The following is a 133,687-nucleotide window of genomic DNA, read 5'->3' as shown; positions in this document are numbered from 1 at the left end:
GAACCCTGGGCACTGAACCTTCAGTAAATGTCTTGGTAATACTCCACAGTGGAGCAACTGTAGTGGGAAGTGGTGATAACAACATGGGCACTGCCAGAAAGGAGGCCCTTTAAGATCTCAACACCAATGGAACCTTTGCTAACACCAGTAAGGAGAGTGTTCTTGTCCTTGAAAGTCATTCCAGGCATGGCAATTTAATGAAGAATGGCATCTTGTCAGCAGGTATGGATGTGATTAGAGACCTGAGGTTGAAGAAACTGAGAGGAAGAATGATGGTCATGATGATGTTGATGGGGCTGGTCAGGGCCCCTTCTCAGTGAATGGACAACACCTTCATACAGAGCCTTGATATGGCTCTTCTGGTCCTGGCTGATTCTGGGTTATGAGTTGATGACTGTCCAGAGTTTGAAGACATCTTATTGAACCTTTTGAATATTCATGGTAGAGATCATGTCACCGCTGGTCATTTCTTCCACATATGCTTTCATTCTGTGAACATTCACATGAACAACCTCAGAGTAGTGCATACTTGCAAATCTCTGTGGTTCAAAGATGAAAAGATATTATTAGCAGTAAGGTAATAAATGAACCAAAGCAAGGAGGTGACTATGGTCAAGGGAAAATAACCTTGTATGCCATATGGATCTATGAAGTAATGAAAATGTTGTTATTTTGTGGGCTAGACAACTTGTTGATCCTCAATACACTGATGATCAGAAGGGGGACTTGTCAGTTTCAAATGAAAGGGTTTCAGAAGGATGATGTATGAATAGACCATTTCAGAGGTGCCCTGTAGCTTTGTGCATCATTTGCACATGAAGGAACATGTCAGTGTCAATTGTGTCAACAATGGGATACTCGCCTGATCTTGTATGATCTGGATATAGAAGGGCACCACAAATGATTGAGTGGACTGAAATAATTTCAGATGGTCTGTGTGGTTGTGCACATACCCTCCAGAAGTTGAGGTGGTTGTCCTTCCAGAGCCATTGCCCAATCATCCAGGTGTCATATGGCTGTAGCAAGGCCAAAGGGAAGGTTTCTTCACCAATGACACACTTGAACAAAAGTATGAGTCACCCAAATATGTCTTTCTCCTGAGTCTTGACAAGCACACAGTCATAACAAGGATGTCTGTGGAAGTTAGGATGGCAATGTAGATAATCCATGTACCAACACCAATCATTAGCAGACTTGAAGTTCACTTTGATGAAGTGAAGTGATATTCCACAATCTTTGGTGAATATTAGAGATACCAGAAACTGAACAAAAATGACATTTCATCTTACCTTGTCATTCCTTTGGAATGGAATGGGCTTCCCTATAATGTTGAACTATTTATTGAGGAATTCACTGAGCTTTCCATGGAATTGATTGAATACATTGTCAGTAACACTCTTCTTCTCAATGTCCTCAATTGTTAATGGTTCTTTCATTTCACTACCAAACTTGACATGGAAAAACTCCTCCTCAGGTTCATCAGTAATGGCTTCAAGGTTATCCAGATTTGTCAGTTTTCCAGTCAACCTGTAAGCATTGTATTCTGTAATTCTGCAATGAATATGTTCAAGAACCAGTCTGAGATGATTGATGTTGAGAATCTACAGAAGTTTAAGCACACCAAATACTAACAAACAATTCAGGACTTACTTGCTGAGCAATGTCCCTGAAGTTTGTTTGTTTTTGATAAGCTTCCTTCAAGGGGTCATGCATTTTCTCATTTGGCTTTGTGTTGAAATTGCAGGTGACACCCTTGGCTTTGATGTCCTTGAACACATGCATATGGGTATGGTTCTTTGGAAAGTTCCAGTTTTCCCTGTATGTTGCATCTTCTCCACATATTTCTGGTCTGGAAACAGTGAGGGAGAGCTACAACATTGAAAGTGGAGCTGACCTGAATCAATGAATTGAAAGTATCAAGCACCTCCTGCCCAGTGGCAAGTGTGTGTGTTGTATGTAATTTGAGTGTGGTATATATATCAAACTTGATGTAAGCATGCAGACAGCATAACAGGAGGTAACTCTCTTTTTCCATCTCATGGGGGAAGATGTCATGACAGGCAAATACAAATATCTGTTCAGGAAATGTCAGTGAAATCAGAGCTTGGTAAGAGACTTACAATACCTTGGATAGGTCCTCAAACTTTTGACCATCTGTGTATGAAACTGAAAGCACTTCCTCAAAATGATTGAGACTGCACCAACAAGGCATCACATTGAGACTAGTAAATTATCAGCACAACTGCTTCATGCAACAAGATAGATGTACTTCTGTTCAACTTTTCCCATTGTCTCAAGAATCCTCAAAAGTTCTCCCCACAAATGATCACCACATTTTCCTGCACAGTTGGCACAGAGGCTATCCCAACACAATGCTTGATAAACATCCATGTTCCTGACCTCCTGGAAGGCACTCTAGAGGTGATCAGAGCTAGAGGGAAGGTAACAGCATGAGCCACTTACATCTACATCATGTAGTCCCTGTTTCACCAGAATTTGTTCCTTGTTGTCTGCTTGGGTCTGTGAGCAGTGCTTCCTGTAATGTCTTGAAAATGTTCTTGCTGGTATGACATTCACAGTCCTCAGGGAATTTTGATATCTCATCATGATGGATAAGGCAAATGGGGCAAGGGTAATTTGACATCACACCATGTATGAGTGCCATGACCACTCTGAGTGACAAGGATTGTCAGCCTGCATTTTTGATATTTTGGGCAGCATCCACTTACTGCTCTTCATAATCAGCTGAAAGAATTAGTACAGTAGGAAAAAGTCGGCATGCAATGCCATCCCAACACCTTACCCAATGACCAATTTTCAAGTACTCCAATATTGTATCTAGTATCTTCTTGAATGTTTCATGCCAAATGTGATTCTTGAAGTTGGCAAACAATTTCTTTCCAGAGTACTTCTTGTCTTCCTTCACCTATTAGAAGTGCAATACAGAAAATCAGCCAGTGTACTCAATGCTGTCAACAAAGGAACTTACAATCAGGAACCACCCAACTACATGACCACCACCTAAACCTTCACCATTATGGATCCAAGTAGGTAGATTTGCAATCTGTGCAACAACTGGATACCCTTTTTGTTGACCAAACAATGACAACTTGGCTTTATCAGAATATAAAACAAATGCCAGAACTTTGTCATCTGAAGGTAGAGCACTCTGAAAAAAAATTGTCAAAGTTGCATGCAAAGACTACTAATGACATACTTCTGCATCCCAAGATTCATTAGCTGTCCATGGCTCATTGATGAAATGAACAAATGAAGCACCATCAAACTTGGATAGGCGCTGAGCATTGAATACAAAATATGGGCCCACACCTGAATCCTTCAAGAGATCACAGGCCCAATCCCACAACAAACAATAATACATCTAAAACTCCATCATCTCACCTCCAAATGGTGCACTTATTATTGTTGTCTGAAACTGGGCTAGGATGTAAGTAGTGTTATGCTGATGACTCATATCACATCACAAATTGAATGTGATTGCACAAGCATGTGACTGTGTGAGAGGTGATGTGTATTTTAACTTCACTAGGCAACAGGACACTAGTCTTGAACAACCAAAGTCATACTGTTGAGTCCTTTGGGTACAGGAGCAGAGCTAAGGGTGGTTGCAAAGTAGATTTTGAATGAGGGAGTGGTACAATACATGTGGGTTTATATACATATGTAGGGTACCTGCAAACCAAACATTTGAAAATGTTTATACATACACCCAATCTCCCTATTAGGGCTTTGTTGAGTCACAGTGAAACATGCTCAGCATGTTTGCATGTACACCTGAGTCTGCAGAGTGGAGGGAAACAGAGGTGAACATATGACAAAGGAGGGGTAACTGCATATATGATGTATAGGGGTACACATGTCATGTGACTGTGTGGATCTGAGCCACCAGCAGATCATGGAAGGAAGGAGAAACAGATGCAGTCCAGTTATAGTACAACATGGGGTAGACAGGGGTAAGACATAAAAGGAAACATATTGAACACGAGTCTAACTGCATAGACAGCAGCTTGTGGGCTAGAGAACATTGTTGCTCAAAAGCACGAAGATATCATAAGCATCTATAAAAGGAAAGAAATGTGAGCACAGCATAACAATTAGCATTGACAATGACAATGAATAAACACCACTTACTGCTGTCATGCAGTGTGAAGTAGCCCACTGAGTGCTCTTAAGATCATTGTAATTATTCAGAGTCCAGTCCTCAGTGCAAGAATGTTTCAAAAGCTTGAGGATACAATTCACTTGCTCCTTGTTGAGAGCAGCATTGTGGATGAATTCTGAGAGGTTGAAGTCAAGACAGGTTCAGAATGGGTACCACAGAGCAGTGCATGGATCCAGTTTGTATGTCTTGGGTGCATGACCTCAGGTGAACTTGGTGAATGGCACTTTCACAGTTGGCTTTCCAGCATTTGGGTGGTATTTGACTTGGATATTTTCAACAATGTTGATATCAACCTTGGGTTCAGCAACTGCATAACATATTGGCATGGACAATATGTGATCACATATCAACATGCACCATTCAGTTCACCATTCACAACCACATCAGCACTGGCAGGCAGCTCAAGATCCATGACCATGGGCCAGAATGTTGCAGGCTCTGCTAACAATTGTGAGAGTCCAATTCAGAGAGTAGCAGGAAACTTACCTGGTGCTGGCTCTGCATGCATCTCAACAGTGGGCCCCTGTCACTGATCCACCAGTAAGAACACCTGCTCAAATCAATCCAGTGGTAAATCAGAAATAAAATCAACTGGTAAAATTCCTATGTATCTTCTCAATGAAGCAAGTCAAAGTGAGTGTGATCTTCATTCATTTTGTGAGCCTGCCTGATGCACAACTTGTGATGAGGTCCTATTCCAGTCAGCTTGAATGTTTTCCCACATGATTCACAGGTAGTAGTGTGCTTTTCCAGAGGCATACTACTGGTCAACAAAGGGAATGCATCCCATGAGAGTAAAGACAGTAAATACAATAAAGAAAGACAAGTGGACAGTGAAGCAAGATGCAGACAGTAGCAGGTCACTGTTGCAAAGGCACATTGCAATGGCATTGCCAGCATATTGCAACTCCACACTCTCACATGCAATCTTATTGTGAACTGATTATCACCATGTAAAAATCTGACATCATTGCAATGGACCAAATAATTTTCCAACAAAGGCCAAGTGATGAAAGGTGGAGGAGGTGTGGCTGGAAGTGGAGTGGAGGCAATGAGAGGAGGAAGAGGCTTGAAGGAGGAAAGTAGCAGAGGAAGAAGAAGCACAGAAGAAGCAGGTGGCAGAGGAGGTGGAACAGCAGAGGCAGAGGGCCTTGGAGGAGAGGGCTCAGACCAGGTGGGATGAGGCTGTGCAAAGGTGAGTGGTGGAGTTCTGCAAGTCAGGCAGAGTTGACTCATAGCTTCTTATTTTTATTTTTATTTAGGTTATGCAGCATAGTCTATGATGTGAACACCATGGTTACTGTGACAAGGAGGGCCCCATGCACCTGCTGTATAGTGGGTCAAATGGTGGGGCAGTGCAAGCCAGGGCCTGCATGCCCTGTCAAAATAAGAAAAAGGTATGTAGCTGGACAAAGGAGGATGTAGTGGCAGGGCCATTGCAGAAGAGAGCAGGGACAGGAAGCTCCCAAGGGGAGAAGAAGAAGGTACCATGAGGAAAAGGGAAGGCAAAGGTGATGGAGCCAGAGGAGGCAGATGATGAGCAGGAGGCAGGTGAAGAGGAGGAACCAGCAATGCCACACAAGGGTCCTCCAGGGGCAGAGGTCCACATGTGGTGGGCAGAGTGGGAGCAGGAGCTAACAAAGGTGCAAGTTCTCAGTGGATGGAGTAGTCACTGTATTGGTACCTAATGAAGTTATGAGTATCTATGCTATGTCAGTACCAAGTAGATGAATGTAAGTATAGGTATGCTCACCTCAGTGCACAAAGTAGTCACTGAGGTGGAAAAGAATGGTGTGGAAAATTTATAGTACCATAATTAGTAAGCTTAGTGACATTGGAATTTAATTCGGAGGGTCAGGGAGAAATTCCAAGCCCTCTGGGCAAAACTCTGAGAGGCTACTGTAACTCTGGAATGCATTCTCAATGTCAAGTCAGGGCCTACTCCAACCACTCCAATGCTAGATAAGGTCTGGGGAGAGGTTTGGAAGCAAGTCCAACACAAGAGAGCAGAACTCTGACTGGTGGAGTGTTGGCAGGAACAAAGTCTGCTGAGGTAAAGGTGGAGCAGAGTGAGGGCATTGGGTTCAGCTCATGTGCTACCCCCTTGCATGATCTCAGCCCTCATATTTCAGAGGGAGAGGACAGATGGATAGTCAGAGGTAACTCTGACAGACAGAAGACAGAGACAGAGGGAGTAGGACTAAGCTAAGTCAATATTCATACTGAAGAACAGCAGAGTACAATACATGCTTTTATACTACTACAGAGGTACAGTAATTGGAATCAGAACTGACATATGGAGACTCATAAAATTTCAAGTAAAACTTCCTAGATGACAAATGAAGGGTAGATGGAGGACATACAAATGGGTGACATAGAACATCCAAAGGAAGTCCAGGTGCTGGACCATGCAGTGCATGTGCTGCAGAGTACCTGACTGTGCACTGTCAGGGAGAAGTCTGAAGGGCAGTCACATGACTCCTCAGAGAGCAGTCCACTTGGTCTGGTAGGAGAGCAGTACAAGTCCAACAGCAGTCAGAGTGGAGATGGTTCATAAATGACAGAAGGTGGGCAGAGTTGGTGTGGAGTGAGTGAGGACCTAGAATGAATGCACAGTCACAACAGTGCCCCCCCCCTGTAGGGCCTGAACCCCTGAAGGCCACTTGTTTGGAACAAGATCAACATGAGTTGATCATTTTGAAACTGTTTTGATGCCTTGAGGACAACAGTTTGGCCATGGTGGAGCTCTGTCAGAGTCTGAAGAGCCACTTAAAAACACACATTAGGGTACTGAACCTTCATCCCTTCCCCCATCATCATGTCTTCCCAGCACCAGAGAAAAATCCCCCAACCAACCCCTGGCCATCTCTGTGACTATTCCCAAGTTGCAGATGAGGAACTGGTCATCCTCACCAATGACTCCACTGACACTGAGTGGGAGAAGTCCATGGAGAAGGCATGCTGATGAGAGGAGACTGAGCAGAGAGAGAGAGTGTGCAAGGCAGAGCACAAGGCTAAGCACAAGGAGGCCAAGAGGAGAAGGTGGAGGAGGAGCAGTTGGAGGCAGAGTGGAGGAAGAGAGCAGAGGAGGAGGAGGAGGCTCGAAGGAAGAAGGTGGCAGAGGCAGAGGGCCTCTGAGGAGAGGGCTCAGGCCAGGTAGGACAAGGCTGCACAGAGGTGAGTGGTGGAGTACTGCAAGTCAGGCAGAACTGACTCATAGTTCTCTTTTCATAGGTTATGTGGCACTGTCTACAATGTGAACACCATGCAGAGGGTCCCTGGGACCTCTGTGGTGGCTGTTGTGCCCAGGAGGCCCTCATGCACCTGCTGTATAGCAGGTCAAATGGCAGGGCAGTGCAAGCCAGGTCAGGGCAAGCCCAGGGCCTGCATGCCCTGCTGTAACAAACAGAAGGTTTGTAGTTGGACAAGGGAGGACATGGTGGCAGGGCCATCATGGAAAAGAGTGGGAACAGGGAGCTCCCAAGGGGAGAAGAAGAAGAAGCCACAAGGGAAAGGGAAGGCAAGGGTGACAGAGATGGAAGAGGCAGATGATGAGCAGGAGGCAGGCAGAGAAGAAGATGACCTGTGACCCTGCTCAAGGGTCCTTCAGGTGCAAGATTCCACACATGGTGGATGGAGTGGGAGCAGGAGCAGCAGCTGCAAGCCATGGAGAGGCAGGCCAAAGTGCACAAGACTGCTGTGCTAGCCTTTGAGAGGATGGCAGAGGCAGCAGATGGTGGCAGCCACAGAGTGGACAGCTGATGAGTGGGGGCTGTACCACACCTGGGCAGAGTGGGCAGAGATGAGGAGGAGGGAGGATGCTCACAAGGCCAGGGTGGCTGAGCTTGAGTGCACAGGAGGCAGTTGGAAGAGGCCTCAGTTGGAGGCAGCACAGGACCAGCACAAGGAAGCAGATGAAGGTGCAGAAGGGGATAATGAAGAAGAGGACAAAGTTGGAGGAGAGCAGGAAGGTGGAGAAGAACAGGAGGGTGGTGGAGAAACAAGCAATGGAAGAGTAGTGTGGTTTTTTTTTTTTTTGTCTGTTTTTAGTTTTGTATTTCTGTACTACTATGATTTATTAGACTTGTGACCTTTACTTTGTGACTCTGAGAAGTGAGGCAGACAAGTGGAGAAAATTCTAAGGTACTTAAGGTAACTCAGTAAGGGCAGAGTTGGCCCATGGAGGAAGGTTATGTGGGCAGAGTATTATGGTGGAGGTTGATATGGGCCAGGTTTGTGTGGATAGCATCTGTGGAAAGCAGAGACTATGTTGGAAGCATGATCTAGCTCAGTTGCAAGCAACCAAGAGGTTTCTTCATTGGTGTTCTCATAACCAGCCCAGCAGACTAAATACAAGAGCTGGCAGTGGCAGTGACAGTGGTCCACCTTAGAGTTGAGTATCTCTGATACTTTGTACTCAAGGTCACCATCAACATCCACTGGCAGAGGCAGGGGTTGTTGTCAGTTTGGGAAAGGGTTAGCTGCTGCAGCTTTCAGTTGTGAGACATGGAAGACTGGATGTACTGCATGCATAGAGTCAGGGAGCTTAAGGGTGACAGAGTGCATACCTGGCCTGGCCAAGATGGTGAATGGACCTAAGTACTTTTTGGAGAGTTCCAAAGGATGAGTGGAACAGAAGTACTTGGCTTTGACATAGGCCTGTTCTCCAACCTTGAACTCAGGCAGAGGTATGTGTTTGGCATCTGCTGGACCCTGATAGCACTGCTGAGCAGCAGACATTTCAGAGTGGAGGAAGTCATGAAGGGTGGAGAGCTCAATGACATACTTGTGAGCCCCTGGAGAGGTGAAGTCTTGGTCAGGGACCACAGACAGGTTTGGATGATATCCCTTGTTAATGAAGAAGGGAGAAACTCCAGTTATTGCACTTGGTGCATTGTTGAAAGTGAACTCTGCTAGAGGTAACAGCTCAGCCCAATTGTCTTGTTGGTAGTTACAGTAGACATGAAGGTACTGCTTGAGGGTCTGGTTCATTCACTCAGTCTGGCCATCACCTTCTGGGTGGTAACCTGAAGTGAAGTGAAGACACATATCAAGGGCCTTTCCTAGAGAGTGGAAGAAGTGTGAGATGAACTCAGGACCTCTGTCAGAGGTGACATTAGCTGGTACCCCATGCTTGGAGAAGACATGGGTAAGGAAGAGCTTAGCAAGTTCAGTGGAGGTGACAGAGTCATGAGTGGGGATGAACACCACTTGCTTTGAGAGGTGGTCCACTACTATGAGGATGGCAGAGTAACCATCAGAGTTGGGGAGGTGTTCAATGAAGTCCATGGAGATGGAGTTCCAAGGTCTCTCTGGGATGGGGAGTTGCTTCAGTAGACCATAGGGGCAGTGACACAGAGTTCTGCTCCATCCACAGGCAGTGCAGGACCTGACATATTCTTTCACATCAGAGTGGAGGTTAGGCCACACATAGTCTCTGCAGACAAGTTCTAAGGTGTGGTTTTTCCTGAAATGGCCTGATAGAGGATGGTCATGCCTAAGCTGAAGCACTCAAAGGCAGGGATCATCAATGTTGGGGACAAAGATGCAACTGTCAGTGTCATGAATTTGTTCAGTACCATTATGATGCTGGCAACCTTGAATGACATGTCATCACATTATAATGTACATTACAATACCATTCTGATGGAATCTAATAGAATAACTGTACCTTACCTATCATTTCAATAAGCCATGTGACATTGCGATAATCTTTGATAATCAGAAGGTATTGTAAGGATAGTCCTAATGACTCTGCATCTATAATATATGTAAGTGAAGTGGCATTCCAAGCTGATTGTTATCCCTTCACCATCATGCACTGCCATCCTTGCCCTTCAAGGTGTGTATCACTTCAATCCATTGCAGAACCCACTAACTTCCCACTATCACTTGCTATTAACCTGACATAATTGACAGACTACTGCTACCATGGGGCCATCTCAAAGGGCCCACTCAAAGTACAAATATTCTGAAAAGACTCTAGCAGGTCAGATATGTGAATATTGCAACAAGACATTCAAGCCACACAGTTTCAAGAGGCATGAAGCGAGCTGCAGGAAACAAACTGCAGCCAAGAAAGAACACAAATGATATGGCCAAGTTTTGGAATGGTTTGAAAAAGGTGAGCATTGTTCTACATCACCTGTCCTAAGTACCACTTCCCAACAGCTGCACCTGAGTCAGCACAATGCCACACAATGAAGAAAATGTGTAATGCTCAGGTTCTGCCCACCAAAAATGTGGAACCTGACATGTTACATTCCCCTTCCAGTTTTGTTGCTGTTCCCAATGGCAATGAGGTTGGCCCATCTATATACTCATTTGATCATGAAAGTAAGGCTTCCCTTCCCCTTCTTCTGCCAAATACACAACTGGCTTAGGAAATCCCATTGTTGATGCCCCACTGCATGAGTTTGTGGAACACAAATACCCTGCCAGTGCACATGAGAATGAACCTCTCAGAAGTCCAGGTGTGATCCTCAATTTAGTTTTTTCTATTTGATGATTACAAGTATGCCTCTTTAGCATTATCAGATGCTACAATGGGCACAAGATCATCAACTACTTCTCAATCCCAGCCATCACTGCCCCTGGCTATCACAGCAAGGTATAGAATTCAAAACTGAGTTTCATCCACAGCAGCAACCAGCCTCCACTTTGTCAAAGTTTTGATGAGTTCCAAAGGTGCTCAATGACAGTTTGATCCTCCAATGGATGACACTCCCTACTGACCATTCTGTGGTGTTGGCAACTTTGAGTTTATGGAGATTGCCCTGGAAAGCAAGCCTAAATCAGAAGCAAGTTGACACTTTGTTAGATCTCATCAGCTGTGTTGCAAAAGGGGCCACTTGGGTGACTCTCAAGAATGACATCAAGTTTTGCAAAGCCTGTGATGCTGCAGCAGCAGAGCTCACACCAGTATGTTAGTACCATGTTCAGTTTACTAACTTCACTGTAACTGCTCCATCATACCCACAGTTCTCCAAACATACAGTCATTGTGGCATATAAGAAGGAAGTGTGGACATATGAGGTACATACACAACCCATCTGGGAATGGGCACTTGACATTTTGGCTCTGCACTTCATTTGGGATGCACAATGCTTGTTCAAGCATGATGGACATGGATTTGAACACTTCTATGATGAGCCCTGGACAGGTGACAGCTGGTGGGACATTCAAGTGCATACTTGTCATTGACTTGTTAGGTAGCAGTAATTTGATGTAACTACCAGTCCTCCTTGCCTGAAGTTCCAAATGCTGTACCATTTGCCTTTATTATTTACACCAACAAAACCAAATTATCATTGTTTGGCACTGCAAAGGGCTATCCTGTTGTGGTCCATTGTGCAAACCTCCTGGTAGAGATACAGAATAGCCATGCAATTGGGGGAGGCTGCATCATTGGATGGTTACCAGTCATACATCATCCCATTGCCCTGAAGTTCATGCCTGTTATAAACAGATATTTCCTTTGCATGCAGGTCCCCTGAGGACACTGAAGAAGAGGGCAAATTAGGATACACAACTCTCAAGCAGCATTGTTTGGCATGAATCATTTTCTAGACTTCTCAGTGACATTATGCAGCACTCAAAAACTGGGTATATCCATATGTTGTGCCATGACCAAGTAACCTGTTGGTTGTTTCCTGTCATATCGATATTGTCTGTGGATTACAAGGAACAGTAAGCTTTCATTTGTCCTGGCCCTTGCTCAAGACTCAAACACAATGCAGGTGTATGTTGTCACTTATCTGTGGCGACACCAACAAATGCCCATGCCCAGTGTGTCTCACTCCATTAGAGGAGCTTCACAATATTTCCAAAACATATCTGCTTCATTCCATGGATGAGGCACAGTGTGCTGTGTGCATTTACAGACACAGCCACACTGAGGGTGAAAAGGTGCTTAAGGCACTTGGGTTGTGGCCTGTCAATGTAAGTTTGTGATTCTTGTCCTTATTCCAGCATTGTACCTACATTAATTTAAATGACAGAATGTTTTCTGGCTCATCTGCAATTCTGACCTTTATGGCACACTCAGCTTTGACTGCCTACATTTTCTACATGGTGGTCTTTGGGGAAAGCACATACTATGGGACATCTTGAGAATTCTGAACATCCTTGGGCACAATGCTGAAACCAATGTCAAGAACTAGTGAGTCTTCCTTCTGATACTTTGTGCCATCACTTCCTGGGCTTTCCATAGTGTTTCCAACTTCCCCTGATGGTGGCTCCTCTTTCACTTCAAGAATGTCATCAATGTAACATTTTCAGATGGAAACAAGATGCATGATCTGGCTACTGAATGAACAATAGAAATTATAGATGAAGAGTTGCTGAAATTCAACAATGAATTGAAGGTATGTTGACTTTCTTCCATTGGCTCTGGATCACATGTTGACCTACACTAACTTCATCCCCAGGCATATGTTGAATGTGTAAATAAATCTGGGTTAGAAGGGCTGCAGGTGGACTGGGACTTTCCAAAGCTGCACCTTTGGAAACATGTAGCATGTGATATCCAGATGAAGGGTGCCACCAGGAACTACAGCATGTGCCCAAATGAGAGTATGCATGGCCCTATCAAGGAGCCATACAAGCATTGATCAAATGGCAGGGACTTCACTGATTGGGTATTGTTATTCATTTCACTTGTTTGTTTGATGTTGCAACTCTGTTTTATATTCTGCAGATCCTACATGTGGACGAACATAAGCTTGCTGCCAAGCTGCTCAGAATGTGTGTCAATAGCTACAAAAACTGGACCCAAATGCAAGGTGAACCTGCAGGCACCAAAGGTGAATGCAACAATGATCAATCTGGATTGTTCATGGCATTTGATCATGTCTATCTCGGTTCCTCTTCCAAACTGTCTACTGTACAGGACATTGAGGCCAGTTGCAGTGTCTCTGACACTGCCTTTGTTGGTTTTTGCAAGAAACTGTTGGGTTTTTGTAACCAGTGCCTCCCTCAATATGGCTATCAAGTTGATAAGTGGATTGCTATCCCTGCTCACTTTGAGGCAAGTGACCTTCTTATGAACTTCTTTAAACTAATGCCTGGCTTGTAGATAACAGAATACAGATACCTTGAAGTGAACTACAAGTCATCTATTGATTGGAAAGTTGTTACTGACCATCTGCAATGCAATCCATCATTCTATGGGCAGCCTTGGTATGATTGTGCTCTCATTCAACTCACAGAGACAGACACTGCATTTGTACACCTCATTTCTATCTTTACCTGCAATGTCCCAGGTGTTGGCTCTATTAGTCTCGCATTCATACAGCTGCTGATGGCAAAAGTTGGTGGCACCTGTCAAATTGACATCGATCTCTGGCTTATCCATGTCAAGGCTGCTCCTTGCAACAATCCCATATTCATTCCCATTCAATCCATTCTTTGTGGTGCAGTGGTAGCTCCTGACCCTTCATGCCCCAGTGAGTTTTTTGTCATCAATCATATTGATGGAGATATGTTTCTTCACATGAAATCTTGAAAATAGTTGCTGAATTGTGAGGATATTACAGACTCAATTCTGCTTCCTATTTGCTCTGAGCCTTTACTGCATGTAAACACATTCATTATGATGTACTGATACAATGGCATTGTCATTGTGCAGTTATCTGATATAAAGCTAAGTGTTTCCCCACCCCATAGCATTGACAGTTATCTCATAGGACACACTGAATGTTCAAGTACTGCTTGCACTAATTTACATGTGTATTCTATCCATGCAGCACACAATGAGTGTTTTTACAGCACACAACACATTGAAATGGTGTGGCAATCACACTAGTGACTCACTCTTGCAGCTTGGTTTTAGTTCTGGAATCAGACAGTGATGGGCATGATGCTTATAAAAGAGGTGAGATTCACATCTCGAACCTGGTGCCACATCCCTCTCAACCTCCCTGTCTTCACAACATTCCAGTGCCTTTTATTGTCATTCTCTTCCATCTGCTTTGCAAACACATCCCCCATGCCCCAGCTGAGTGATGATGATTTCTTCTCAAATGAGGAGATTAATATTGATAGAGAAGACAATGACTCTGACAATGATTCCTTGGAGACTGACAGCTCTGAAGCCAGTGACTTTGAACAGATGTGAAGGGTTTTACATGATCCAGGGCTAACTGCTGAAGTCCATGAGCTGCAAAAGGTGAGCATCAACTTGGTTCTTTCTTCACTCATGACTGACACTGCTTCACTCCATTTCTTATTAGGCCCTTGTGATTGCTCAGAAAGCTTACACTGAGACACATGTTGAGCTATGTGGTGTACAAAAGGAGCTCCATAGTCTGTCTTCAACTCTTTCCACTCACAAGCACAATCATATTCTGAACAAGACTTCGGAAAGCCTGAGTATTGATGCCAGTATCTCTAAGGAAGTGAAGAAGTACACCCTTCTTCACAACTTCTGGGTCCCAGATAGCCTTTTTCCACCAACACCAAAGCTGGATGTTGATCCACACAGCCCAACTCACTGGACATCACCTGAGGCCAAACTTGATGGTGCAGTAGTGGAACTCTACAGCATAGTCCCCAGCTCTCTCCATAAGCACATGGAGACCTATAAGCAGTTTGGATCTATCGTAAGTGCTTTCATGCTTCGACTAGCATTCAGCTCAGTTGATGATCTTAGTTTATGAGTGCTCTCAGTCAAGAATGGTCCAACATCCTGAGGGCTATTAAAGACTGTGCTGGCATTGTTTTTGTGCCATATGGGCTTGACCCCACCTGCCTTTCCAGCCATCCTTCAGGAAGGAAGGAAGATCCCAAGCTTCAGGTTCTACTGAAGAAAGATGGCATTGGTGAATACATGCCTCTTGCTCCAATTCTTTTCAAAAAGCATGACAACATGGTTGCTAGCAAGTTTCTCATGAGTCCAGCTATCACCCTTGTATGTGCATTGTTATCTTGTGTGTGTGATATGATGGCTGATCTTCACTTCAGATAATTTGTGCCCTCATCAATAGCAAAGTGAGTCTCACCGACCACAAACAAGGATGGCCAAAAGCGAGGGGTCAGTGTATAGGTATAAACAGTGCTGCTAGTGGTTTGATATCCAGTGCAGCAACTTTGGTATTTATTTTATATATTTGCACAGAGGTACTCAGTGCTGATGACTACTACAGTCTCGTTTTCTAGTGTCTCCAGATTTAGAGCTCTCTTCCATCAGTGGGGAGACTCGCATTCTGTACAGCTCTGACTACAACTTCTATGTTGAAAAGCTTTCGAAGAAAAGCAATTGGGCTCTCCACATTTTTGATCATGTGAATCATGAGGTGTTTGGTAAAGACTCACAGTTGAAGAATGCATCATTAGTTCCTCCAGTTCTTCCAACTGCCCAGCCATGTACTTGGGAAGATGAGATGTTGTCTGAAATCAAGAATCCTACACCTCATGTCACAGCTCCTGCCTCTCCCACTGTCAACACATTTGTCAATCCTGCATTCCTGAATTCTCCTTCTGCTTTGCTGCAGGGCTTTGACATGGCTACCCACTCATCCTCATCCACTTCTAGCTGTCATGGAAACACACACTCTGTTTCCATGGTTTCTCAGCTACAACTTGAGGTTGGTCAGTTAAGTGTAAGTGGCACCTGCACTACACCTCCACTGTCTTTGGCTTCAAGTCAATGAACCACAGCACCTACTTCTTGCAGAAAGATCACCCCTGCACCTGCCCAACAATGAGAATCCTCACATGCTGTCAAGGACGAAAACAATTGTTGACCTGCCTGAACCCCCAAAGCACACAACATGTAACACTACCCATGCCAGAAAGGTCTCAAAGACCAAGAAATAATGTCAACACTTATGATCTGCATGCTAGGTATGCTCACCACTGAACTTATGTCAAAAATGAAATATGCTCGTGTTGTGTCGATATTCAGTATCTGGATCCTGACTTTATGACCACCTGCCTTTGTGTTCCCCCCATCTCTTTGTTTTTCATTGTCACCTGGATCATTGTGGGCGCAGTTGTACTCTCCATGATCTCCCTTCCTTTCCTTACTTGCTTTCTGTACCCAGCTGACTCTCTGCAACTTTCTGCACTGCACATGATTTGTTCCACAGTCCCACTATACATGCTTTCACCCAAGGGGGGACCCCCTCATCTTCCCACTCTCTGGTCCTGCTGGCTACTGTATAATGCTGGTACTCAGTCTTCTCAGTCATGTACTTCCCCCTATCTTCCTACTCCAGCATTTGTTTCATCTCTTTTGCCCTCCCCACTTACTAAATCTGAGGACTGCTCATGATGTGCCTGCCCTGTTCCCCATGATCGCAAACTCCATGATGTACTACAGAGATCATTGTGTAAGACTGAGGTGAAGTTTAACCAATCTCTTGTGAACCCTGGGGAGATGTATGGAACTCCTGCCACACAATCTATTGGTGAACCAGCTACTCAGATGACTCTTAACACCTTCCACTATGCCAGTGTATCCCACCAATATCAAAACACCCTTGCATTCTGTGTACTTGGAGTGGGATATCACCCAGGACAGGATGTTGGCGAAGAATGTGTAGCAAGAGCTTGCTTGCACATTGCTTCAGACTGTCACTGCCACAGTTGAGACCCAGTATGACCCCCACCCTATGTCCACCATTATCAAAGAAGACTCCACTGCATGTTTGTCAAATCCTTCTTCACCATCCCAGACAAGGAAATCAGATTGCAAGCTCCACCTTCAGTCACCATGGCTCCTTCAACTGGTGCTTGATCATGCTAGAATGGTTGGTCAGAAACTAATTACTATGGCATATGTGGCCAGCTGCATCACTGAGAGCTTCAAGATGCATCTCTTCACTACCTGGGGCATGCCTGGTGTTCACCAAGTATTCTTGTTGGAGCATGACAAGATGTATGCCAATGATGAGGTGAGCATCAAGATGAGGAAAGAGTGGGCTTTGGAGACTGACAGTGTCAACTTGAAGGCAGCAATGTGCATTCCAGGTGTCAGCTTTAGTCCCACATACTCAAAAAACTGTGTTGAGAGCTTTGCCACACTTAGGGTTGAAGCCATGTGTGCAATGATCATGAAGGAACTGTGAGGAGCCTTTGAATTCAATGGTTCATATGTCAATTACCACCACCTGGCATTGCCCTGCAACCTCCTGACCCATCACAGAATGCTCATGGCAATCACCCATCACAGTATTAACTATCCTGATACTGGTGCCCCAATGTGTTGCTCGTTTGAGGAAATGGTGGAGATTCTGATGGAAGCTGCTGCCATTGGTGAAAATAATGATTGTCATGGTATCATGAAAGAGGTTATGTTCAGCCAGCTTGTGCCTATGGGTACAGGTGCCTTCAAAATCACACTGGATATCAACATACTTAAAGATGCCATTGTTGATCATTGTCTTCCAGTGCAAAATATTCTTACTGCTCACATGGACTGCAGTATGACACCAAGCCAAGTAGTGATGATGCTGTATGACATGAACTTCCCCACATGGTCAGAGAGTAACTTCAAGGGCAAGTCAGTGGCCCTCTCACCCCCTCCCATCAATGGTGGAGAAGATCCTGCCAACTTTTCATTCCTCAGATATGGGAAGAGTCCTTTGGGTGCAGGAGACATGTCACCTGCCAGCCCCCCTGGGTATAGTCTGAGCTCTCCCAATGCATACTCAACTACATTGCCTTATGTCCCTCAATCTCCATACAGTGGAACAACCCCACCATTTGGTACATTGGTACATGCAACATCCCCATTCTATGACAGAAGCCAAGGTCACTGACATACTTCCTGACATCACCTGCTCTCAATCTCATGTCTCCCTGTTATTCACCAACCAGTCCACAGTACAGTCCACAACTGCCTTCCTTCAGTCCCACATCTCCATGGTACTCACCAACTGGCCAATCCTTTGTCTCCAAGATGTAAGTCATGTTTATCTGTTAGTGAACAGGTCACTAACTTCATGCCAGATTCACCTAGTGCAACCTTTTATTTCTTTCCTACTCACTCTACTGATCATTCCTTTTCTCATTGCCTCCTTCCCAGCTTGTAAGTAATTTAACTCAGTCATATCTGTAGTTACGTCACTCACAGTTCTGCAGCCCCTGCACAAATGCCACCCTCATCTCCAAAATACTTACCCACATCACTGGTGTCATCCTCCTCACCCAAATATTCCAACTTCTTCAAGTTATTTTCTGGCCTGTGAGTTATTGAAAATGTTGACCTCAGTTCCACCAGTGTTGACTACTGATTCTTTCACAGCTCCTGCCCAGTGTAAGTGTCTTCTGTATATTAGCAAGGTCGCAGCAGTTTATTCCTAGCAGGTCCTGTTTCTCCTGCATATAGCCCAACATCTCCATAATGGTCACCTTTGAGGCCTGCCCAAAATGGTAAAACTCACCATGGGTGCTGATACAGTATGTCCCCATCATGGGGGTTGGGATTTTTCTTCTTTGTGCCTATGTCTCTTGCTGGATGTCTCCCCAGGTGACTGGCACGTATCTGCTAGTATGTTTTTGTAGTCATACACCGCATGTAGATTACTATACATCTTTATTATGCAAACTAGACAACAATAATGTTCATACTAAGTATTGAGCCAATTTGTCTGTCAATGTAAGGTATTGAAACCCAGCTGATGGGAATTATTATATAATCCAATGGACTGTAAATACATGGTGACTTCCTTGCTTCCACACCCTTACCATGACCATCGTCATGGGTATCATCTATACCACTGACTTGTCAGGCAGTTTCACCCATACCATTGCAGCAGTAAGTACCCATCACCATCATGCTGTCAAGTTATTATTATTAACTGGCCCTTGTTAAATGTTGACAGTTCCCCACTGCCCCCAATGACAAAATGGAATCACCACTGACACTGATGATGCTGCCAACTTCCTTTCCCTTCAATCATCCCCAGTATTCCTATACCCAGCCATTGTGCACACTTGTTGCATTGCCAACCAACCCCCCATGTGCTGGTCTGGGATTGCTATTTGTCTGACCTGCAGTGAGGTTTTGGCAGTGCAAGTATGTGGTCACTGCTGCTTTAGGTTACTGCAACTCACTGACTTGATGCCAATCAAACATGTCAGATTCCTCAAGTCCTACATGCTATGAACTACTTATTCCCTGATAGATACCCTGCACCTACTTGGAATTGCTGCATCATCATTTCATCCTCTTATATTAGCCTCAAGTTTAGGTACTATGACCTATATCCATGTGGTTAAGTACACTGTAGTCAATGCCATGCACACAGGTTTTTAAAAAAAAATGTCTTGGAGTTGCAATGAGAATGAAAGAATGAGAATGAGAAAAATGTTACATTGACCTGAGTCAACATTGGTAGAGTGGAAGGTAGCATCATAATGATAAATATGAAATTATAATGAGTGTTGACATGTTGGCAGGTGCCAGGTAGCCTGTCATAATCCCTTAGCATAGCTGCATACATTAAATAGCCTTTTAAGGGTGTTATAATGACAGTATGGCATATTGATGGTGACAGAGCTTGTCATAATGCCTTATGACACTCTCTCCTTAAATAGCCTTTTAAAGGAAATATAATGACTACATCAGGCAGTGATGATGAAACCCACCATCATTCTTATGTCATTATAACATCATCTTCATAAACTTTTCTGCCATTAGCATGCATTGGAAGGCAGGGTGGGAAAGTGGGACCTTAACTTACATTGTAATGTCTTGTGATGTGTGTGAAAAAGTTGGGACAAAGGCAGAGTAGACAATTGGAGTCCAGGGACCACTGAGGCTTAGTTGGAATTGGGAGATGGCTGGCAGAGACAGGGTCAGATGGTAGGGTGGAGATGATGTTGGAGTGCAAGCACTCAACATCAAAGACCATGGCAGCATGGAATACAGGTGCCATGAGGGTTGTGGTATGGAGGGATGATGTGAGTTGCTCCTGTGTAAACATAGGGCAGAGATTGTGAGGATTCACCTGTGCATAGTCCCTATCCCCCCCTTTCAGGTAGACATCCCAACATCATGTAAGTGTGTCAGGCTTGGCTCCTAGGCAGCCAGGTCAGAAGCAGATGGAAAGGTTAAACTTTGAAAGGTACTCCAGCCAGTGGGCCTGTCAATGAGTGAGAACCTTAGAGGTGGAAAAATATTCAAGGTTTTTGTGGTCTGTCACCACATTGACAGGTAAGGTGGAACCTTCTAGGTAATGCTGCCAATGGTGGAAGGCCTTGAAGATGGCCAACAGCTCCTTGTTGTGGGTATCATAGTTGAGTTCTGGCACAGTCATGGTGCAAGAGTAGAAAGTGACTGGGTGGAGTTCACCATTGGAGCAGGTGAGCAACAAAATGCCAGCAATGGCATAGTTAGAGGTGTCAGTTTCAACTGTCAGTGGAGTGTCAGGAACCCAGTGAGTGAGAACAGGAGTGGAGCTGAAGGCATCCTTCAGGTGGAAGAAGGCAGAGCAGCACTCCTCAGAAAAGTTCCAAGGAGCACCCTTTCACATGAGGCAAGTGAGTGGAATGACAATGTTGGAGTAGTTATTAATGAACCATCTGTAGAAGTTTGCAAAACCAAGGAAGGACTGGATGTCTCATACCTTCCACAGCTCAGGCCAGTTGCAGACTGCCTGAACCTTCTCAGCAGACATGGTGAGACTGGAGGGAGAAAGAACATAGCCAAGGTACTCAATGGAGTCAGAGTGAAACTCACACTTCTCTGGCTTGGCATAGAGACCATGCTTTCAAAGGTGGTGGAGTACCTCTCTTATGTGTTTGTGGCACAACTCCATGTCCTGCAAATAAATTAGGATGTCATTGAGGTATACCATGACAGACATCGAGCATGTCTGCAAAGATGCTATTAACAAATTGCTGGAAAGCTGCAGGCACATTAGTCAGACTGAATGGCATTACCTGCCACTTGTAAGAACCATAATGAGTGCAGAAAGCTGTTTTCCATTCATCTCCATCTGTGATGCAGACTAGATGATAGGCATGGCAGAGGTTGATCTTGGTGTAGACTTTAGTGCAGCTTGGAGAGTCAAGTAAGTCAGAGATGAGTGGCAGCAGATAGCAATCTTTCTTTGTGATTTTGTTGAGTCCTCAATAGTCTATGCAGAGGCAGAGTGAACCATCTTTCTTCTTCATGAAGAGGACAGGGGCACTGTGAGCAGAGGTGGACTGCTTGAGACTGTAGCCAAGATGCTCATCAATAAAGGTGTGGAGAGCTTCAAGCTCTGGCAGAGACAGAGAGTAGATCATGCTGATGGGCAGAGAAGCTCCTTCCTCAAGGTCAATCTTGAGATCAAATGAGCAGTGTGGCAGAAGTTCAGTAGCCTTGTCTTTGCTAAAGATGTCAGCAAACTCATGATACTCAGGAGGGACCAAGGAAAGGTCAGGAGGCAGAGAAGAAGCAGAGGATGCATGAAGCTTCACATCATCAGCAGAGAGCTGTAAGTGGAACTGTCTAGAGCCAGGGAGAGCACAGGCTCTGACATATGCAGCAGCATTGATGAGTGAGATGAGCAGAGTGGAGCATGGTGAGTCTGTCAGAGTTGCAGATGGAGCTGCAGATGGAGCAGAGGGTGTCAGATCCAGAGTGGAGGTCACAGTGGAAGGTGATGAAGGTGCCTGGGGTGTCAGCATTCCCTGTAATGATGGTTTGAACAATATACTGCCCAATACCCAGTCAATCAATGGATTGAAGCAGGTGAGCCAGTTGTGTCCTAATACCAGCGAACAAGAATCCAATGGAGTAACATAAAATGAAGCAGAGTTGACATTGCTGGAAGGAAAGTGGAGGGAAAGATCTACATCTTGGGAAATGACAGTATTTGTACTACCATCAAACAAGCAGAGTGGAATTGGTGGAGAAACAGAGGAAACAGGAATAGCATATTTTTTGATTATGGACAGGTCTATGAAACAATGAGAAGAGCTGGAGTTGATCAATGCAGAAACAGTATCAACAGAATAATCAAGAAGAGTTACAGATGGAAGTAAAGAATTGGGACTAGAGAGAGCAGATGCATTGAGTTGGATGTCTGGATGTGTGCAGTTTGGATCAACACTTCCTCCAAGCTGTGCAAGCTCCCTGGAGGAGTGGACTAATTTTTTGGCTCTGCCTTCTCCACAGGTGGAGGAGGCAGAGTTCCAGCCATAGCTGCATGGGAAGTAGACTTGGGGCAGTCCTTAGCAGAGTGGCCAGCCTTGCCACAGAAGAGGCAGAGGTTGTTTTTCATGCTGTGCTGGCATTCAGCAGAGGTGAGTTTGCCATCCTTGCCCAGAATATGGGTAATATTGGACTTGGACATGTCAGGCTTGGGCAGATCTGTCTGTTTGCCCTTGCCCTTGGCATCAGACTTTGGAGCAGAGGTGGAGGAGGATGATTCAGACTTGTTGTCAGAGCTGGAAGACTGTGACTTGTCAGTGGTGGACTTGGTGGTGCATGAAATTTCTGCTTTACATTTGATGTGGTCTGGAAGTCCGCTATAGAAGCAGTGGCAGAGTGTACTGACACCATAGTCCTTGACCTGTGAAGCCCAGCAATTGAACTCCATGATGTACTTGGTAATTCAAGAGCCATCCTTCATAGTAAGGTTCTGAAGTTGTTGGATGGCATCTGCTATGGCATCATGTGGACTGAAATTAGTTGTGAGCTCTTGCAAGAACTCATGATAGTTGTCCATCCAGAGCAGGTGGTCATAACTTTCAGGGTTTAGTAGGTCTGGCTTGAACCAAGCCAGAGCCATACCCTTCAAGTAGGACTGAGTGAAGGTTACCTTTGCTCTCTCAGAGTGGAATGCACAGGGGCAATCTTGGAAGTTCAACTCACACTGCATGAGGAACTCATGGAGTTTCTTTGGGTCAGAGCCATTGAAGGTGTCAGGCTTGCAGACTTTGGTTTTTGGAGTGGAGTCCCCAGTGCATGAACTAGACCATGCAAGCACATGGACAGCTCTAGCAAGAGCTATGAGGGGATCCTCTGGCAGCTCAGCTGGGTCTTTGGGGATATCCCTGTCACTGCTGCCCCCACTGTCAGGATCACCATCAGGATAATCAGGGTTGGGGTCAGGTCCATTGTCTCAGTTATGAGGAGATGGAGTATGGAAGGTTGTTGGGTGGAGGTTGGAGGGACCAGCTTGTGAAGCACTTTTGCCTTCTGTATGAGAGTGGCCCCCTAATGTGATATCAGTGTGCTTACTCAGTTTCTGACTCTATTTGACTCATTCTGTGAAATTTTGACTGTCTTTGACTCATTTATTGCCAATACTTACCAATCTTCTTTGCTTGCTTACTTTTCATTTCTTGCTTACTCATCATGATTACTCAGTCCTTACTCATTACTTACCAAGCATTTGTGCCTTGTTTGTCATAGGCTGTGCTCCCCCTACAGTATATAAACCCCCATGTACTTAGCTACAACCCAAGCAATCCATAAGCCATTCACTCAGCAGTCAGTTCAGCTCAGCTCAGCTCAGCTCAGCATAACTCATCATTGACAGTTGAGGCCCATTCAGAAGAGTTTATCTGTCTTCATTCATACTTGGTAGTTGAGGCTCCATGAAGGGGTCTATCTGCCTCCATTCTTTATCTGAAGCTTTATTCCCACTTAGTCAGCAGTCTTGCTTAGTCATCCTCCCACTCCTGCATAACTTGTCATTGACTTGTGCCAGGAGCACATTTTATCAAAGTCCATTATTCCCAAATACTTTTGGCTGACCACCTTCACTCTGTTCAGCATCCCCCATCCAGTCATCACTCACTTGTCTTCTCCTGCATAACTCATCATTGACTTGCACCAGGAGCACTCCACTTGAAGTCCCCACCCCACATTAGATTTCTTCTGCCCTCCAGGTTCCATGGAGGTAAACCACCACTTGCTCACATTTGTCTTTGGTGTTGGATTTGTTTGGTTTTCACCAGCTTTCCACACTTTGACTCACATCTGGAGCCCACTGCAAGGGGTGGTTATTCCTGGATCAAGACAAAACTTATTCACTCATCTCATTGAAACTTGTCTCTAAATTCCACTTGATATCTCATTACTATGTCATCCACCATCCCCACCATCTATCCTCCTACATCATCAGCAGTTCCAGTAGCTATGGCTGCTCCCCCTGCTTGCTCTGTCCTCATTATGCCCTTGCTTGGCATGAAGTCTGCCCCTGAACTCTTCCAAGGAGACAATACCCATGTTTGCTCCTTCTTGGACCACTATGAATGCCTCTGTGCCTACCACAATGTCACTTCTGACCAGGAAACAGTTGAGTCAATCCTCCAGTACTGCAATGCTCATGTTAGGGAGATTATCAAAGGAATGGCTCACTACTACACTCCTGATTGGGCTAACTTGAAGGCTGATCTCCTCAAGTATTTTGATGCTGATCTATCAAATGAAAGGTTCTTTGAAAGGCATCTCAAAAGCTTTGCTTTGGAGTCTAGGATGCAGCCCATCATGATTCTTCAAGACTTTAGGGCTTACAACCATGGCTTCATTCACATTGGAGGTTGGTTGAAGAATAAAGGAAGGATACAGTGAGGGACAAAGTGTTGCAATGTTTGTGAGGTGTGACTTGCTGCCAATGTAGCTCATGCTATTCTGCACAGATAATCATGATACCTATACCATTGGAAAGGGGTGACTCTAAGCTTTCCAGAGCACTAAGGTTCAATCCAAAAAAAGAAATACATGCCAAGATACACCCTATTCTGTCCAAAAAGTGCATTGCAATGCTTTTGTTCCTGACTGGTGAAATAGTGAAAAGTGACCTTTTGATGGGATTGAGAGCATGAAGGATGGGAAAATATGATTACATAATAAACCACATGATCTTCCAGATGATTTGTCAGCATGTAAACAATGACAAACATTGGACTTGTACCATCAACCCTCCCTCTTTTACCACAACTCATGAAATCATCTCTCTAGCTCACATGGTCATTTTTTCTCAAGGAATTCTTATCAAATACTGGTGGCCACCACAGTGCCATCAGTATAACATGCTCTCAGAACCATCAGTCCCTTAAAAAACCTGCTGTCAGTCATTCCCTGGACTGTTTCCCCCCCCATGCCTGATGTGTTCTGGGACTAATCAGTACTTGGAAGGCTGAGAATGTTATGGAGGTCAATCTGGCACTTCAGAATGTGATGGACAAACCAGTCCCCTCTCAACCAATGCATTTCTGGCACAGGGACAGTGGTATGGAAGTTGGGGTGAGACAAAACCCCCTCATGCTCTGAGCACCATAAGAGGGTTCACTAGATCTTGCTCTGATCTGAACTGTGGATGACTGGAGAAGGATTATTTGGTCATCCACAGTTCAGATCAGAGCAAGATCTAGTGAACCCTCTTATGGTGCTCAGAGCATGAGGGGGTTTTGTCTCACCCCAACTTCCATACCACTGTCCCTGTGCCAGAAATGCATTGGTTGAGAGGGGACTGGTTTGTCCATCACATTCTGAAGTGCCAGATTGACCTCCATAACATTCTCAGCCTTCCAAGTACTGATTAGTCCCAGAACACATCAGGCATGGGGGGGGAAACAGTCCAGGGAATGACTGACAGCAGGTTTTTTAAGGGACTGATGGTTCTGAGAGCATGTTATACTGATGGCACTGTGGTGGCCACCAGTATTTGATAAGAATTCCTTGAGAAAAAATGACCATGTGAGCTAGAGAGATGATTTCATGAGTTGTGGTAAAAGAGGGAGGGTTGATGGTACAAGTCCAATGTTTGTCATTGTTTACATGCTGACAAATCATCTGGAAGATCATGTGGTTTATTATGTAATCATATTTTCCCATCCTTCATGCTCTCAATCCCATCAAAAGGTCACTTTTCACTATTTCACCAGTCAGGAACAAAAGCATTGCAATGCACTTTTTGGACAGAATAGGGTGTATCTTGGCATGTATTTCTTTTTTTGGACTGAACCTTAGTGCTCTGGAAAGCTTAGAGTCACCCCTTTCCAATGGTATAGGTATCATGATTATCTGTGCAGAATAGCATGAGCTACATTGGCAGCAAGTCACACCTCACAAACAGTGCAACATTTTTGTCCCTCACTGTATCAGTTGATGAATACAATCACTACTTTTGGGCTGGTTTGTCTCCAGTCTTTCATGGTTTGGTTGAAACCCATCTCAGGTCAAAAGATCCCAACCTTGATATCAGCAGGCCACTCCCCTATGATGATGTATGCCAGTCTGCTGAAGAGGTCCTTCACCATGATCACTTTGATGCAGATGGCCTTGACTTCCTTGGCCCTCATGCTGTTCCTGCTCCTCAGGCCCAGCCTAATGCTTCTCATCACTCAGACAGAATAGATGCCAGTGTTTGCCCTCCACTCCCTTCCCACAAAGCCAGAAGAAACCTTGAAAATTTGGAGAAAGAAGGCCCTACTGCTCACAATCGAGATGAGGTTGAGACTCTAATCAAGTCTCTCTCTCACATGTTGCTCAGTGACCTGGACTACTCACTCCTCTATTATTGTGCTATCAAAATGGATCCTGATGCTGCAAAGGTGCTTCATGCCCCTTCCCTTCATCCTGCTCCTGCATCTACTCCTGTATCCACTGCCCCTGCTGCTACTTCCTCATCCCAGACCCATCCTGCTAGGAGGACCATCACTTGTTATGGCTGTGGTGTTGAAGGCCACAGTGTTGAGAGTTGTCAAGCAATTAATGATCTCATTCAGAAGGGTTCCTTGGCATGAGATGAAAACCATTGAGTCATCTACCCTAATGGGCAGTCCATCTATTGCAATGGAGAAGAGACTATCCTGCAAGCTTATGAGTGCACTAAAGCTGCTGCTCAGCCTGCTAATGCAGTTCACTTTGTTATTCATGAAGAGGCTGAAGAAGATTCCAGTGCTGAGATCTGAGTTGGAAGAAGAACCTGTCACAAAAAGTTTCGGCATCATTGTAATGAAGCCAAATGATAACGTGATGTCCCTGAATTATTATGTGCATTGAAAGAGTCGTTATGATGGCGTGTGAGATCTGATTATGGCATGCTAATGTAATCGGGAAGTGCCGCCAGAAACCTTGCTTGTCCAGCCATGCACAATGCACACATATGTGATTTCAACAAGCCCCTCAGATCCCTAAGGAACACTCACCATATTTGTATGCATTCGCTTTGCATGGCCTGAGATGCTGTTGCCACTCGCAATGTTGTGGCTTTGAAGAATTGTTGGGTGAACTGGGCGGCCCTGGTCCATAAGTTGTTTTGTCGCCATCTTGCATTGCTGCAAATATGCAATATGCTGACCTTTTGCAGTCAGGCACGCTGCTTCCACTCGTCGCAAGTCGACGTTGCTGCTGCCGATAGTGCTGTTCACCTCACCATTTCATTCACCAGCCCTACCACTAGCTTCCTCAACCTCAACACTCGCCACAAAGTCCTCGCTTCTGCCCATCACCTCAACCATTCCCCAAAGGCAATCTTTATGTTTTGCGTGTCCTGGGCTTTGATCAGCGTGTTTTGTGGCGCGTGCATGTCGTTTCTGTCAATGTTAACATGTTTCTGTCCTTCGGGATACTTGGCCATTTCAATTTCAAGCTCTAAAGGTGAGTTTTGGCTCCTCAGCTTGTTCTGACTTTTCTGCTCATGTTTTTAGCAGTTTTCAGGTTGTTCCCATTGCTCTGCACATCCATCCGTGCAGTTGACACATCCACATGTTTCCCCAAGCCATCCACTTCGCCAGCTCTTTGTGCCAATGAGTGAGTTGGGCGGTTTCAGCCCATTCTGACATCTTTGGGTTCTTGCAGCCATTTTTGCATCGATTTGAGCGCACTGTGCCTGTGTGCGTGTGCCTGATGCATCCGCGTGGTTCCTGGGCCTGTGTGGCACCTCTAGGCGTGGTTCTGGGGCTGATGCATTCTGATTTATTTTCAGGCCTTCATGGGTCACTCGCAATGCTCCGTGCGTGCACACACGTGTTCCATGCATCTGTTCGGTTTTCGAGCCTTTCTGGCTCCCCTATGCGTGATACTGCGCCTCTGGCAGGTATGTCGGGGGTTGCTAACGAGTTTGCAGCTGTTCACAAGTTGTTCGCAATGCTCTGCACATGTGTGCACGCATCTGATGCACCCGTTTGACTTCCCAGCCTTTCTGGCTCGCCCACGCGCAGTTTTGTGCCTCTGGCAGGTAACCCCAGGGCTTCTGACACTTTGCAGATTCGCATCGCTGTGCAGGTATATGTGCATGGTTAGTAACCTGGCCCCTCCACCATCTCCCTGCTCTATGACACTGTCGAGTGCACTCACGGATGCCCACTTGCTGGCTACCCTCTACCACGACAGTTGCGGCATTGGGAGTCGCAACCATAGATTCATTTCTGCCTGCCAAGGTGCTAACCATATCCTTTCATTACCTGTTGCGAAGGGGTAAGCTACTTGGTTACAATACTCATTGGATTCCGCAAGGTCATCTGGAATAACAACGTCGTATGCTCACTGTGCTCATCCTCCAACAACTGACATGGAATTTGTTTGGAATTAACCATTTAATATGCAGGGAATTGCTTGTACAGTGTGACGAGCTTCATCAAGAAGGACGCTGATTTGTTAGATGCTGCTTTCGTCTCGCTTTTGTGTCATTCCTCAGACTAATTCATTTTCAAGCTTGTTTCGGGACCATTGATTGCCACTGAGAAACACTCAAAGGACGACTCATTTATGGTACAAGCACAAGTATGCTCGTGACCACTTCGTGATCCCACTCCCATCCTTTCTCCCAATGACTCACTTCCCTCTGGCGACAATTACCACCCACACCACATTTCAAGGCGTAGGTCTGGTCTTTACTCATACCTGACATCATTGCGTGCAGGAGCATCGAGTATGTTGCCTACTTTTCCCAAAGCGACTTCTGCGAACGATATGTACCTGCTAGTGTGGATTGGACGCAGAATGCATTTGACAATGTGCCACATTGAATGGGTGGCAAGAAAGTGTTGAATAAATGATCAGACACTGGTCTATTTAGCTTTTGTATGCCACGTCAAAATCGGTCGAGGATGAGTTGAGGTGGTCGCAAGGGAGCAATGCAGACTGGCACCTGATGGCATCGATGATGACAACAAGAGCATGGCCGGTGACGCTGGGACAGATTACACCCGTCAAGATGCAGGACCTGATACTGAGAGCAGGGATAATCTACTTATTGCACACGTGGATTGCACTCACCCAGAACCCCTGCGTCACCACCCACCCCCACCCCCTCCCCTCCCCGCTGGTATCAAGGACCTCTTGGCTAAGATTGTTGTTGCCGGGCTACCCTGAGCTTTCCACAAGCAAAAGCAAGATGTTCGCATTCGCATCACCTGCCATTTGGTGATTTATGTACACATGCTCCTTGTAAAATTTAGAGTCCTCGATGAAGGAACATTATACGGCGAGCCTGATCAATCGCATGACACATTTCATACTTTATGTGAATAATTTACTGACTATCATGTGTCCGAAATTGCATACTAGCCGCAAGTACTGCTTGTAAAGTTGTTTAACTTCAACTCCTATTTTCTCATGCATTGGACATTTCCCGCACTCACTTTCATTGCTCACTCTCATCACTCATTCTCATACAGAAAGCCACTCTACTCTACAAGTATCTGTGAGTCACTCAGGATGTTTTTTTATTTGCATAACTAATGTAATTCTTAGTAAATGGCCAGGAAACATGCGCAGAGGAAGAGGAAGAGTAGGAGATTGCATAGGGCGGCAAATATCAGCTCCACTGGAGTTGGAGGGTCGAGTGGGCTGGATGGTATGTCATTTTCATCCCTTAATGTGCACTGTGGAGATGAACACATAACAGGTGACAAGGAAGGACCTTCTGCAGTCATGGTCGACTGCAATGGTGTTGGTACTGGCCATGCGGTAATTGGAGGATCACCTGGGACAAATGGTGCGTACGGTATTTACATTTATCTGCATGTACTAATGTCACTTTCTATATTACTAGTCCACTATGTACAAGTTGGCGACGATGTGGAGTCACAAGTGTTGGAAACAGAGGAATCTTTCATGCCCCTGTTTGCATGTCGTACCTGCGGCGTTTTCAAAATGCGTTGCTTTGACTTTTTAAACTTCCTTTGAAATTTTGACTATTGTAACTATTATGATTTTAGCCACCATTTCAGCTTTGAAAACTGTCCAATTATTGTGCTCATTCCACGGACTCCTAGTGTATTACTGATTAGTAGCTCAATTCTAATACTGTAATCAGTGCATGCATATGTCATTGGTATTATTAGTAATCAACGATAATCGATTAAAGACCGTCTATTATTATGCTAACGTTGTTTCTCAAGAACCTGAACCATGGGACCCTTGCGCAATCCTCGAGGCAAGTACAACTACTCCGAGGAAACGCTTTCTGCCCTCTATATATGCTGGTTTTGTGGCAAACAGTTCAAGGTACAGGGTATCAAAAGGCACAAAATCGGCTGCAAAAAACAACAAGAATTACAGAAAGAACAAGCCGAACATGGGAAGGAGTTCGAAAGAGAAAGACACAAGGGTGAGTTCATAGCTTTTAAATTCCTTCTAATGCTTGAATTGATCTATTGCGTGTCTGCAGCTCGAAAAAAGGCTTGACTACTAGATGATCATGCTTCAATCAGTGCATCTGTTGCACCATGGCAGCATCTATCTCAATCGGATGCTGGTTCTTCCCATGCTGTTTGTGAACATGTAGATAGTGATATCTATGGGGATGATGGCAATGGCTGTGAGTTTCCATTCATATTAGCTTGATATTCTTCACTTATCACAAAATAGTTGATCCTTTGGTTGATAGCAATCAATTGAACCATGATGACTACAGCAGGAATAGTAATGATCCTAGTAAGTACCTCTTCAGCATATAGTGTTATTGGGTTGATCATTTAACTGTGATATTTTTCTAGCAACCATGGATGCATCCGTGGAAAGCACTTCCAATATATCTACCGAATTGCCATCACGATCATGCCCACTATCTACTGCTTCCCTCCAACCACCCACTGAATTTAAAATGGAGTACCATCCACGCAGTCGTCGGCCTGTTTTGCACCAGCCATATGAAGAATTTGGAATCAACAATGCTGCTTCGCCCACTATGGTTGACTCCACGCCATGGAAACCATTCAAAACTCAAGGTGATTATCTTTTTGCAGAGATCACCCTTGATGCTGGATTGAACAAGACTCAAGTCAATGGATTATTGGAACTTTTCCTTCTTGTAACCAAAGGTATGGAGCAGGTGACGATGAAGAACGATGCTGAGTTGCGGAAGGCATGTGATAATGCAGGAGCCAAATTAACACCTGTGTGTATTAGTTGTGCTGTGCTGTGAATGCTATTTATCAATATTGATCCTTTAGTTCACCAAGCATGTCATCTCTGTGCCATACAAGGGCAAGGAGATGGAGTTTGAGGTTCATACTTGGCCAGTCTTGGACTGGGCTCTTGACCTGCTCGCTGACCCACAATTAGCCCCACACTTTGTCTGGGATGCTGAACGGGTTTACAAACACAATGGGGAAGAGTATGAACACTTTTATGGTGAGCCTTGGACATGTGATTGCTGGTGGGACATACAGGTAAGTATGTGCAAGCACAGTTCTTGTCCCTGGGCTGATTATAACATTGCCATCCCCTTAACAGTCTCAGCTTCCTGCTGATGTTGAAAATGCCGTACCATTCTGTTTTATATTGTATGCTGACAAGACAAGGCTTTCATCTCACGGCACTGTGAAAGGGTACCCTGTAGTTGTTCGGTGTGCTAATCTCCCTGTAGACATCCGGAATTCTGAGTCCGTTGGAGGAGGTTGTGTTGTCGGCTGGCTTCCGATTGTAAGTTCTACGTTATAATATGGTCTGCTCACAATACTGACATCTAATGCGATCTAATCCTTCAAGATCCCAGAGGATGCAGCTGAGGAAGGTAAACTTGGCTATACAACTTTGAAACGTGTTGTTTGGCATGAAAGTGCCATCAAATTATTTGAGGCCATGGTTCACTTCTTGGCAACTGGCTTTCAGCATAGGTGTTGGGACGAGATTATATGGTATCTTTTCCCATTGTTTTTGATACTATCTGTGGACTATGAGGAACAGTAAGTCAATGAACAAATCGGTTTCTGAGTTAATTGAATGATTGCACCAACAGATGTATGATGTCTTTAATTCGAGGTTGGAATGGCAAGGCTCCATGCCCTATATGCCTCGTGCCACTTGAATTACTCCACGACATTTCTAAGACTTTTGCTCTTCGCAATGCAGGGCAAGGAGAGGAAGCATTGCGAGCTTACAACGATTGTAAGGCCGCTGGTGAAGCAATTCTCAAGAAACTTGGTCTGTGTCCTGTACCCATACGTTCCTCATAGCCCCCATTCACAGTAAGTTTATTAAGGGTAAAAGAATGTCTTTTGGCGTATCAGGTACTCTGACCCTCACTTGGCACTGAGTTTGATCGCTTGCATGTCCTCCACCTGGGATTGTGGGGAAAACATCTCTTTGAAGATCTGAAGATCATTTTGAGGTACCTTGGACGTGATGCAGAAGCAATGGTTGAACGACTGTGAGCTCGATTCTGTTCTGAGTTTTGGCATGTACTAATCTACCCTACAATAACAGTACAAAGGAGTTTCCATGCTGGTGGAAACTGTTTCATTTCACAGCCATCCTCAAGGTGACATTTAATGATGGGAATAAGTTTGCTGACCTATCTATTGTGAGCCAGATTTCTCCATGTTTCGTGGTGTTTTGCTGACACGTAACTTCCTGGTAATAGCAAGTTTTTTATCCCACATTAAGTATCCTTACGAAGGCAGCATGTCCCGAGGGATATCTCCTTATTGGCCTTATCAGCAGCTATCTACAACTTGATAGTCTGATCGGCCTCGACATCCAAACCGATCGCACGCTCTCTGCCATTGAAACTGAGCTTCTTGTTTTCAACGAAAGGCTACAGGTGAGTCTTGACTCTCTGTTTGAAATGCTATTTCTTTAGTTAGCTCTCTCGGATGTCACATTCACTTTCATAGGCATACAAAGAGTGTGCAATGAACTCTTCCATCCCAGGTCTCAAGGTAGATTGGGACTTTCCGAAGGTGCACCTGTGGAAACATGTGGTGCATGATATATGAGAAAAGGGGGCAGTGCGAAACTACAGTACTCGCCCCAACGAAAAAATGCATGGCCCTCTAAAGGAAGCTTATCAAGATTGCTCAAATGGTAGGGATGTTGCTGGACAGGTAGGTGATTTATTAAAGCTTTGGGCCTGGATGTATCTCACCCTTTCTACTAAGATTCTTCGTGTTGACCAACATATCCTTGCGTGCAGGCTCCTACGTACTCATATAGACTGGTATGACAAGTGGCACAAAGCAAGAAGTGGGGATGATAACGACGATAACGACGATAACGATGATAGTGTCCTCGAACCAGGCTTTGAGGGACATTGCAAGCTTGGGTCACCATGCAAGCCCACCACCATCCAGGGGATCGAAGTGGAATGTGATCGTGAAGACAAAGCATACCTGAGACTTCGAAGAAAGTTCACCGACTATATCAACAAATTTCTGCCTTCAATTGGGCACGAGCTAAAAAAGTGGGTTACCATCCCAGCTGATTTTAATGTATGTGTTTGCCACTTGCATGCCAATTAGATGGTGGCTGATATCATACTCACCAGATATATGAGTACCGCTACCTCAAAGTCAACTACAAGTCTTGTGTCGACTGGAAGTTGGCTACCGATCATTTGCGATGTAACTCTCAGTTCTTCGGCACTCCTCGCTATGACTGTGCATACGTGCAACTCACGTCAACACAAACAGCCTTTGTTCGCTTGATAACCTTTTTTATGTGTCAAATCCACGGCTACAGAGAACTTCAGCTCGCTCTCATTCAGCCTTATACTGCAAGTGTTGGCTGGGAGCGTGAACTGGACCAGGCCATGAAACTTACACGTGTCAAGGCTGTGCCTAGAAGCGATTCCATGTTTATTCCATTAGTTTCGATCATTTGAGGTGCACTCTTGTTCCCTGACCCGAAGAAAAAGGATGAATTTCTTGTGGTAGACCATGTCGATGGTGACATGTTTCTTCAAATGAAAACATGGAAGCAGGGTGGCTCGGTGTGTATTAATATTTGCTGAGCAATGCCATTCAGAGGGAGAATGTTGTCGGACCTTAGTCAACATGACCCAGAACTGAATCCTACCACAAACTCATTTTACTGCATCGAGGTCAACTATTCCATTTCGATCCGACACCTTTACATGTTACAGGCTGCGTCTCTTTTACATTAACGGCTAACGCTCAATAATTGAGGTATGTGATTTCCTTGCTGCTTCAAGACGTAACTGATAGCAGGTTTTGGGCTGGAAACATATATAAGGATCTTGGTCCAAGCTATGTTTTCCATTCTGCAATGGCACTCCCAGACTCACGACCAGTTTTTCCCAGTTGTCCCAGTTTAATTATTTGTTTTCAGAATGCCCCAATCTGACTCTGAGGAGGATTTCACCAGCTGCATTGGTGCCATTGATGGCGGCAATGATTCTCAAGCTGACAAAGGGACTCATGGAGATAGCTCTGACTCTGGAAGTGACCTCGAGCAGATGTGGAGGGCCCTCCATGTCCCAGGTCCCACTGCAGATGTGCAAGAGTTGAGAAAGGTATGGTCCTTTTCTTCGTGTCCATCTACTACGATCACTGACATCTATTCTCAGGCACTTTCCTTTGTACAAGAGGCTTATTTTGAGACACAGAACGAGCTTCGAAGCATACGCAGGGATTATGTAGCCCTTCAAGCTACAGTCCCTGCTCGAAGTCGCAATCGTACCACAAAGGCACCCTCCGAACTCGATAAATCCATTGCCAAAGCTGCCAAGAAGTATACAATGTTCTACAATTTCTGGATCGACGATTCAATTTTCCCGACAATTCGAAAACCAAACATTGATCCCCGCAGCCCCATGCGTTGGTCATCCCCTCAAGCGATGGCTGATGGGACAGTTGAAGAATTGTATGAGGCAGTTCCAAAAGAACTCCATAAGCAGATGGAGACATACCAAGCATTCAAGACTGTAGTAAGTTTAAACTCATTTCTTCTGGATAATATGTGCTAAACTATTGTATTTGACTTGTATTAGTTTCATCACCATGTCAATACAGAACGTTCTAACCTGCTCAAAGCAGTTAAAGATAGCGCTTCCATTGTCTTCTCATCTTTGAAACTTCCTGTCGATATCTTTTCAGAGTCTCTCCAAGATTCGAAGGCTACCAGCAAGGATCTTCTCATTTTGTTGAAACTCCCGGAAAATGTTGAACTCGACGGCAAGTATGAACGTCTCGCACCAGTTCTGTTCACCGATCCACACAACATGACCTCAGACACGCTTTTCAAGAGTGTGGTACTTGTCAAAGTAAGTTTGTTGTGTTCTATTTCTCTAATTTGACTCAGTTACTCTGCTTATAGATGGCGCATCTTCTGTTGAAGGGGAAGAGTTCACTGCTTGGCACAAAGAAAAGGGGAGGGCCAAAGCCTAGAGGAGAAATTATGAAGGTCAATAGCATCATTGAGGGAATGATTGCTAGTTTCGCTGTCATGGTAAGTCCTAACATAAATTGTGTCCATGATATAGGGAATGCTAATGATAACATTTTTGTGGTAGGCACGCTACTTGCTCACTCATGACACAGAACTCAATGCGGAAGGAAACCACACAAAGATTTGATATCACGATGATTTCAATTTTTATGTCCGGCTACTCTTCAAATGTAATAAATGGTCACAGGAAGTCATGCAGTTCTTTAATGACGATTTATTTGGGCCACAGCCTCCCCGTCAACCACCGCAGTTTGAGCCTACTCACTTAGCTCCTCACCATGTAACTGGGAAGATGACCTTCTTGAGGAGATGGATCAGGATTCTGACACCCCTTTCTCGATCCCCAATTCCACTGGAGCCGAGTCCCCACTACAGTCGCAGGCTGGTTCCCATCCTCCTGACATGGCAGCCACTGTTCGCCCACCTCTCAGTGCCAGTACTTCTGTACTGGAGGATACGACTGTCAACCATCAAGCATCAGCTTCAATTTCCCGCGAAGGTGCAGGTAATGCGAGGCTGTCTGCTACGACTCAAGTCCACCTTGGTGTTGGAAGACTTTCCCTTACTGACCCAGGTGATGCTGAATCTGGATGCTCCATTTCTTCTGCTCGCTGCACTTCTGCAGCATCAAAGCGGAGGATCACACCTGTTGCAGCCGATGCACCTCTTATTACCCAGCCACCGCAGGAGAAACGCCATATGAGAGCAACAAATCATGGAAAGAAATAGTGGTTGGGTCGTGCCAATTCTGTTAGTACCTTTCTCACTGTCTAAGATCTAAGGCTGTCGCCTTCCCGCATACTTCATATACATTTTTGCGAGTGTAGAATTACAATTTTAAATGTGATTTTGTCCTCTGGATTTCGGTGACAAAAAATGCCTGTATTTGCTGTCTGAACTACGATGACTATGGTACTTAGGATATTGTCAACTCGTTACCAAACCCAGTTGGTACATTATCAAGCAGCATAGCCACATGTTCATTTCTTGTTCTCATTCCGTCACCATGTTCATGACTTGTTCCATTAATTACAAGGCTATTAACATAACTTCACAAGCATCGACACCTTTCAGACTCTCATGGAGTCGTTCAGTAAGTTACTGCACCATAATTCATTGTATCATTATTGATACAGAATGATTGTCAGGTATTTTATAATTTGTCCATGCTCTAGTGTCGGCAACAGTATCGCTCTTAGCCTTGATGACGATGGTCATCCCCAGCCTCTTAACAATTGCCATCCCCATCCCCAGCCTCCACAACAATGGCTGTCACCATCCCTGGCCTTTCTCGATGACCCTCTACCACAGCGTATTGATGCCAGCGCTCCAGCTCTAGCAAGTCCATCAGTTCCTTTTTTATTTTTTAATCTTTATCTCTTATTTTTGTTCCTCTACCCCAGCTGCATCTGACCTAGTACCCCAGTTTGTCCCAATGATGATAACATCTGGGATCCCCATCCCAGCGATGAGACTGCCCTCAGCCTTGGCAGACAATGACGACGACCGCTCCGGCTTTAGCCTCACCCAATGATGGAATGATGCCTCCTCTCCACCCAACAACGACGCCACTCTTGCCTAGTCACAATATTGCTTGGTAGCAATGTCGCATTGGGCTACGATAACATCGATTCAGTAGTTGGTACCACCATGTGTGCGTATGCACATGTTGTACATTTTCATGTGGCTCCCGAGCCCATCTGCTTCCCCCTACCTCCAGATCTCTTTGGTGATTGTGACAAGATTTTAGGTGCACTCATTGTGCTGTTTCCAACCCAACTTCATCGATGCCCCCTTCGCCTACGACACCCTCAACCTCGAGGCCTATCTCCAGTACCCACAGTCCCCCTATGGTGTCTCCTCCATGTCTTGTAAGCCCGAATCAGATCCTCCATCATTGTTGTAGCTTACATCACCTTATGGCAGTGCCTGGCCCCTCTTCATCTTCCCCCCATCTCAGCTTTGACTCGCTGAACCTGTCCAACACCATTGGCGAGTACTCTTACACGTCCTCATACATCACTACCTCCCCTGGTCGTCCTTACATGCCCCTGGAGAATGGCGTTTCTCCCCTGCTGTCTACAACCTCTCTGCAGGTGAGCTGTCTTCAGATGGCCTTACCTCTGGAAGGCACAGCCACGACAGTGGTACCCGCTCGCCTGTGTCAGCCCTTGGAGTGGTCGTTGCAGCCTCTCGGCCAAGCGTCGCTCGGTGCTATCATGTTTGGTCTTCTTGCATCGATTCCATTGGTTACGGGTACCATTGCCGCTGCTATCTTCATGTGGTCCTTCTATTGTCAGTACGCAGCATCCCTTATGCTCCCGACGATGATGACCATTCCAAGTCCCAGCATATCAACACCACCTCTATCCTCATCTGGCGACAATGAGGATAGCAGCGTCCCAGCCCTGAGTTTTCATAATGACGACATTCCCCTTGACCCACCTCATGCATTAGATCATATTATAGTGCTGATTTTGTGTATATTAGCATGTAATATGATTTCTGTAATTGCTATATGGTATAGAAACCAGGCAATATTAGCTTGATGTTAATGGATTGTGTGCCATCAAAATGTCGAACACTCACATTGTCATGTCATCGAGATGTTGTCCAACAAAATATTGTCTGGTCATAATTGCCATAACAAGTAGTGATAATGATGCCAGTGCTCCATTATCATGACATTATCACTCAATGACAATGCCGTATTCCATAGGGTTCGTGCCATGTTGTCATGACATGCTTATGTCACAGAATTTCCATTATTAGACAATAATAATGTGCATTGGGGTCATGACAATAGGGTCTGGGCCATGTTGTCATAACATGATCAAGTAATCGTTCACCATTAGCATGCATTATAATGAATCCGCCAGCAACCACCATTGAAATGTCTTTATAATGCATTGTCACGTGCCCAAGAAATTTGGGACAACCTCTTGTTGCTGCTGTGGATCATTCTAACAAGATTACTAAAGAGAAGAGAAAGGCTGTCTTTGACAGTGTCCTTGTCCCACCTCATTCACATGGCAAGGAGAAAGAGAGTCAAGAACCAAAGCCTTCATCCTCTGCATCTATCCCTGCTCCACAGAAAGCACCACTTGCTCCTGCCTTCATACCAGTTGATGTTCATCCCCCTGTCTTTGATGGAACTAGAGATGACACTATTATGGAAGATGCCTCTGTCCCAAAGCCATCTGGACATGCCACTGATTCTGCAGACAGGTCTAAGAAGTCCAAGCCTCCTCCCACCATTTCCCTGTTTTCATCACTTTTGCAGTCTGCCAATTCCAAAGCTATTGTAGAGCACATTTTGTCCACCCCCTTGACTGTATCTGTTGGGGAGGTCATTGGATCATCTAGGGATGTTTCTCAGCACCTTCAGGAACTTATGCAATTCAAGAGACAGCCCCTGGCTCAGCCTGTCAAGTCTGTTACCATTGTTGAAGGAACTCCTCCTGTAGCCTCCTAATTGGCATTGATGTCTAGCCCCCTCATCACCATCAATCTGACATGCAATAGTTGATGTGTAACAGGTGTCATTGACTCTGGATCTACTGTCATGACTGTGTCCAGACTACTCTAGACTGGCTCTACCCCAGTCTCAACCAGCCTCACCCAACCCTTGCCCCAGTCCTGGCATTACCCCTTCAACCCAGAAATGTGTTAGCTCATGAGGCACTGCAAGGCAGTGCCCAATCAAGTTGTCTGCTCAGTTGGTACTGGGCTGGTGTAACACCTGGCCCAGCCACAAGTCCTGCCCCAGTTCCTGGTAAATCTTTTGTTCATAGTCTTGCTTGATAATATTCTTTGTAACATTACTTACCAATCTGTTTACCAATCATCACTGTACCAGCACAGACTGGTCTCCAGTGCTACATTACACTTAGTTTACCTTTAGTATTTAAGCCATAGGATAATCTGTTTAGCCTCAGTCTGAAATCAACTTAGTCTCATCTTAACCCAGTCCCCTCCTGTTCTCTGTCTTCTGCCTCTTGACTGGACTATGGCCCATGCAAGGGAATAGTGCTGCACCTTCAGTCACTAAGTCCAACAGTCCAACCCTCTAGTTTCTCATCTACCTTCTGACCCCTGACCAGACTCCAGACCAGCTTTGGACCAGTGAAGAACCAGACTTAACAGTATTTCAGACTCACACTTGTGTGGGTCACTACCCTTCTGTCCAAACCTCAGTATCACACCCTCAGCATGCCTACCCAGACCAGAACTCAAGCAGCATGTGCATGTGCTTACCACCAATCCAGATTCCACCTCAGCTATTGACTTATGCTATGCTGCTGCCCTGGTGTCCTTAGGGACAGCCAGAAGGTTGCCCAGTGAAGTCAATAACTTCAGGGGCTTCTCAGCCTGCAAGTCTACCACTCCCACTTCTAATCAACCTCCTGCACCCACTAATGATCTGGATGATGAACCAGACCTAGACAAACCAGATGACTTCAATCCTGGTGGTGATGACCCCAGTGATGATGGTCCTGGCAATGATGGGCCAGGGGATGACCCAGATAATGATGAATGAAGAAGCCATCCCAGAAGATGATGTTGAGCCTGGTGTAACCATGCTTGACAACCTCTACCAAAGCCATCGAAGCTTCTTGCATGCAATGCTTGCACCAGCTCTGAGTCCTCATCTAGAACCAAGTTGTGTGAACCAGACACCTTCAATGGGATAGACCCAAAGAAGCTGTGTGCTTTTCTTATCTAATGTGAACTCAACTTCTGGGACTGGCCCCAGGCCTTTCATAGTGATCAAGCCAAGGTCACCTTTGCACAGTCATTCCTGAAAGGGATGGCTCTTGAGTGGTTTGAACCAGACCTACTTGGGACTGAAGACCCAGAGGACTGGCCTTATTGGATGGACTCTTGGAAAGAGTTCATCATAGAACTTCAAACCACCTTTGGACCTCATGACCCAGTGGCTGACACTGAGAGCCAGCTAGACCACCTGCAGATGAAAGACAATCACTGGGTCAACAAGTACATGGTCAAGTTCAACCAGTTGGCCTCCCAGGTCCAGGGATACAGTGATGGTGCCCTGTGCCACTTCTTCTACACTGGTCTTCCTGACCACATCAAAGATGAGGTCTGCTGGGTTGGCAAACCAAGAACCCTGCACAAGCTTCACCACCTAGCTCAGGAGATTGATGCATGCTACTGGGAGCACAAGGAAGAAGTTCAGCAGTCCAGTAGGCACCAGGGGTTGTCCTCTGGTAGCAAGTCAACTCCAAATCCTGGTCACAACAACCAGTCTAAGCCTGGTCAAGAGAGATCCAAGACCAGCAATAACTCCAGTAATCAGTCTTCAGCTAAATCCATCTCCACCAGTCAGGCTGGCTCTAACACACCCAAGCCAGACTCAAGCAAGTTGGGGAAGGATGGCAAGCTGACACCAGAGGAGTGCAAGCATCACAGAGATAACAACCTCTGCATGTTCTGTGGGGGCACTGGACATTTTGCAGATAAGTGTCCCAAGAAAGCTGGGAAAGCCAAAGCTCACACTGCAGCCACCTCTGAGGCAGCACTGGCCTCAACCTCAGGCTCTGCCCCCAACGCAAAAAAATAGGTAGCAGCTCTCAGAACTCTGCACAGACTGAGAGCTGCATTGACTCCAGCTGTGCACTCATGGAGGCTTGTCTCAACACATCTGCTCTTTCTAATCCAAATTCATTAACTCCCCATGTTTCTATTGTCAGTCACAGTGTGCCCCAGTTTCATACACTAGTGGACTCTGGTTCCACACATAGCTTCATAGATAAAGAATTTGTTAATCAACACTCTTTTGCCCCTTACCCCATGTCCCCTATCCAACTCTGGCTCTTTGATGGGTCATCAAGTTTTGTTATCTCTCAAGCAGTAGATCTTTTGGTTCAATTTGCAACCAGTGATGTCACCCCAGTAACCCTGTTTTTAGCCCTGTTGGATTCTGAATGTAAGATGGTCCTTGGACATGACTGGCTCACCCACTACAATCTGTTGATTGATTGGGTACTGAGCAGTCTAACTTTCTGGACATCTACAGGAAGAATGCCAACCCTGTCAACACCCCCTGCCACACCGGTCTTAACCAGTCTTCCCAATCCTGGTCTACCTGACCAACCCAACCCTGGCCCTGCACCATCTGTACCATCTGTTGACTCACCAGTTTGCACCCCCCTGAAAGCTCCCCTTATTGCCCTGATCAATGCAGCTGTGTATGTGCATGCTTGCAAGCTAGAGGGATCTACCCAATTCCAACTTCATCTATGCCCACTGGACCCAGTCCTGGCCCAGTCTACCTCTGCCAGTCCTCCACTGGACCTGGCCAGTGTATCAAAGGACTATGTCATATCCATGACTCTCAGACTCAATCCCAGTCCAGTCCAGACCCCCTAGCCCCTATCTCCAGTCAAGCCTGGTCCTGGTCCAGCCTAGAAGACCCAACTCTGGCCCTAGATAACCCAACTCCAGCCTGAATAACTCAAGGCTGGTCTTTTACCCCTATCTCCAGTCCATTCTGGCCTCCTGGTCTTGTGCTGCTCCACCCCAGTCCTCCCAGGTCCATGTCTGGGTCACCTGGACATAACTCCAGTCTGTTTTCCTTTATTTGTACTATATTTAGTCTAGTCCCCTTTGCTGATCTTGCTTACTGTACAAACCTGTGTCTGACTCTGGTTATGCCAGTCACCTGGACTTTGACTATTAGTCTCAGTACAGCCTCTGTGGCTATCCTCTTGCTAATCACCTTTCTAATAGCTTATCAACAAAGTCTGGCTCTATGTTCATTACCCCAGACTGGCCTCATGTATTTAACCTCTGTACATACTTTGTAGCACCTCAGTCAGAATATAAATTTAGTATTACCCTCAACTCTGTATTACCCCTCAAGTCTACCATATAGCTAAGGCCAAGCCTTAAGCTATCCCTGGCCCCTGTCACAGACCTCTCCCCAGCTTGCATGAGGGTACAGCACATAAGCTGAGACCAAGGGAGGTAGATCCAACCCCAGACTGGCTTCCCCCTGTGTGCACTCCAAGACCAGCCAGTTTCCCATGCTACCAGTCTTGTTCCCATGCTCCCAGCCTTAACTCCAGTCCTCTGGGACTTAACCCCTGACCTCTGGCCTTAACTCTGGTCCAACCAGACTTGGCCCCTGTCTCCCAGCCTTGACTCTGGTCAGCTGGACTTAGCCACTGTCACCCAGTCTTGAAGCCCAGTCACCTGAGGGTAAAACTGTACTTAACAGACTACCACAACTTTGCTGACATCTTTAGCAAAGCCAAGGCATCTACTCTCCCCCCACACCAGGAGTACAATCTTAAGATCAAACTGGAAGAGGGTACTACACCACCTGTTGGAACCATCTACTTGCTGTCCCCAGTCAAACTGCAAGCTCTCCAGGCATTCATTGAAAAAAACCTGACCACTGGTTTCATCTGGCCCACTTCTTCCCCTTATGCTGCACTGGTCCTCTTCATAAAGAAAAAGGATGGTTCACTCTGGTTATGTGTTGACTTCTGGGGCCTTAACAAGCTCACCAAGAAAGACTGGTATCCTTTACTACCAATATCTGACCTACTAGACTCCCCTAGTTGCACCAAAATCTACACTAAAATTGACTTGAGGCACATGTACCACCTTGTCCAGATTGCACCCAGTGATGAGTGGAAAACAGCCTTTAGAATGTGCTATGGGTCTTATGAGTGGTTGGTGATGCCTTTTGGTCTTACCAATGCCCTGGCTGCCTTCCAGTGGTTTGTCAATTCAATCTTCGCAGATATGCTAGATGTCTGCATTGTCATCTACTTTGACAACATCTTAATCTACTCTGGAGATGAGTCTTCTCACAAGCAGCACATCTGGGAGGTTCTTTGCCAGCTCCAGTTACATGGCCTGTATGCCAAACTGGAGAAATGTGAATTTCACTCAGACTCTGGAATATCTGGGCTACCACTTGTCCCCAACTGGCCTTACCACATCTTCAGAAAAAGTCAAAGCTATCTGCAACTGGCCTGAGCCCCAGAAGGTAAAGGACATTCAGTCCTTCCTGGGCTTTGCCAATTTCTATTGCCAGTTCATTTTTAACTACTCAGACATAGTGGTACCTCTAACCCAGTTGACATGCAAAGGTGCTCCCTGGAACTTTTCTGAGGAGTGCTGCTGGTCTTTCAATAAACTCAAGCAGGCCTTCACTACTGCCCTGGTCCTAACTCATTTTTCCTCAGATGCTCCTATTACTGTTGAGACTGGTGCATCTGATTATGCCATAGCAAGTATATTGTCCATGACCAGTGGTGATGGTCAAATCCAGCCAGCTGCATTCTACTCTTGCACCTTAACAGCCCCAGAGCTAAATTATGACACTCATGATAAGGAATTACTCATGATCTTCAAGGCATTTCCAGACATGGTGGCACTACTTAGAAGGATCTGCAGTACTGGTTGATGTTATCACCAATCATAAGAACCTGGAGTATTTCTCCACCTTGAAGGTATTAACCTGGCACCAGGCATGCTGGTCTGAGTTTTTGTCACAGTTCAATATGGTTATCCAGTTCAGACCTGGTAAACTCAGTGCTAAGCCTAACTAGACAATGGGATGTCTACCCCAAAGAGGGGGATAGTGACTATGCCCAGGTCAACCCACAGAATCTCAGACTGGTCTTCACACAGGAAAAACTAGCCACCTCCCTGCACACCCCCTACCTTGAATACCCAGTCCTACATGCTGTTGCACTGATGGACATGGAGAAGTTACACAATGATATCCTCTCAGCTCTACCCTCAGACCCAGTCACCCAAGTCTGGTTCTCAGATACATCAGATTCCTGGTGGTCAGTTGATGACACTGGCTTCCTCTGCCTAGATGGAAGAATCTATGTACTGGACTCTAATGACCTTTGCCTTTGTGTCTTGAGGTTCAAACATGATCATCCCTTGTCTGGCCACTTTGGCCAAAATAGAACCTTGGAACTCATCTGGCATCAGTACACCTGGCATGGCCTAAGGACATTTGTCAAAGACTATGTCTAGTCTTGTACTACCTGTGCCCAGGCCAAGGTACCCTGCCACTGGCCTTATAGCCTACTCAAGCAACTCCCTGTGCCAGAGAAGCCATGGAATTCCATTTCAATGGATTTCATAGAGCAACTCCTGGCCTCAACCAGCTTTACCACCATCCTCATCATAGTTGACCAGCTTTTGAAGCAAGCCATTTTCATACCTACTCATGACACCATCACAGCCCCTGAGCTTGCCAAGCTCTTTCTCATGCACATATTCTCCAAGCATGGTGTACCAGCTGATGTGACCTCAGACTGGGGATCAGAATTCATATCCCACTTCTTCCAGTCTCTTGGTAAAGGCTCTAGACATGCATCTACTGTTATGCCTCGCTCAGGGGTGTTCCCTTTTTCATTTCATCAGGGTCACATGCATCTAATGGTTGTTGCCATCCTAGGGGCCCATATGCTACACGGGTCATTCAGGTCTCCCATTGACAAGGTATTTCCAATACCTGTTGGAGCCACACCTCCCCTTTGATCTGGTGTTCCACTGCCCTCTCTGATGGACGACATGTCTCTTTCTTGCTCTGTTATGACTCATTTGTCTTGCTTACATGTTGTACTATAGTTCCAGTGTCTGGCTCTTCACTGCGCAGTGATCGCACAGCCAGTATAGCCTTTGTTGCCTGCCTACCCCCATCATATGACACCATATGACTCGTCTCTCCTTATTTATTTGACTGATCACTTTGTTGATTGCTGCGGATATGCATCACAACATGTCCTGTTGCAACTGGTACAGTACTCATACTTAGGGGTATATAGACCTATGTACCTCATCCTGTATCTGCAGTTTTTTCAATAGCTTGCAACTGAGCTTCATCCCTTTGCTTGTATCCTTGTTCTCTCTCTCTCTCCATGAACAACCTTTGGGACTCACCAGCAGACAGAACCTCTGTCAGATATTCACAATAACTCAGCCATAGGGGTTATGATAAGTTCAGCCCATAGACTCCCCCTTGTGTGCTTCATGCCTAGTTCCATTTGAAGAAGCCACCACACTCAGGCATAACAAAACCAAAAAACTCCACACAGCTTTCAGGACTTGTGAACCTCTTCATGAAAGTCCACTTGTCCCTGGTTACTGAACTTCAACAAACCAACCTGACTAATATGCACTAGGCTCATTGCATCTCCCTACATGTAAAGACTGACTTGCCTTTGTCCTGCTCCTCAATGTGCTTTCCTGGTACTAACAAAATTGAGAAGCACCCTTCTACCCTCAATCAAATTCATCTGCTCTACAGGCAGCCATTAGGCTTTAATAGATCGCCTCCCTAGAGTGGCACTCATGTCTCCCTACATGTAAGTCACTTGCACAAAACCCTAAACACTAACAGGTTTCCTTCAGGAAATAAATCCTCCCTCAGTCCTCGTTATCACTTCTCATTAAAGTGTCTAACCTGCAGAAGTCGAAGACCACCCATCCCTCCTCGAAGTAACCCACTCAGACTTGGTAGGAATCCTCCTCTACCACCTGTCCCTACTAGGAAGACTTGGCCCCTCAGTTACTGCAACAAACCCTCAGTTATCTTACCTATCCCAGTTTAGGGATTCAGAAGTCACACTTAGTTCAGAAGAAGGAGACGATCAGAAGTCCGAGACTTCTTTCAGATCAGTCCTCAAGGAAGAACAAGAAGCTCGCAAGTCACCCTGATATGTCCATGACAGTTGGTCATGGAGAGTTAACTCCTGAGATGCCTCAAAGGACTTTCTCAGAAGAGGAGTTGAGAGAAAGGTTGGAAAACCAACGACTCACTATGGCAGAGGAGCTCTGGAGAGCTATGCATGCCAGGAATAGTGACCCCTTTCCAACAGGAATGCCTATGGACTCAGCATTATGCAAATGGTATCAAAGGAATTTTGGAAAGGTAATTCCCCCAGAGGTCCCTGTTGTTGGGTCCAGTAAGGGTAAGGCCCCAGCCAATCCTGATGACATGTACGATTGCCACCCACCCAATGGAGGTCAGGAGTTTAATGTCAGGCATCCTGGAGAATATGATGGAAGCCACAATGGGCTTCAGACTTGGATCACACAAGTCAAAGGATACTTGAACCTGAACAAGCATGTTTATAATTCGGAATCACTCAAGATTTTGTTTGTGCTCATGTACATGACAAAAGGAGCTGCAGTCTCATTTGCCAAAAACTATCAAAATGAAAACAAGCTTCTCGATGGAACTATCTACTATACCGACACCTTCCAGAGGTTCATAGATCGTCTAAAAGCAACATTTGAGTCTAGGGACCAAACTGCTCTTGCTATCCTGCATCTTTTGGATATCAAGCAAGGAACACACAAGCTTGAGGCCTACATAGCCAAGTTTACCAGGCTTGTTAACAAGGCTCAGCTGAAAGAGGAGTCACATGAAGCAGGGATCTTCTTTGGGAAAGGATTGCAGAAAGAATATCATGATTGGATCCTGAATTCAGGATGTGCCCCTACCATGGGCATCAAGTGGATACAGTGTGTGGGAGAAGCCAGAACCATGATTGCTATGAAGGCACATCCTAGAAGGGAAGGAATCTCAGTATGAATGCAAATTCATTCATTACTGCAGAAATTCCCAAGATCCTGATGTGATGGACATCGACAAATGAAAATGGAGTATTAGATGCTCTGGATTGGAAATTAAATGCTTCAATTGTGGAGCTGAAGGTCATTACAAGCATGATTGTAAAGTCAAGGTCAAAACCCAGCTTTCCAATGTCCATATAGTCCTTCAAGAGGATGGAATGAAGACTGCCTATGTCAGAGATTGTGAAGCAAATATGGAGGAAAAGAGGCTGTTGGGTTTTTAAAGGGGACTGGTGAATCTCCTGCATCAGTCAGTCCCATTTCAATTTGTCTGCTAAATGTACTTCTATAGATGATGAATCGAATATGTGAATTCATTCTCCTCTTGGGCTGGTCATTTTGCCAGATTGCAAGGTAGGAATATGGGCCTGCATCAACTCAGGTGCAGAAGTTTCCCTCATCTCAGAATGAATGGTCCAAAAACTTGGGATCCCAACATATCATGTCAAGAGCAAGTTTAAAATGACTTCGTTCACTGGAAAAGATGTGGAATGGGTCACTTGCAAGGTAACCCTGAAAATGGAAATCAAGGAGCGTGTTATTTGGGTCAAATGTTACATTGGGCCTCTCATCAGAAAAGAACATGTCCTACTTGGAATGCCTTTCCTCAAGGAGTTCAAACCATGAATGAACTGGGAAATGGGGAAAATCACATGCTGGGACGATGGGTATGTATACCCAGAGAGTTCTGACTATTACTTCAAACAGGTAGAGATGGACAGTACAAAGGAATCTTCTGGCCTGTCCCTGAAAGTGGTAAAACAGGATTTGGGTAAAACCCCTGAAGTTAAAATTAATAAAACTACTCTGTCTACAGAACTCAAAGCTGCCCTGGCAGGTAGTAAAGGGGAAGTCAAGCTTCCGGAAATCTACAGGGACTTTGCCAAGGTGTTTGCAGCAGATGATATACCACTACTGGCTCATCAACCAGGCTTGGATCACGAAATCAGGCTTCGTGAAGATTTTAAGCTGAAAAGAGCAGTGGTATATCTGATGTCTCCTGACAAACTTAAGGTTTTAGACAAGTTTCTGGACGAGAACTTAAAATGCAAGAAAGTTTGACTGTCGACCTCACCACAGGCTGCACTGGTGTTCTTTGTGTCAAAAAAGGATGGAAAGAAGTGGCTGATTCAAGACTACCACTACCTTAACTCATTCACCATCCTGGATGCACATCCACTGCCAAACACCCAGGCTTTGTTTGATGAGCTAGTCAAATCCAAGTACTACACCAAATTCAACATCCACTGTGGTTTTACCAATCTCAGGTTAAGGAAGGAGATGAGTGGAAAGGAGCCTTTATCATGCTGAGAGGACTTTTTGAGCCAACAGTAATGTTCTTTGGGCAGTGTAACTCACCACCTTCCTTCCAGAGATATGTGGACAAAACCTTTGAATCTCAGTGCAGGAAACAAGTTGGGTACATGGATGATGTTGCTATCCATGCCAAGACAAGAGAGGAGCTTCGCATTCGCATTCAGGAGTTCTCAGAAATTTGCAAGAAAGAAGGGCTACGTTTGAAGATCAGCAAATGTGTTTTCAAAGCCAAAGAAATAGAATTCCTTGGAATGATCATTGGAAAAGGGTGTATGGAAACTTCGCCAACAAAGACAGACACCATTAGTATGTGGGAAGCCCCTGACAATCTTACTGGGCTTTGTAGATTCCTTGGGTTCTGCAACTTCTACCGAAAATTCATCCCTTCCTTCTCAAGCATCACTAGACCCCTTCATGATCTCACTAGGAAAGGGGTGTCTTACCAGTGGACTCCAGAACACGATGCTGCTTTCAGAAAACTGAAGTCTTTGTTATGCTCCTCTCCAGTCCTCACAATCCCTGATTTCTCGAAGCCATTTGCCCTGTTCATGGATGCTTCGCAGCTCAGGGACTGGAGCTGTTCTCGCCCAGAAGGGAGATGACAATGAGTGGCATCCCTGTTCCTATCTCTTGCAATCCTTTGTTGGTGCCAAGCAGCAGTACCAAGTCTATGATTTGGAAATGCTGGCAGTCATTCAGGCACTTAAGGCTTTCTGCCCCTATCTGCTTTCCCCTGTCAAGCCTACTGTGGTCTTTACAGATCACAAGAATCTCGAGTATTACTGGGAGCTCACTCCCTGCCAGGCACATTGGGCTGCCACTATCCAGTCTTATCCCCTTCATTTCTCCTGGCAGGTGGGACACCTTCAGGTCCCTGCCGATACTCTTTCCCATAAAAATGTTTCTGTAGAACCTGCACTGGTGGCCATGGTCCTCCCCACAGACCTTTGGCTTTCAGAGGGGGTAAATCCAACAAATCCTCAAGTTCACCTTGTTTCCCCTTCGTTTTCTGTTACCAAAATACAAAAACTGTTAAAACTTAATTGCCTTTGCCAAATCAGACATCTTCCTGCAAGGCCATCGCAGTCCAAAAACAACTCCAAGCCATATTCCCACCCACCTGAGGTAAAGTCAAAAGGGAATGGGTTGCCTGACACTCGCCCTGTGAAGGAACCAGTAAAAGGAGCTTGAGGAGTTTATGTGATATTGGCTGACCTGTATGAGCATGTCAAGAATGACATGTCAAAGGACTCTACAGGCCCAGAACCCAGGGATAACATATCCATTGCAGAAGACAGAACAAAATGATTCAGTACAACCAGACTTTATATCCCTCCCAAGGATCGCCACCATTGTATGCAGTCCTACCATGATCACAAGTCCACAGGGCATCCCGGACAAAAGGCCATGTTCGCAAAAATGAGAAAGGAGGTTTGGTGGGAAGGTATGGGGAAAGATATAAAAGCTTATGTGGCAGGATGTCTGGTGTGCCAGACAACTAAGGTCATAACTCACCTGCTGACACCCCCAGTCATCCCTCATGAAACCCCTAAGACCACCTTCCCCTTCCAACAGATATCCATGGATCTCATCACTGATCTCCTGGTCTTGGGAGAACAAAAATATGACTCTATTCTCACAGTTGTCGATCAAGGCCTTACAAAGGCTGCGCTGTTTGTTCCATGTCACAAGACAATTGACTCTGTCAGGATTGCCCTGACTCTTCCATCAATATGTCTATTCTTGCTATGGCATGCCTGAATTGGTGATCTCTGATCAAGGGCCACAGTTCACATCTTCATTTACCAAGGAGCTCTACAAGGCGATAGGGGTGAAAACCAAACTGTCAACTGGGTATCATCCTCAAACCAATGGAGAAAGTGAACATGTAAATCAAGAAGTGGAAGGATATCTTCGACTGTACTGTGCAGAGGCCCCTAACTTGTGGGTCACTAAGCTCCCCTCTGCTGAGTTCACTCACAACTCTTGTGTCCATTTGGTTCATCAAATGACTCCTTTTTCGCTCCTCCTTGGCTATGATCCTTCACCCTACCCTGAGGTGCAACTTACTGCGGTCCCCTTGGTCAACAAAAGATTGGAAAAATTGGCTTCAAGTCGAGATGTCACCATCCTCACACACAAAAAAGCACAGGACCTGATGCGTTCATGCTCTAAAGGTACTTATGTTGCACCCAAGGTTGGAGATCAAGTACTCCTGGATACTGGGCACCTTCATATCAAAAATCAATGTGATAAAATTGTGCCCTGATGTCTTGGGCCATTCAAAGTCACTCAGGTGGTGTCACTGGTCACTTTCCAGTTGGACCTCCCATCAACTTGGAAGGTCCATCCAGTTTTTCACACCTCTCGGATCTTCCTGTTTGTCGAAAACAATACTTATGGTGCTGCACCCACAGCCCCCTTTCCAGAGATGGTTGACAACAAGATCAAATGGGAGGTCAAATCAATAATAAATCACAGGGTTGATGGATGCAGAGGCAAATGATGCTATTTGGTTAAATGGAAAGGATTCCCCCATTTGTCAAATATGTGGGAACCTGAGGAACATATAAAAGACCATGTGTCAGAGGTCCTCGAACAGTACAAACTTGCTTGACACCTCAAAAACTAGATGGATTCCCCTTGCTCTGTTGATACTGAGAATGACTATGCCAACATCTCCCTTGCCCCCAAATCCATTTTTGACCCCTCAGATGATGGGGTCGTCCGCCCCATCACTATCTATGCCCCAACCTCACCTCCAATGCCCCCACTGGCTTTTATGTCTCAGGATACACATCGCCTCTGTTGCAGCCCCACTCACTATTGCCCCCTGTCCCCAGGACTCGTGGACCACATCCACTCCAGGGGTTCTTGGTCAAACGTGTCCCCACCCCCAAGGTCAGAGTCCCCCTCAGCAAGGATAGTAGCCAAAAGGGAAAGGACAAGGTGTGCTCTGACAATGACCCTGGTAGTCAAGGAACTGGGTTGAGTCCTGCCCATGCTGCTGAACCTGCTGACCTATGCACTGCCTTTACCACCTACCCTGACTGCACCCAATGCGCTGCCCTTGACCTCCTCACCTCTGCAGCCCTTGCCAGGGATGACCAGCAGCAACTACCAATCACAGCAGGTGACTACTTGGACATTGTTAGGGTGCTTGACATCTTCAATGACAGGGATGACATTGACAGGTGCTCACCAGAACAGGTTGAGTATTTTAGGTTGCTGTCTCAAATCTACAGAGCGACAGATGTAGTCAATGCTGCCATTTCAAGGGTCCGTGCCAGAGAGTTAAGCAGGACCACTCCTTTATTGGAGGTAATCATGATCGACATGTTGGAGAAGGGATCCTCAGACATCACAGAAGCAGTTACTGGTGGGGCCCACCATCATCTTTGTACATGTCAGGTTGATGGCATGCTCACCCTGTCCACATCTTGGATCCTTGATTGTATCTGGCTGAAGCAAGAGGAACCATTGGCTTCCCAGATGATAAAAGAAGACATGACAGATCAGGAGAAGGAGAAGCAGTGGCATGCCATTGAGCTGAGTTTCATCAACTCAGGAGAACTCTTTAAAGAGGTTGGTGCTTGACTGGGTACTGGGACTCACAACTCCGCCTGGGAAGTTTTGCTACAGGATGTGTCATGGGCTTCACAAACACTACCATAACACTGTCCACTCCGCTGACCCTCTCCCTGCGACTCCCTTTGTCCCCATCCCTGCTGATCAACTTTGGTTCTACCTCAGAGGCCAGTCTCCTGTTCCCCTTGGACACGTCCTTTATCAGCACATGTGCTACCAGTGCCATTACTTGGGACATTGGTCTTGCCACAATGGACGTGGTTCCTGCTATACTCCAGCCCTCGAGGAACCACCAACTCCATCGCCTCCATTGCCCATTGCCACTCAAACATGCTCCTGCATCTATACTACTCGCCAACCCCTTTCCACTCGACCCACAAATGCATCTACTGCATCATCCTCAAGGGTCTGAGGACCTTAGGGGGGGTGATGTTACACCTCACTCAGGGGTTTTCCCTTTTTTGTTTCATCGGGGTCATGTGCGTCACATGCCTGGTCACATCGTTAATGGTTGTCACCATCCTAGGGGCCCATATGCTACATGGGTTGTTCGGGTCTCCCACTGACAAGGTATTTCCAATACCTGTTGGAGCCACACCTCCCCTTTGATCTGGTGTTCCACTGCCCTCTCTGATGGACGACATATCTCTTTCTTGCTCCATTATGACTCATTTGTCTTGCTTACATGTTGTACTATAGTTCTAGTGTCTGGCTCCTCACTGCACAGTGATTGTGCAGCTGGTATAGCCTTTGCTGCCTGCCTACCCCCATCATATGACACCATATGACTTGTCTCTCCTTATTTATTTGACTGATCGCTTTGCTGATTGCTGTGGATATGCATTGTGACATGTCCTGTCAGCAACTTGTATGGTACTCATACTTAGGGGTATATAGACCTATGTACCTCAGTCCTGTATCTGCAGTTTTTCGATAGCTTGCAACTGAGCTTCATCCCTTTGCTTGTATCCTTGTTCTCTCTCTCTCTCCATGAACAACCTTAGGGACTTGCCAGCAGACAGAACCTCTGTCAGATATTCACAATAACTCAGCCATAGGGGTTACGAATAAGTTTGGCCTATAGACTCCCCCTCATGTGCTTCGTGCCTATTCCATTTGAAGAAGTCACTGTGCTTGGGCATAACATCTACACTTCACCTCTGGGTATCACCCAGAGTGGGATGGTCAGACAGAGTGCACCAATCAGAGCCTTGAACAGTATCTCCAGGTCTACTGTAACTAGCAACAGGATAACTGGGCCAAGTTACTACCATTGGCTGAATTTGCTTACAACAATGCACCTAGCACTATGACTGGGGTATCACCCTTCTTTGCTAATAAGGGCTACCACCCTAATATCTTGGTCTTCCCTGAGCATGACCTCACATCTAACTGGGCTTGTGATTATGCAGTTGACCTAGACTCATTGCACCAGTACCTTCATGAAGAAATGGCCCTTGCCCAGCAGCATTACCAGGGACCAGCAGATGCTAAGCACATGCCAGCCCCAGACTTCAAAGTGGGTGATAATGTCTATGTAAAAGCCAAGTATTTCTGGTTGACCCAGCCCTCCAAGAAGCTGAGTGAGAAGAACCTTGGGCCCTACCCCATAATAGCCCAGGCTGGCTCTCACTTGTTCACCCTGCATTTACCAGACTCTATGCATGCTGTACACCTGGTCTTCCACATATCCCAACTCAAACTGGTGATCCCAAATACCATACCCAACTGGACTCAACCTCCACCCCCACCAGTAGATGTTGACAGCAACTTAGAATTTGAAGTAGCAGAGATACTTGATTTGAAGGTCAACTGGCACAGAAGGTGTTGGTTGCAGTACCTGGTCCAGTAGACCAGTTACAAAGGAACTGACAAAGAAACAACCTGGGTGTTAGCAACAGAGCTGGACAATGCCTCAGAACTTGTTCAAGAATATCATGACTGGTACCCAGACAAACCCAGTCCTTTCAAGAAATAACCTAGAACTGGTCTCAAGTTTCTTTTCTCCTTATCTGTTTTGTTTATCTCATAGTTACTATGCCTTGATTTCTCTTACTCTTCTTTTATTTGCTTTCCTTCATACCTTAGAACCAGAACTGGGCAATGACATTCACAACCTTACACATACAGGAAAAAACACTATTCTATGCATGTGACATCAGGCTTGGGATCCAGCAGAACTGGCACTGGTCTGGTCACCTGACTCAGACCAGGACCAGCTTTCCTCTTCTTCCTCCCTCAGCCCCACCAGCTCTTTGTTGAGCCCCTTGACATCCCTGTCCTCCTCGTTGGTGGTGTCCCAGTCTGAGGGCACATCTGCCAGGAATTCAAAGTGTTCTTCAATGTGGGTCTTGTAGGACCAGGAAAACCAGTAAAAGTGCCTCGAGGCCTCCCTTTGGGCCACTGCTAGGCTGACCACATTGTCAGCCACATGCTCCACCACCTTGATCAGGTGCTCCATCTGGTCACCAGTGACAGGACCAGCCCCAGCCTCAGCACTGGTCTTCTTTGTCAAAGGCCCCTCCTCCACATCATCCTCTTCATCACCTGCACCCTCAAGTACCTTAGCAGATGGGCACTGTGACCTCTTCTTCTTCTCACCAGTGTGAGGGGACATCATGTCAGCCTTCCTCTTACCCTTGTCAACACCTGGGCCAGCTCCCTGACTGGTCTCTCCCTTGACTGGCCACTGGCAACACTCCTTGAGCTCATTGCACTGGTTACAAGCCATGTGCTTCTTTTTGCTGTCAGTGCTGCACACACAGGTTGTGTTGGTCTGGGCACATCGAAAGCAGCTGGTAGAGTGGTAGTCAAAGAGCACCAGTGATGACCATAATAAGACTTACCAAGGGTTCATCACCTCAATGTTGGAACCAGCCCCAGTCAAACTACCCACTAGGGCATCTGCCCACTGGCTCTGCTCTGCTTTCATGGCCTCTTCAGCCCTGCATGCAGCCTCTAGCCTCTGTGCCTCAGCCTCTGTGCATGCCCTTTCTTCCTCAAGCTGGGCTTGTTCTTGCCTTTCAGCCTCCAACTGGGCTTCTTCCTGCACCTTTGCCTTGTGCCATTTTCACTCAGCCAAATTCCCCAGATTGTCTGGTCATCATCATTGCTGCCTACCTGCAGCTCTTCACTCATTGCCTGGGTCAGGTCAGGCAGAAGGTCTTGATTGTAGGGGGTTCTGGACTGGTGAATAGACATGTTGAAGTGGGGAACCAACCTGAAGTGGACTGGTCTTAAGTCCACTGGTTTTCAAGGTCAGACACAAAGTTTTTGTTCTCAGCATTGTCCTCATTGGAGCCTTGTGGGCTTGGGTCCAAGAGGGGGATACTGTCATGACCATGTCCAGACTACTCTAGACTGGCTCTACCCCAGTCTTGACCAGCCTCACCCAACCCTTGCCCTGGTCCCAGCCTTACCCCTTTGACCCAGAAATGTGTTAGCTTGTGGGGCACTGCAAGGCAGTGCCCAATTGAGTTGTCTGCTCAGTTGGTACTGGGCTGGTGTAACACCCTGCCCAGCCACAAGTCCTGCCCCAGTTCCTGGTAAATCTTTTGTTCATAGTCTTGCTTGATAATATTCTTTGTAACATTACTTACCAATCCATTTACCAATCATCACTGTACCAGTGCAGACCAGTCTCCAGTGATATGTTACACTTAGGTTACCTCTAGTATTTAAGCCATAGGATAATCTGTTTAGCCTCAGTCTAAAATCAACTTAGTCTCATCTTAACCTGGTCCCTCCTGTTCTCTGTCTTCTGCCTCTCCACTGGACTATGGCCCACACAAGGGAATAGCACTGCACCTTCAGCCACTAAGTCCAACAGTCCAACCCTCTAGTTTCTCATCTACCTTCTGACCCCTGACCAGATTCCAGACCAGCTTTGGACCAGTGAAGAACTGGACTTAACATCTACCCTCAATGTCATTTGTGATGGTATAGCCCAGTCAGTCATTCACATGCCCATCGATATGTCACAGACCATCAATATGCAAGATGCAAAAGGAAGTATCTCTATGCTGAAAGGCCTGGTACAAGATGTCCCTCTCTTCTGTGGTGCTGCCAAGACTTGGACCAATCTATTCATTGCCCCAGACACTAATGCATGCTTTGATCTCCTCCTTGGTCATCCTTGGGCTCTTGGAAACTCAGTTAGCATTGTTGAAAGAGAGTCTGGAACTTATGTTCTGGAGATGTGTGTTACTGCAGGCCAGCTTGGGTCTGTTGCAGATACACTTGTGGTGACTCTAGAGCCTGTCCATTCTCAGGAGAATGCTGATGAAGTTATGAGAGATGTAGCAGTTGGTACCCCTCATCATGTTTCACCTGTTATCTTCACTCCACCCCCATCAACTTCACAGTCACCCCCTTGGTCACTTCATTCCACTCTGCTGTATCCTAAATCTCCCCCAGATGGGTTTGATGTTGCCTCAGCCTTTCCTGTGTTCTATCCCATTCCTCCAAGCATTCCCACCTCCTACCAGTCCCTTTCCTTCAGAGTTTGTCAGTCAGCTTACTCAGGAGTTACAGTCCACTGATGCAGGTGGATTGGAGGATAATCCTACCCTTGCCCAGATTTGTTGCCAGATAAGAAGAGAAGAGTGCCAGTCACTTGTCTCACTTCTTACTAGCCTTGCTTGTTGCACTCCCCATCTATCCTCCCTTTATCTTGACTCAAATCATGCACTTGCTGGAGAAAGAGGTACTGATGAATCAGGAGTCTACTTCCAGGACTTCCTTATGCTTGATACTCACTTAGTCCAACAAGTTCCTGCCCCACTTGAGCATTACCATGAGCTTGAAGGTTCTGCCTATGTCAGATTCTATCCTCATCTACTCCCACAGCCATCTCCAACTCAGAGCAATGCATCTCCACCTCCAGACCTGCCATCTGACTCAAGTCTGCCTGCTTCACATATACTTTCTAATGGCATTACTGCTCCACCTCAGACTCCCTCTCCCCCATCTCCAGATCCAGTTATCATTCAGGAAGAGCCCACTGATGGTTCCCACCAGGCTTCACTTCTGTTCTGTAGCGACACTGTCACTCCAGACTCTGAAGCTACATTCTCCATCTTCAATACTTCCTACTGTGGTTCAGTTGCCCCTACTGCCCATCATGCTTGCCATGACTCTCAGTCTGCACAACTCAACAATGAGTTGTGCAGGGATCCATATGCACCCAGTCCATCCATCCATCTTTGGTCTGTGCAACTCAACAATGACTTGTGCAGCCATGTGCAGTTTTCTGGTTCATCCTCAGATATAGGTCATGACTCTCAGTCTGTGCAACTCACTGACAAGTTGCATGTGTCCCACCACTTGTCCAGTCTATCCCCAGATATACCCACAACACTTTCACCACTTGACTCTGATATGTTCAACACTAGTGTTGGCTCTTGCTTCTATCTGCCTAGCCCATCCTTGCTTCAGCCCATGCAACTTGACAATGACTTATGCAGGCATCAGCATTCATCTAGGTCCAACTCTTCCTATGTCATTACTACCCTCAGCTCCCCAAGCCATGTCTAATGCTGTTGTTGGTGAAGAGTCAGTTGCCATGCCAGAGCCTTACAGCAATGTTATCATGTGTCATACCCCTACTGGATGGATCACTCATTTGCAAGAAGCTGCAGAAGACCATTCAGGTGATGTGGACTGAAGAGGACCCAGGTGCATTCCAGGATCCCAGTCTTCATATCCTCACTAGTGCAGTCAGTTTTGCCTCAGCCTCAGTTCATCCTCCCCCTTTCAAAGCAGTTTCATACCCAGAGCACTTTCCTGCCTCCACTTCTTCAGATTCAACTCAAGAAAGGTCCAATGATCTTCTCAGATGTGTTCACCCACTTTTGCCCATATCTCATCATTTATTTCTCCAGCTCTTTGAAGATTGATTCATATGTCCCCTCTTGTACTTATAGTTTCTCTTGTTCTTTGTGTGCTCACTTCAACCAAGAAGTCATTAAACTCCTAAACCCACCTACATCATTTCTTCACTCAGATACTCCTGTAACATCATTTACTATGCCACCTTCAGTTTCAGATTTCCAAAGCTCTTTTTATCTTGATGTCTTCTCTTCTTTGTTATCTAATCCTTTGAAAGCACCAGATCCACTTCCTATTCAGAAAACTGAAAAACAGCTTCACTTTTACTATTCCCTATCTGACTTTCTTGATTTGCTATGTTTTAGAAAAAGCCTTGTTACAGATACAGAAGACTCAGCCAATGAAACAGGTCAGCCAGTGTATGGAGCATACAAGTGCATCAATCATAAAGTCAAGCTGGTGCCTGGAGTCTATCCAGAAGATGCTCAAGTCCATCACCAGTTTCCAGAAGACCCCCTTGTGTCACTCACACCTCTCACTTGTCACCCTCCTGTGTTTGTTCCCACAAGGAAGCTTACTCAAGAGCACCTTACTTCCATGAAGATTAATACTGATGGCTTTCTCTGGCCAGAAGAGGAAAAACTTTTTTTGCATGTCATGAAGCTTAATGAGCATGCCTTGGCATTTGATGAGTCAGAGAGAGGAAACTTCCATTCTGACTACTTTTCACCTTACATCATTCCTGTCCTGCCACATGAACCATGGGAGTTTTGTAACATTCTAATTCCCCCTGGCATATGAAAACATGTCATACAGCTTCTTCAGGAGAAGATCACTGCTGGTCTCTATGAGCCAGCCCAGTCATCCTATTGCTCCAGGTGGTTCTGTGTTATGAAGAAGAATGGCAAGATCCATATTGTCCATGATCTACAGCCTCTGAATAAGGTTACCATTCAAGATACTGGTGTTCCACCAATATTGGATGACTTTGTGGAGCCATTGGCTGGTCATCAATGCTACACAGTCTTTGATCTATTTTCAGGATTTGATGCATGCCAACTCCATCCCAATAACTGAGATCTGATGTCCTTCATGATGCCTCTTGGCTTACTGTGCCATACTGCCACGCCTCAAGGCTACACCAACTTGCCATTGGAGTTTCAGAATTGTACAGCATTCATTCTACAGGATGAAATCCCTCACATTGCCAATCCTTTCATCAATGATCTGCCAGTCAAAGGTCCTGAAACCTGCTATGAAGATGCTGATGGCAATACTGAAATATTACCTGAGAATCCCAGCATATATTGCTTTGTTTGGGAACATGCTGTAGATGTGCATAGAGTCATGCATCAGTTTGTTCATGCTGGCAGAACATTCTCTGGCTTGAAATCTCAGATCTGCCAGCCTTGTGTTATCATTCTTGGCCAAGCATGCCATCCTCATGGTCACTCTCCTGATGACCACAAGGTGAAGAAGGTTTTCAACTGGCCAATGCTTGCTATGCCCAAAGACATTCACTCATTCCTAGGTCTCTGTGGTACTGTTTGTATCTGGATTGTGAACTACTCACAGTTGGCTTGCCCACTTGTTGACCTCTATTGCAAGAATGCTCCATTTGTTTGGGGTCAGCCCCAGCAAGATGTGTTTGACACCTTGAAGCTCACTGTCTCTTCTGCTCCTGCCCTTTGCCCCATTGACTACTCATCTGACCTTCTAGTTGTTCTTTCCATTGACACCAGTAACATCACCATTGGATTTGTTCTCTCTCAGTATGATGAGGAAGGTCATAAACATCCTGTTCACTATGGCTCACTCCCCATCAATGAATGTGAATCTTGCTACAGTCAGCCTAAGCTTGAGCTCTATGGTCTTTTCAGAGCACTTTGTCACTATCATCTATATCTCTATGGCATTCATCATCTATGGGTAGAGGTTGATGCAAAGTACATCAAAGGTATGCACAATGATCCAGATCTTCAGCCTAATGCCACTGTCAATTACTGGATTGAGGGTATACTTCTCTTTGATTTTAAGCTCATTCATGTCCCTGCTATTTGTCACCAAGCCCCAGATGCCCTTTCCAGATGTCAACCTACAGAAGAAGAGTATGAAGAAGGTGAAGCTAATGCAGAAGAAGCTGATGAGTGGTTGGAGAGTATTCTTTTCACAGATGCCCATCTGTCCTTGGTCTGTGCAACTTGTTGACAACTTGTGCATAGATCCACATATGCCATTACCCTCCCTTCATTCCTTTCTAATGATACATCTCAAGATGTCCTTTTACATCATCCTCCACTTCCTTCATACTACAGAACTACCCCCATTCCCTTCCAATACTGTTCACAAGCACTTCATTTGCAGATTCCTCCAGTTCTTCCTTTGTGGAGAGAAGCTCTTTAAACATCAAGGTCCCCATCCTCCAGCCAAGGTTGTTTTCAATCCACATCTCTGTGTCCAGATCCTCAGTCATGCTCATGAAGAACTCAGTCATCATGGAGTCTTTGGAGTCTTTCAGACAGTCAGACAGCATTTTTATTGGCCTCAGATGTACCAGGACATTGCCCATCATGTCTGCTCTTGCCATGAATGCCAGATCCAAAGCACTCATAAAGCAGAGGTTCCCATCACTGTTTCTGCTTCCCCAAAAATCTTTATGAAAGTCTATGTCAATGTCATGCTCATGCCCAAAGCACATGGCTATCACTATCTTGTTGCAGCTCAAGATGATCTTTCCCTTGCTGCAGAAGGTCATGCTCTTCATCATGCCAATGCAGACAGTCTCACTAAGTTCTTCTGGGAAGAAGTCTTCTGTTGTTATGGTGTTATTGCCCAGGTTGTCACTGATAATGGTAGTGAGGTCAAGGGCACCTTTGAGAAACTCATGAAGCATTACTCCATCCCTCAGATTCACATCTCCCCATATAATTCCAAGGCAAATGGAGTTGTAGAACATGGTCACTTTGTTATCAGAGAAGCTATCATCAAGGCTTGTGAAGGAGATCTTTCACTTTGGCCATCCAAGGTCCATCATGCATTCTTTGCAGACAAGGTCACTACTTGTTGCTCCACTGGATTCAGCCCCTACTTCCTGCTACATGGTCTTGATCCTGTCCTGCCTTTTGATCTCTTTGAGTCTACCTGTCTTGTCAAAGGGTTCTACTCTGGAATGTCATCTCAAGAGCTTCTTGCACTTCACATTCATCAGTTGGAAAAGAGAGAAGATATCAATGCTGCTTTCACTACTTTTCAGAGGTCTTGTTTATGCTCCAAGGGTCAGTTTGAGAAGAGGTATGCTTTACAGTTGATGAAGTTGGCTTATGAGCTGGGAGATTTGGTATTGGTTTGCAACATGCAGATAGAGAAAGAACTGGATCACAAATCAAAACCATGCTACCTTGGTCCCTATGAAGTTTTTTGTTGCACCAAGGGAGGCTCCTATGTCCTTAAAGAACTCAGGTTCCCTGCATTGGTTGCAATTGGGGACAATTGCATTTCTTCTTGCCAGTGGATGTCACACACCAAAGGTGTTGTGGACATGGTCACAGCTGACTCTGCCTAACTCATTGACAAGTTGCATGCAATGCCCATGCCATGCAGATGAAGACCAAAGGCCTCATGCATAGAAAGACTGCTGGACATGAGCAGTCATCTTTCACACAAGAATGAGTCATCAATGCTAAAGAGAAAAGAGGAAGCAAGTTAAGCACACATTAAAAGTTGTTAGTGCCTGTGTATGGTGTTCCAGTTTTCATCATATCTCCACCATTTCCAAAGATATCAACTCTGTTCTCACACTCACTTGAAGTGCTCAGCCATGCAATTCTGCCTTTCAAATTTGGAGAGGATCCATGCACCCTACACATTTCTACAGCACTCCATCCTTTAGATGCTCATTTCACTAAGTCCATCAATAATGGCTGCCTCTTTGTTGATCATCTCACTTGTCTCATTTTCCAGAGACAGTGGCTACATATATCTGCCAGGCATTCCCACCAGCTTCCATCCTGAAGCCCCCTGGTTTGTTCCATCATTTTCAGCCCTGTCTCATCCCATGCAGCTTGGTCAGTGTGTTCTCATCAGTATGACTTCCAGAAGGATGTTCTTTGGTTGCCTTAGGTCTGTCACTCAGTTAGAAAGGTCTTATGTGGTTGTTTCAGTCTCCCCTCTTGATGAAGCATATGGATCATTCCTCCCTGCTCCCTGCACTGTCTTTATTCCAATCTCATCTATCATTCTTCCCACATTGCAACAGCTGCAGCATAATCTACTGTTCTCCAACCTCCCTGATCACATCCATGACAAGTATGACATGCATCTTGCCTTCTTACTGCAAGATTCAGCAGAAGATGTCCCCCCTTCTCCTCCTCCTCCTCCATCAGAGCCCTGTCCATGAAGTTTTTGTTAACTTCACTGAGAGGATGAAAGGGTGGGAGACATGATCATGTATGTTCCCATTTCCCCACAGACCCCCAATGCCCTAGCCCCTTTGAAACCTGACTCATGCCCTTCAATTCTGGAATTAATACTTCCCTATCTGGAAACACCATCCATCTGTCATGCCATCTTTGGATCTAGAGATGTCTCCATCAAGGTCTGACTTGCATTGCCACCCCCTAATGTGATACCAGTGTGCTTACTCAGTTTCTGACTCTATTTGACTCATTCTGTGATATTTTGACTGTCCTTGACTTGTTCATTGCCAATACTTACCAATCCCCTTTTCTTGCTTATTTTTCATTTCTCACTTGCTCATCATGATTACTCAGTCCTTACTCATTACTTACCAAGCATTTGTGCCTCATTTATCATAGGCTGCACTCCCCCTGCAGTATATAAACCCCCATGTACTTAGCTGCAACCCCAGTGAACCAGAAGCCATTCACTCAGCAGTCAGTTCAGCTCAGCTCAGCATAACCTGTCATCAACAGTTGAGGCTCATTCAGAAGAGTCTATCTGTCTTCATTCATACCTGGTAGTTGAGGCCCCATGAAGGGGTCTATCTGCCTCCATCCTTAATCTGAAGCTTCATCCACACTTAGTCAGCAAGCTTGCTTAGTCATCCATCCACTCCTGCATAACTTGTCATCAACTTGTGCCAGGAGCATGTTTTTATCAAAGTCCATTACTCCAGAGTACTTTTGGCTGAACACCTTTGCTCTGTTCAGCATCCCCCATCCAGTCATAACTTGCTTGTCTGTTCCTGTGTAACTCATCAACAACTTGTGCTAGGAACACCTGCCATCAAAATTTCCCCCACTTAGATTTTTCTGCACTCCAGGTTCCATGGAGGCACACCACCACTCACACTTTATTTGTCTTTGGTGTTGGTTTTGTTTGGTTTTCTACCACCTTTCCACACTTTGACTCACACCACCATCCTCATGGTAGTGGACCACCTCTCAAAGCAAGCAGTATTCATCCCCACTCATGACTCCATCACCTCTGCTGAACTTGCTAAGCTCTTCCTTACCCATGTCTTCTCCAAGCACAGGGTACCTGCTAATGTCACCTCCAACAGAGGTCCTGAGTTTGTCTCCCACTTCTTCCACTCCCTAGGAAAGGCCCTTGACATGCATCTTCACTTCACCTCAGGTTACCACCCAGAAGGCAATGGCCAGACTGAGCAGACAAACCAGACCCTCAAGCAGTACCTCTGTGTCTACTGTAACTACCAACAAGACAACTGGGCTGAGCTGTTACCTCTAGTGGAGTCTGCTTTTAGCAATGCACCAAGTGCAACAACTGGAGTCTCTCCCTTCTTCACTAACAAGGGGTACCACCCAAACCTTTCTGTGGTCCCTGACCAGGACTTCACCTCTCCATGGGCTCATGACTATGTCATTGAGCTTTCCACCCTTCATGACTTCCTCTGCTCCAAAATGTCTGCCACTCAGCAGTGCTACCAGGGTCCAGCAGATGCCTAACACATACCTCTGCCTGAGTTCAAGGTTGGAGAACAGGCCTACATCAAAGCCAAGTACTTTCACTCCACTCATCCCTTGGAAAAACTCTCTGAAAAGTACATGGGTCCATTCACCATCTTGGCCAGGCCAGGTACACACTCTGTCACCCTTGAGCTCCCTGACTCTATGCACTCAGTACATCCAGTCTTCCATGTCTCACAACTGGAAGCCACAGCAGCTAACCCTTTCCCAAACCAACAACAACCTCTGCCTCCACCAGTGGATGTTGATGGTGACTTTGAGTATGAAGTGTTGGAGATACTTGACTCTAAGGTGGACTGCCATTGCTGCCACTGCCAACTCTTATACCTAGTCTGCTGGGCTGGTTATGAGAACACCAATGAAGAAACCTCTTGGTTGCTTGCAACTGAGCTGGGTCACACTTCCAACATAGTTTCTGCTTTCCATGAACAATATCTGCACAAACCTGGCCCATACCAACCCCTGCCATAATACTCCACCCACATAACCTTCCTCCATGGGCCAACTCCACCCCTTACTGAACTACCTTAAGTACTTTAGAATTTTCCCCACTTGCCTGTCTCACTTCTCAGAGTCACAAGTAAAATCACAAATCTATTTCATAGTAGTACAGAATACAAACAAAAACAAAAAAAAAGAGAGAAGAATACTACACTACTCTTCCATCCTCTGTCCTCCACCATCCTCTTGTCCTTCACCACCTTCTTGCTCTCCTCCAACTTCTTCCTCTTCCTCATTATCCCCCTCTGCACCTTTGTCCACTTCCTTGTGCTGGTCCTCTGCTGCCTCTGACTGAGGCCTCTTCCAACTGCCTCCTGCATGCTCAAACTCAGCCACCCTGGCCTTGCATGTGTCCTCCCTCCTCCTCATCTCCACCCATTCCACCCAGGTATGGTACAGTCCCCACTCATTGGCTGTCCACTCCATGGCCTCTGCCATCTGCTCTGCTGCCCCTGCCATTCTCTTGAAGGCTGTTTCAGCCCTCTCATGCACTTCCACATACCTCTCCACAGCCTTCAGCTTCTGCTCCTGCTCCCACTCCACCCATCAGGAAGAGACCCCCACCCCTGAGGGTCCCTCATGCAGTGTTGCTAGCTCCTCCTTGTCCTCTCTGCCTGCCTCCCACTTGTCATCTGCCTCCTCCATCTCTGTTGTTCTCTCCTTCCCCTTCCCTTGCAGCCTCTTCTTTTTCTCCCCTTGGGAGCTTCCTGTCCCCACTCTCTTCCATGATGGCCCTGCCACCATGTCCTCCTTTGTCCAACTACATACCTTTTTCTTGCTCTGACAGGGCATGCAAGTGCTGGCTTGCACTGCCCTGCCATTTGACCTGCTATACAGCAGGTGCATGGGGCCCTCCCAGTTGCAGTAACCACCACAGAGGTCCCAGGGACCCTCTGTGCAGTGTTCACATCATAGACTGCACCACATAACCTAAATAAAATAAAAAATAAAAAGGCTGCCAGTCAGCTCTGCCTGACCTGCAGTACCCCACCACTCACCTTTGCACAGCCTCATCCCACCTGGCCTGAGCCTTCTCCTCTGAGGCCCCCTGCCTCTGCTGTTCTGCCTCCTCCACTGCCTGTTTCCTCCATGTCTCTTCCTCCTCTGCTACTTTCCTCCTTTGGGCTTCTTCCTCCTCTCATTGCCTCCACTCCACTTCCAGTCATGCCCCTTCCACCTTTTGTTGCTTGACCTCCTCTCATTTGGCCTTGCACTCTGCCTCATGCTCTCACTCCTTCTTCTCCACCTCTTCTCACTGATGCACCTTCTCTGCTGCCTTCTCATGTTTGGTGTCCATCAAGTCATCTGTAAGTACAAATAGGTCATCATCAGAAACCTGGGAGTAGTCACAAGAGTGACCAGGGGTGGGCTGGTGGGTTGTGGTCTGGCACTGAGAGGGCATGATGATGGGGGGATGGGATATGAAGGTTCAGTACACAAACACATGTTTTTAAGCAGTTCTTCAAACTCTGACAGACCTCCACTGCAGCTGAACCATTGTCCTCAAGGCATCAAACAATTTCAAAATGATCAACTTGTGTTGATCTCATCCCATACATGCAGCCTTCAAGGGTTCAGGCCCTAAGGGGTGGCACTGTTACAGCTATGCATTCATCCTAAGTCTTCACTCACTCCACACCCTTTTCTGCTGGTCATTCACTCACTCCACACCAACTCCACCTGCCCTCTGTCATCTATGAACCATCTCCACTCCAACTGCTGTCAGACTTGTACTGGTCTCCTACCAGACTGCACAGGCCATTCTCTGAGTGGTCATGTGACCTCCCTTTGGACTTCTCCCTGACAGCATGCAGTCAGGTACTCTGCAGCTCACACACCACATGGTCCAGTGCCTGGACTATTTCCTTTTCAAGTTGTTCTATGTTACCCATTTGTATGTCCTCTGCCTTCCCTTCATTCATCATCTAGGAAGTTTTACTTGAAAATTTACAAGTCTCTGTATGTCAGTTCCAATTCCAATTACTGTACCTCTGTAATGAGTATAAAAGCATGTACCATACTCCACTGTTCTTCAGTATGAATATCAACTTAGTTCCTACTCCCTCTGTCTCCATCTTCTGTCTGTTGGGGTTACCTCCAACTATCCATCTGTCCTCTTCCTCTGAAATACAAAGGCTGAGATTGTGCAAGGGGGTATCACACATGAGCTAAACCCAACACCCTCACTCTGCTCCACCCCTGTCTTGGTGGACTTTGTCCCTGCCAACCCTCCACCAGTTTGAGTTCTATTCTTCTGTGTCAGACTTGCTTCCAAACCTCTCCCCAGACTTTGTCTAGCATCAGAGTTGGTCGGAGTAGGCCTGGACTTGACAGTCAGAGCAGAATGTGCAGGGGTGGTCTTGAAAGTTCAACTTGCACACTGCACAAGGAACTCACAGAGTTTCTTTGGGTCAGAGCCATTGAAGGTGTCAGGCTCACAGACTTTGGTTTTCAGAGCAGAGTCCCCAGTGCATGAACCCAGACCACACAAGCACATGAACAGCTCTAGCAAGAGTGACAAGGAGATCCTCTGGCAGCTCAGCCAGGTCTTTGGGGATATCCCCATCACTGCTGCCCCTGCTGTGGGGAGAGGGATCTCCCTACACTAGGAGTGTATGTATAATGTTGATAGGGAGTCTACTAAGTATCTATAGGCTTTGCAACAAAAGTGATGCAAATGTGACCCCTATCAAGTAACTTCAATATCCTCTGTGGTCTAGGTCACCCAGTACTATGCCCTCCTCTGTCAACTCACTCCCCCCATCATTGCATCACCTCTCAACACTCCCTCTAGCCATTGTGATGAAGGTCCAATGCTTCTGACAGGTGTCCTGTTGTCTGTACTCACTCACTGGCACTCTTTGGGTCTGCACTATCAGTTATGTAAGTGCTTCACTGTTGCTTTCATTCTCTTCTTGTTCTCTTCCATTTGGATCACTTTCACTTCATTTACATTAGTCTTTCTTTTGATTGCTGATGCTGTTCTGGCCTCACAGCCATCATTACATCAATCCCACTTAATTCCCACCATTTCTTGTCAATCCTTTCACTTTTGACATCGCTTACTTCATGGTCACATACTCTGCATGTAGCTACACTTATACCTGTCCACATTGACAGGAAAATAACAACTTTGAAACCCCCAAGTCAGAGACCGAGAGAGAGAGCAGAAGTAATGATGTTGACACAACCTCTTCCCTTTCCCCTGCCTAGTGCTGAGTAGCAGGCACATTTTGTGACACTTTCTAGGCCAGCTTGACACTAGTCTCTCCCTCAATCCATCACACTTTTCATTTACAAGTTGAGCAACTCACACAACTCAGTCACATTCACTCCTACCACCCTCCTACAGCTAGAGTGACTCCCTATGGGTCAAACTCACCCCTTCAGATTGCCTATCCCTAGGCTGGAGCCCACACCCCACTCTGGGTAGCAGATACTTGCACCCCACACCACCATCAGGACCACCATCAGGATCATCAGGATCAGGGTTGGGTCCATCATCTTGGTTATGAGGAGACAGAGTATGGAAGATTGTCAGGTGGAGGTTGGAACAACCAGCTTGCAAAGTGCATTTGCCTTCAGCATGAGAGTGGCATCAAGCAGAAAAGGTTTGGAATTGTTCTACAGTGGAAGGAAGATGACATGGATTGGCCAGCACTGCAGCAAGGTTGTCAGTGACCTCTCTTTGAGACTGAGCACAGGTTCTCATAATGGCATAAGATTTTCAGAGGACAGAAAATGAGATTGCACAAGTGTGAGTATGAATATACTGTCAAGTCTGGGCCTACTCCAACCAACTCTGATGCTAGACAAGGTCTTGGGAGAGGTTTGGAAGCAAGTCTGACACAGAAGAACAGAATTCTGACTGGTGGAGTGTTGGCAGGGACAAAGTCTACCAAGACAGAGGCAGAGCAGAGTGAGGGCATTGTTTAGCTCATGCAGTACCCCCTTGCATGATATCAGCCCTTGTATTTCAGAGGTAGAGACCAGATGGACAGTCAGAGGTAACTCTGACAGACAAAAGATGGAGAGAGAAGGAGTAGGAACTAAGTTGATATTCATACTGAAGAACAGCAGAGTACAGCACATGCTTTTATACTACTACAGAGGTACAGTAACTGGAATCAGAACTGACATATGGAGACTCATAAATTTTCAAGTAAAAACTTCCTAGACAATGAATGAAGGGCAGATGGAGAACATATGATGGGTAACATAGAACAAACCAAAAAGGAAACAGTCCAGGTGCCAGACCATGCCATGCATGCACTGCACTGTACCTGACTGCATGCTGTCAAGGAGAAGTCCAAAGGGAGGTCACATGACCCCTCAGAGAATGGTCCACACAGTCCAATGGTAGACCAGTACAAGTCTGACAGCAGTCAGAGTGGAGAAGGTTTGTAACTGACAGAGGATGGGTGGAGTTGGTGTGGAATGAGTGAATGACCAGCAGAGAAGGGTGCAGAGTGAGTGAGGACTTAGGATAAACACACAGTCATGACAACTGCAATGAGCATGACCTCCAAAGCACTTGCTGCATGGATACTTTCCTGGACATCCTGCAGCAACTCACCATGACCATAATATTGAAAATTCACAATAGAATCCTTTGGTTGTCATGGGGTCTTGCCTGTCAATGCTTTTTGACATGAAATGCACATCTGAACCTCAGTGACATCATCCAAATGATGCATACTGTATGGGCAGAGGATCACTCCATGATATTTTTCCATGTCATTTGCCCAGGGTCAACATGGAACTGGTAACCAATCATTCCTCAACACCAAAAGCATTTTAGTGGAAGGAATAATATCTGAAAGATCACAACACTGGAATGTTTGCACACACAAAGTGCAGACTCCCTCAGCAAGACCCTGTGGTGACATGAGGTTCTGCCAATCACAGATGATGTCAAGCTTTTTGCTCAACAATCTGATAGGGGGATAAGGACACAGTCCCTCATCAACATCCCCCCCTACTAACTGTCGATGTCAAGCCAGCTTTTCACTTCTCTCAACACTTCTAACATCAGCAACATTTCCCTCAAGTGAAGTTGCTGGTTGCAAAGCAGGAAGGAAACATTTCCCTCTCCAAGCAGTTTTAAGCTGTCAAAACACATACAACAGTGATGGACAAGCAGCTGTACACTCGTGAATGTGGAGGGCATCAACACACCCCTGACAGCACAGATGACAAAGCAGAACCACTCTGTGAAATGCCACAATAGATTCAATATCCTTCAATGTCAGGAAGGGGTACTGTTCCACAAACTCACACACTGAGTTTGTATGACATACCAACAATGATCCTCTAGGGTACACAAACTTGGCAGTAAATTCCTCATCTGTAGTAACATGGTCCAGCATATATTCTCATCAAATAAACTCATAACCGATGGCAATGACATCACTGGCTCCAGCAGTGTTAATACACAAGCAGCACATGCCACTGTCCATGTTCATCTGCATGATGCTTCCTGACATAATGAATACAAACAAATTGCCAGAACCCCAATGCATGCAGTTCCCCCTCAAAAGGAAACCACACATGATTGGACTTAACAGTCCAGTATGATTGTTGAGGACAAAGAGTTTGCAGACCTGGCCTGATGGTGTCCAAGAATAACCTGTCAAAACCAGAAGCACAGGAAAAAGGGCCAGTTCATCTAAGGCTCATCTAAGGTTCATCTGCAGTTTGTCCACTGCTCATCTGCTGGTCACTTATGTAACCTTATCACTTCTTGACAACTGTATCACTGGTGTGGCTTGCTCAGGTGCTATGAGATGCTTAGATGCCAGCCACTACTTTGGACTGGTCTGGTGTAGTCTAACCTGACACTATGAGTTGTTAGGGTACTTGATACTGCTTTGGACTAATATGGAATTGTGCAAATACCATGGACAGCTATGAGTTACTAACACATTTTTGTGTTTTGCTGATGTGCTATAGGAAATACTGCAAATATGCACACTTTTTATGCTTAAATAAGCACATGCCATTGGAGATGGTGCATTTTGTGCATTACTCTTCATGGAGATTTGTCCCCACAGCAGTGGTCTAACCTCCAAACTACTGACACTGGTACCCAGACCATATAGTGCAGTGGTTGGAGCACCTAGTTAACACCAAGGGTTGCTGGATCAATCCCAGTTCTGGTTGCATTTTCATCACTAGCATCACACCAAAGTACTAACAAACAGTGGCAGTTTATGTTCCAACAGAAGTCAGAACACTCAAGACATTAGTATGTAAAGATGATGCTCCCATTCAATATCTACTCTAAGAACCAACCATGCAATATATTATAAATTGTATGTACATAAAAGGGACAAAATTGGTGTCCAGAATAATCCTCCATGTACACTTATGTAACATGTGGAGGCTCTCACTGCAGCATTAACCATTGCACCAACAAACATATTTCAGTAACTATGCAGCCCACAAACTATTACATGCTGCTGGTGCAGATATTCACCAACTCAGGAAGCCAAGGCTATCTCAACCCCTCGCTGCAATGACAGGAGGCAGATCAGCCATTCTTTCCTTTTTCCTCGGCGACACACTCCCGCCCACATGATTCTCACTTGCACTTTGCACTTTTACCTCCGCCTGTCCCTCCCTTGCCTGCTCCATCACCTGCCGCTATCTCAACTTCCACAGCACCAGCACCAGTAACGCTTCCTCCATCTGCTACCGTCTCAGACTGGAGTACCGCTGTTACTGGTAATGGTACACCAACGCCGGCAACAACACCACTCGTACTCGTTCCAACGCCGCCGCCGCCTTCCTTCCCCTTCCCCTTCTTCTTCACAGTCGTAGCTGCCAAACTCGGCTTGACAACCTGCCCGATTGGATTAACCTTAGTCTGTGCAGAATTCGGCGGGATCGTCAGGGAGTGTCGCGATGATGGACGGAGATGGGTGCTGTAATGGTGGTGGCAGTGGCAGTAATGATTGCTGAGAGGTTGATGATGATGACAGATTCGGTCCCACTTGCTGAGACGCGGATGTTGACAATATGGACGGACCTGCACCACCACCACCGGCCAGTGGGTGAGAGGGGAAGGGTGGGGAGCGGGAGTGGGGGCGGAAGGGGCAGTACTCCAGGTAAAGATGCGTTCGGAATGTCTGCAGACACAACCGGGGCAGTGACGGCAAGTGAAGAGAGGCGTTGATGATAGTACGGACGGAGAAGGCCAATTTGATCCTCGACGTTCTTGGAGGTGATAGGGATGAACGGGGGTGGGGGTGGATACGGTAGCTGCACTTCCGCCGGCTTTGCCCTGCAGTAGTAGAGAAGAAAAAAAATTGAGACAACAGAACCGCATTAAGAGAATCCACGTACTTGACGCCTCCAGTAGCGTCTTTCTTCCCCTTGAGCAACTTCCTCGGAACACTGAGACTCGAAAGTCCCAGTTCCGCCGCAATACCCAGTTCTCGAAGACCCAAAAAGTCCTCCCCCAATGTGTCTGCGAACGCACCCATCGCAAGTCCATCGTCTTCCTCCTGATCTGAATTGAAAAGCGCATCGTCGTCCAGGACGTCGGTGCTCGTCTAATTCATCGTCAACGTCATATATCAAAGGACAAGAGGACACGGAAAGCAGCAGGGAAAGAAGCTTACAGCTTCGCGATATGCGTTCTCCAATTTCTTCTCTAGCTCCACGAGCCGTGCCCCGTGTCTCACGATATCATCCTTGATATACCGCTCGAGATCTTGTATTCTGGTGGTACCGCTCTCGAAGAGTGCGTGCAGAATAAGTTCCTAACGTCGTCATATCGGCAGCATCAGTTTTTTGCCGTATGCGTCGCAGGACAACAAGTACCTAACGTACCTCGGGGGTCATAGTACGCGCGTACTTATCACAGAGGAATCGTAGTGTCCGTCCGAGGTTGAGGAGGAATTCGGACGCTACTCCCGTTAGATCGTCAAGCGCAGCGTTCGACGTACCTATACTCCAAAAGTGGCAGCACCAGTCATGTTTTCAGCGTCAATACGCGACGAGATCAAATGAAAAACGCGAAATATGACTATATGTGGCCAAAAACGACGACTCACCCTGAAACCCCACATGTTCCAACACCTTTCTGTTCATCCACTTTAGACAAGATCCCGCAGCGCGTTCCCCGATCTCGATCCCACCTCTCGCCACGGTTTTACCTCCTGCGCCTCGCAATCGGAGCAACCACGGTCGCCCGTCGACCACTTCCTCCGGCAACTCCGTTTCTGGGTCGGGAATATCCTCGCGTTCTGTCCCACCCACACCCAAACCCACCCCTGGTGCACCACCAGTCCCTGCGCCGTCTTCTCCTGCATTAAACCCAAGAGCTGCAAATTTAGTATGTGTCCTCCGTACCCGTTTGAGGGTCTTGATGTTGGTATTCATGAGAGAAAGTAGTGTCTCTGACCGTTCTTGCCCCGCCACTGGACGAACTCGACGTTTCCGAGGTGTCGTAGGGGCCGATGGCGCGGTTGTGGTCGTGACAGGAGTATTGACGATTGGAGCCTTGCGAGGTGGCGGTCGTTGGGGTAGCGGAGATGACGCTATTGAGGGTAGACATGGCAATCCATTGGCGAGAAGCGCATCGCTCTGAGCGGCATTCCACCATAAATCTATCAGTTCTCCGTGACTACGCGGCGGTCGAAGAAGTGTCTCGGCCTTAGCGTCTATCTCGTCACCCGAGTCTGGTGGTGTTAAGCGCGGTCGTTTCGCTTGTCGCAAGTAAGGAGCCATGCTACGTGGATGATGTCAGGTTGTGACGGTAGGGACGAAGGAAGAAGGGGAAACTTACAGCTTGCGCTTTTCGCCTGTATCGCTCAGTGTTTCCATCTTGACGTCCGAGTCTGTATTAATGTCGCTATACGCGTCTTCGTCGTCGACCACTTCGGGTGGCATTACATGATGTCTGAGGCGATCTGCCAGCCTCCGTGCATGTGAGAGCGTGGAAGGTCCAGGTTCTCCCATTTGAAAATCGGTGGCATCGAGTAACTGTGCCAGGCCTAGGTCGAGATCGCGGAATGCAGACATGCCTTGTTGTGTGCGTATCAGTGCTGGCGAATCGGCGAATGAGACTTGTTTTCGAGGTCGTGACTCTGTGGTGCACGTCGACGAGAGTCTGTTGGAATGTCCGTTGGTGGTGTGCCGGGTCGACGCTGTTCCGGGTAGTTGGGACCGAAGATCATTAGGCGTGGTATCGCGGTCTTTATTATCGTGGGGCGTCAAGCCGTTGAGCTTCAGTCTGGCAACGGGGCGAGTGGTATGGTGAGATGGTTCGCCGGGAACAGGAGGGTCTATGCGATCTCTGTTGTCTGTGATGTGCATGAGGAGTCTCTCTGCCTTTTTCTTGAGACGGATCGCGCAAAGACGGAGAGGGTGATCCTGTGTGAGAGAAGGGAGCGCAGTGCAGTCAGCAGGATCGAGGACGAGGAGTGTGACGGTTTACCTTTGTAGAGTTGTAGGTGAAGCAGTTTGACCACATGAGGTCTAGGTCGTCCTTGAACTCGCGCTTTGACTTGTAGTGCTTCTGCTTGACTTTCTTGAGCATGGTCTGGAGGTCCATGGGGTTGGATATGACTGCAGGTGCGGGTGAGACGAAGGGATGGACGGGCAGCACGCCGAAAAGAGTACTACCTTCGTGATAGTCTGGTACTTCCGCCCTAGAGACGGGTTTGAGGAACGCTTCAGCATCACGGTTGTCCTTGAGGAGGTTAGAGACGATGACTGACAACCCAAGGACAAGTGACATACCATTGTGACTGTTCTGAGGTCGAGGAGGAGACCCTCGAGCGACTCGTAGAATGGGTCTGAAGCCTTGCTGTCCAATGCAAGACGCTGTGCAAGCGAGATGACAGACGGTCAAGAGGGGGCGAATGGGGTGAGACACTCACGCGGACATCTTTGACAGTGTTGAGAAGCAGCTTCAGGTCAGGCGATGGCCTGCGCTGGTTCTCAGTCAGCGTCCTGAGCAGATTCTGCAAACAAAGTCAGTCTTCGTGACAGGTCGACGCCGGGCCCGCTCACATTCATCGCTGCCGGCGGTGTATCCGTGCGCACACAACTCAGCGTGGGGACAAGATGGCGGTGACGAAATAGGAAACCCTAACCCCAGAGTAACCCTTACGTAATCGACGCGTCGAGTCTCGTTCCTGTCGTCCTCAGCTGCAGCTGTGATGCGATGTCTGCCCTCAAAAACTCGCCGTTTGGAAAGCGTCTGCGTGGTTTCCACAACGAGGCCGGCGACGACGACGGCGCACCGAGGCGGACCAGGCCCAGAATACTCGCACTGAACACGCCCTCGCTCGACTCGCGGCCAACCACGGCAACGACAAGCTCGACCGCAACGCCAGCAATGACAACGACGACGATGGCCAGTGATAGCACCGGGCCAGACTCGCCGCTGGACAGTCGTCCGACAAACTATGGCGATCGGTTCGTGCCAACCCGCGACACGGGCGACATGCGGACGTCGTACCATCTGATGGACGACTCCGGTCCATGCACGCCCTCAAAACGCATCATACCCTCCGAGTCTGACGCGCTCAAAGGCACGTCCAGGCTCCCCTCTGTCCGCGTCTCTCTGACCCCCTTGTAACAGAACAAGCCAATGCCATCTTCACGTCCATCCTGCACACGGAAGTCACGCCCCCGTCCCCGAACAGACCCCCCTCCCCGTCTCGCCCTCCACCCGCGTCTATCCCCCCATCCACGCCAACACGGCGCCGCATCTTTCACTACACCTCCCCCTCTTCAGGCCCACCCACCCCCACTCGCCGTCTAGACACACCCACAGGACGAAGCCTACTCCATGTCCCCCGTACGCGCCTCGTCACGTCAGCTGCTCGAATCCCCTCGTCGTCAGCCCCGTGCCGTTTGCAAAACACCATATCGCGTGCTCGACGCCCCCGATCTAGCAGACGATTTTTACCTCAACCTCGTAGACTGGAGCACAACTAACATTCTCGGCGTCGGTCTCGGCGCTTGTGTATACCTCTGGACTGCCCACAACGCAGCAGTCGCCAAACTATGCGACCTCTCCAACGTCGGCGATACTGTCAGCTCCGTTGCATGGGTACAAAAGGTACGTGCTGCTTCTCTCACGTCGTTCTATCTCTCACATCCCGTATTTTGTCCAGGGTACCATTCTCGCAGTGGGCACCCTCTCGGGAAGACTGCATATCTACGACGCACCATCCCTATCACTCATACGATCTTACAACCCAGCCCACTCCCAGCGCATCGGTGCCCTATCGTGGAATGCCCACGTTCTCAGCTCAGGCTCGCGTGATCGCATGGTTCACCATCGCGATGTTCGTGAAGCCGGCAACCGCCCCTTCCGTCGTTGTGCCGGCCATAAACAGGAAGTATGCGGACTAAGGTGGAGCACTGGCTCGGGGAACACTGCCGGTGGTGGCATCGGCGCTGGTGTGAGTAGTGCCGATGGCGGTGGAGGTCTAGGGCCGGGATTTGGCGTGCATACGGCAGGGGCCATGCTTGCCAGCGGCGGAAACGACAACAAAGTATGCATATGGGATCTCAGGGGTGCAAGACGGAGCAGTGCGAGTGCGGCGATCGGAATCAGTCCTGGAACGACCCGTGCACGATCAGGGAGCATATCTGCGTCCGAGGACAGCGGGGATGCACCCCTGTGGAAATTCCATGAACATACCGCAGCCGTCAAGGCTCTAGCCTGGGATCCACACGTCTCCGGAGTATTGGCATCAGGAGGGGGGACGCAGGACAAACACATACGGTTTTGGAACACGTACAACGGGACCATGCTGAACCAACTCGACACGGGTAGTCAGGTGTGTGATCATATATCTGCGTTGAATTTCTCACAGCTGATTGTTTGGACTGTAAGGTGTGCAATTTGATTTGGTCGCTGACTTCGCATGAACTTGTGAGCACACACGGGTTCTCGAGTACGACAGCGCAGAACCAGATCTGTATCTGGCGGTATCCATCCCTATCTATGGTCGCTGCGTTGACGGGGCACACACATCGCGTACTCTACCTTGCTATGAGCCCCGAGGGTGAGACGATCGTCACAGGGGCTGGTGACGAGACGCTCCGGTTCTGGAATGCATTCCCGCGGAAGGAGAACGGGGAGCGGAAGGAGAGTCAATTGGATTGGGCACGACTGATCCGGTAACAGGGAGGGAAGTCAGGGTCACCCCTACAACACGATTCCCCGTCCCTTGCCTGTCTGCCAGGACGTCCGAGCCCGGGTCTCTTTTCCAATGCGCCACGGCCCGCGTTTGTCCGCCCGACGCCCCGCGCCATCGTCATGTTCTCCATCGGAGGTGTCCTTGCCGTTCTTTCCGAGCTCCGTTGCATTTCTATTATTACTAGGCCCACTGGCACGCTCTGCCATCGGCTTACTTACCACTGCTCCATCTTCAACTAGATTTTGACTCATATTCATGATACACCTAGCATCGAACACCTGTCCAGGTCAACTAGCAACACACCCGCATCGTTAAACACGGAGCCTCAAACAACACCATAACACGCACATCCACTATGCCTGAACTGGTCTTCTTTCTCATCCATGTCCTTCCTCGCTTCTTTTGTTTTGTTTTTCTTTCCTGTTTCCTCGCCTAAATATATCTTTGTACTGCAACCAGGCTCATGCAGAGATGTCACGATCGTATACCATCCATGGCCCATAGTTCTCGCAGTTTTCTTTTTTCTTCTCATGTTTTACCTACTTACTTACCTACCCATGCTCGTCCTTGTTGTCTTTTGGCTTTGAAATGTCCCTCTCGGTGTGTATGTACCTAGTAATTTTCCCCCTGTCTATGGAGTGACTTGTCGACGTGGCCCTGCTGCGCGTGCCGTATTTGTTTGTGTGCCTGCCATTTTCCCCGCTCTGAGTCTTCGGCAAAGTACACTCTAATACACCACGAATCAATGACGTCCAAGGCAAGACGACGAGCGGCGTGGCTCGCCTTCGGACTCGGTCGCGTTGGCAGCATTTTCGGTGTCTGCTAACCCCAATGTCGCCCACCCAACAACGCAGGGCGATGTACTCGCCAACACCCCGCAGTCATCGACCCCCGACGATGCTCAACAGACAGCCGTACGTCCCAGCGTTTGTGGATGTGACTGACCGACCCACCGTCGTCCTTTAGACTTCACCACCACAGGATATCCAGCCGGACATTGACCATGCTACGGAAGGTAGCGTTCATGCCATCGGTCACTGGACAACATTGATTATTGACTACATACTCCCCAACCAGCTACTCGCGCCTTCAGAAGCGCCATCTTTACACTACATAATCTGACCAACTACCCACACCAGTACACCCATCATTACGATCCGTTCGCGCAACAACAACAGCAGCAGCAGCAGCAACAAAGTGCATCTTCACAGCAACAACAATCACCATCATCGTCATCATTTTTCTCTTCACTCCTACCCACCGCACAAGGCAAGGGTCCGATAGGTAGCGCCATCCGTATAACGCAGAAACTATACCATCGCATCTTTTCGTCTGGTAAATCCGCTACTTCCAGGAAGAAGAAGGATGAGGAAATTCAGAGAAAGGCCATCAAGGTTATCGATTTACTTCAACTGTCCGCAGAATTGGGAAGCATGGACGCGCTTTTCGCACTGGCCCATCTATCACTGGTACGTAATGTATCATGATGGAGTTTCGTATTCAACAAATGTTTTGACAATATTATGTGTGGACCAACAGTTCCCACCTAATATCTATTTCTCTTTGGATCCCAAACTGGCATATTCCTCGTTCGCAATGCATGCCTCAATTACTGGCAACGCTACTTCCCAGTCTTATCTCGCATTCTTCCATGCCACGGGATACGCAGACGTGGTACCTATCGACCAAACGAAAGCCCTTCTCTATTACACCTTTGCAGCGCAGGGCGGCGACAAGGGTGCCCAAATGGCTTTGGGGTATCGTTACTGGAGCGGTATCAGTACTCTGGAAGATTGTACTCGAGCTGCAGCATGGTACGAGGAAGCCGCTGATCAAGGTACCACTATTTGAAACAGCTGATGTGGCCGTGTATCTGACCTGTCAACTTTTCCTAGCCATGCAAAAGTTTTTGTCGGGCCCACCCGGTGGCCTAACGTTACCCTACACACCAACCAGCCTTTCTGATTTAGACGGAGGGGTGTATGGACCGGGCGCAAGCGTCGCTTCCACCGGCTTCAACGTTGTCAGGCCAGCTGTCAAAGCAGGATTCGCTAGGGCTGCAGGAGAGACTTGGGATGATCTCCTCGAGTATTATATGGTGAAGTGACCGTCTGTCTATGCACGTTAATGCATATACGAACTAACGCTGTCTTGGGGCTACGCAGTTCAATGCCGACAGAGGGGAAATGGACTTCGCGTATAAACTAGGCAAGATTTTCTATCAGGGTAGCATATATGCGGCTGCAGGAGGTACTGCATCAGGATCTGAAGGAGTCGGTCGCATTACACAAGATTTCAAACAAGCGCAGTACTACTTCCTCCAGATCGCGCGCCAGGTCTGGCCTCGGGATCCCCAGAACCCATTGCAGCATAAAGCTTCCGCGTATAAAGCCGAAGGTGTGACTCAACCGGGTTGGGCTCCGAAGAGTGCTGCGTACCTTGGGAGGATGTATATGCGTGGAGAAGGCGTAAAGCAGGACTATGAGATGGCAATGATGTGGTTTGAACGTGGAGCTGAGTATGGTGACCGGGAATGCCATAATGGTCTGGGTATCGTGTGGAGAGATGGGTTGGTCAAGGGTAAGAAGGACATCCGGAAAGCACTCGAGCATTTCGCTATTGCTGCCGGTCAAGAACTGGCCGAGGCTCATGTCAACCTGGGCAAGCACCATTATGGTTAGTTGACTTCCCTTCTCTTCTCCGGTTTGGAACTAGGACCCCTCACGATCGTTATTATCATACATACCCTGCAGCCCGTGGGGAGTTCAAGCTTGCTGGAACGTATTTTGAAACGGCCATCCGTTTCGGATCAACATTTGAAGCGCATTTTTACCTCGCCAAGATCCACACTATGAACATGAGGACGAGTGGGTTTCCTCAGGACTACGCCGCAGGCTCTTGTTCCAGCGCGGTATCTTTTTATAAGCTCGCAGCGGAACGTGGCGTGTGGGATGATGACCTCGTCAACGACGCCGAGCATGCATGGAACAGCGGGACCGAACGTGGAAAGGAAATGGCCATTCTGAAGTGGTGGGTTGCTGCTGAAAGGGGATTCGAAGTTGCACAGAACAACCTGGCGTACGCCCTCGATCAGGGTAGGTTTGGCTTGAGGCCTTTTTGTTCTCACTGCGCTTGCCTGACCCATCATTCCTCTCCATCACAGACAAGAGCCTGCTTCGCTCCACTCGGTTCTCTCCCATCCAGATATCGAACGATACTGCCCGTCTTGCACTGACACAGTGGATTCGTTCCGCTTCGCAAAGGAATGTGGATTCGTTGGTGAAAGTCGGTGATTATTACTATCATGGCTTTGGCGTACCCGACGAACCCGAATCTGTTCGCTGGGAAAAAGCGGCCAAGTTCTACCAAAGCGCGGCGGATACTCAATTGAGCGCTCTCGCGATGTGGAACCTTGGTTGGATGTACGAAAATGGAATCGGCGTGCCGCAAGTGAGCTGGACCGTTTTTCTATTTTTACTTGAGTGATGCGTTCTAAGTGTATTTTCTGATAGGACTTCCACCTTGCGAAGAGGCATTACGACCAGGCACTAGACATCAATTCGGAAGCCTATCTACCGGTTTTACTATCCCTCATCAAGCTTCACGCAAGGAGTCTGTGGCACACCCTTCAAGGCGGAGAAAATGGACTGAAATTGTGGGGATACGACGAAGACAAAAGTAGTAGGATATACTCTATTCCTGAATTGTGGGACTTGTCATGCTGAGATTAATTTTTCCAGTGTCCGTTTCGGAACGTGCAAACTTGAAGTCCCGGGAGATCGATTCGGCGTCATCGTCGCGCTCGCCGCCAAACACGGAGGCGAGATCACATGGTCACGAAGACACAGCGGTGGTGGACACCTTTGATGATGACGGACCGTGGTATATGGGCAAGGCTCGAGAAGATTTTCAACGTCGTCGTCGACAAAACACCCGTCAGGCGGAGGAAGAGGAGGAAGATCCCGTTCAGGTCAGTCCCCTTCCACTCTGGTAACAAATATACATATATATTTGAGACTGAGACTCTGGACTGAACCAATAGTGGGCGCGGGAAAGACGGAATGCGGAGAACGAACGTGATGGTGGTGGCGACTTTGGACCAGAAGATTACTTCGACGCCGCTCTTCGTGGAGGACATCGCGGAGCAGGCGGTGGTGGTGGTGCAGAAGAAGGTGTGGATGAGTTTTTGGAGACGATGTTGTTGGTGGCCCTTTGCCTTGTCGTTGCCGTGCTTATCTACGTACGGACTCGCCTTATCGAGAGGGCGCGGAGAGAGGAGGAGCGTGGACGTGACCACCAAGGCCGAGGTCGACCACAACCGCCGCCGAACCTAGGCTTGTTCCCTCCTCCAGGTGATCCCGCACGCCAGGATTGGCAGATAGTACGGTGAATGGAATGTCGTCGTGTTCCAGTATTTCGTTTAGTCCTCCACATTACTCTACCATATTCAACTTTGGAGAGGTCGCTATTTGGACATGTTTGGCAGTAGGCTGTATGGCTTGGAAGTTGAAACTGACCGCGACGCATAATTGACGCGCATAACACTTTGCAGTCGCTATCTGAGACAGTCACACTCGTCCTTGCCGCTACGCTGACCTCCGCCTACCTGCGCGCCTGTGTTCCTTCGGCGAATTCATCTGCTAAACCTACGCTCACTCTGTATTTTTTTGAAACCTAACTAACTTATCGCACGATGACCTTTGACTTGAACGCACTCAAGGAACCCATAACCCGAATCTTGTCTGCTCCCGGTGTCGACCTCACAACCATCAGTGCAAAGAGCGTCCGAAAACAATTGGCGACATATGGCTCGCTCGGGCTTACTCCGGAGGAACTGAAAGCACGGAGACCTGAAGTCGACAAACTCATTGCGGATGTTTACGCGACAGTGAGCCAGGCAGCGACGAACGGAATTAATGATGCATTGAAGCGAAAACGTGACGATCAGGAAGGAGAAGGTAGCACTGCCGCAGATGAACAGGCAGAGGCAAGCGAGGCTGGAGGAAATGGTGTGGACGACCAGGAGTCCAAACCCGTGACGAAGAAGGAAAAGAGAACGGTGGAACAGAGCGACGCAGAGTTTGCAAGGAAGTTATCCTCGGAAATTAACGGTCGATCCCGAAGGACGACGTCTGCTAGCCCCAGAAAGACGAAGCGAAAGGCGATGAAAAGTTCTGAAACCGTGGACTCGGAAGACGACGGTAATGACGGCGTGGTGGGGAAGAAGAAGAAACGAAGTGGTGGTGGTGGTGGTGCAAAAGGAGGGTTTGCAAAGCAATACACACTAAGGTGACGGTTTGTTCCGTGTTATTTCGACCCTGCATCGTTCGTCTGACCCATGATCTGATTGAACAGTCAACCACTCTCCGTAGTGGTTGAAGAAGAGAGGTTATCGCGACCACAGGTCGTTAAGAAGCTATGGGAGTACATCCATAAACACGAGCTTCAAAATCCCTCGAATAAAAAGGAAATTATGTGTGATGACGCTCTACGGGCAGTCTTTGCTGTCGACAAAATCGACATGTTTCGTATGAATAAAGTGCTTGGGCAGTGAGTCTCTCCGTCAACTGCGATCATATTGTGGTAACGAGACTCGTTTTTCAGGCACCTTCATGAAGAATAGCAGCGGACGTATACCATCCGTGACTTGGGAAGGTTGGGCATATCCAAGATGTCTGCCAGCCTTGTATCACTTGACAGAACCTTCTGCACAAGTCGAGCACTAATCAACACTGCTACGTAGCAGTCAAACAAAGAACATCTGAAAGAAGTGTATGTATACCTTCAATGCTGACAATAATTGTGTGTACTATGCGCAGTTGTGGAGTGAAGAACCAGAATAAGTATGTATAGCTATGTAATTGGGCACAGGTGAGGATGCGAGTGTTTGATGGGGTGTGAAAGGGTTCATGAGGGAGTGGTTCCAATCAATTGAGGGTCTGAAGTTTCATCCATTCCTTATCGTCGGCTTTGAAATCCACCCCCTTTTTCTTCCACCAATCTCTGGCTTTGTCCCCACCGCCCATCGCTTCTTCCAGAGCTTCTTCGATGTCACACATCCGATACTGGACAGGCAATCCGCTTTTGTCCCACCACTCCAACACCTCGCTACGGTTATGGCGTGTTGCTCCAATGAGGGCTTCCTGATCAAAGGACAACTGGAGACCGCTGCCTAACCACCAATCCAGCACTTGAATCTTCCCGAGGGTGCTTGCACGCTGCAAAATGTGGCGATCGAGTGGGTACTCTAGTTGCGACGACGCCCACCACTCAAGGACACCCACATGTCCAGCATTACTCGCCATTTCCATAACACGTCCGATTTTGAGTGTCAAGCCATTTTGGGAATGCTGCCTTTTCCACCAATCAAGCACAGCAATTCTGTTCTTTGCACTGGCTTGCTCAAGAGCAGCCTCCGTATATTCAAAGGGAAGCCCCGAGGAAATCCACCAATCAAGGGACGCTATTTTTCCATTTCGAGAAGCGCCGTCCACGGCTTCAGCAATAGAACCTGGCTTTGGAGGATGCACAAGATCTGGGTGCTGCTCGAAGCCGTGCTTCCACCATGCAAGAACGGCGGTGCGACCGTGTTTTGAGGCAGTGATCGGAATTAGATCATCCTTGAAAATGGACAAGAAAAGGCACCGATGCTGCGTGAGAAAGAATTCGAGAACATGAACATGCTCGAAGCGAACAGCGGCGGCAGCACCAAGTTTCGAGGGTGGGTTTGTAGCGGGATCAGCAGCACGGATGACCGGGATAGATCCCGTCAACATCGCTAAGTCCGTAGGACACGCGTTGGACCAATCCATTGGTACTTGGAGAGAGGTGGGCAAGCCTAACGCACGCGATAACGGCCAATCGTTTAGATAGTCAATGATGTGGACCAAAATCTCGACTGGCAAGTCGGGCGTTCGCATCTGATGACAAGGCCTTGCCTTGTGGTTATCTTCATCCGAAGAACCCGAGGGAGGTTGAGGTTCACTTGAGGTAGTTGGAAAGTGATACGTGTGGACATCGTGTTGTGCTAGTCGTGATGCCAGCTCGGAGTCCGTGCCCGGGGTAGGCAGGTTTCGGACTTTGAGGAATAGAATTAATTCATCGTGCGAGAGTTTTGTGTACGCCTCGTAAACGGTTTTCACTGGGCCGTCAAACTTCTGACATCGTGACGGAATTATCAACCATCTAGCGTGGGACGCGAACAAGCGCCAGAACTCACCGCCATATGCATACGAGCTGCCGGACTGATCGTCCTCCGTGGACGATGACGGTGGGAGGAATCTCAGTGAGTGCGACTGCAGGCAGTGATGGGTAATGTGTCACGTGATTTGCGCCATCGTGCGGGGACGCCAATCCTCCAAATTCCGAATGCGGACATGGCATGGCTCACCATCGAGGTTCCTGTTGCAAGGAGGCGTTCACGACGCCTCAACCGATGGCTTCTGGCCGGCGCTCGATCCACAGCCGACCTTTAGCATGGGAATCCAAGAGTACCTAATCCCTGTTAATTTTGTTCCCTTTTTTTTGGCAGCTCAGGGAGGTAGGTTCTCGAATTTCCTCTCTCCGAAACAAGGGGTAGCTCCAGAAAAGTTACCTAAGACCGCAGACTACATAACTCATTCCGGCGAGTCACGCAACGGCTCCTCAATAACACTCCTTAGGTCGTGGGGCTGTCGGCGTACGAGCTTTCGGCTTGTTGCCGAAAAGAGCACACGGGAGCAAACCCAAGAACATTCGAGTGGTGAATGACGATAACCCTTTACCGTTGCGGCTGGCGCAATGCTCTTACCTTTTCACCATAGCCACGCGTTCATCAAACCGTATCGTTATTGTCTCTTCTCCGGGTTCCGCGTACACACCAGCATTAGTTGAGTAAACAGATGTATGCCGTCAAGGTAGGCATGTGGTTCGCCATGACTTCACCTCACTGAAAATTTATCCAGAAGAGCACGGGCGAGGAATATGCTCCGAAGCAAAAGGAATTACATTTTTGTTACAGAACATCGTGTCTACACTACTGCTTCCTATATGATCACAAACCCCTTCGCAGACTTCTGCTCGAAAATTCCTCCTCAAGCAGTGGTGGTCTAGAGCCAGAATATTGAAGGTTTTATGGAAGTTTAAACAGTCAGTTACAAAATCCTTATCCCCACCTGCGTAGAACCGTATCAGGAGTCATTAACTATTTGTAATTGGTGCAGGGCCCAAAATCTGTGCTTGTGGAGCAAATGAGAGTATCCCTAGGTTGTCACCTAACTTCTCCCACGTCCCACGTCCCTCGACACGCTGAGGCGCAGTTCGCAGCGGAAATTTGTTTACAACGGTTTTACTGCGCAGAAAACATGGACATGACGTCGTGTGGCTTGCCTGTTGCTAGTTCACCCCCTGTAAGTTGCTCGTCTCTACTTGGTCACAATTCCCCAATTCCGTTAGACCAGCGGAAATTGGCGTTTTGTCTCCGCCTTGCCGACGGACAGCTAAGTACCTATCCATCAACGTAGCCTGTGAAATGCCCGAGTAAAGACGACCAAGATTTGAGTTCGTTTTTTCCTTTTGAAGGTTGAAGGCGTATACCGAGTCACGAAAAAAAGATTGAACATGTGGCGATAGTATATCCGTTTCCCCCATCACCACACTTGGACTGTCGCACGGGCTCTTTGCCGCTTGTGCAGGATTCAACAACGACACGTCCAGTCTTACGAACGCGGAGCCAATAACGTAGGAATTCTGCGATCAGGGCTGGCAGCCTGGCCATGACCGTTCTGTGATGGGCCTCCTTGCCTCTGACCCATGAGCTATCAAAGACGTACTCAATTCAATTGTTCTTATGCTCCTTCCAGCGTTCTCGTCTCAAAGCCCGATCAGTCTACTGCAGCTACTCCAGGGCTTCACACAACTGAGCTGCAAGACATGAGGACTGCATCAGTGGCATAGCATGGTGGTCGTGATAAAAGGACTCTTGGGACAGACGACGTCGAACCGACTTCCCAGGATCTGTAGTTAACCCGGACTTCCATGCAGTCATACGCTAGCATGCCTCCTTCCCCCAGTACCTCCCTCGAGGATGGCGTCTCTTACTGGTGAAGATCACAAATACTAAATGGTTTTCGTCGCTGATTAGTGTTCATAGCGATTCTTATGACTCCACGGCTGACGGACATCCAAGTATAGTTCAATGGCAAGCAGGGACCTTCAACCAGTCCGTCGCCCAACAGTACGAACGCTCCAGCGATCTTGGTAATAATTATGAGTTCGGAGTCGAGGAAGACGCAACAGTGACCGCTCGGTAGGTAGCCTCAGCATTGTGTTTGCTTGTTCTGACTTATCCTCATTTACATGAGAAGCGAGGCAGTTCCGCCGCCTGGAGTGGACTTCTCGCAATCTGGCCCAGCCATTAGGAACGCACTCTGTTCGTTCAGCTGGAGCCCACAGGTAGCGCTTTCGATCTCCATCCCCGGTACTTGTCCTTAACCATGCTATCTCCAAAGTTCGTCAACCCGAGATCTCACGATGACCAAATCATCCACGTCGACCAGAAGACATGGTATAAAGCCACGCGGAACCCTAATACTAAAGTTATTGTATATCAGTGCAAATGGGACACACAGGGCAGCCCCTGCCGACGATGGATTGAAGGAGGTGTACGGGAAATACGCACCCATCTCCGCATCTACCACGGTGTACAGGGGCAAGCGAAGGACCCGATCCGGTGCAAGTGGTTTGGCTGTTCTGACGAACGCGATTTCAAATACAGCAGCATCCCTCGACATATCGTGACTCACCTCAAGGTGACGCTTCTCTGCTCCAACTGCCGCACGCAGTTCCCTCGAGACGACCGCATACAGTTTCATCGCAGGATCGCCAGGAAATGCGCCCGTGCAAATACTGTTACTGTTGTTGGGCCAGAGGCTCGACTTATCCGCTTGGATTCTTGAGGTGTGTAGTAGGTTTGGGGCTGCCCTGGGTAACAAGTCGCTCTCCTACATCTCACCAACCCTTTCCTTGAATGTTTCTTGCCTCCCGCTGAGTGGGATCTGTATACTTATTTTCCCTTTAACAGTCTACTGTTATTATTACCCATTGTTCCTTTCAAGTACTTCACAATTGCAAATGCATTATGTATTTTCTTGCCCTCCTTCCTATCGCTATTTGCCCCACGAGTTCATCTATCCGAAGACGCCGTCGTTGCTCGAGGACAAAATGTGACCACACTGCCCTTTTCTCTCACACTGCTGGCAGACGCCATCAACTGAGTGTTGGGTGCCAGTCCAATCAAGTTGTGGCCAGCTACTGCCGTACCCCCACGCACTATCCTCCACCCTCTACACGATGTCCAAATTCCCAAAAATCATGATCTGTGGTACGGCGACGATACTGACCATGATGCTCGCAGATCACCTGACGGTCTATATGCACCCCAAGGTGGGTCCATGAAGAGATCGATCAGCTCTTCACAAGTGTGGCAGATATCATCGTAAGTCCGTCGAAGTCGCTTTCCAGGAAACGAGCACACTGAACAACCATATGCTACGGAAGCTCGTTTGTTCGTTACACGATGCCCTTTCATTGTAATACTGATACAAACAGGTGGACGATGCACTGGACTAGGTAGGGAATATGAAGGCACTATAGGAATTTACAGACGGAATATATCCGCTGCTCGCATTGACATATTTGACGCGGAGCTCGTTGCTGGACTTCCCGATGACGTGAAATGGATAGTATACAATGGCGCAGAGTATGACCTAGTTGACGTGGATGCGTACAAAGCGAAAGGTAAGTGCTAAGCATGTTGGGCCATGGTCTCGTCGGTCGACCACCACTCTGAACGTAGTATGTGAGACTTGTCGCTCACTTTGAACGCCTGTCAGGGGAATTCAAGTATTGAATACGCCCGGTGCAGTCGACGATGCTACGGCTACTACGGCCTGCTACCTGATCATATCCTGTCTACGTCAATTCTCTTGGGGAGAGCGCTCCCTCGCCCACGGAACGAGGAAGAAGCCCATCTCGTCAAGCTTAACGCGTGACCTTTGGGGCGAATGCTTGGCATCCTCGGCCTTGGTTGGATCGAACACCGCCTCACCTATCGTGCGCGCATTCCCGATGCGAGTGGTCTATTACTCTCGTCACCGGCATCGAAACGCACCGGAATGGTGTGAGTACGTCGGAAGCATGGACGAGCTGTGTGCGATATCAGGTGTGCTGAGTATTCATGTTCCACTGAGAGAAGGTAGGGTAAGCCTCGTAGGCGAGAAGCAAATTAGGGCGATGAAGAGGGGCAGTGTCATAGTCAACGCCGCACAAGGTAAGGTTCTTGATGAAGAGGCGGTTACCCGGGCGTTAGAAGACGGACATGTAAGTGGCTCAGTTCTCTGATTTGAGAAGAGGCCGCGACGTTTTTAGATCTGGCACGAGGAATTCATCTGACGCTTTATATAGTTAGGATCGATTGGACTGGACATTTATCCGAACGAACCACATGTCAACCCTCGCCTGCTGGAGTTCCCGCGAAATATGTTGTTGCCGCACATGGGTATTACTCCGAGTCGCACACAAGATACCGAGAAGATGGAAATGTGCGCTGATGAATTTGAAAGACTTCTTGGTGACGGGGAATGGGAAAGATTTAGTTCCTGAGCTACAGCTGTGACTGGTCTGTGCCCTTCTGTGCCACATTTGCGGCATCGTTACTACCCTTACCACAAAGGTCCGGTCTGATCTGAGCCTGCGTCTGCCGTCTGCCGTATGAGGCCTACGTATAGCTGGACCCGTGGAATCACGTGAGAGGGTTCATAAGCCGAATTGTATGGAGGCAGTGTGTGGCTACGAAGAGTATGGTTCTCGGGTTTGACAACTAGCATGGCAAATCGGCGTTAGCCTCAGGTCTTCAGGGGTTGCCGGGAAATTTATCCCACTAAAAAGTCGATGTCGGACTGGTGGCACCACTTGACAGCCCCATCCCAACACCAGACGTCGACCGTCTTATTACCATGGCAAGACAGCGTCGGATCATACTTTGCGGTGAGCGACCTGCACCTCTGCTCCAGCCCAGCCAAGACTAACGCTGCACGCCACCTCCCAGGAGATCTCGTCTGGGCCCACGACGAGGTCGAACAACTCTTCCATGGCGTCGCAGTCGTTGTGGTGCGTTCTCTCTTCTGACATTCAGGACACCTCCACCTTGTTACTTAACCTCGCTGTACCGGCCAGAACATGGACTCTCCGAATCGTGCAGATTTCCTTATGGGGTTGAAACCAGGGGGCAAGTACGACGGCGCCGTAGGCATCTACCGCCACAACGCTTCTGCGGATCGCATCGGCGTCTTTGACAAGGAAATCATTACTGCCCTCGCCGCGACAGGTACTGTCAAATGGATCGCACACAACGGTGCAGGCTACGATCAGATTGACATCGAAGAATGTGCCAAGAGAGGTTCGCACCCCTCCTTCACCCTTCCTTTCTTCCTTTCTCTTCATTTGTATACAACGACCCATGCTTACTATCCTCGCATGTACAAAATAGGCATTTCAGTGTCAAACACGCCCGGAGCGGTGGATGATGCTACCGCAACAACCGCCCTCTACCTCCTCATCTCCTGCCTTCGCCATTTCTCCCTGGCAGAACGGTCCCTTCGTACAGGGACATGGAAAACGCCGATTTCTTCGGGCAGAACGCATGACCTCACGAGTCGCACCCTCGGCATCCTCGGCCTCGGCGGTATCGGCCTCCGACTCGCAAACCTTGTGCATGCATTCCCGATGCGCGTCGTCTATTATTCCCGGCACAGGGTTCGGAATGCACCTGAGTGGTGCGAGTACGTCGGGAGCATGGAAGCTCTACTCAAGCAGTCGGACGTCCTCAGCGTGCATGTCCCGCTTCGTGCCGACACCATTCACCTTGTCGGGGAGAAAGAGATCAGGACTATGAAAAGGGGAAGCGTCATCATCAACACCGCGCGTGGCAAAATAATTGACGAAGAGGCGCTCATTCGAGCGCTGGAGGATGGTCACGTAAGTCTATTTTAATGTTTATCCCGAGTTGCCTATCATGGAATGCTCGCTTTTAGATATCCTCCGTTGGACTCGACGTTTACCCAGACGAACCAAACGTTAATCCGCGTTTACTCGCATTCCCTCAGAACGCACTCCTGCCACATATGGGAACGGAAACACAGGACTCCCAGCGCGAAATGGAGATTCGCGCACTTTTGAATCTGAGAGACTTCCTCCTGGAGGGACGCGGTAAAGATCTGGTTCCCGAAATGAGAAGATGAAACAGGAGAAAAACTATGGTGAACCACTGATAATTGGACACTGTTGCACTTGGTGCGAAGCAGCTACATATGCACATGGTCATAAATACGTTAAGTGATGCATATTGAAGACCTAATACATATCATCCAAGCAGTTGACCCAGTAGGTATAAACTTATAGTTCCAACACTGATATTATTACAACTTGGCGCGGGCCCGAACTTGACCGAATGCCACGTCATTCTTTGCCCGATCGCGGAGTTCACGACGAAGAATTTTCCCAGCAGCGCTAGAAATGTGTGAGGGATGATCGGTAAACACTATCAAACCGGATCAAAGCGTACCTCTTCGGGACCTGTTTAACCAATACGATTCCACCACGTAATTTCTTGTGTGGAGCAACCCTTGAGGCAACCCAACGTTGTATACCCAATGAGAAGGATAGGGCGTCGTTCTCGGGGACAGCTTTCGCCGGAACGACATATGCCCTAACGCAAAGATAAGGAGTATGTATACGCATAACTCCCGCCAATAAAACTATCACGCACCTGGGTAGCTCGGTCGCTTCCTCCTCACTATGTACTCCAATCACTGCTGTGTCCGCCACATCTGGATGCTGCAAGAGTACTGATTCGAGTTCCGCAGGTGGCACTGTGTAACAGGAATCCGAGTGACTTGAGCTGTGTAGAAAGTAGCCACGAATGAACGTGACTCGCCTTGAAACCCCTGTGGATGGATCACGCTTAGTTGCGATCACGAGTTTGTACCCAGGAGCTAACGCACCTTGTATTTGATCAGCTCCTTCCGCCTGTCCACGATCGCAAAGAATCCACCGCTGTCGCGGACAGCAATATCCCCAGTTTTCAACCATCCATCCGGTGTGATGGCAGCTGCAGTTGCAGTTGGGTTATTAAGGTACCCCTGATCATATCGAACGCAAATGCAAATTCAGCAGGTGAGTGGAGTGAGCCATGTACCTCCCTACATACCTTCATTATAGTTGGTCCTCTGACCCACAATTCGCCAGCACCCTCGATATCAGTCAACATCTTGCACACAAATCTCAGCTAACTGAATCGGGATCGTTGTATGGAGTAGCGCACCTCTCCACCGTTCTCCCGGACCAGACGAACCTCGAGATTGGGAAGTAGCAGTCCTACAGAGCCAACACGATCGCTTGCGTGTTCAAGAGGCAGTATAAACACCGTTGGCGACGTCTCCGTAAGCCCATATCCTACACACCACCAAAGCAGCTCAGCTTCCACGTCGAACGGAAGTAGGACTGGATGTCGAGCTTCTTACCCTGCGTGATAACGACATTTGATCCAGTGCTTTGGAGGCGCTCCCTGACAACCCTGACGAGGTCCGGACTAAGTGGCGCAGCTCCGCAAAATATCATACGAAGAGACGTGAGGTCATATTTACGAATGGCTGTCGAGCGTTTCAAGTCAGCTCCTTTCCCTCAACGAAATCTCGTCTATGAGAGCCAGTGGTTTCTCCAGAAATAGTTACGACAAGAATCCCTACCTGGATGACGAGCGAATACCACTAATATTGGGGGGACAACTAGCACATAAGTTGCTCGGTACTTGGCGATTGCCCCTAGGAACTCGTCGGGTTCGAACCCAGCGACCACGACTGTTGGAGCGCACAGTGCAACGGGAAGAAGCAAGAGCTTTGCTGCGCCGTATATGTGGTAATAGGGAAGAGAACCAAGGAAGACGTCCGGGAGTTTATCTTTGGGTGGCCAAACTGGCTTGACGATATCGATTACGGACGTGAGGTTATAGTGCGTGGTTTCTACACCCTTGGGTTTGCCAGTTGTTCCTGACGAGTAACACAAACAAAACGTGTCGTTGGACCGTTCACCGTCAAAGCTGACTTCTGAGGCAAGTTCCCCACGACCGAGAAGGTCCTCGAGGCGAGTCAAGTTGGAGAACTCTCGGTTGGTATTAGGGTCAAGTGTGTTCGTGAACCAAGCTGAGGTTGCCAGGACGACGGTGGAACGTATATCTGACTCGGAATAGCCTATGGACGTAAGCATCTCCTGTACAATGCCGAAGAGGGACGGGTGAGCAAAGATTAATCGTGCACCGGAGTCGAGGTACTGGTACTTCAGTTCATTTGGGGTATACGCGCTGTTAGCCAGGGTAGTGCGAAAACCGGCCGCAGCGGCACCGAATAGCATGATTGGCCAGACGATGCTATTTGGGGAGAAGATGAGTACGACTGGCGGGGTAGCTGCATGGATAAGGGCTTTGAGAGGGTTTGGTGGGGTTTGGAGGGAGAAGGCGAGCTGGAGGGCAAAAGAACGAAGCGCCCCGCGTGAAATGGTCGATCCAGTTACCGAGTCGATGAAAGCTGGTGCAGAGGCGGGGAAACCACCCACGAGGTCCGGTGTGCGGGGACAAGTTCCGAGAAGGTGGGTGAATATGGACCTGCGCGGGAGGGCCACAGAGGGCAGTGAAGACCTGAAAATCTGATCTACCATGCTGTTGTGGAGATCAAAAGCGACCGACCGACTTTTATATGTACCATCCGGAACTTATGTGACGGCTCCTCCGCCCAACACGTAGCTTGCTACATGGCAGTACATAAGTGAAGCACCCACACCGAAGTTCGGGGAAGAAAATATCAACCCGTTATCATGTCAGTAGCAGTACCCGCAGCTTCCATTGAATTGTGCATTCGAATCGCCAGGCTCGCTGCCAGGATTATCGGGGATGCTCGCGATTATCAATTAATCATGCGCCAAATGCATGTCCACTGACTTTTATAGTCGGCTTGGATCCCCTCATCGACTGGCGACCATGTGGAAATTAAATGTAGGGGAGATCCGACCCCTCCGGCCACTGCCAGTGACTATTTGCAGACGCCATGATAGCACTTCGCAGCCCCCCTGACAGATAACGACCTGACATGTCTCTCTTCCTCTGTGCAGACTGCGGTGGCTCCAAGACATCTGCTGTCATTTGCGATGCCAACGGAAACATCCTCGGTCGTGGCCTGGGCGGCCCTTCTAACTTCTCATACATTCCCCTGGCCGCCTTCACCGAGGCCGTTCGTGTAGCCGTGTCCACTGCGCTGGGTTCTTGCGTTTCTCCATCTAACACACCAATCACGCTACCGCCGCCCAACGAACTTTTTGCCGCTGCATGGTTCGGTATTGCAGGCGTGGACTCTCCAGCAGTAGCTCAGAATGCATCATCTGCTCTCAGTGTCCTTCTCGGAATCCCTACAGGTCCACGACTTATAATCGCCAATGACACCCACCTCCTCGCAGCCCCTCTACGTCACCATCCAGACGTATCCTACGCCATCACTGCTATAGCAGGCACAGGATCATGCATCGTCTCGTTCACCAAAGAACCTTCTGGTGAGCTCGTCGAGCTTGCTCGCACAGGCGGGTGGGGTTGGCTCCTTGGAGACGAAGGCAGCGGATTCCACGTTGGCCGGGAAGCTATCCGACAAATCATGTTCGACGTTTCACGTACCTCGCTGGGAATAACCCTTTCCCAGACGAGCACCCTGAAGGGCAAGATTCTTTCTCACTTTGGTATCAAGAACGAGCAGGCAGCGGCGGAAATACTCGCCATCGTACATACGCCAGAGATAACGATTAAAAACTCCCACAATACCCCAGGGTACCTCCTCGTTCCTAGGGAGAAACGTCTCTCACAGCTCACTCCCCTCGTGTTCGACGCTGCTTTTAAGGACAACGATGAGTTCGCATTGAGAATCCTGAGGAACGTTGCAAGTGGTCTGGCAGACCAGATTGCACAGCTGTGTATTGGTCCAGGAGAGGATATAGCCATCAAGCCTAGAGGGGTTGTGGCAAATCAAGCAATCTTATGTTTCGGAGGAAGCCTTGTAGGTATCGAGGGTTACCGGGCGCTCGTACTCGATGAACTCAGGAAACGAGGGTGTGTTTTTCAATGCGTCGAATTCGTTGAAGATGCCGCCGCTGCTGGAGCGGCAGGTCTTGCAGCCATGGCAGCAACATAATCGAGTATGTTCAAGCAGTGTAAAACTTAGTTGTCATCTAGAGTTCATGATCAGCTTCCCCTTAGGTGCAACTCCTAGTTACAGCTTGTCATTCATCGTGTATACCTCAACCCATATCTCAGATGACAATAGACGATCCATTTCGCAGTCAGTCGCCTGCGCTACTACGCGGGTGCCTAGTTGATTGACAGTGTCGGAATACCAGATCCAACGATACGAGGTTCCCTTCGTTTGAGGGCAGCACCACTGTGCGGCGAGATAGTGTGACAGTTTTGCCATACTATTGACCGACGACTCGAAGAAAAAGTAATCGTGTACCCACGTCCAAAGAATCTTATGACGTGCGGGACTCGTGAGTACGTTAGTCGTGGGTTGACATGGTTTTCACTGATCCCTGTGGGATGGTTTGATATTCCGTTCATGAATTGCAATCGGGCTGACCAACGTAGAAGTCTTCATGAACAGGGTAATAGGGTACATTACTTTATACTAACATTACATACACAGATGAAACTACCACACGCTAATGCACGACACTAAGCGACAACCACTCAGGTCTGAGGTAGCTCTCGGTCACACTCGCACATGTTAAATCCCTCTCCGGCTGACCCTCCAGCAACCACGCTTCCCCGCGGATAAACATATCCCTATCCGGGAACACCTCCAGAATTTCGGCAGAGAAACCTTCTGTCTCCAGGGTATATGTCCGCCGAATTTCTCGTTTCGTGCCAACGGTAAGTGTCTCGACGCTGAGCAAGCTAAACCGCGGACTTTGTCCAAGTTTGCGGATTGTCTGGCCGATGGGGAACTTGTCATCCAGAAAGAGGCGTTCGGCAACCGGCGACGTGAGAGTGACGGTGGAGGTAGCAACACAGACAACCTTCCCCGCACAGACTAGATGCACCCGCCGCGACTGTGTTATGGCGTAGTCGGGTGATGCAGAGTGGAGTCGCGGAGAAGTATCGGCGTATACGGGCTCAACGAAGATCGGGCGCGCAAAGAATGTGCTAGGGGTGAGTGTGCCAGGGTAAGCCGGGGATAAACACGGTCAGAACTATGTGTGCCTCACCTCAATAGACGCTGGAGGTCACCCTGTGCAGCGAGCATTATTCGTTCGATACCTGTGGTATCACTCGGCATGTATGGTAGCTAGCACAATGAAGTTAGTTCGCGACGTGAAAGCACAACGTGTCAACAACTCGTACTTGCACACTGGTCGAGGCGGTATTGTATGAATCGACGACGAAAGGCATATTGGGCGGGTCAAGAAACAAAAGAAAAACGCAGAAATCGGTGGGTTTTCCGCGTACTAAAGTTGACCTGGCATTTATAGATCAATATTTTATGTGGAAGAGGCTTGTGGCTGTACACGTTGGTTTGGGCAAGTCTTAGATCGGATCTCAGCCAGCAAGGCGTGCCACGAAGTACTGAACAATTAACATCACACCATATCATATCAAGACCATCATAACAACGCACTCTACACCATTTTTATTTATGCATCATACAACCCACGCCGACGGCTAAAGTATAAGTATAGTACCATGGGGCAGGCTCCGGGTCCTGCTTACGTAATCACGGAATGCCCACCGATTATGTAATTCCATGCGCGATACAACGCGCCTTGTACCGTCCACAGTCCCCGCCTCCGTGGTACATAATATCCAATATTCAATGGTAAGCGTGGGTTTCCTTATCTTCAGCTAAACATGTTTACACCCTGCAGGGGAAAACCAAGAAAACACGAAAATTTGCGGCTGTCAAGCGCCTTCTGAGTCCTAAAGATGCTCGGTTGTATGTTCCTGTATATTTCTTTCAGGATCCTGGCGTCCTGAATACATACTCTGGTGTCTGACAGAAAAGAGAACCAGTTAAAACAACAGAAGAAGGAAGAAGATGAGAAAGCGAAAGCTGTTCGCCGAGTGTATTTCTTTTTCATTTATCCACTCTTCCCAGCAACTAAGCATTCTCAGGTCCCAGATCGCTTCTTCCATGTTCCTCTCCCACAACGCAGAACTTGTTCCGCCTTACAGGGTCCTTATCGACACAAACTTTATCAACTTTAGCTTACAAAACAAGCTGGAGCTTGTCAGTGGGATGATGGACTGTCTCTTTGCTAAATGTGCGTTTGCCCGATATTCTAGTTCGCCAAGCCCAGTTAACCTGTCGCCCAAGGCATACCATGTGTGACCGACTGCGTTATCGCGGAGCTTGAGAAACTGGGTCATCGCTACCGTGTGGCCCTACGGTATGCCTTCTTGTCCCCTTCAGGTCCCTTTGCCATCTTGACACAGACTTCTGATTCTTCTAGTGTCGCACGTGATCCTCGGTTCGAGCGCCTCAATTGCAGCCATCTGGGAACGTACGCTGATGACTGTTTGGTCCAACGCGTTACTGCACACAAGTGCTACATTGTTGCCACTTGCGATCGTGAATTACGCCGCCGAATTCGTCAGATTCCGGGCGTGCCTCTCATGTACATTGTTGCGCGACGCTATGCCATAGAGCGTCTCCCAGACCAAGGTGCCCCGGTGTAGTGCAATTGACCCAGTTACACTTTGTGACTTCGCGATAGCGGACTCTTCATGATGGAGCGTTTGTATCGTTAACAATCATAGATGAATGTATCACGTTCTTCATGCTGACACGGTACATCGGTCCCTCTGTCGTCGTAAGTTTTGTTCGCTATGGTTACGTCGCGCTGCTAGACATATTCCAGTCGAAATGTTTTTTCTTCTTTTTTTTCATTCTCGACTGCAGCTCAGATTAAAGGAATCTTCGTCCTTGATCATGGATCAAAGCCCACATGACCGGAACATCAGCTACCCATACCGGCAGTGTAGCGATTTTCCATCCAATCAGTCGGAATTGGACACGTCAATTCGAACATGAGAAGTAAGCTGTGGGTTAGGTATGAACATAATCGCAGCTAAGCATGACCCCGGAAAAAGTCAAATCGACATCTTGACAGGCCGGTAGATCCTTGGTTCTCACGATTGGCTAGTTCGCAGTCTGGAGTGATAAAGTTTTCTTCCCCACAGTGATAACGTGAGATAATGCATTCGTTAACCGGTTTGCACGGTTACAGTATAGTGTATCAGTAGAATTCTTTCCAGTTCCTGCCATAACGAGCAGATTGGAGGTTTGTCTGCTGGCAGCGTTAATGTCATCCCGAAAATTCAGCGGTCGGCAAGCTTTGACGTGTATGCGCACTGCGGTCTGGGGGTAAGAGCTCCACGCATTCTCCTGCGAGCGGGTGGGTCTCGTCTTGCTGGAATGTAGAATGCGTCCACTCTCTAGTTGTCTTGAGGTGTAACAGAGTAACGACGTCGTGCTGGTCCATGCAGAGTTTTTTGGAGAGGGAGCCGTAGGGTATGCATGAGCACTACAGACCGATGCCTCGAGTACCTAGTACGGGAATTTTAATTACTGGTACACGTTTCTAAACCCAAATTTTCATGCGATGCTTGTGGCGAGTCGTGATTGGAGTGGACATGCGACAAGAGTTCGCTGGTCCTTCCCGATGACCCCTGCATTCCAAATACGCTTTCCGCTCGGCACTTGTCCCCACAAAACCACTCTTGCCACGTAATAATTTGTTCCTTGCCACGCGCCATGTCTTTACCAGTGCAGTTTCAATGGTCATCACCCCAATCCACGAGGTCGTGATGCCCCACAGGCCCTGCTCGAACGCTCGACCCCCGCCCCTCCGCCTGGTGGCGGGATTGCTCCTTCGGGAAAATTCCCACGGCATCGCCACCTGCAAATTGCCACCTGCGCCTACGAGGGTGTGTTCATGTGACCGCACTTCGCGCCACAACATCACTAGCCTAGCGAATTTGGGCCCGTTTCTTGGCAAAATATTCATTACAGTATTAAATGGATTATGTACAGTGGCTAGTAGCAGCATCGAAACGAGTCCCGGGCGAGGAGTGCGTGTAGCCCTGACTCGCTCGCTTCCCCGTGCACGTGCTTAGTCAGTGGCTGTGGGCACAGCCACCTGCAAATTTTCTGCAATCAGCTGTTTTATTTTTGTTTGTTTAATGTTACAGATGCAGCGTCATACATTCCAAATACGCTTTCCGCTCGGCACTTGTCCCACAAAACCACTCTTGCCACGTAATAATTTGTTCCTTGCCACGCGCCATGTCTTTACCAGTGGCAGTTTCAATGTCATCACACTCTGTCCTCAATATTGCTTGCGCCCGTGCGGGACCTGGGGCTGAAAATCTCCCATGTCAAATGCGCCAACTGAGCGTATGTAGCCTTCGCTTCGCTGGGCTCGGAATCAGACTCGACAGCGCCCGAGGTTCATACTGTCAAAATACTGACACCTCATATAGCGCCAATAACGACGGCCGCAAACATCTGATCGGGTAATGGGGTAAATGAACAGTGGATCAGGTTTCTAAGCACCTGGATTGCATACCTTTAGAATCACGTGGATCAAACGGATCATCCATGGTTGCATTCCACCAACTGAGAAGACGGTAATAGGTATTATCCATCGAGCACGGAACGCCGACACGCCAGGTTTGGGTCAAATGTAGATCATGCCTTCGGGATTCTGTGCCTCCCGTTGCCTCATGTGTCCACCGAATCGGAAGCCTACAGCACCCTGTAATATCCCGTAGAACCCAGATCGGCATCGTCCACCCCTCCAAGATAAGCCGGCATTTTTGTCCGGACAATTTTACGCCAGCCGATACGAGTTCTATAAGGATGATCCAAGGTCCTGGGCATAGTGACAATTGAAATATTGAGGCACGAAGGAGCCAGATATCATACTGTGGGAGACACATGCATGAGAAAGTGTGACGTACTAGATGTCGAAGCAAACAACGGCAGTTGCACTCGACCTGCCGATCGGAGTCGCACAGCGGCCCACAGCAGCTGATTGTATTGTTTCGCAAAACGCGGTATCTGCATGCGTAGGCTCTTCTAGCCTACAGGACCATGCTCTAAATTGACGAGAGGGCTGATATAGGAAGGCATCCCCCAAGTGCAATAACCCTAAGCCACCGTCATACAAACGCAGACTTGGAGTAGCTGAGCTGCTCGTTACAGCTCGACTTTGCAGTGAAATTTAGCTCGAACGAGCGAACGTTGAATGAAAAGAATACTGTAGTATCACGGTTGAACTTGAAACAGATACATAAATGAAAAGACAAATGTATCAAGTTGAATGGAAGGTTGAAGCCATGAGGCGAGAACGTTCGGCCGTTCCACTGGAGCGACCGAGGATTCGGGTTCACCACCGTAGTACTGGATGGAGAGCACAGCACGAACAATACGTGTACAAGACCGCTGTATATCACGCGGAAATCACAACTGTACCATGACTGATGGTAATGGAGAATGCAAGGAGCGGTCGGGTGGCCTTCGCAAAACACCAAAGTGACCTCATTTCCTGTGGAAGACCCAAGGTCAAACGGACATCGGAAACAGCTCCCACCCCACCAGGAAGGCAGAACGGTCCTGATGCAAACACGTTTTCCGCGCGTGTAAGCTATACGCTGGGGCCTCGCGAACAATACTGCTCGGCGCGTCTACAACTGAACGTTCCCAAACGCTCATATTCCGAAGGTGTCTGGCGCCCATTACAATGGAAGAACGTTCGGCAAGAGGTTGCAGTGGGTGGTAGCACCGCCACTGAATTGAATCACTCTGCACTGCGGACACGTTCCGCCAGTGCGTCTGGGCATGATGAGTTCCATGATCACATCCAGCTTCGGTTGGTAGTATATTACCGTGTCATAGCCGGGCCGTCCAGGAATATTGATCAGGGTTATTTGATGGAGGCGAGGGGGGTCTCCAGTGCCGTCCTCGGTCGGCTTCTCCGAGAACACGTGTGGCTGCGTGGCAAGCAACGCCCGGGCTTGGATAGTCCGTCGGCCCCCGTAGACCGTCGACACATCGGCGGCACGCGAATCTGTTGTGCGCCGCAGCAACTGGAAAAGTTGAGCCAGTCAAGGGTGTTGTGAGTCACAAGGCTAGGTTCGTTGAGTATCGTACGACAGGCAGCTCAGGCTGCGATATGATCGTGGAGTATTGAAGAGGATGAGCGCAACCCGTTTTACGCCCCGCCGTATCACTGTCTACCATCATCATCATCATAACATCAGAGGGCCGTGCCGTCCAGGGTACCATTTCGAAGTTGCGGTGCAAGGGACTGCAGGGCCACGTGGACTCCTTTTACGCCGGACAGGCGCGCGGGACTTTGACAATACGTTGCCTGTCGATCAGTCCATCCATGTTACTCGCTCTTCTTAGGGTCTTTATGAACAGGATACCCTGTATCATGACCGGGCTAAGACGCTAGGCGAGTTGGTGATTATAACGGGGTATGGTCTACGCAGGTATCAGGTCTCCCTTCCGGCGACTGACCTGGAGCCCGCAACGGATATTTCACCCCCGAAGACAACACCGAAGCGGCCCTCAGTGAGCGCGCACAAAAGCGGAGATGGCCTATACTCATTACGGAAGTACCGTAAGTGTAATAGCGGACGGTTCTGTAACGTTTGTCCGGCCCAATACGGACCCTGGCCTCGACTCCAATACAAAGTACCTAGGAATCCTTTCTTAGGCCCAGCGTCAGGCTTGTCGCTCATTTCAAGGGGTAATTCAGCTTGAAACTGGGACTCCCCTGCCGGGCGTTGTAGACCCTGTTGCAACCGCATCAACTTCTTTTTTAAAACCCGTTGCAGCCATTATATCAAGCAAAGATGCGCGCGCCAAATATTGTGGCCTCCTGTCCGAAATTTTCGAGCACGCAAATTTAGAGCTCGTGGTATTGCACTGCTCTCGCAGGATGTTCCTGTCCGGCATTTTTCCGGACATCAATGTTGGTTCTCAAGCCTGACAGATACCAGTTGTGTTCATGATGGTCTGATGCTCCTTGTTTTCTCATGCGGGAGATACGGACGTGGCTTTGATGGTATTGGTCTTGCGTTAACACCGATGTCTCAGCTTTCAAGATCAGGTAAGTCAAGCTGATAGATGTATTCCGCTTGCTCCGAATGCTTGTGGGATTCGACCTTAGAACGCGGGTAAGGCCGCAGCCCACAGATGCTCCTCGCTAGCTTCGACAGTCTCGAACGCTCGTTGAAAAAAGATGACACCTCAGGCCTGGTGATCACCGCAACCAGCGCAGCACGGAAACTGGTGGCATCGTGTCTGAGCTCCGTTCCACGTACGAAATAATACAGCAAGAGCCGGAATATGGTTTCAGTGATAATGCCACTGAGCGGGCTATTTTCTAGAATTCGATCATAGATCAACTAATCCCGTGGTCATGCAGTTGTCCAGTTGACTAGTCTGATCCAAAACCTCAGTGGCGTCTTGGAACTTCTCACAGCTAGACCTTGAATCGTGTGAAAAAACACACAAGACCCGGCCGGGAATCCAGCGCACGTACAGGTGCACCCAAGCAACCCAAAATGCGTCCCAGTTGTCTCATGGACATTCAAGAAGTAGAGATATACCCCTATGTCGTAAGTTCCGCTTTTAAACTTCGCATGGTAGATACAGCCACCTCAATTCATTTCCACCTTGGAGCCGTCTTGTTAGGACCTCGGTGTTATATGATTGTTTGACAGCGTTGTTTACTCTTGAGTCAGCGTGGTGAACCCCCTGTACTACCGGCTGAGCAAGGTTGTAGCACTCGTTTGGCCTCACGGTGAGAATGGTGTATCAGACAGCATTCAGCTCCTACTGGATTGGTTACGGTCCACGTGGGTGGCTGGTGTTCTCCGCTGGCGAGAACCCATCGAGTTTCCCGCAACAACCCGGAAAGTCCGTCACCGGATCGGCATTGCCACGAGTCTTCGAGTGGATACCAAATCTACAAACTGCGCACCTATCTATCTCGCCAGACGTAGATCAAAGTTTGATACTGATTGAGAGGCGGAGTTCAGATACGGTGCGGATGTAGGAGTACTTTATGTGTACTCGAATCTTATCCCAGCCAGCTTGATGCAGCTCGCAGTTCCAAGGTACTGGAGACGGATGCCAAGTCCCCGGAACCGTACCATGCTTTTCTGGTTCACCAACTTATGGGGACGAGCGATGAACCGTAGAGTGTTGAATGGGTGGCGCAGCCGCCGCCAAACTGTGGAGTTGAGATAGAGCCAAGTTCGAAGAATGTTAGTTTTCTTCCAGTTGCTGAATGCCCGGTCAGTGATTAGAAAAGGGGTCAAAATCACGTACATAAGTTAGCGGGAAATGGTGACCGAGCAAGGCAATATTTGCTGCAGGTACCCGGCAATGCAAAAATTAAGGACAGCACGAATCCGACGGGTGCAGCTGCACGGACACGAGGCATTGCCGTGACTCAGAATATAAATTTTCTATGGGAGTTGGATGTCGGAACTCTGAGGGAACGATGTCCTACTGAAGGGGTTTGTCATTGACAGGGGGGAACCAGGGGAACTTGAAAGCCATCCCATGATCAATTATCACCGTAAACGCCTGACAATCGTTGCATTCTGACCAGCGGAGCCCAAGGGAAGCATGACAGGCCCAATCCATCAACAGCATAGATGGCTTGGAGGTTGATAAGGCGAACATTGATATGGGTATTGTGAAATTGCAGGCATGTGTACATGAAAAGGACTCGTGCGTCTGAGCGGCAGTATGCATTGCTTCCCAAGGAAATAATTCTGACGTGTAAACAATTGGCAGTTCGGATACAAACCAACCGCAGGTCCAGAAAGCACGAAGCTGTGTTTCAGCCTGGAGTACCTGCTCCAAGATTACTAGAAAGTAGATACATCCCATTCACGAATGGCAATGATGTAGCAGCTGTTGAGTGGCTGTTGGTATCTTGGCGACTAGGTCTGGTGATTGCAGGGCATGCGCTGGCTAGCACTGGCACTGGCACCGGCTAGCCGAAGACTAGAAAGGACATTGGGCGACGGGGCGTGGGGGGTGGGCCGGGAAGGAGAACACCACCCTGAATGGGGGGTTGCGGACCGGCCAATTCGCCGGCCGGTGATGGGGATTGCTTTGGATCTCAGATGTGGATCTGAATCGGGAATGCGTCATGGAAATTCGTATTACCATTAATCGAGAAATGTGTTGTATAGAGAGCCCTTGGAGGGGAGACTCGGTTCAAATCTCAGGTCTGCACACAGGATGGACCAGTAGACAAACCGGGCGGATCACGAGGCTATCCTGGCCTCACTATAAAGCTGGGTCCGTCTCCCCACCAGGTTCACCAGTCAGCCTTAGTTCTCCATCACATGGCATCATTCATTGCACAGTATATCTCTGATGTACACGAGCTCAACGCGTATCTGTGCGTACCGCTGTTCGTTGCCCGAGCCGTCCACTAACCCTTGTTCAGCGCTGGAAAGCCCGTCGTCCTCGATGGCAGCTCCCTTTCCCTCCCCCAAATTGCTGCAATCGCCCTCTACCCCCCCTCACCACCTTCCCATACCTCCGTGCCACCAGCCATCACTTGTGCACCGTCCCTGGAATTAACCTCCTCTCAATACCAGCGTGAAAGGGTCGCCGCCTCTCGAGAAGTCATTGAAACTAAGGTCGCGGCAGGCCTATCCATCTACGGCGTTTCCACTGGGTTCGGGGGCTCCGCAGATACTCGTACTGATGACCCGCTGGCTCTCGGTGCTGCACTATTGCAACACCAACATGCAGGTGTCATCTTGCCTTCGACTGCTAGTGCACCCTCGCATCTTGTCGGTCCCATGCCCCTGACTGATCCCACACACGGAACAACCATGCCTGCAACCTGGACACGGGCTGCCATGCTCATCCGCGCTAACTCACTGTTACGAGGACATTCTGGGGTACGCTGGACCCTAGTAGAGAAAATGGTCGAATGTATCCGAAAGGGCCTCGTCCCAGTCGTTCCCCTGCGCGGAAGTATCAGCGCGAGTGGAGGTAAGTCAAATAAGACCGCGGCATTGATAATCCACTAACGATGTTTGTGTAGACTTGTCGCCTCTGTCCTACGTGGCGGGGATGCTCATCGGTAACCCTGCCATCCGGGTCTGGGTCCTTACCCCTCCCTCACCGTTTGCCCCCCTATCACCTGTTTCTTCCCTTTCCAAGACCCTGATGACGACGGGTTCATTGCCTACACGCCCCAGACTGGCAGTCCACCCTCCAAGTTCAGCATCCCTTAATAGCTCCCTTAACGACACTTCGCGTTCTACCTCCGGACACACTTCCCCCATAACTTCCGAAAATTCCGAATCACCCATTAGTCCCAGTACACCTGCAACGTCTGTCCGTGATGAGGAAGATTGCACGAAGCCTTGCGCCATGGAAGAGACTGTGAACTTCACGTATCCACCACCTGGGACAACGATGGAAATGATGTCTGCGCCTCATGCTTTCCGAGCGACTGGGACCACCCCGTTACCCCTTGCCAGCAAAGAACATCTGGGAATCCTCAACGGGACGGCATTTAGCGCCGGACTAACGTCGCTTGTGGTGCGCAATACAGAAACAATAGGTGTCCTTGGAGCGGTACGTCTTCTTTTCAAATCCAATTGATCTCGGGCCTGATATGATTTGGCCACTTGTGTAAAGGTTCTGACAGCACTCGCGGTCGAAGCTATGAATGGTGCACGCGGCAGTTTCGATCCCTTCGTCGGCGAGGCACGCCCGCACATCGGCCAGATCGAAGCAGCGCATTTGATATATGAACTACTCGCTGGCTCGCAGTTCGCCGTCGATCACGAGGAAGAGGTGAAGATTGAAGAGGATGACGGAGTACTCAGACAAGACCGGTGGGTTTCCACCAGTGCGTCCATAACATGTGCTCATCACGTGACACCACAGCTACTCTCTGCGCACGGCCCCGCAGTGGCTGGGACCTCAGTTTGAGGAGTTGAAGCACGCCAAAGAAACAGTTCAGATTGAAATCAACTCAACTACTGATAATCCGCTCGTCGAACCTCCGAGGACGCCAACTGGAGACGGTAAAATCCATCATGCTGGCAATTTCCAAGCGCTTGCCATGACCGTTGCGATGGACCATCTTCGGCTGGCACTCGCACAAATCGGAAGATTGATGTTTGTCCAGCTAACAGAAATATTGAACCCTCTGATGAACCGCGGTTTGCCGGGGAATCTCGCTGGCGGCGAGGCAGCGTTGGATTTTGGTGGAAAGGTAGGTTCATACGTGGCTCCTAAGTGTCGCCATGCGCTAACGTGAAACAACAGGGTCTTGATATCGCCGCCGCGGCATATGCGGGTGAGCTAAATGCCCTCGGAGGGATGAATGTCGGCGTAGGTGTCGTCAGTGCGGAGATGCACAACCAAAGCCTCAAGTAAGTGGTCTTCCACTTTTGTCCTTCTGCCATGGCGTGAATTCGAATGTTTTCCCTTGCTTCCAGTTCGCTGGCCCTGGTTTCAGCGCGATATACCCTTGCGGCCCTTGAAGTCTCCGAACTTCTTGCGGCTTCCCACATCTATATCCTCTGCCAGGCGCTCGATCTGCGGGCAATTCAAACTGAGATGTATAGTCGCGCGGGGGCTGTCGTGCGTTCGGTCCTCTCGGAAACTTTTAGGGACGCTTTCGCCACACCAGAATCATTGGACACAGTAACGTGCCGGGTCACACCGAGGATTTTGAACGAGCTTGATCAGACAACCAGCGTAGCCCTCGGATTGAGGATGGCAAAGGCCGCCAGCGCCGCTGTTGCGCCGCTACTCGAGGCGTTGACCTCTGACCCGTCGTGTTGCGTTTCGACCCTTGACCTGCCCCAGATCGCGCGGTTCAGGGAGATCTTGGCTCAGAGACTCGAGGCGCTCCTTACGGAGTTGCGCTGCGCGTTTATGGGTGTATCCCTGGAAGAAGTGTATTCATCGTCATCGTCACCGCCACAACTTCCCATGTTCGGTATCCTACCGATGGGTCGTGCGCCCGCATCGAAATACCTTGCTTCGCGCACGCGGTCCTTGTACGAGTTTGTCAGGCTTGAGCTTGGCATCCCTATGCACGGCAGTGACAATCTCCGCAAGACCGTGTACGGGATGCGTGCGCGTGACCGGGAGGCGCAGCAGTCCTGGGATGCGGCAATGATAGAGGAAGCAGGCTTGGGTAAGACCGTGGATACCACGCATGGAGACAAGGTTGCTATGATCGTGGAGGCACTCCGAAATGGTAGGATTGCTCGGGTCGTGGCAAGAATGTGTGAGGGGATAGATGCGTAAGCCCTGATTCCCCGATAATGTATGAAGAAACATCAAGTTGGTCGACGGGACAACACAGAATGTTTTGTCCCGGAGTGAGCGGATGGACACGCGCTTTTCTTTTGATCTGTGTATTTGCGATGGAGAAAGGTATTCAACAGCTACAATAATTGACTACCAGTTCCAATATTAGAAGTCTTGTACATACATATGGAGGCAGAATGGGAGTTGTAGGCTTTCGTCATCATGTCAATGATAAGACTAATCATCTCTATCTACGGCGCCTCCAGCCTGCGCCGAAGGGCAGCGTTCTCCATCGATAACACGACAGTGTAGTTTACAAGCTCAGGTGCTAAACTGATCGCAGACATGTCCTTCCAGTCAACCATCCCTCCTCCGGTGTTGCCACCACTTGACCCTGCGACGTCAAGGATCCTCATCGTCGGTGCAGGCGTGTTTGGTCTATCTACTGCATACCATCTCCAGGAGGACGGTTTCAAAGATATAACTATCCTCGACAAGGCTGATGAGTTACCCGCATTGGATGCGGCTAGTACGGATATCAACAAAGGTGTGTACAGCGCATGTTTCTTGTTCGTTCCATGCTACTGGCACCGTATGCGTGAATGTTTAATGGAGGGCTGCGAGTTTGTTGAAAAGGATATTGCTAACAACAGACCCTTGGATCTGCTTCGTGTCCTTTTCGTTCCAGTCGTCCGATCGATCTACGCAGATAGCTTCTATACCCGACTTGCGAGGGACGCTATTGCCAGGTGGAAAGAGCCAATGTGGGAGGGATGTTATCATGAGTAAGTACCGCCTTTTCTGTCCTCGCATAGTCATAAGCTTTTGAACACCTCTCTGAAATCACTGCAGGTCTAGCGTCCTTCTCATCGGACGTGCGTTGACGGACAAATCGTACGAGAACGACTTCGCAGAAGGCGCCCGCGTTACTTTACTTCCGAACGCAGAGAAGATTCGATCGGCCTTCCCTGACTCCTTACACCGGATACCAGAACACGAGCGTCCTCTCCAGCATCGCCTCTTAGGAGACTTCTCGAATTATACTGGATACATCAACCTCGACGGTGGTTGGGTAGAGGCAACTCGTTCCGTCAAGATCCTTCTTGGGATCGTCATCGCTCGTGGAGCGAAGGTCGAGAGTGGGAAAGAGGTCCTGACATTGCTCAACAGCAATGCAGACGGGTCTGGCTACACGTGTGGGGCCATGTGTGTCGATGGCTCTATGTATTGTGCAGATCAAGTCATTCTTGCGGCGGGATCATGGACCGCATCCTCTTTCCCAGGACTAGAACTCGATCAGCGGTGTCTGGCTTCTGGGTGGGGATTGAATCTTCTGGCTCGCGCTATCTCATCCCCTTAACACATATCAGGCAAAGTCTGGCATTTCTACAACTAACTCCAGAAGAATCGGAACGGTATAGAAAGAGTCCCGTTGTTATGGACTTCAGGACTGGATTCTATGTCCTCCCAGTAAGCAATTCTTGTGACCTTGACTTCGCACGTCATTTTGGTGGTGTCATTCTCCACATGGTCCTGGAGGTGGTCTCCACATGCGAGAGATCACATGGGCGTTGGCGTTGCATTCCACCACGTTGAGCCACAACAAGCACAGTGGCTCAAAACCAGGGTATGGAGTAGATCCGCCCGGTGTACTGTCTTTTTCTCTCATGTGTTTCAACGCCTTGCTATTTCCATTCCCAGGACAGTTGCAACATTGATTGGACATAGGAAGCTTGATTAGATTTGTTCCAATCATCATCACAACATTTGTAACATTCTGACTATCCGTTGGCGTGGCTAATGTTTCCCCTTGGCTTGCATGTGTCCTTTTGGGGCGTACTTGGATCAACATGCACGCCTTTATCTTATCTGTGCTTCAGTCTCACAGACATATGCTTTGGTGATCGAACGGTATGGTCCGTGCAGGTTACCGGAGCACACCCGCAAAGAGTTCCCCCGTTTAGTTTTGGACGCGTTTTCCATTGGAACGTTGTCTTACCTACCTTTTCCTGTTGCGCCATCCACTTTTTCCACCGTGATTGGGCTTTGCGATTGTCTTTTGTTTGCACGTGAGATATTTCATGATGGCACGTTACTGATGCGTTCCCCTCGATTTCTTACCCATGATGCCGATTAATCACTATCTGACAAAGTTATTCTGAACCAGCCCAACAAGGATAATGTTATCAAGACTGGTTTGCATGCTGCCGGACACACCCATATGGTGACACCATCCGCGTTTAGATTTTCCTTTGCCAACGCAACTCTGGTGCCTCGTAAGATCTCAACCCCCCGGACAGTTCTCAGCCACCCAGAGGGCTCAGACGGGTTACGTGTCCCTCGATCCGTGCTACGGGTTATTAGGGGATTGCTTGAGGGTGGTCTACCCGGATCTAGCGGAGAAACCCTGGGCGGGAACGAGGATGTGTTGGTGGGTGCTTCTCACGACTCCCCATATCTTTATTGTTTTCGTTTGCCTCCTCCGTTGTGCGCAGAGCAGTGTCTCAGCTCTGCCAGAAACTGTACGAGTAAGAACGCCTCACCCCGCTTGTTCCATGCTCCATGTTCCTTCTGCCCCCAGTTCCGCAAAGCTGCTCAGCGAAATTCCTGGCTTGCCCTGTAGTCTTCCTGGCACGGTGGCAAGTGTGATATTCGTAATCCATCGCGTCTCTGCCTTAGATGCATTAAGACGTAAGGTAACGTATGTCATATCTCCCCTTTAATCACCGTCTCTCATCCCGTGATTCGACCTTGGTGTTCTCAGTACCGAACTCGCTATGTAGCTAAACTTACCTCGGCGGCAGGGTTTGGTCATGGTACATGAAGAATGCGGGCCCAGGTTGGCAAAGTCCATCGTACGCGTACGTTAATCAATACTTACAATCCTCGTAATAGAAGACACTCACCAGGTGCTTCAACCATCGCCGATCAATTAGAATTACCGTGTAACAAAAGGGTCTCGATCGGTGGCTTTGTTAAGATCCTTCCGACTCCCCTATGGTCGTGTCTTGTTTTCCAGCGTCCCCTGTTTTTGTCACCGCTGACGCAAATCGACGCGGCCAATTGCGGTCCGACACAAATACAGTTTTATATTTCGTACGCTGCGGCCAGGTGGAACATGTGGCGTGTCGAACCTTGGGGCAAGGCGGGGCGTGAACCGAACCGACGGTTGAATGAGATTGATATGAGAATTCCTTTGTTTCCGCTACGTGTCGAAGTTCGTGTTACTGGGGACCGGTGCCGTTGAGCGCACCCCTCCCATTTTCCCGTTTTTAGTCGCCATTTGCTTGCTTGTCGAATTTCTTTCCCCCTCCTTTTCTCCCTAACTTCGGGCTCGCGTGACATGTTAAGTCGTCATCCCCTTACAGGTACACCGACTCGCCGGATAGTGACTGGGTTATCGGTCAGTTCCCCGGCGACCCCGGTTTGTTTCTGGCAACATCGGGGAGTGGACATGGGTTCAAGGTAAGTTTCATTTTTTTCCCCAATTTTACGATAGTATGCGGCACGGGACAACCCCAGCTTCTCATCCATTCTTATGGGAAACTTGGCAGGCTGATACGGATCTATAGTTCCTCCCCAATGTTGGCCGAATAGTTGTGGATATCCTCCGGGGCAGAGCGGATGCCACCACTGAGGCCAAGTTTGCTGTGGATAGGGGCCTAAGCGAAGCGCTGAACACTGAGCGCGTGGATAAATACCCAGAGGAGCTCGTTCCCGAAGAACTTTGTGGACCGGAAGATATGTTACCATAAGTTATATCGATCGCTTCAAACTTGTAAAAAGAACCAAGTAGCATTACTATTGTGAAATTTCAAGTTCTGGCGATCATGTTAGATGCATACACTGAAAGGGTACTTTGGTACTACTTCGGCGTTCTGTGCGACAACACACACAGTTTCATGGCCTCCTACCAACAAACTCTCTCCAAGAGCGCACTTCAGAGGGTATCCTTCCCTCGTCATACTTCCTTAATCCACCCTGTGGTATCTTCTTTTGGAGTGCCTCAACCCACAATTTTGCGCACCGGGCGTTGTTCAGAAGTGGTAACCCAAAGTCAACAGCATTCCTCCTGGCGACATAATCTTCGTCCGTGAAACCTTTCCCCCGAGTTTTAGCAAGGTTGATTACGCATTGGATATCATATTCGTCGAAAACTTCCCGCAGGAGCCGTTTGTCCTTAGTAGGGAAGAATATCCGTTTGGCAGACACGTATGGAAGGCTGTTCAAATAGCTCTCCACCTGGTGGGAAGAGCAGTAAAGCTTGAAGCCGAGGTTAACGAGGGTTTTCGCCACAAATGCCATCTCTGGCTTTGTCGTATCGCCACCAATAAGGACACCAGAGTTAGCCTGAGGAACTTTGAAGCCGGTCGTGGAAAGCAAAGACGCCCAATACGCTTCATGCACGTCAGTTCCGAAGCTTGCAACCTCGCCAGTGCTGGCCATTTCTGAGAAGGCAAGTGTCAACATCAGTGGTTGGGGAGTCATTTTACATAAACACTCACCGACGCCGAGGAATGGGTCAGCTCCTCCGAGGCGGGTCCAGGAAAATTGAGCAACCTTGATAGAAGTGTAGTTCCTCTTCTGTGCCATGAGATTGACGAACTCAGGTACATCCTTGCCCACGATCGCACAAGTGGCAGTCTCGATAAAGTTGTGTCCAAGAACCTTTGAGACGAAGGGGAAAGACCGAGATGCACGCAAGTTACACTCTATGACCTTGAGTTCGTCCTCTTCATGTCGACTGGAAGCAGGCTTTTTGATGATCTGCATGTTGAAAGGTCCAGAGATCTCGAAGGCCTTCGCAACCTTCTGTGCGATACTTTTAAGGCGTTCCATATCGGTGGCTGTAAGGGAGAAGGGCGGAAGTACGAGGGTAGCATCGCCAGAATGGACACCTGCGTTCTCAACATGTTCAGAAACGGCGTGGACCAGAAGGTTGCCTTGGTATGCGACTGCATCCACGTCGATCTCCAGGGCGTTATCGATGAACTTCGTAATGACAACAGGGTGGAGTGGGGAAACAGATGCGGCAGCAGAAAGGTTATACTCCAGAGTAGACTCTTCATACACGACATTCATGGCGGCGCCAGACAGGACGTAGGAAGGACGGATGAGGACTGGGTAACTATGGGCATGATAGTCAATGCTTGTATCAATTTCTTCGAGGACTCGTCACATACCGAACTTTCTCGGCAAAACGCTTAGCAGCATCGACGGAGGTAACCTCTGTCCACTCGGGCTGATCAACGCCGATGCTATCAAGCACCGAAGAAAACTTGTGACGATCCTCCGCAGCATCAATCTTCGCAGGATCAGTACCGAGGACGTTGACTCCGTTGTCCTTCAGCCGAAGGGCAATGTTCTGTGGTAATTGTCCTGCACGGCCGTCATCAGTTATTCAACATCGAGGCCGAATTGCACCAAAGCTGCTCACCTCCGACACTAACAATCACACCTTGAGCTTGCTCAAGTTCGTAGATGTCCATAACACGTTCATAGCCAAGTTCCTCGAAGTACAATCTATCGGCTTCGTCAAAGTCTGTAGAGACCGTCTCCGGATTATAGTTGATCATGATCGTGCGCTTGCCCATGTTGCGAAGTTTCCTGGCGCAGGTGACAGCACACCAATCGAATTCAACTGAAGATCCGATGCGGTATACACCACTACCAAGTACCATGGTACCATGCTCGTCAAAGTCCACGTCATGCTCAGACGCATTGTATGTGGTATAGAGATAGTTTGTATGAGCGGGGTATTCGGCCGCAAGGGTGTCGATTCGCTTAACGAAGGGAGTGATACCAAGAGATTTCCGGTGTGTCCTAACTGCGTCTTCCGTAGTAGATAGGATGTCCGCAATCTGCACATCTGAGAAACCCATACACTTCGCTTTTTTCATAAGTTCGTGGTCGACCTTCTCAAGAGAACCCTGAGACTTGATTTGACGGTGGGTCTGAACTATGTTGTCGATCTTATACAAGTACCACTGCGGGACAAAATACGTTGGTCAAATGTAGCGAAAAAGACCTGAAAGACGTACCCTGTCGATTTTTGTCAACTCATGGACCTTATCGACCGAGTAGTTCTTGTTGTACATGGCATGCGCAATTGCAAATAACCTCATATCGGTTGGCTTCGACAAAGCCGTGTCAAGATCCTCGGGCTGATAGTACGGCTCAAAGCCCTTCCAATGCGGGTCGACTTGACGGACGGCCTTTTGCAAGCTCTCCTCGAATGTACGTCCGATAGCCATCACCTCGCCAACACTCTTCATGGCAGAGCCAACTTCGCGGTTGACATGTGAGGAGAACTTGGCCAAGTCCCACTTCGGTATCTTGGTGACAATGTAGTCAAGAGAAGGTTCAAAGCAGGCAGTCGTTGTCTTGGTCACCGCATTGGGCAGCTCGGGGAGGGTATAGCCAAGGGCGATCTTCGCGGCTGTGTAAGCAAGAGGATATCCGGTAGCTTTCGATGCAAGAGCACTCGAACGACTCAACCTAACCACAAATGAGACGCAGAACGCCCAATAAATTAAATAAATTACCTAGCATTGACTTCGATGACGCAATACTCCTTGGAGTATGGGTTGAGCGCATATTGGATATTACATTCACCGACGACACCGAGGTGTCTAATGACCTTGAGGGCAGCACTCCGCAACATGTGGTATTCATCGTCTGGCAGAGTTTGAGAAGGGGCTACGACGATGGAATCGCCGGTGTGAGTGCCGAGGGGATCAAAGTTTTCCATGTTACAACAAATGATGGTGTTATCAGCACCATCCCGAACCACCTCATATTCCAATTCCTTCCAGCCTTTCATGCTGCGTTCGATGAGGACCTGAGGGGAAAGAGACAAACTCTTGGCAGATAGATCACGCAATTCTTCTGGGTTGTTGGCAAAACCTGAACCAAGACCGCCCAGAGTGAATGCAGACCGCAGGATGACAGGGTAGCCAATCCTTTCTGCCGCCTCAAGAGCGGCATTGACACTGGAAACTGCCGTAGATTGAGCAACGGGGATATCGATCTCTGCAAGAAGGTGAGATAATGCACACTACCCAATCGTCTGAGGCGCACCTTTCAACGCTTGGACGAAGAGGTCGCGATCCTCAGAGACCTCGAGTGTCTTGATGGGTGTACCAAGCACCTTGACACCGAGACGATCTAGGACGCCCATCTTGTCGAGGGCAATGCCAACATTCAAGGCGCTCTGCCCACCAAAGGTTAGGAGGATGCCATCCGGGCGTTCCTTTTCGAGGACGTAAGCGACATAATCCGCGGTGATTGGGAGGAAGTAAACTTCAGACGCGAGCTGATGAGATGTTTGCCAAGTTGCAATGTTGGGATTGATTAGGATAGCTTCGATGCCCTCTTCGCTGAGAGCTTTGAGGGCTTGCGACCCAGAGTAGTCGAATTCGCCGGCTTGGCCGATACTGAGACCGCCACTACCGACCATGACGACTCTCTTGACGTCAGGGCGAGGTAGCTTTGGAAGGACCTTGGCAGAGATTCTACGGGCGAGTTCAGAGGGGGAACTAAGGACATGTTCGTCTTCTTTGGGTGCATATGAGCCCACCGCAGGCTTAGCAATAGCGCGCAAACAATTTGTGGGAAGGAAGGCGACTCGACGGTGAGGTGTGGTACGGAAGTAACGGAGGCACTGATGACGAGTCGAAGGCAGCTTATTTAGAAAAGAAAGGCATTTAGACGAGACAGGTAGCCGGACAACTGAGCTTGGAAGCATGGTGGAGGGTGGGTCCCTCTACAGATCGATCAAGGAAAATACGAGGTCACTGAGGTAACTGCCCAACCGCGTTGAGACAGAGTAGGAGTGAAGGAAGACGACTCACTCGTCGCGAGTATTCCCCGTGAAAATCATGTACGAGCTCACGAAAGCTCTGGCAAGTCAAGCACGAAAACCTGAAATTTTCTTCAGTCGACAAGTCGGGTGTCTACACATTTGTAAATTTTTATTAGGCGGGGTCACGTGAGCACGGTAGCAGTAGTTATGATGATGTCATGAACGCCGTCTTTTCGACCGACTGCTGTCTGAACTTTCGCTGTCAGATGCCTCCCTCGACCGCTTGGGACTCCCACTGCGACTGCCTCCAGGAGTAGTCTGTAAGCTTTCTATTGCTTCCCCTTCTGACTCAGATCTGTCGAGCAGTTATGAGCCGTCCACGATCCAGCTGGCAAACAGAAACTCACGCAGTAATTCTCGTAGGGCTCCGGACTGTGCCCGTTCCGTGCAAACTCTTTATTTTCCTCCTCCCATTTCCTAATGCTCTCAGCTTTCCTCTCAGATCTCAGCCATTCCATCCTCAACTTCCTGTCCTTCTTCTCCATACTCGCGGTCCCATCCCAAAGTTCAGGTTTCTTCTTCATCTTTGCCAACAGTCGGCCTTCAAGCTTCTCTCTCACTAGGCTCGTCTCCCGGATCTCTGGCATCATATTTTCTATCAGGTTGGCGGTGCGGTCGAGGAGCTCTTTGGTTTCTTGCACGGATTGCTTCATTCCAGGGGCATCAGTTTACGAGGGTAGTGAATGCGCGTAGAGCATCAACTACCATGTATTCATCCGGCACCTTTTCGACACGAAGATAAGATACGTCGCTTTTGGTATCATCGTGTTGAGGTTGATTTTGAGAATTGCGTGGCTCGCTTCTCGATGGTCCCGTGGCAGGTATCGGCTCCTCAGCGATCGTACCCGAATCTTGTTCCTTCCCTTCAGTGTTTTGGCTATGAACAGCGGCCTCTGCTGCTAGAGTTGTTCTTTCTTGACGCCGGTTATTGATGCTCCTGCGTCACCTTGAGCTTCCGCTTTGGCCTCTTCTGCGATAACTTCCCGTTCCCTGCTGGTGGACCTGGGGTATTGTTTGTGTTCCTGCCCTGCCACATTAATACTCGTCACCTGCGCGACGGAGATGGAACGCACCCCGGTTTTGGCACCCCTTTAGGGTATCTACTGAGAAGTCTGCAGATAATATCCTCCGTCTTTCCGACAGCGCGAACATGTTCTCTCTGATTTCGAAATGTTCATCCGATCCACGCCCAAAAATGCGGTTTGCTCACCTTGGCAATGGACTGTATCTCCGCCCGACTAAGTTTACGCAGCTTGGCACCGTCCATGATGTGGTTTTGGTAGGTAGTATACAACGATGGGGTAAGGGAAACGATACATGCATCTTTTCTCCGATCCCTTAAAGGACTAACGCGATGGCCCAACGGTGTCAGTCACCGACGTGGTTGCTGTGCTGTCAAAGCCCGAAGAACAAAGGAAGTCGGTGGAAAGTGGGTCTTTCAGGGGTCACATCCTTATTGTTCCCGATTACTACGCCATGGTCTCGGTCCACTCACGCTACCCCTCGTTCAAGGTCGCATCTCCATACCAGTTCGATCCCAGTATCCCTCCGCGCCTCAGATCGAGTTACCAGTTAAAAGTGATTGATCCACTGATTCCTCGTACGCTCATCTGCGCCTTAGCAGGTGTATAGTTGTGCTGGCAAGATGGCCGAGCGGTCTATGGCGTGTGACTCAAGCGCAAGCTTGCCTGATTCTTCAGGTCTTCTCATCCTCGTAAGAGGGCGTGGGTTCAAATCCCACTCTTGTCATCACCAGCTTTTTTTTTTTTTGGATACACTTGTTCGTTATAGGGGTTACTACTGCAACGATGTACAATATGGTGTTGGTCTAAGCGCAGCGTAGTAAAGGACCACGTCGAACCTGTCCAGCAAATGTCTGCAGACATGAAATCAATGGTAGATCGATCGGGGGTAGTCCAGAGGAATTTGCCGAGTTGCTTTGACTGTCACTGCATACCGAGTCCGATAAGATGTCATCCACTTTGACCTGTGGGTCCGCTATTGTTCTAACTGCTCCGACGTGTGGATGGTGGTATATCAAATGCCAAAAACTACGAGGATAAAAATGCCAACATTCTCGCTGTCCCATCTTGTTCCCCACTCTCATCCATAACCCCAGATCAACCATACAAATTGGCCCTACATCGTGATTCAAACGCGACAAATGGCAAAACTCGTTTCTATGACCACACCAACAGGTGAAACATCCGACATGGGCGCGCAACGGGCCAACAGGCGATTGAGTGAGACATCCCTCCGTAAGTTGCCCCGCGCGGAACTCCAGAAGCTAGCAAAGGTGAGCATTGCCAGCTTGAGGAGGTACTCCGAGGTACTCATGGTTCGCATTAGGAACGCGGTATGAAAGCCAACGTAAAGAGCGAGCAGATCATCCAAAATTTGCTGAAACTTGAATACCCGAAGAAAAATGCAAGGTATACCACGCTTTCTCCCGGAATTACTGTACTCTAACCGACTGGGTCACAGGCCTGCAGACGATGATCACGATCAAGGTCCTCCAAAGAAGAAAGCTAGACATACCAAGATTGCACAAGAGCAACTTCCAGCGACACCAGAATCGCAATTCGCTCCCCTCATTGTCGAAACCGCACACCGGCCATCACAACAGACTAGGGATCCAGGAATGGTTACTCCATCATGCCAAGGATCCCTTCCAGTGACATCGAACACTTCAGCGGCCCCACAGCGCAACGAAGCCAGTGCCAGCCTCCGGCAACGGCAAACTGCCCATCCCAGTACGCCCACCAACTAGGATCTAGAGTAGTCAGCTAACCCTCTCAACCATCAATAGCTATCGTAGAAGCGGTGTCCCCGAAAGAACCGGTGTTAGACTCTGATTTATTCAGCGACACCGATTCTGAGATGACGAACATCACCCAGCCATCCTACGCGACCCCGCGATCATCTCGGGCGTGTACACCCCTACCTTCTGGTGTTGACCAAGTCGAGCGCGCCGTGGAGATCATGCAACATATATCGAACAACGATCAGATCATGATGGTTGAGATAACCAGACTTCGGGAAACAGCTGCAAAATTACGTAAACAAACGCAAGACATTCGGGATCTCGTGCGCTGCGAGCGAGGCAGGCGAGAGCGCATAGAGGCATATTTCACGTACTGGAACAAAATTGAAGAGACATGGCCCCGTAAGTGGCTGTATGGGGAGGCCATGGTACCGGCCAAATACCTTAGACCAGAAGGCGGAGATGAAATGTAGGCGCCGCACGGCCCGCACCTCTGGCAATCTCATTTGCTGATTTTTCTTCGTCACCTTTAGTGCTGGGCCACCAACGCTGACGGCTGGGAGAAGAATGCAAGAGCTGGGTCCACGGGCGGACGCTGGGGCGACAATGGTACAAAGGAACGGAACGAACCGCTCCGACAGAAGTGCCGCCGCCGCGCCCCCCTGCAAGTGCCACCGAGGCCAGTGTGGCCAGTTAGCGCTGCAACTGTCATTTGGTTGATGCTTGCAGTCGTCATGAGCGTCAGTAGCGTAGCACCTTCATGTCGCAATGTCCTACAAGGTTCGACCTATCAGGGCGTGTTTCACCATTATACCATAGCGCCCGCACCTCGCACGTTAATACGAATACTTCATGGCCAAGAGGGAAGGCTATTAGTCCTCCAAATCGTTAGTGAGAGCCAATGAGAGCCCACGTTCCGACGATGACAAAGAAAAGGGTTTGAAATTTGGCGAGAGGAATAAATAAATAAATAAATATTTGCCCGTATACGTACATAACGCTTAGTCATGAAAACCTTTCGCTCTTCAACCAAGTCATCCGTCTCCTTCGTCGTCGACCACATCGTCCAGAATGCCTTTCGGCCTCATCATTGGTACAGAACGAGCAGTTTCATTACAAGTTCGTACAATAAACTATTATTTGACATTAAAGTTATACTAACGAAACACTCAGAACTCAATCCAAAATGAACTCACCAAGAGAGGTTACAGTCCCGACGCCGGTACGTCCCTTCCCGTGTCTCCTTGCTAGTTTGCGTACCTCACCACATGTCTAGATCCCGTCATGGCGGAATACATTACTATCATGATCATAAATAACAAGACACCCGGTAGGTTTTTTCTTGCTTGCTACAAGTTTTCCCTACTTATCTTCTCGCCAACAGCCCAAATCACTTCGGAGCTAGAAGACCGTAAGTTTGTCTATTGAATTGTATTTTTTTCGAATCGCTCACTTCTTCTGCAGTAATTGGATCGGATTATGGTTCGTAGCATGGTGATATCTGTCCTTTACCGCGTTCTGACCATGATTTGCAGACCCTAGTTTTACTGACTGGTTGTTCATCGAGGCCGCAAAAGGGGTTCCCGAGTCCGAAGGGCCGTCGTCAATACCGATTCCACCTGCTGCGCCCGCCGCAGAAGCTAAGCCGACCCGTGACCCACCGCATGCTCCAGTCGACCCCTCTCGGCGACCACCAAATGCTCCTCGTCCAGGCGCTCCACCGTATCAACAAGCTATTGCATCAGCCATTTCTTCTGCCTCCCCTTCATCCCAAAAACGTACTGCGTCGGCGCGTTCTCCGTCACCAACAGGTCAAGGACCTTCAAAGGCCCGCAGAACAGACCTCCCCACAGGCCCCCGTGCGATGCAGAGCAACTCGACCGGTCGTAGTTTGCTGGATAGAGTGGGCGGTAGGAATGGGAATGCAACCTTCGCACGTAACGACGAAATCCAAGCCCGTATTGACGCTGTTACGAATGGCAGCACTCCAGATCCAAGCATGATGATGCCGTTCCAAAATGGCATGGAAATGGCCATGAGCCCAAATCCCTTAATGCTGCAGGACATGATGATGAACCAGATGGCACTCATGGCACAGATGGCAACGTCAATGGGAATGTTGAATCCGGGAACAGGGCAGATGATGGCCATGAATGGAGGCTTTCCGATGCAACAAGGTGATATGGCCATGTATGCGGGAGGGATGAATGGACATTCATTCGGACAGAATACTGGAGGCGTTCGTGGTCGCGGTGGTGCTACAAGGGGAGGAAGAGGAAGAGGTGGTGGACGAGGTGGCCATCTTCGGCCGTCACCGGCTCCTGCTGAAGCGCAACAGGAGACTGTCCCTCTTACTGTTGAAACCTCCCTTCCTGCACCTATCGCAGCACCTGTGCCAGTGCCGGCACAGTCCACATCCCCTATTCCTGCAATTCCAGCCACGCCACAACGAATACCGTATGCTCTCCCAGACAGGCCCCTTTCCCCGACGCTTTGCAAATTCGGCACCAAATGCACCAATTCTCAGTGTCGATTTTCGCATCCGTCGCCAGTTGCCACTGCTGAAAGTGGAGTGGTGCTCAGTACAGAACCATGTGAAAAGGGAAAAGAGTGCAAGGACAAGGACTGTATCAAATCGCACGTTAGCCCCGCTACTAACAATCCAGGTGCATATTTTGTGAACTACATGCTGATAATTTTTCCTAACATATTCTCAGCTGCACCAGAAGCCCAAAAACCGGTCTCGACACCTTTGGTCCACGCCCACCCTAGTCCATTGCACCCACACCCACACCCATCTACCATCCCGTGTCGCTTCGGCTCTGCCTGCACACGTCCTGGTTGTCTTTATAGCCATCCACGATCCCAATATACTCAACCATGTCGTTTCGGCGCCGCGTGCACACGAGCAACGTGTCCGTTCCAGCACCCAGAGGGACGGGTACTCCCTTCCACTTTCCATCGCGGCCTTGGCGCGCATTCGCCTATGGTCAACGTAACAGCTCCTCCCACAGGGAGCATAGGCGTGCCAAGCCCTCACCGCAGTATGACGTTCAATAAGGGCACGGGCAATGTAAAGGATAAGTTGGAAAAGCAAATCAAAGACATTGAGGTGCAGAAGAAGGCCGTCGCTGAGGCCGAGGCTGCAGCTGGGGGCAAGGGCGAGACGAAATCGGTCCCGATCGCCGTCTAATTTCAGATTCGGTCTCTCGCCCTTGATATGCGACTGTGCGACTGCCGTAGCAGACATACGTTGGGTTTCCCGTTAATTTGGTTCCCCAACTCAATCCTCCAACTACCCTCGCAGTAGAAATTTTCCTCTTACTTGTACGGACAAGAACCTGGTGTCCAAGTTGCTCGCTCTTCACGCCGTATACCTCTGCCACTTTCGAGAGACGAGGTTGTTGGCTCGAGCTGGTTTTGTTGTATTGCTCTATAAAATATTTGTGTGCCGCCTTACTTACATATTTGCTACTACCGTGTCTCCATCACAGGGTTGTCACACTGAGGGCGGATGAAATGGACAGTTTTAATCGGGTGCCCACTGTTTTGTGGGGCCCATTTGCGCAGCCCTCACATATGTATTAGAGTGAAGGATGCGTGCCAATGACTGTATCTAGGAGCAATAAGCGAATGAGCTACCACAATCTACGTGGACTCTTCTCCACTTGTAGTCTGATCTTATCACCGGGACTCAAGTCCTTGAACTTCACGGAGGCCTCAGCATGCTGTCAGCGAAGGTTTTTACCTTCTCTACGTACCGTTAGCTCCCTTGTCCTATGTAGACTTTCAATTTCGTCTATTCGATCGCGAACGTTTTGTAAGAGATCATCGAACCCTTCCGCTTCTACCACTTCGCGAGCAGCATGTAGGATGAGCATCGAATCAGGGCGCACGTCCAGCTTAACCTGTTTGTTGAATGTCAAGTAAGGTCACGGTGGGATATGAAGTCCTTTCGCTTACACCGATCGAGATAATATTTGACCTATCAAGTTCTGCCCAATAATATAAGACATAGAATCTACAGAGGGAGCCAGCTCACCTTCGATAAAGTCTGTTCTTGTCATGATCTGGCGACAACGTCCCTACGCGTCGCCATTGTCAATCAATAGAACCCACATCGAAATCCTTGGGGGTGAACTGACATAAGGTATAGACGGCAGCTCCGTGGGATCCCAAGGCAGTCCAGCAGCCTGGCGTTCCTTCTGGCGCTCTTTGTACAATCTCACGAACTCCTTGAGTAACAACCACGAACAGGAGCTCCATTTTTGCTGCATAGATCCACGTGTTTAACCCCCCACCCATGCATGAGGCCGTCAAGAGGGGGGAAAACAACACACCTCGTCCATGACGTCGTCATCACAATCAGGGATCAGACCAATTTGACTGAGGAGCCATTCCCTTTCCCAATCCACGATGTCCTGAACAGTCTTGAGCATACGCTCTGTCCGAGCTATGTGACTCAAGTAAGATAGACGTCCCCCAACAAGAGTTACGACCTGGTCAATGGTGGTCTGGTCTGCCTGGGGCTTTTTCTGGGAGAGGCGCATGTGACCAAGCGCATGACGGGCTGCTTCAAATGAAAGGTCACCAATCGTCAGGACCTTGGAAATGAGTCAGACGACAGAGACTGTGGAGATAGGATATTAAAAAGCGCACACGCATCCTGTTGGCAGCCTTGTCTGGAGCGAGCGTTGGAGCACTGTCATGAATTATTCGCAATAGAACTCACGCATCAGTAAGCATGGCCAAAAGTCATCCCTGAATACAGCGGATATTGAGCTTTCAATGTTGCCAGGGTCACGGAAGAACACTGCGCCTTACGAACTGAAAACGGTTGTGACAATACCTGTGGCAAAAGGGGTCATCTCAGGTCCATATGAGCATATGACTCTGGTAATGTGGTACATACCACTTGCTGCCCATGCTTCTGCCTTCTGCTGGAGCTGTAATAGCATATTTCTGCCATCCTCGTCGTTATTAAAATGTTGGACATTGTTAAAGACAAGCACGATGGGTCGGCCAGTTTTCCTCGCCTTTCGGAGTGCAACTTTCTCGAGCTTATTCAACGCTGCGGTTTATTATAACCTTGTCATTCAAAGAACGTGGCACGCATCATCATGTGTTACCTCGTTCAATATCTAACGCCGGGCCAGCTGCCACAATATATGATATGAGCACAGCCCTTGCAATACTCATGGTATGTGTATGAAAATCACGCACCTTCCCTGGGATCACGTCTCTGGAATAAGAGTGTCTGGGAGTCTTCGTGAAACTCGTAGTTAAGTGCTTTGCCCAAGCGCAGACGGAAAACTTCGAGGTCTGGGTGAACATCCAGAATCGACACCCCTTCCGCTTGTATGGAGCGCATCGCATCCAAAATCAAGGTCGACTTTCCTCCTCCCTTGAAGAATGTAGCAACAAAGTCACATCTACGCCCGTCCCTAAATAAATGAAACAGGCACACCTTGGGTCCTATGAGGAAGTAGTAATGACCCCTCGTATTACCCTTGATAATATCATCGACACAGTCTTGTTCCTTCCGCCTGAGGTGCTCCATCAATTGGTTTTCATCGGTGGGACTCTTTGAAGATGTTTCCTTCTCAAAGTCGGCCAGGGCCAGAACTGGATCATAGCCTCCATCGAAGGCCTTCTCGATCTAGCGGTACGACCAGCACATTAATTGCAGGAGTCAATGATCCGTCCCGAGTTGACACCAACAGGGGTACCCTGACCTTGTCTAGCACGTTCTTCTTGTACCACGCTATGTATGCGACACCCCCAAGAAACACTGAAATGAACGTATGAGTTGCGTGTGGAGTGCTAGTGACAGTGATAATGACAAGGGAGTGATAGAAGTGAAGCAACCAAAGGAAGCTTGGTAGACATCAAACGTGGACTGCAGAGTCACGCCCGGAAACGAACGATAGCACACTGCAGTATGATCTTTTGGCGTTGAGATAAACCCAGAAACCAGTCCCAGCCCAAGCAGTGTCTTGGAAACCTTTCGAGGGTTGGACGAAGGGTCGTGAGTTCCGGATGCCTCCACCCCTTCGGCGAATCCAGAAATTCTTGCACCACAGAAGGGCGCAGAACGGCCTGGTGCCACAGAGTGACAACCACTTCGAAAACACTCTCTCCCAAGATCGTATCGGGCAACAGAAGGGGCAGAGCAAAACGCGCATTGCCTTCAGTAAGCTAACCAAGGAAAGGCAACTTACCTATTCCTAGGCCCACGATGGAAGTCAACGCGGCATCGAACAAGGAGCTGTTCGATAATGGAAATACACTGCCTCTGCCAGCGTACGGTTTTCGAGACGAAAGCTCCCCATCACCAGCAGACGAGTAGCTGGTGTTGTTGTCGCTCTTGGAAATCGACTGCTGTGCGGCGTTGTGCACACGCGCATCACGGTGATCTGGACTGCAGGGATTCGTGGAGTGGAGGCGACGTCTAGCCGTGCTTGGAATTGGCAAGCGAGATGCCGAGGTTAAGGGTGTGCCGGTCAGCAAGGGTGCTCGAAAGGCGACCAGGGATGGGAGTGTTGACCTCCTCGCAGGACGCAGTGAACACGATCTCACTTGGTCGAGTGCAAGTGGTTTCACCTTCATGCTGGGTACTGTGTCGAACGGGAAACACGAAGATCACGGACATGTTGTTTGGAAACCTCGGTTACGCCTTGGCAGTTGGTGCTGTGTTCCTCAGTGGCCCTCTGGTCCGCTGTAGGTTGTATTATACGTATGCGCCCCCACAACAAACCGTCCAATAGTTACTTGTAACCCGAAGGCATCTGGCCGTGATCAACATGGGGCCCACCGATCGCCGAACTGGGACGAGGGTCCAACACCTTCCATAGCAGAGATGAGATCCCCGGTGTACCACACTACAGTCGATTATCTCCCTCCCAGGACACATCGACTCAACTGCACACCATCCAATGCGGTGAACATCATTGCAATCACGCGGACTGGGCACAATTAATCATAATACACTCAGAGGCAACGGCGACCGCGTGCACACATCCATATCTTGCATGGATCAATCCTGATTACTGATTAGGAGAGTAGACCCTGCAAGAGCAGCCTGGGGCCCTCGAGGCCCAAAATCCCTTCTGGTATCTGCTGAACTTAACTATGAGTGAAGCTTCCTGATCGAATGGAGGCCTTGCAATCCTCGCTCGATACTGTTCCGTCGCGGATCAAAGTTGGCGCAAACGGCGGTATCGACCCCCCCAAACAACGCCTGCTGCCGCAGGCTCGATTATGTACCAGAAGGTTGAAACAATCTGTCTACTACATATTAGCCGCTGTGGGTAGCAGTGGCGGGCACGTTGTCGCGTCGCGGGGCCGCAAATCCCCTTATGCCCTGGAACGTGTCTGGGGTAAGCAGGTAAATTATATGTGGCACGGTTAAGCGAACTCGTGACCGTTCGTGACCCCCCCCCTCCCCCTCAGGCTTCTAGTAATATTCGGCTAAGATATTCTGGGTGACGGAGGGCGAACCAACATACTAGTTCAGCGCACTTCTCCATGCCGTCGGACGCGTGGTCGAATACATCATGGTACACACAGAAATTCCACTTCCACTTCCACTTCCACTTCCTCGTCCTAGTCTAAATATTCTATCGTGAGACCTCGAGATTCGTGTGAAGTCAGCTAGAAGTATCGACTCGCGGCCACCTCCAACTCTCCAGGATTCCTTGGTTACCTTCAGCAAGCGCAAGCCAGACTTCCATGTGTTACTACACCGGCTGTTGAGTGGGCCGTTATGAAACGTGGGAGATCAAGGGAACTATCTCCGATAGGAGGTAAATTCCCTCGAAGTCAAGGAATCCCGGCTCATGCCTCTCATGGACAATAGGCATCATGGAGGACCTCCTACATGTGACCATACAGGAAGGTGGATATGAACCATCACATCACGGCTCACCGGTGCGAGATGTGAACCTGACAGCTCAAATCTTCCTCTGTCAACGCCGCTGCATTGGCATTTGCGATTGCTGCCAGCGAGGGCGGACACGTCTTGAATCAGCCAAAAGAGTCTCTGAAAAGATACGCAACTCACGCTACAGCTCACATTCGCAATCCGTTGAGACGCATGCATGCACACAGCTATCTCCTTCGAGGATAGCATGTACCGGGACATGATATGTCGGCGGAAAAGACTAATATGAGGAACAACACGTGTTCATCAAGGATCTAAGAACCTTGTTGACATGGAAGTCTCTTTGACGGGCCTGATAAGTATCTGTGCCAACAGATTGACAGAGTACGTCACATTTAGCCTGCATTAAATGAGTCCATTGCGGCGTGTCCACATATCATTCTGACTCCAGAGTCGCCCACCAGTCCAGTACAAATGAGGGAAGAATGAGAGCGAGGAAGAGGGTTTTCATGTTCCCTTAATCCCCTCCTGGATTCACGTGTTCGTCCCGAATCCTTTGCACTCCTGAGCTCCTGAACCTCGGCGGCGCTCGTAACGAGGTCGGCCGAAATATCTCTAGCATGGACTTCTCAGACACCTGCAGCTAGAGGAACTTCCAGATCAAACAAGTGTCACTGAGCTCCTGGTTAGTATATAGTTCATATCTTGTCGACTGTTTTTGGCATATTGCTTCTGTAAGCCTTACGTCCACGTGAAATCCATCCGTTGATCCCGGTATCGCTCGCCGCTCGTCTGTGTGTGTTCCCTGGGCAGACATGTCCACAGCACCTGTCTGAGCTTCCAGCAATAACACTATATTCGAAGTACCCCGAAACATGGCAGGCAAAGCAATGGATATAACTTAGTCCTCCATTTCACGGAAATGAATGGTCGCATACCACCCCCCCCTCCCTCCTCCCCGGAGAATTTACAATAATAGATTATAATGGAAAGGCAATACGGAGTACCTGTTTGTGGTGAGCGGCAATCTGCGGGAATTAGGAGGCGAACAAGGACAGAGTATAGTACCGCAGCACCTTTGTATTACTTGCTCGGTCGGTCAATGTTCCCCGTCTAGTGGTAACTGCGGCAACTTCAAAATCCTCGGGTGGTATTATGTTGGCGGATACCCCAGGGTGCGCAGCGTGGGTAAGTATGAGGCTATGAACAACGTTGCTCATTGTCAAGGATTCAGAGGTGAGAACGACGTCATGGAGTACAGCCTGGCCGGTCTGTGTGGTTGAACGTTTGATGCTGCTAGTAGTACTTGTTTAGGGTCCTTCACACACCGCGGAACGCCGACTTGCCAACACCTTGGTTTCAACCAAGACATTTCCGCCTTGGCCGAGACGCTCCGTTCTTTTCTTGTCGACTTCGATCAGAAGGGCCACAGAAAGAAAGAAATTCAGTGTTACTTGGTATCGTCAACGGAGAAATTTGTAAGTTGTACTTATGGTAGTGCCCCTAGCTTTCCACGGTTACCGTGGGTTGCCAAAGCTAGGACGCCGAACGCCGTCGAGAATATGTCTCATTTGTGCGGTGAGTTACCTCCGAGGTTCTATCGTAGCTTGCAAAGTGACAGTACGTGTCGGAGCTCATGCCGAGCAGACACAAGAACAAGTGACTTAACTGAAAACAATTGTTTCTTTTTTATTTGGGTGTCAGGTCCCTTTGAAAGGTGGTCGTACGACCCGTCAGGCCATGTGACACTTGGACAGATGTTATACAGCATCGCGGGAGCATGCCAATCACCATCTGGACGAGTGACATTACTACGATGTCCTACGTCTAAAGTCGGATCCCGGGGATCGCACACCGTCCCACGACAAACCCACGACGCCATGTGACCATTACCCGAGCTAATCCATGTATCAGGTATGTGGTTCCCCACATCCCATCCGATTTGATTCTGGGAACCACAGCCGATACCTGCGCAGATCGGCAAGCATGAAGATGAATCCTTCATACATAGCCCTCTGCCCGTCCGGACTCATTCCTGCTTGCCGCGCACCGGCAGCTGCGATATTACATCCACTCGGTACTTTCGACTGCAGTGACCTGTGTCTCTGCATTTCCGGAAATGGACCGGCGCCGCCGCAGTTTGTAATAATACAACCGCACTTCTTATGCTCACGGTGGACATCAGAGGCGCAGCCGTATCAAACTGCTTCATGCATGTCTACGTACTCAATGATCTAGTCAACTGCACGGCCCGTTTTGGACCCTTCTAGATCATAGAGGAAGGGCTGGATAATATAATGGGATACTTCGTAGTCTCAAAGCAATGCAAGAACCAGTGAACAACTTTGAGGCGCTTCCCCACCGGGTGCTACTCCGGGGAAGTTTGCCCAAGTTTGGAAAATTACTGGTGGCGGAACCGGTACCTCGGTTAAGGAGCTGCGGACCGTGCGGTTACTTTAATCACGTTACTCTTACGTCTCGAGGCTCCAGCACACTTTGCATGAGGCTCCAAGAGCATCATATCGCATCACTGGATAACTGGGTAGTTCGCTTGCACGACTGAAAGTCTCAAGAACGGACGAGAAACCTAAGGAATATTCTTCGGGTTGTTCGTCAGTATTCTTATGGACTGCTGGACGAGATCGATGTGATGCAAGCATGGACTGCGATGCATCAGAGCCACACACTCGATCGCTGGTGGCAGAGCTCGATTCCCAGGAGAAGTCACCGTCTGTGTATGAGGCGCATGACCCTTGGAGTTCCGAGCTTGGATCGCGAACATGCATACTCGGACGTTGACGATTGGGTTCGTTTGTGCATTTTATGGTGCCCTCATACCCAATCACTCTACCCAACCCTGCGTGCATGGCAAAGAGCATGTATTCCGTGGATCTCTGATCGAACACAATTTTTAGTGTCGGTGATGGGAGATGAACGAAGTTCGTAATATTTTCAATCCTGCACGATCTCCAAGCACAGCACATTAAGTGAGACTTCATAAGTGATTCGGTTAGTGGTGTCTGGATTACGAAAGCTTCATGGGATGTTCTGGAACGTACCAGCAGAATCTCCATCATCCAGACACTCGGGCGCCTGTCTTGACGATCATGATGATGATCCTAGGAGCGTTGGAGATAAAGCTGTGTGTGTACGCAGTCGTCTTCGAAGATGTCATTAGTGAATCACTTACAGACTGGGATACTCCATTACTGACTAGCGAAGGGGCCATCGTGGAGATGAATTCATTCGGATGTGAATCGCAAGGAACGTCTCTCACGCGGAGTCGTCCCACTGACTGCTGACTCGCTCATGAGAATATAAGTGGATACTGAACTCCTCAGCTCCAAGGTTGAAACGTTGACGTTTCCTTTCCTATCCGTGTTTAGTCTGCCTCGATGATCAAACCAGTCATTTCGCGGACCGGGAACGGGACGACCTGAGCGCAAGTAGTCCGTCAGCTTCCTCAAACCGTTTTTCGCCGCGTCGAGTCCACACGCTTCGTCTGATACATTTCAAGGGCTTATTCTTATTTCCTTTAAGGGTAGAGGAGTTACAACATATCCAAGTACCCTCCAGAAGGCAAGAAACGAGCGACCCCCCTTCCCTTCTCCGATGGGGACGGATGGTATGTTCAGCAAGCAAAATAGGGGAAATTGAGGGGAACGAGAACGGATGAAACACCCGGAGTGTTGTCCCTGTAACTTGCACCGACTATTACACGCTTGCAGTAACGTACGGATCGCCCCCGTCTTAACGCTCGGTTACTCCAAGCCTTTACAAAGCATCGGAGAGGAACGGGGAGCATGGTATTAATGATAGTTTGGGTTTGACAGAACGAGTTCATTTCGTTCACTCTGGCCGTGCAAGGGCGCAGAGATGAAACGCAACTGCAAAAAAAATGGACTGACTCGACACAGCACGGCTAATCTAACTGACTGAGTATCACAAGTAAGTTGCACCGTTTGCAATGCTCGACAAGAGTCGGAATGAGTTTATCTCCAAGGGCTAGCACCTCGAGGCTCGCTACCGCATCCACAAAAAGACCCGTACGAAAGCATCCGCGGGAATACGTTATGTACGTCAAGAAAATGCTCATATTTGGTTGGTATATGGAAGTACGTGTTTAGGACGACATGCAAAATGATCGATAGTCGACGGGAACGTTGGATTATGTCGCTATACTCTGGATCGTTCCTCGCCGAGTCGCGGGTCGGGTCTCCAGGGTTTGATCGGAAGGACGACTCCGACGGAAGGAGGCGCTGCACCAGGACAAACAGGAGATGAGTAGGTGTGGCTATGAGCCTCTAGAAATCGAAAGCGATACAGAGAATGCAGGACTTGCATAACGGGGAGCAGTTCACCGAATATCAAAGCAGAGACAATTGCCAAGCTCTGGAGTACAGAAAGCTGCTGCGCGATAAAAAAGAAGTGAGCCGAGCCGAGTATCCGAAGTTGGTGCGAGGGACACAGAGCACAGCTGGGGTGACGTGAAGTGTGATTACAAACGAGGGCGTTTGCCCTCAAAGATCTTCCGGAACAAAATTCCAAGGTAGACCCGGCTGAATCATGGGTCCTGCGATATGACTTCTAACGCTGTGCTTGGGAATTATATAAAAGATACAGCTTGGAGGGATTGGAAGGGCTCTCCAAGGAGTTTCCCGCGTCTCATCGTCGCTTGCATCGGGCGTGTGCATACTTTTTCGATCGTCACTTTAACCTCAAGGCCTCAAGGCAGACTTACGAGCTTACTCTATATCCACGCCGCCTTACACCCTGCCCACGGCTAATTCGCACGGTGAGTATTATCTGCCCTCTTTTCTCTGTCTTCCCAAAAGGGGAGGGACAAGGCGCCTCACGCCATGCAGTGACCCGGGGTCTGCCCTGACAGGTCCCAACAATCAAACGGGGGCTGGCTGGCCTCGTGCAGGCCTGGGGGGGTCACGCAAGTATTATGTAATATTGAAAATTTTCATATTGAATATGCATTGTGCACGCCTTGCCCTATTGGAATCTCTCAGGGATCTGGTGTCCCTTCTTATATACGACCCAAGTCTCGCTCTGTCCCCGTTACAGTTGTTCTGACCCCGTCCCTTTCCTCATACAGTTGCTCTTTCGTTTCCTCTCTGTCCAATGGCATCGGTACATGGGCCTATCCCTCCATGCGCACCCGTCGCCATATCGTGTGGTGCACAATGCCTCCCATCCGCGGATACAGTACCCTCAAGGCGTAAGTCCCTCTCCTCATCTCTCTTCATCCAACCAACGTTCGACCGACCGTATGTAGGTGCCGTCGACGAAACCACCATCCGTCCCTCGGCAGGACGAGTACTATGGCCACGCAGACACCTCTCTACTCTGCACTCGATTTATTACTCACTTGTTCGCTTGCCCGGAATTACCCCCCTCGTCGTCCAATTCGAAGGTCAAATTGCAAAAGTTCATTGCTTATGCCCTTCACCGCACCAAGCTCCAGCCATCCGTGACGTTCGCCGCTCTCGTCTTACTTCAAAGACTAAAGGCACGATTCCCCACCGCCCGTGGCTCCTCTGGCCACCGACTTTTCATTTCAGCGTTTATGCTCGCGAGCAAAGTCATTTGCGACGACACCTATTCGAACAAATCGTGGGGTATCGTGGCGCAGGGCATGTTCCAGCTTCGAGAGATTAATCAGATGGAAAGGGAGATGTGTCAATACTTGGAGTGGGAGTTAAATGTGGATCCCTCTACGCTGTGTGAGTTTGAGACTATGGTACGGAGAGATTTCGTAGGGATGGGCCCATTTCCAACTTACGTTTTACCGTCGACGAAGAAGTCGACTCCCCCTCCATCAACAAACCCTTTCGCGCCTCAGCATTCAAACTTCATCCCGCCGCCCCCTCACGCCGCCCACCGCCATCCATCCCCCCCGCGGTCCGCGTACGTCCCCCCGCCTTCGTATTCCACCCCTCCCGATACCCCAGAGGCCTCTCCGTCTTATTCTACGTCGTCCACCTCCCCTGCTTCCTCCGCACCGCCACCAACGCCCGTCGGGGTCGAAGACCTGTCAGCCAAAATCGTGTCCGCATCGTCTTCGCCGGGATACTCCTCGATGGAGCACGTACAGACTTCATTCTTCGAAGACAAAGATGTTTGCGTTCGCGTCACCCGCCGTTTGGTAAACGACAATCGGCTCTCCACATTCATTTTGTCAATATTAGATCTGTTTCCATTCGTCTCGATGACGACTGCAAACATATTATATACGACGTTGTTCCCTCCCCGGTCTCGCAGGGTGCGCTATTTAACGGACACGGTATCTCCATATCTATACCCTCTACTCTCCTCCTCTGTACATTCCCGGGATGGCGACCGCGAGCGGTGGTATGTGATGGCCCTCTTCTCCTGTTCTCTTTGTGCGCGTTTTCTTTTGTGTTGCGCTTTCTTATCCGCTTCTGCTTCATCTGCATTCGAATTGACCATCCGCATATTAACGTACAATCATTGTTGTTTCTATATACCTCATGCAATAGTCTACCATTGGGCATATGTACAATATGAAGAAAACAAAATGCTCTCCAACTAACTTTGTTTTGGGTTTGTGTTTGAGACCGCACTTGAGCGAATATCGAAGTGAGTCCGAATGCCTTGTATTCGACATGCCGCTTTAACCCCGCACAAAGGAATACTTGCGGACGTCGGTCGCCGTTGCAACGCCTTCTGGATACGATCAGATAATATTCAAATATCCACCGCCTGTCTACAATGAGAACGTTGTGTATGTCTGATGTATTTTTTGACCGCATCCGTTCTACGGTACATACGACGTTTTCTTCACAAGTCGCCGTTGCCGCCTACAAAACGATCGTAACGGAATGATTCAGCACAGCCGAACGGAGAGCGCAATCGCAGTCACTGTAACCAGTGAGTGATGGGGCTTGATATTGATTGGCGCACACTCTCATAATTATTGACTATGCCGGCCTCCCGACCCTACTACGCACAGCCCCTCCGTCCTTCCAAGGACCCTGCTCGTTGGCATTTGTGCTGTAGTCGCTGTAAAAGACTGACACGAATACGGAAAACACAAAACAATACGCCAAAACCAGACTGGCTACTCCAGCCAAAGGATATTGGTCGGGGATCGTGGGTAGAATGACAGATACAATTTTACAAAGGGGTTGTGTCACTTGTCAGCGCCAAAGACGGCTCTCTTACAATCAGAACATTCTACGTGGAACTCCGTGGCGTGCACAGAAGACATGGCATCACCGTTTTAAGACAACACTTTCCCGATATATACGCTGCTGCGCTTATTTGCTTCCGAAGACAAACATTCCGCGATAAGCACTACTATCCTCCGATGTAGGAGTTACTTATCTTGGGAGCTAGTAACTATCATCCCAGCACTAGCCATGGATCCTCGTCGTTTGGGGAGGATTCGGCAACGGACTCTAAGCTCCGTGGGTCTGTGGTCTGGTCTGCAGTGCACGCCTCGATGTAGTGGTGTGCCATAAAACGCGATCGTCGCCCATTCAACGCATTTTGCTATTCGGACATTGTGTTATCTCGAGTGGTCTGGACTGCGTACTAACGAACGTGCCAGAGAGGGTTCCCCCCCTCCCTTCACCCACCCGCACCACTTCCTTGTTTTGTATCCCCTATTTCATTATTGTTAGCCATCATTCCGGTGCTGGCAGTCCATCCACAATCTTGTTGCAATGCCATTTTGATCCATCGATTGGAACGATCTGGTGTTCCACACACAATGCACAGTCAAATTGACCCGAAAGGGCATCAAATGAATGAGATTAATGAGGGCACGCACTGCTTCGCTAACCTTCCACCAAAACGTTGTTCTTGGGGGCCTAGGTAGGTCTTGTCCAAAGGCCAGTGTTACTCATCGTCGTAGGTGATTGCATAGCATTTGGAGTGGCTCTCCAATGCGAGCCTCGGGCCATTCAGTTGCTCTGGGAACAATTGAAATGAACTCGACGTCTGTGTTCTTGCGCCCTGTTGGGCCCTCCATTGGGCGTCCAGACCTAGCGCCCTGTCAAGCTCGAACCGCCCTCCATTCTACCTTGTACCATACCGATTTAGAATCGAGAGAAGGGAATGTCTAACCTCTCTCGCAATCCACTGTCACATATTCACGTTGATTTCTACGCAGCAACTCCATTTATTGCTGATCCATATCACACACCTCAGGGAATCAGAAGGATAATCATAATCTTCCAGAACCACTGCTTATCCATCTTCTCTTGCTCAGGAAGTGAGATAGGGAGTGCGTGATAAACGTTTTCGACGCCGGTTCAGCACCCCTCACGCGAGGTTTTCTTTGGTTCACCTGTAAGTCCACGGGCATTCACAGCACACAGGGTTTCGGCCGTCCGTGGACGTATTGGTCGTGTTAAGTTCCCAGCATGCTGGCACGACTCAAATCATGCTTTCAACGAGTCATTTGCTCCAGTCCATACCCGCTAGGAGGCCTCCGGTGGTAACCATTCCCGAGTGGACCCACACCGCGGTTTTAATCTGACTCAAACGTTAATGCGCGTCATTTGGAGGCTCCCGAGGCCCTTGGTGGTTAATTGAGCCACTTGATCGATCAGCACATCAATGATAGGTTTTCGAGCCCTCCTGTGCTTGGATCCCGCGACATGAGCGAGGCGACGAGGCCAACTGACAGCGCTGCTGATCTTATTGAGTCAGCTATCACCCCGCCTCGCCAACAGTGCCCTGTGTCGGACAGCAAATTATATAGTTGATTGGAGGTCTCACATCATAGTACCCTAGGTTTGGGTATGCGGCGCAGGTTCGTACAGGAAGTACTTTGTTTTGAATCTTGGTTGATCGGAAAGGCTAAATTGTCTTTCATAATCCACACAGGAACGGCGTCTCTATCGTAACAGGCAAGTATGTGCTTGCAAGATGAAGGAACCTACTATAGTCATCTTAAGTCAGAAAGACAAGATACGCCACTACTA

At 48.4% G+C, this 133,687-nt stretch overlaps 31 protein-coding genes and 2 non-coding genes across 33 annotated transcripts in view; 22 read left to right on the top strand and 11 right to left on the bottom strand.

The window, feature by feature from the left end:
- F5J12DRAFT_938715 (uncharacterized protein) overlaps window positions 1-188 on the bottom strand; it is a gene marked incomplete at both ends in the record, with an annotated part of 2,059 nt that extends 1,871 nt beyond the window's left edge. Inside the window, one exon of the mRNA XM_051749654.1 lies at window positions 59-188. Coding sequence (XP_051600330.1) covers window positions 59-188 — 130 coding nt within the window. The remainder of the gene's footprint in view (window positions 1-58) is intronic.
- Window positions 189-1,334: 1,146 nt separating this feature from the next.
- F5J12DRAFT_892608 (uncharacterized protein) lies at window positions 1,335-3,382 on the bottom strand (the record flags this gene model as incomplete). Its single annotated transcript, XM_051747586.1, has 10 exons — window positions 1,335-1,601; window positions 1,651-1,869; window positions 1,925-2,074; window positions 2,126-2,222; window positions 2,270-2,415; window positions 2,464-2,510; window positions 2,730-2,745; window positions 2,804-2,926; window positions 2,990-3,169; window positions 3,218-3,382. The coding sequence occupies 10 exons, from the start codon at window positions 3,380-3,382 to the stop codon at window positions 1,335-1,337; spliced, it is 1,410 nt and encodes a 469-aa protein (XP_051600329.1).
- A 1,183-nt stretch (window positions 3,383-4,565) lies between these two features.
- Window positions 4,566-5,098, bottom strand: F5J12DRAFT_830406 (uncharacterized protein). Its single transcript, XM_051745702.1, has 3 exons — window positions 4,799-5,098; window positions 4,670-4,737; window positions 4,566-4,621 (listed from the first exon to the last, which is right to left on the bottom strand). Exon 1 carries the CDS (start codon window positions 5,072-5,074, stop codon window positions 4,799-4,801), a length of 276 nt encoding a protein of 91 aa, XP_051600328.1. The 5' UTR covers window positions 5,075-5,098; the 3' UTR covers window positions 4,566-4,621; window positions 4,670-4,737.
- Window positions 5,099-9,999: 4,901 nt separating this feature from the next.
- On the top strand, window positions 10,000-12,414 carry F5J12DRAFT_782731 (uncharacterized protein; the record flags this gene model as incomplete). The annotated part of the gene is made up of 13 exons (XM_051742752.1): window positions 10,000-10,025; window positions 10,103-10,143; window positions 10,216-10,307; window positions 10,408-10,519; window positions 10,567-10,656; window positions 10,712-10,793; window positions 11,014-11,104; window positions 11,165-11,368; window positions 11,422-11,630; window positions 11,753-11,872; window positions 12,067-12,124; window positions 12,184-12,344; window positions 12,396-12,414. The coding sequence occupies 13 exons, from the start codon at window positions 10,000-10,002 to the stop codon at window positions 12,412-12,414; spliced, it is 1,305 nt and encodes a 434-aa protein (XP_051600327.1).
- Window positions 12,415-16,728: 4,314 nt separating this feature from the next.
- On the top strand, window positions 16,729-17,253 carry F5J12DRAFT_720626 (uncharacterized protein; the record flags this gene model as incomplete). The annotated part of the gene is made up of 1 exon (XM_051741250.1): window positions 16,729-17,253. A coding segment is annotated over one exon (525 nt), but the record flags the coding sequence as incomplete, so codon positions are not given.
- An 11,882-nt stretch (window positions 17,254-29,135) lies between these two features.
- F5J12DRAFT_913014 (uncharacterized protein) lies at window positions 29,136-30,266 on the top strand. Its single transcript, XM_051749080.1, has 5 exons — window positions 29,136-29,429; window positions 29,756-29,781; window positions 29,832-29,934; window positions 29,986-30,075; window positions 30,133-30,266. The coding sequence occupies exons 1-4, from the start codon at window positions 29,256-29,258 to the stop codon at window positions 30,049-30,051; spliced, it is 369 nt and encodes a 122-aa protein (XP_051600325.1). The 5' UTR covers window positions 29,136-29,255; the 3' UTR covers window positions 30,052-30,075; window positions 30,133-30,266.
- Window positions 30,267-31,269: 1,003 nt separating this feature from the next.
- F5J12DRAFT_905584 (uncharacterized protein) lies at window positions 31,270-34,314 on the top strand (the record flags this gene model as incomplete). Its single annotated transcript, XM_051748680.1, has 13 exons — window positions 31,270-31,479; window positions 31,535-31,753; window positions 31,818-32,006; window positions 32,073-32,269; window positions 32,323-32,518; window positions 32,621-32,733; window positions 32,790-32,886; window positions 32,947-33,126; window positions 33,200-33,286; window positions 33,308-33,409; window positions 33,464-33,793; window positions 33,850-34,170; window positions 34,213-34,314. The coding sequence occupies 13 exons, from the start codon at window positions 31,270-31,272 to the stop codon at window positions 34,312-34,314; spliced, it is 2,343 nt and encodes a 780-aa protein (XP_051600324.1).
- Window positions 34,315-34,653: 339 nt separating this feature from the next.
- Window positions 34,654-35,898, top strand: F5J12DRAFT_782728 (uncharacterized protein; the record flags this gene model as incomplete). Its single annotated transcript, XM_051742751.1, has 5 exons — window positions 34,654-34,836; window positions 34,891-35,250; window positions 35,314-35,586; window positions 35,640-35,771; window positions 35,836-35,898. The coding sequence occupies 5 exons, from the start codon at window positions 34,654-34,656 to the stop codon at window positions 35,896-35,898; spliced, it is 1,011 nt and encodes a 336-aa protein (XP_051600323.1).
- Window positions 35,899-37,151: 1,253 nt separating this feature from the next.
- F5J12DRAFT_782727 (uncharacterized protein) lies at window positions 37,152-38,407 on the bottom strand (the record flags this gene model as incomplete). Its single annotated transcript, XM_051742750.1, has 5 exons — window positions 37,152-37,349; window positions 37,576-37,639; window positions 37,688-37,747; window positions 37,893-38,039; window positions 38,361-38,407. 5 exons carry the CDS (start codon window positions 38,405-38,407, stop codon window positions 37,152-37,154), a joined length of 516 nt encoding a protein of 171 aa, XP_051600322.1.
- A 32,278-nt stretch (window positions 38,408-70,685) lies between these two features.
- F5J12DRAFT_t112 lies at window positions 70,686-70,756 on the top strand. The gene has a single exon. It is a non-coding gene; the product is annotated as a tRNA-Val (tRNA).
- Window positions 70,757-70,859: 103 nt separating this feature from the next.
- Window positions 70,860-74,655, bottom strand: F5J12DRAFT_830397 (uncharacterized protein). The gene is made up of 13 exons (XM_051745701.1): window positions 74,618-74,655; window positions 74,485-74,568; window positions 74,345-74,428; window positions 74,228-74,294; window positions 74,040-74,170; window positions 73,389-73,975; window positions 72,655-73,331; window positions 72,431-72,546; window positions 72,220-72,360; window positions 71,942-72,150; window positions 71,699-71,879; window positions 71,188-71,462; window positions 70,860-71,159 (listed from the first exon to the last, which is right to left on the bottom strand). Exons 1-13 carry the CDS (start codon window positions 74,621-74,623, stop codon window positions 71,096-71,098), a joined length of 2,622 nt encoding a protein of 873 aa, XP_051600321.1. The 5' UTR covers window positions 74,624-74,655; the 3' UTR covers window positions 70,860-71,095.
- Window positions 74,656-74,771: 116 nt separating this feature from the next.
- Window positions 74,772-76,748, top strand: F5J12DRAFT_905582 (WD40 repeat-like protein; the record flags this gene model as incomplete). Its single annotated transcript, XM_051748679.1, has 7 exons — window positions 74,772-75,141; window positions 75,192-75,368; window positions 75,394-75,674; window positions 75,730-76,000; window positions 76,079-76,156; window positions 76,202-76,401; window positions 76,458-76,748. 7 exons carry the CDS (start codon window positions 74,772-74,774, stop codon window positions 76,746-76,748), a joined length of 1,668 nt encoding a protein of 555 aa, XP_051600320.1.
- A 604-nt stretch (window positions 76,749-77,352) lies between these two features.
- F5J12DRAFT_905581 (uncharacterized protein) lies at window positions 77,353-81,154 on the top strand (the record flags this gene model as incomplete). Its single annotated transcript, XM_051748678.1, has 11 exons — window positions 77,353-77,372; window positions 77,522-77,682; window positions 77,842-78,233; window positions 78,304-78,601; window positions 78,660-78,862; window positions 78,930-79,440; window positions 79,518-79,859; window positions 79,928-80,214; window positions 80,277-80,442; window positions 80,505-80,734; window positions 80,807-81,154. The coding sequence occupies 11 exons, from the start codon at window positions 77,353-77,355 to the stop codon at window positions 81,152-81,154; spliced, it is 2,958 nt and encodes a 985-aa protein (XP_051600319.1).
- Window positions 81,155-81,457: 303 nt separating this feature from the next.
- On the top strand, window positions 81,458-82,318 carry F5J12DRAFT_720344 (SWIB/MDM2 domain-containing protein; the record flags this gene model as incomplete). The annotated part of the gene is made up of 2 exons (XM_051741230.1): window positions 81,458-82,053; window positions 82,120-82,318. 2 exons carry the CDS (start codon window positions 81,458-81,460, stop codon window positions 82,316-82,318), a joined length of 795 nt encoding a protein of 264 aa, XP_051600318.1.
- A 7-nt stretch (window positions 82,319-82,325) lies between these two features.
- F5J12DRAFT_89095 (uncharacterized protein) lies at window positions 82,326-84,028 on the bottom strand. The gene is made up of 2 exons (XM_051747435.1): window positions 83,984-84,028; window positions 82,326-83,918 (listed from the first exon to the last, which is right to left on the bottom strand). Exons 1-2 carry the CDS (start codon window positions 83,993-83,995, stop codon window positions 82,692-82,694), a joined length of 1,239 nt encoding a protein of 412 aa, XP_051600317.1. The 5' UTR covers window positions 83,996-84,028; the 3' UTR covers window positions 82,326-82,691.
- A 1,999-nt stretch (window positions 84,029-86,027) lies between these two features.
- Window positions 86,028-86,859, top strand: F5J12DRAFT_830381 (uncharacterized protein). Its single transcript, XM_051745700.1, has 2 exons — window positions 86,028-86,050; window positions 86,106-86,859. Exon 2 carries the CDS (start codon window positions 86,238-86,240, stop codon window positions 86,697-86,699), a length of 462 nt encoding a protein of 153 aa, XP_051600316.1. The 5' UTR covers window positions 86,028-86,050; window positions 86,106-86,237; the 3' UTR covers window positions 86,700-86,859.
- F5J12DRAFT_88921 (uncharacterized protein) lies at window positions 86,791-87,242 on the top strand. Its single transcript, XM_051747313.1, has one exon. The coding sequence runs from the start codon at window positions 86,882-86,884 to the stop codon at window positions 87,116-87,118; it is 237 nt and encodes a 78-aa protein (XP_051600315.1). The 5' UTR covers window positions 86,791-86,881; the 3' UTR covers window positions 87,119-87,242.
- Window positions 87,243-87,713: 471 nt separating this feature from the next.
- Window positions 87,714-88,608, top strand: F5J12DRAFT_88960 (uncharacterized protein). The gene is made up of 4 exons (XM_051747350.1): window positions 87,714-87,964; window positions 88,016-88,122; window positions 88,207-88,420; window positions 88,475-88,608. The coding sequence occupies exons 1-3, from the start codon at window positions 87,871-87,873 to the stop codon at window positions 88,402-88,404; spliced, it is 399 nt and encodes a 132-aa protein (XP_051600314.1). The 5' UTR covers window positions 87,714-87,870; the 3' UTR covers window positions 88,405-88,420; window positions 88,475-88,608.
- On the top strand, window positions 88,609-90,175 carry F5J12DRAFT_88961 (D-isomer specific 2-hydroxyacid dehydrogenase). Its single transcript, XM_051747351.1, has 4 exons — window positions 88,609-88,788; window positions 88,850-88,911; window positions 88,978-89,778; window positions 89,835-90,175. Exons 1-4 carry the CDS (start codon window positions 88,758-88,760, stop codon window positions 90,039-90,041), a joined length of 1,101 nt encoding a protein of 366 aa, XP_051600313.1. The 5' UTR covers window positions 88,609-88,757; the 3' UTR covers window positions 90,042-90,175.
- Window positions 90,176-90,218: 43 nt separating this feature from the next.
- On the bottom strand, window positions 90,219-92,511 carry F5J12DRAFT_892582 (AMP binding protein; the record flags this gene model as incomplete). The annotated part of the gene is made up of 9 exons (XM_051747585.1): window positions 90,219-90,309; window positions 90,365-90,508; window positions 90,569-90,671; window positions 90,728-90,746; window positions 90,804-90,941; window positions 91,010-91,069; window positions 91,124-91,254; window positions 91,323-91,451; window positions 91,548-92,511. The coding sequence occupies 9 exons, from the start codon at window positions 92,509-92,511 to the stop codon at window positions 90,219-90,221; spliced, it is 1,779 nt and encodes a 592-aa protein (XP_051600312.1).
- A 214-nt stretch (window positions 92,512-92,725) lies between these two features.
- Window positions 92,726-94,330, top strand: F5J12DRAFT_89007 (uncharacterized protein). Its single transcript, XM_051747379.1, has 3 exons — window positions 92,726-94,029; window positions 94,091-94,172; window positions 94,231-94,330. Exon 1 carries the CDS (start codon window positions 92,940-92,942, stop codon window positions 94,023-94,025), a length of 1,086 nt encoding a protein of 361 aa, XP_051600311.1. The 5' UTR covers window positions 92,726-92,939; the 3' UTR covers window positions 94,026-94,029; window positions 94,091-94,172; window positions 94,231-94,330.
- F5J12DRAFT_830325 (uncharacterized protein) lies at window positions 94,288-95,375 on the bottom strand. Its single transcript, XM_051745699.1, has 4 exons — window positions 95,231-95,375; window positions 95,095-95,174; window positions 94,475-95,032; window positions 94,288-94,377 (listed from the first exon to the last, which is right to left on the bottom strand). The coding sequence occupies exons 1-3, from the start codon at window positions 95,276-95,278 to the stop codon at window positions 94,549-94,551; spliced, it is 612 nt and encodes a 203-aa protein (XP_051600310.1). The 5' UTR covers window positions 95,279-95,375; the 3' UTR covers window positions 94,288-94,377; window positions 94,475-94,548.
- Window positions 95,376-95,457: 82 nt separating this feature from the next.
- On the top strand, window positions 95,458-97,043 carry F5J12DRAFT_830320 (Fcf1-domain-containing protein). The gene is made up of 6 exons (XM_051745698.1): window positions 95,458-95,702; window positions 95,752-95,819; window positions 95,884-95,949; window positions 95,999-96,147; window positions 96,201-96,273; window positions 96,337-97,043. The coding sequence occupies exons 1-6, from the start codon at window positions 95,631-95,633 to the stop codon at window positions 96,560-96,562; spliced, it is 654 nt and encodes a 217-aa protein (XP_051600309.1). The 5' UTR covers window positions 95,458-95,630; the 3' UTR covers window positions 96,563-97,043.
- Window positions 97,044-99,098: 2,055 nt separating this feature from the next.
- F5J12DRAFT_88800 (uncharacterized protein) lies at window positions 99,099-100,231 on the top strand. The gene has a single exon (XM_051747225.1). It carries the CDS (start codon window positions 99,371-99,373, stop codon window positions 100,007-100,009), a length of 639 nt encoding a protein of 212 aa, XP_051600308.1. The 5' UTR covers window positions 99,099-99,370; the 3' UTR covers window positions 100,010-100,231.
- A 1,282-nt stretch (window positions 100,232-101,513) lies between these two features.
- Window positions 101,514-106,211, top strand: F5J12DRAFT_905573 (phenylalanine ammonia-lyase; the record flags this gene model as incomplete). Its single annotated transcript, XM_051748677.1, has 11 exons — window positions 101,514-101,518; window positions 102,730-102,844; window positions 103,289-103,323; window positions 103,372-103,928; window positions 103,981-104,042; window positions 104,304-104,519; window positions 104,583-104,782; window positions 104,835-105,165; window positions 105,219-105,325; window positions 105,392-105,952; window positions 105,974-106,211. 11 exons carry the CDS (start codon window positions 101,514-101,516, stop codon window positions 106,209-106,211), a joined length of 2,427 nt encoding a protein of 808 aa, XP_051600307.1.
- Window positions 106,212-106,559: 348 nt separating this feature from the next.
- F5J12DRAFT_905572 (FAD dependent oxidoreductase) lies at window positions 106,560-109,969 on the top strand (the record flags this gene model as incomplete). Its single annotated transcript, XM_051748676.1, has 8 exons — window positions 106,560-106,761; window positions 106,903-106,999; window positions 107,067-107,531; window positions 107,585-107,684; window positions 108,382-108,547; window positions 108,579-108,645; window positions 109,583-109,679; window positions 109,787-109,969. The coding sequence occupies 8 exons, from the start codon at window positions 106,560-106,562 to the stop codon at window positions 109,967-109,969; spliced, it is 1,377 nt and encodes a 458-aa protein (XP_051600306.1).
- F5J12DRAFT_88746 (uncharacterized protein) lies at window positions 109,691-114,148 on the bottom strand. The gene is made up of 7 exons (XM_051747193.1): window positions 113,295-114,148; window positions 112,760-113,246; window positions 112,256-112,712; window positions 111,652-112,201; window positions 111,398-111,593; window positions 110,720-111,342; window positions 109,691-110,662 (listed from the first exon to the last, which is right to left on the bottom strand). The coding sequence occupies exons 1-7, from the start codon at window positions 113,959-113,961 to the stop codon at window positions 110,115-110,117; spliced, it is 3,528 nt and encodes a 1,175-aa protein (XP_051600305.1). The 5' UTR covers window positions 113,962-114,148; the 3' UTR covers window positions 109,691-110,114.
- A 53-nt stretch (window positions 114,149-114,201) lies between these two features.
- Window positions 114,202-114,856, bottom strand: F5J12DRAFT_830264 (uncharacterized protein). Its single transcript, XM_051745697.1, has 3 exons — window positions 114,751-114,856; window positions 114,426-114,725; window positions 114,202-114,343 (listed from the first exon to the last, which is right to left on the bottom strand). Exons 1-3 carry the CDS (start codon window positions 114,784-114,786, stop codon window positions 114,281-114,283), a joined length of 399 nt encoding a protein of 132 aa, XP_051600304.1. The 5' UTR covers window positions 114,787-114,856; the 3' UTR covers window positions 114,202-114,280.
- Window positions 114,857-115,717: 861 nt separating this feature from the next.
- Window positions 115,718-115,827, top strand: F5J12DRAFT_t113. The gene has a single exon. It is a non-coding gene; the product is annotated as a tRNA-Leu (tRNA).
- A 525-nt stretch (window positions 115,828-116,352) lies between these two features.
- F5J12DRAFT_830254 (uncharacterized protein) lies at window positions 116,353-117,755 on the top strand. The gene is made up of 4 exons (XM_051745696.1): window positions 116,353-116,374; window positions 116,428-116,831; window positions 116,888-117,614; window positions 117,670-117,755. The coding sequence occupies exons 2-3, from the start codon at window positions 116,504-116,506 to the stop codon at window positions 117,313-117,315; spliced, it is 756 nt and encodes a 251-aa protein (XP_051600303.1). The 5' UTR covers window positions 116,353-116,374; window positions 116,428-116,503; the 3' UTR covers window positions 117,316-117,614; window positions 117,670-117,755.
- A 102-nt stretch (window positions 117,756-117,857) lies between these two features.
- On the top strand, window positions 117,858-120,395 carry F5J12DRAFT_830250 (uncharacterized protein). The gene is given in 8 exon segments (XM_051745695.1): window positions 117,858-117,961; window positions 118,016-118,064; window positions 118,119-118,172; window positions 118,227-118,251; window positions 118,263-118,264; window positions 118,307-118,324; window positions 118,378-119,508; window positions 119,560-120,395. The coding sequence occupies 8 exon segments, from the start codon at window positions 117,914-117,916 to the stop codon at window positions 120,033-120,035; spliced, it is 1,803 nt and encodes a 600-aa protein (XP_051600302.1). The 5' UTR covers window positions 117,858-117,913; the 3' UTR covers window positions 120,036-120,395.
- On the bottom strand, window positions 120,396-123,707 carry F5J12DRAFT_830233 (uncharacterized protein). The gene is made up of 15 exons (XM_051745694.1): window positions 123,064-123,707; window positions 122,578-122,633; window positions 122,310-122,501; window positions 122,066-122,246; window positions 121,972-121,998; window positions 121,755-121,913; window positions 121,667-121,691; window positions 121,575-121,603; window positions 121,502-121,524; window positions 121,183-121,446; window positions 120,988-121,113; window positions 120,885-120,927; window positions 120,806-120,837; window positions 120,604-120,750; window positions 120,396-120,549 (listed from the first exon to the last, which is right to left on the bottom strand). Exons 1-15 carry the CDS (start codon window positions 123,449-123,451, stop codon window positions 120,481-120,483), a joined length of 1,761 nt encoding a protein of 586 aa, XP_051600301.1. The 5' UTR covers window positions 123,452-123,707; the 3' UTR covers window positions 120,396-120,480.
- Window positions 123,708-129,867: 6,160 nt separating this feature from the next.
- F5J12DRAFT_905565 (uncharacterized protein) lies at window positions 129,868-130,882 on the top strand (the record flags this gene model as incomplete). The annotated part of the gene is made up of 3 exons (XM_051748674.1): window positions 129,868-129,951; window positions 130,009-130,821; window positions 130,844-130,882. The coding sequence occupies 3 exons, from the start codon at window positions 129,868-129,870 to the stop codon at window positions 130,880-130,882; spliced, it is 936 nt and encodes a 311-aa protein (XP_051600300.1).
- Window positions 130,883-133,687: the final 2,805 nt, after the last annotated feature.

Source organism: Pisolithus orientalis (genome assembly GCF_024613125.1).
Source record: "Pisolithus orientalis strain OTSU chromosome Unknown F5J12scaffold_13, whole genome shotgun sequence".
NCBI lineage: Eukaryota > Fungi > Basidiomycota > Agaricomycetes > Boletales > Pisolithaceae > Pisolithus > Pisolithus orientalis.
This window is presented reverse-complemented; position numbering and strand designations above follow the sequence as displayed.

Coding starts and splice junctions, on each gene's coding strand:
- F5J12DRAFT_830406 (XM_051745702.1), bottom strand. CDS start 5,074: ATGCCATTGCAATGTGCCTTTGCAACAGTGACCTGCTACTGTCTGCAT.
- F5J12DRAFT_913014 (XM_051749080.1), top strand. CDS start 29,256: ATGGCCGGTGACGCTGGGACAGATTACACCCGTCAAGATGCAGGACCT. Junction 29,430..29,755: donor AGGACCTCTTGGCTAAGATT/GTTGTTGCCGGG, acceptor ATTCTCATACAG/AAAGCCACTCTACTCTACAA. Junction 29,935..29,985: donor AGGGTCGAGTGGGCTGGATG/GTATGTCATTTT, acceptor AACACATAACAG/GTGACAAGGAAGGACCTTCT.
- F5J12DRAFT_830397 (XM_051745701.1), bottom strand. Junction 73,976..74,039: donor TCACCTACAACTCTACAAAG/GTAAACCGTCAC, acceptor TCTCTCACACAG/GATCACCCTCTCCGTCTTTG. Junction 72,151..72,219: donor AGAACGCATATCGCGAAGCT/GTAAGCTTCTTT, acceptor ACGATGAATTAG/ACGAGCACCGACGTCCTGGA.
- F5J12DRAFT_830381 (XM_051745700.1), top strand. CDS start 86,238: ATGCTATCTCCAAAGTTCGTCAACCCGAGATCTCACGATGACCAAATC.
- F5J12DRAFT_88921 (XM_051747313.1), top strand. CDS start 86,882: ATGTATTTTCTTGCCCTCCTTCCTATCGCTATTTGCCCCACGAGTTCA.
- F5J12DRAFT_88960 (XM_051747350.1), top strand. CDS start 87,871: ATGCGAGTGGTCTATTACTCTCGTCACCGGCATCGAAACGCACCGGAA. Junction 87,965..88,015: donor CGAGCTGTGTGCGATATCAG/GTGTGCTGAGTA, acceptor TAAGCCTCGTAG/GCGAGAAGCAAATTAGGGCG. Junction 88,123..88,206: donor GGGCGTTAGAAGACGGACAT/GTAAGTGGCTCA, acceptor CGCTTTATATAG/TTAGGATCGATTGGACTGGA.
- F5J12DRAFT_88961 (XM_051747351.1), top strand. CDS start 88,758: ATGGCAAGACAGCGTCGGATCATACTTTGCG. Junction 88,789..88,849: donor GCGTCGGATCATACTTTGCG/GTGAGCGACCTG, acceptor GCCACCTCCCAG/GAGATCTCGTCTGGGCCCAC. Junction 88,912..88,977: donor ATGGCGTCGCAGTCGTTGTG/GTGCGTTCTCTC, acceptor TGTACCGGCCAG/AACATGGACTCTCCGAATCG.
- F5J12DRAFT_89007 (XM_051747379.1), top strand. CDS start 92,940: ATGTCTCTCTTCCTCTGTGCAGACTGCGGTGGCTCCAAGACATCTGCT.
- F5J12DRAFT_830325 (XM_051745699.1), bottom strand. CDS start 95,278: ATGCCTTTCGTCGTCGATTCATACAATACCGCCTCGACCAGTGTGCAA. Junction 95,175..95,230: donor CCGCCTCGACCAGTGTGCAA/GTACGAGTTGTT, acceptor TCATTGTGCTAG/CTACCATACATGCCGAGTGA. Junction 95,033..95,094: donor GACCTCCAGCGTCTATTGAG/GTGAGGCACACA, acceptor ACTCACCCCTAG/CACATTCTTTGCGCGCCCGA.
- F5J12DRAFT_830320 (XM_051745698.1), top strand. CDS start 95,631: ATGCGCGATACAACGCGCCTTGTACCGTCCACAGTCCCCGCCTCCGTG. Junction 95,703..95,751: donor ATAATATCCAATATTCAATG/GTAAGCGTGGGT, acceptor TACACCCTGCAG/GGGAAAACCAAGAAAACACG. Junction 95,950..95,998: donor GCGAAAGCTGTTCGCCGAGT/GTATTTCTTTTT, acceptor AAGCATTCTCAG/GTCCCAGATCGCTTCTTCCA.
- F5J12DRAFT_88800 (XM_051747225.1), top strand. CDS start 99,371: ATGGTAATGGAGAATGCAAGGAGCGGTCGGGTGGCCTTCGCAAAACAC.
- F5J12DRAFT_88746 (XM_051747193.1), bottom strand. CDS start 113,961: ATGCTTCCAAGCTCAGTTGTCCGGCTACCTGTCTCGTCTAAATGCCTT. Junction 112,713..112,759: donor GTCATCGAAGTCAATGCTAG/GTAATTTATTTA, acceptor ATTTGTGGTTAG/GTTGAGTCGTTCGAGTGCTC. Junction 111,594..111,651: donor TGTGATTGTTAGTGTCGGAG/GTGAGCAGCTTT, acceptor ACGGCCGTGCAG/GACAATTACCACAGAACATT.
- F5J12DRAFT_830264 (XM_051745697.1), bottom strand. CDS start 114,786: ATGGTAGTTGATGCTCTACGCGCATTCACTACCCTC. Junction 114,726..114,750: donor TACGCGCATTCACTACCCTC/GTAAACTGATGC, acceptor CCTGGAATGAAG/CAATCCGTGCAAGAAACCAA. Junction 114,344..114,425: donor AGCCCTACGAGAATTACTGC/GTGAGTTTCTGT, acceptor AGCAATAGAAAG/CTTACAGACTACTCCTGGAG.
- F5J12DRAFT_830254 (XM_051745696.1), top strand. CDS start 116,504: ATGCAAGGTATACCACGCTTTCTCCCGGAATTACTGTACTCTAACCGA. Junction 116,832..116,887: donor ACGGCAAACTGCCCATCCCA/GTACGCCCACCA, acceptor AACCATCAATAG/CTATCGTAGAAGCGGTGTCC.
- F5J12DRAFT_830250 (XM_051745695.1), top strand. CDS start 117,914: ATGCCTTTCGGCCTCATCATTGGTACAGAACGAGCAGTTTCATTACAA. Junction 117,962..118,015: donor AACGAGCAGTTTCATTACAA/GTTCGTACAATA, acceptor CGAAACACTCAG/AACTCAATCCAAAATGAACT. Junction 118,065..118,118: donor AGGTTACAGTCCCGACGCCG/GTACGTCCCTTC, acceptor CCACATGTCTAG/ATCCCGTCATGGCGGAATAC.
- F5J12DRAFT_830233 (XM_051745694.1), bottom strand. CDS start 123,451: ATGAAGGTGAAACCACTTGCACTCGACCAAGTGAGATCGTGTTCACTG. Junction 121,114..121,182: donor ATGACGACGTCATGGACGAG/GTGTGTTGTTTT, acceptor GGATCTATGCAG/CAAAAATGGAGCTCCTGTTC. Junction 120,550..120,603: donor ATAGGACAAGGGAGCTAACG/GTACGTAGAGAA, acceptor GCCTCCGTGAAG/TTCAAGGACTTGAGTCCCGG.